The sequence below is a fragment of the Trichosurus vulpecula genome, chromosome 9, assembly GCF_011100635.1.
Source record: "Trichosurus vulpecula isolate mTriVul1 chromosome 9, mTriVul1.pri, whole genome shotgun sequence".
In the NCBI taxonomy this organism is placed as follows: domain Eukaryota; kingdom Metazoa; phylum Chordata; class Mammalia; order Diprotodontia; family Phalangeridae; genus Trichosurus; species Trichosurus vulpecula.
In genome coordinates this window covers 89,672,623-89,816,801 of record NC_050581.1, presented here as the reverse complement: position 1 = coordinate 89,816,801, position 144,179 = coordinate 89,672,623, and the positions used below count along the sequence as shown (strand labels likewise).

At 36.4% G+C, this 144,179-nt stretch overlaps 3 pseudogenes; 1 reads left to right on the top strand and 2 right to left on the bottom strand.

The window, feature by feature from the left end:
- Positions 1-29,267: 29,267 nt before the first annotated feature.
- LOC118830808 lies at positions 29,268-29,575 on the bottom strand (annotated as a pseudogene).
- A 14,954-nt stretch (positions 29,576-44,529) lies between these two features.
- Positions 44,530-85,216, bottom strand: LOC118832182 (annotated as a pseudogene).
- Positions 85,217-96,956: 11,740 nt separating this feature from the next.
- On the top strand, positions 96,957-97,841 carry LOC118832181 (annotated as a pseudogene).
- Positions 97,842-144,179: the final 46,338 nt, after the last annotated feature.

Sequence of the window (144,179 nt, the reverse complement as noted above, 5' to 3'; positions counted from 1 at the left end):
TACCAGGTAGTTTTGATGACTGCTGCTTTATAGTACAGTTTAACATCTGGTATGGCTAGGCCACCTTCCCTAGCATTTCGTTTCATTAATACCCTAGATATTTTAGACTGCTTCTTCTTCCAGATGAATTTTGTTATTATTTTATCCAACACTGTAAAATAATTTTTTGGTAGTTTGATTGGTATGGCACTGAATAAATGAATTAATTTAGGTAAAATTGTCATTTTTATTATATTAGCTCAGCCTAACCGTGAGCGACTGATATTTTTTTTTCCATTTATTTAGATCTGACTTTATTCACATGAAAAGTGTTTCGTAATTATGTTCATATAAGCCCTTGGTTTGTCTTGGCAGATAGACTCCCAAATATTTTATAATGTCTACAGTAACTTTGAATGGAATTTCTCTTTCTACCTCTTGCTGTTGGACTTTGTTAGTAATGTATAGGAATGCCGAGGATTTACGTGGGTTTACTTTATATCCTGCAGCTTTGCTAAAGTTGTTTATTATTGCAAGTAGTTTTTTACTTGATTCTCTAGAATTCTCTAAGTAAATCATCATATCATTTGAAAAAAGTGATAATTTAGTTTCTTCTTTGCCTATTCTAATTCCTTCTATTTCTTTTTCTTCTCTTATTGCTACAGCTAATGTTTCTAGTGCCAAATTGAATAATAGGGGTGATAATGGACATCCTTGTTTCACCCCTGATCTTATTGGGAATGCTTCTAGCTTATCTCCATTCCAAATAATGCTTGTTGATGGTTTTAGGTAGATCCTATTTGTAATTTTAAGGAAGGCTCCATTTATTCCTATGCTTTGTAGTGTTTTTAATAGGAATGAGTGTTGTATTTTGTCGAAGGCTTTTTCTGCATCTATTGAGATGATCATATGGTTTCTGCTAGTTTTTTTGTTGATGTGATCAATTATGCTGATAGTTTTCCTAGTATTGAACCAGCCTTGCATTCCTGAAATAAATCTTACCTGGTGGTAGTGTATTATTCTTGTGATAAGTTGCTTCAGTCTTTTTTGCTAATATTTTATTTAAAATTTTTGCATCAATATTCGTTAGGGAAATTGGTCTATAATTTTCTTACTCTGTTTTGACTTTTCCTGGTTTGGGTATTAGTACAATATTTGTGTCATAAAAAGAATTTGGTAGGACTCCTTCTTCACCTATTTTCCCAGATAGTCTATAAAGTATAGGAATTAATTGTTCTTTAAGTGTTTGATAAAGTTCACATGTAAAACCCTCTGGCCCTGGAGATTTTTTTCCTAGGGAGTTCATTGATGGCGTGCTCAATTTCTTTTCCTGAGATGGAGTTATTTAGGAATTTTACTTCCTCTTCTGTTAATCTGGGCAATTTACATTTTTGTAGATATTCATCCATATCCCTAAGGTTGTCAAATTTATGGGCATATGATTGGGAAAAGTAATTCCTAATTATTGTTTTAATTTCCTCTTCATTGGAGGTGAATTCACCCTTTTCATTTTTGATACTGGTAATTTGATTCTCTTCTTTCTTTTTTTAATCGAATTGACCAAAGTTTTGTCAATTTTATTGGCTTTTTCATAAAACCAGCGTTTGGTTTTATTTACTAATTCAATAGTTTTCTTGACTTCAATTTTATTAATCTCTCCTTTGATTTTCATTATTTGTGATTTGGCATTTAATTGAAAATCCCCAGTTAAATACAAATTAGAAATACTGAAAATCAAAGGAGATACAGTTTTTGACAAATATGAATAAAACTGTTAAATTATTTTTTAAAAAATATGTTCATTTTTAGGGCATACTATTAAACATCAGTATTTCAATAGATTGCTGTTCTCATTGATATAAGCATTCACCTTAACATTGTAGTTTGTAACCTATCCATGCCTGTCCATCCTTTGTGACCTTTATCAATTTCCTCACATAAATTCATGAGAGGGTGTCTATTCAAAGGATTGGGGACCTGTTTCCAAGTTCTCTTAATAGCATGTTGCCTCGAGAATTAACTTTCCATATGACTTGCCTATAGTAACAATCTTGCTAGCAGCTGCTGTAGGGGTATAAGATCCACCAACAACCAGCACCCAGAAAGCTGCCAACACAGGTTCTTTGACCTGCTTTACTAAGGAAAGTAACTTTAAGGGGTTAACAATATCAGTTTAATCAAACATACAAATATCATTCACAATTCAGGGGGAAAAGATCAGCCCCCTGAACATCAAGGCAAATACAAACAGAAATTACAAACAACGGACAGCCCTTGTCTGATTCAAATCACAATACATAGTTACCAGTGCCAACTTCTGGGTTGCAAATCTGGGGGGCAGTTTGCAGCCAGCCCAGAGTCTCAACACTCCTTCCATGAGTGTGCCCCAAAAGTCAAATGCCAAACTCTCCTCAATTATATCCTGTTCAGAGCCCTGAGGGCTCTGACCTCACCTAGGCTGGGAAAGTTCCCCAACCCCAGTATCACATCATATACAAATCAATGACTCCCAATTGTCTCAGTGCTGAGAAATACTCCAAAACAAAAAGATCCCACTTTATCTGCCCCATTCAAACAAAGGCCAGAATCAATAAAGGCACCTAAGAGGAGAACAGCAAGAAAAGTCCTACCTCAATTACTATTACACTGCCCTAGGTAAAAATATCCTAACTGTGTTTCTTCAGCCTGCCACTGTTTCATGTAATTATACCTATGATGTGTGATTGACTATACAAGTCACTAATAGTATCCGTACATTACTTTATAGTCACATCCTTTACACACACACACACACACACACACACACACATACACACACATCTTTTCTGCTAGTCTGGTAAAGCATGTCAAGTGAAATATATCCTCTGATTAAGAACTACTTACTTACCTTATTTCTTTTAGTTTCTTAAAGATATAAGATACAAGAATGACATTCCTTGACTATTGACCAAGGTTATGTTTAAAACTAAAGGCAACTTCTCATCAGTATTTTGAGTTCCTTGCATAAAATTGTGGAGGACTTGGGTTTTCCTTTCATTTATCTTACTGTATGAGATAAATGTCTACCTTTCTGAAGACTGCTGATCAAAGGGGAAAGGAAAATCTATATCCAGGGAGAAAAGTGTAGAAATTGTGAGAAACGTGGTTTTGGGGATCACTGGACTTCCCCAATTGTGAGAACACACGGCTTTAGGGATCGCTAGACTTCCTAGGCAGGGCCAAAGTCCTGAGGAAGAACCCTGTGATAATCCCTAGGGAAGGCTGTACAGACCACAGGACTCCCTGAGGAAGACCAAGTGGAAGCTACCCCTTAATCTGTGGGGATCACAGGGCCTCCTAGGGGTCAGACCCTAAGGAGGACCCAAGCAATGGCCCCTTAGAATGGCAGTAAGATCACAAGGCTCCCAAGACAGGGCTGGAAGTCCCAAGTGATGTCCCCTTAAGAAGGCTGTGCAGACCACAGGGTTCCCCAAGGGAATCCAGAGTGGTAGCCCTCTTAACACCACAGTGGGGAATCACAGGACACCCCAAGACAAGATCTGGGAGTAAGCCCGGCAAGCTTCTGCTGCCTATTGCTTCCCTTCACTTGATCTTAGGAAAATCCATGTGATTTGCCCATTCTCACCCAAAGAACTCAAGATCAGAGTGGGCAGAGGAAGGCATTTTATTACGCTCCTCAAGAGAGCAGGTATAGTGCTCAGGGGAACACTCACACTGATACAGCTGCAGGAGCAGGGGTAACCATTCCCTCCACTCCTGCTAGAGCTATGGTTAGTTTATAGTCTGTTTTTTTACATAGTTTTCCTAAGTCATACAGTTTATATAAATAGGATAATAAGGATACAGAAGCAAAAGTGAAGTTAATTAGATTTTCCTTGCCTTAGTTTAGGATTAAACTATATTCTTTTACTTCCCCTACTTTCCCTCTTTAACATATGCAAATTATGCAAATCAATAGGCCTGGATTCTTGACCAAGACCAGATGCTAGATAAGCTTGAACTGTTCAAGTGGGTTTGGCCTCTCTAATTCCTCAGACTGCCTTCTCAAAAAGCATGCCCATGCATACAAGCCTCTGACCTCTCACCTGACCGACCTTGAGGCCTGGTTTCTGCTAAAGCTGGGGTGGGGGAGGGCGGGGAAGCACACCTTTAGTTCTATGGAAACAAAACTCCTCCTCCCATTTCTTACAAAATGAATGGTTGACTATAATCTCTGACTTTGTCTTCACGGGGCCATGCATCCAAATGAAATTTAAAAAAAAAATCAATAAATGTGAAGGTTTCCAAACATCCAGATGTTTGCCATAATGTAGACAAAACATCCAGATATAAGCCTTTTTATTTTATGAGAATATTTGTGTATATGATGGTTTTGTCATGTAGATAATTATGTGTCAGGTATGTGAAATGATATGTCCAGAAATATTTCTTTTATTCAAATATCTCTTCTTGACAGTGAGATAGAAATGGATTTAAGCTTTGAATACTTTAGGAGATATTGTTATGCATTTTGTGTGCTTATAGAAAATTGGGTGTGACTATGAGATGCCTTTAAAAACATTTAGAATTTTTGTGGTTATAATTGAAGGAGAAGCTTATTAAATAAAGGAAATATATACATAATTCTTTGGAACTCTCTTTTACTGATTGTAAAATGAAAACGACATTGGCAACTTGAAGTAAAATAATATTGCATAGGAGAAATAGTGGCAAGAAATGCATCATAATAATGAATAGTCCCAATGGCAGCATCTGTTGATTAAGAACTTCATTTTATTGTGGAGTATTGGAAAACAGTGTATACCTACAAGTTACAAGGAATAGTAAGAGCCCAATATAGAAATGCAATCAATTTTAAAATGTCAAAGAATTGTTTATTTACTTTCCAGGAGTTAGCTTAATTAAAAAAGTTGTTTCAAGTGCCAAAACATTAAAGAGAACACATATTTTACAAGTTAGATGGAAATTTGGGGAGATTATTGCTTTTGGAACTCAAAAGCGGGAAACGGTATTCAAAAATTGTCTCTATAATTATCTAGTCTGGAGGCCTTCTGGGTGGCATAGTGAATTCTGCTGCAGAGAGTAGGCTCTTAAGAAATGTAAAGGAAGAAAGGAAAAAGAAGGAAGGAAGGAAAAAGAAGGAAGGGAGGGAGGAAGGAAAGAAAGAAGGAAGGAAAGAAAGAAGAAAGGAAGGAAGGAAAGAAAAGGCTGCAAGGAAGGAAAGCGGGAGGGCGCCAAGGCAGGAAGCGAGGAAAAAGGAGGAAGGAAGGAGGAATGGGAAGGAGGAAAGGGAAGGAGGGAGGGAGCAAGGATCCACATATTAAAAGCACTTACTTATTTTCACATAAGCTTAATCGCACCATTTCAAAATAAAGCAGGAAACATCTGAAGTTGATTGGGAATAACTTTTTTTTAGACAACAGTCTAATTTTTCTGTTTTTAGTGTGGATTTTTAATTTATCCCTAAAATCTTTGATTAGAGGCAGTAAAAAAATTGTATGTGTAGTCCAGTTTGACAAAGTATATGTTTTTCCTAACCAATTGGCTAAGCTATAAATAAGGGTGAACCTTACCCCAAAATGGCAGTGTATTTCTCAAGTCCTCTATAAACTTTGGTTAAGTAAGAACCTATCTGTGGGTTTCTGTATAAGTTCCCTACCAGCTCAAACTTTTTTTTTCATTATATTTTCTAGTTAATTGTCTCATGTACATAAATTAAATATTTTCTAATCTCACTCTAGAGTTCCTAATATTTTTGTTCTTACTGAAATTCCAACATTTTTTCACAATGATTCCTGGTTTCAGTTGAATGCAATATACATTTCACCTGCACGTGGTATAACACAACCCCTCCCTTACTGGAAACATCTGTCAGTTACTTGCCCTTTACACCTCTGCACCCACCTCCAAGGTACATTGTTAAAGGAAAAAATTACATCACATTCAGCAAGGCAGTTAATTTCTTGGGTTCTGAGTGGCCTCCTCTATAAAATTAAAGGGTGATATTAGCTAATTTCTAACAATCCATTGGGATCTAAAATTCTATGTATCTATGGTCTAGACTCTAAAAGGATCTCACTTTAGAGCTCCATGAGTATTTTATTGTGTGAATATTTGTTTCCAAATGTCCTAACCACATGGGATGCCAGGCTTAGACCTTCTACAAAACTGGAGAGTAGATTAAGTTTGTCTTTGACTCTATTCTATTATCTATTTCAGGCTCTCCTTTCTTGTTCTTAGGATCTCCCTTCCCTTAGGCAGAATACATATTTTCTAGGCATGTATAGTATTCTCCATTATCATAGGGCCTCCATAATATTTCATTTAGTTGTCTGTCAACTTGTCTTTAATTAAATAAAAGCCAATAACACTTTATATATTATATTTGCTAACATTAGTTTTACTTTAAAATCCAGAGGATTGACTCTCCAGTGGTAGGTTTTTAGGGTGATGCCTTGGCATGAGTCCTCCTTTAAATAATATCATTTTGTCTCTCTGAGGTCCATTTCCAGTCATTCTAATCTATATCTTGCCACTGGACCCAGATGGCCCTGGAAGAGAAAATGAGGCTGGTGACCTTGCACAGTCCTCCCTCACTTAAATCCAATTCACTTGCAAGTTATGATGTCATCCAGTACATGTTTTTTTTTCAATTGAAGGTCTCCCACAAAGTTAGAGATTATCTCCATAAAATTATACAGTATTCCCCTATAAAATGTTTTCAGTTCACCAAGCTCTCTGCTAGATAGAAAGTAAAATATTACAATATTTAATAATAATGACTTGAAATTCATAGAGAGTTTACAGAATTTCCTTTCCGTCTGTTAGAAAGAGCATTGTCATCCTTATGATGAAATTCTCATTAAGGTAAGATATTTTTCAAAAGGCTCTATAAAATATTCAGTGAAATTATATAAATTTTCAGATAATTTTGAAAAAAAGGGTTTACATAAAGTTACTGCTGTCTATCAGTTGTTCATCTGCTTGTGCTTGTATATTTAAATCACTAGTATTTCTTTTCACATTTATAAAGATATGCCAGCATTGTGCAGTCTTCTCTATCTGGCTGACCCATGTCCATATTTTTTGATTGCAAAACTCTTCAAACCCTCCTTCATGGCAGTGTTCATCCTTCTGCTAGGAACTGTCTGAACAACAGGTTTCATACAACATGCAGATCTAAGTGATACACAGTTTGTTTTTATTTCAATTAATTTTATTTTTAAGTGTTTTATTGATGCTTTTTGTTTTTCTGTTGGTCAGTTATAGCTCTGTTCCTTCTCTCAATCCAGTGAGCTTTACCTTGTGGGAGAGAAGAACAATTAATTGAAACCAACAGATAGAGAGACTACATTTCATAGTTTATATAGTGTTCCACATCCATATTCTCCCACCTCTCCACAAAAAGGAAGGAGTTACAATTCCTCCTCTCTTAGGCCAAGTTTAAACATTATACTCATGTAGGAAAAACAAATATTTTGGGAAAGGTATGTAAAATATAAATGAAACATAAAATTTAATTTTTTGAATTAAAGAAATCCAGCTCATTGCCAATTTTCATTTCTCTTTCTTTATATCTAGTCACATTGCACAGTATCTTTTTTTTAAATCAAGATGGCAAGATTACTGGGACTACATAAATGGAATACTGCTTAAATCCCAATTATAGACTTGTATCTTAGTAGATCCTGCCTGTGTTGCATTTCATTTCTAAGTCTGAATATTATGCCAAATAAAATAACATGCTTAGTGGTTCTAATAAGATTTCACAAGTTTGTAATAGCTTTTGAATACATTTGTATACATATTCTCTCTTTCTTTTCAAATGAAGTTTGTCTTGATCTGTGCCTTACTTTCTTATCATGTTTGTGAAATAACTCTTTTCAACAAATGTCAAATTTGTTGCGTGTGGCTGAATAAAGACCAATCTCTGTACAGCTAAATTTCTCCTTGGACTGACTTAATGAGATTAGAGCGAAAAAAAGTGGAAATGAATTAATAACCCTAAATAATATTTAGGTCAATGGATTTCAACCACTCACTTTAAACATATTATAATTAAAAACCTAAGGGGAGCTGTGAGTCTTAATTTGACCCCTCTCAGTTTGGGTTGTCTATGTTGTAAAATTTAGGGGATAAAGAAAAAAACATACAGACTTCAGGTTTTCATTAAGTTTTTCTTCAGTATCTGTCAACTATTTGAGCAACACATAGCCAGTGATTTCTGACCTTGAAATAATCTATCAGTACAAATTACAGGAGGAAGGAAAGTTTTGCTGTAGTAGAATGTGTAGATTGTTTTGAGATTAAAAGATTGTTTTCTGAGTCTATGAACTGGGTTGAATTTTTATGTTTTTATTCACTCTTCATAAAGGAGAATCACAGGACTGGAAAGGAAAGATCTCATGAAGATAAATGTTTCCTAAGCACTTGGCAATCTCCTATGCATGTATGTGTGTGCATGTATCATAAACAGAAATACATTTCCCATGCTTTGCTATGAAAACAACCCCTCACCTTTTTTAATATCACATATCTTTCTTCTACTGCTGTGGATTGGGATCAATCCACATAAGCCACATGGATATCTATGTTTTTTAAGTAAATCTGCATAGACACAAATAGACAAATGCATGTATTGCTGAGTTTTAAATCCTAACCTTGCATCCCACTTAGTGCCATCTACATGTGTATATTTAATGATATCAGGAATACAAACAACTGAGCAAAAGAGTAAAGCTCATCTTTTTACATGTACTAATGATACATATTCCTTCCTGCTCTATGACTACTCAATGGGAAAAGTTGCAGATGGAAATTGGAATTTCAAATAAGAGGTTGGCCTATAATGTCTCCGAGGACCCTTCCAGCTCTAGAATTTTGTCATTTTTTGGAATAAAGTGAGGGGGGGTGGGCAGTGAAAATTTTAATAAATTTTGTGAAGACATTTATTTCTCTTTGGTTTTCTTCTCTATTAAAGTGACAAATCAGAACAGTCCTCTAAGTGAAACTTTCCATGTAAAAGAAGGTATGAATTGAATTGCCCTGTTATTTCCAATCACATGTGATAGCTCAGTTCTTGGGCACTATTTGGATGATGGAATCCTTGGTTGGTTCTAGTAAGCCACTTATGAATCAGAGCTGAAAGACTGAATCTATTTTGGGGTGAACAACCAATCCCCTTAAAGATTTAATACATCAGGACACTCTGCAGTGCACTTTTATACATGTAGCTCTTCTTGTATCTTTTTTTAAATTTTTGGCAGGGCAATTGGGGTTAAGTGACTTGCTCAAGGTCACACAGCTAGTAAATGTGCCAAGTGTCTGAGGCCGGATTTGAACTCAGGTCCTCCTGACTCCTGGGCTGGTGCTCTACTCTCTGCACCACCTAGCTGCCCCTATGTAATTTTTCTTAAGAGCAGATAATTTAGTATATAGAAAGATAGTAATTTGAAAGTCAAGGAACATGTGTTTCAGTTTAAACATCCATCCATGGATCGCATAGGTCACTAAGGACTTAGAGTGTTTTCTCTACTTGTAGATGAATATGCCTTTTAATTAACTTGACTTTTATCCTAAATATAACAACTGATCATTGTGACCTCTAAAGCTATTGTAATGACTTTGTAAAGTCACATCTTCAAAGTTCTTGTGGCTGTACAGATCACAATTAGGCCATTACCTTGTTTTCATTACTTTGTGTAAAACTAATACAAAGGCAGCCTGGCAAAGATAAAACTCTAGTCCTTGGGCCTTGGATTCAAGTCTCACAAGTCATTGTCCCATGCAACTCTCCAATGGTTTTCAAGGTATAGAATTGCTGATGAGTGATGTTGGAGGGATTTCCTATACTAAATGTCTACTAGGCTGATGAAATAACTGGTTTGGGGAAAAAGAATTTAAATAATATGTGCTTCAATTAGACCACTTTTCTTTTTAATTTTTAAGCCTATAAATTTTCTGCCACTTAATAATGATAGGTGCAAATATTTCTATTGGTGCTTTCTGAGATCTTCCTTGAAACAAATGAGTTTGCAACCAGTTACTTATATATTTTCAGCTTTTTACTTCTCACTAATTATTCATCCGCAGGTCAATACAGATAAACCACTTACTGTTCTTTATGGAGGTCAGAAAGAGAACAACAACAACATGGTGTCATATTATGCTATTCCTATAGCAGAATTCATGAAAAGATTGTGAAAACGACCATGTCACCTTCTATTATTACTGAAATTATGTGTTCTGCTACCTTCTCTGCAAATTAGAATTAGTTCATAATAGGTGATTTCAGTGATGGTCTCTGTTCCTAAGAAATTGGAGTTATTCTCTTCCCTGGATACTTATTTGGCAGTTCTGATGGGAATGAGAGCTCTCATTTGTTTACCAAACGTTTGGAATTCAATTGTTTCCTGTCACATACTATAGTAATGCTAACATTTTCAAGAGCAAATTCATTTAAAAAATTCATCTTGCACCATCTTGGACATCTTTGTTTGTTCTGAGATGAACTCATTCTTACTGATGAAGTTTTTGGGCTAGTAACAAAGCTACATTGATATAATAGCAATCCCCAGGACAAGGGAAGTGATGCTCTCATATTTGGCTAGTGTTGGGTCCCTGATTTTAAGGAGTCCATTGATCAGATTTCACAAAGGAAATTTAGGGTGGTGAGAGGACTTGGAGCTGTATTATGTAGGGATATGTTTAAAAAATTGATTAAATTTGGAGAATGAGTGTTTAAAGGGAAGAGAGTAAGAAATGACATGAGCATTATCTTCAAATATCTAAAGGATTTTCAAAGGGAAGCCATGATACAGAGGGCAGAAGTTCAAACCAGTAGGTAGAAAGAAAGAAGACAACAAAATATTAACAAACCCTTACTATGTGCCAGGCATGGTGCCAAGTTACAAAGACTCAGACTTCAGTTCAATATCAAGAAATGCCTTGGATTAAAATTGTCTAAAATAGTCTAGGCTGTCTCTTTTGGTCATGAGTTACAGAAGTGTGGGTTTAGGGCTGAAAGAGAATTTAGAGATCATCTAATCCAAACTCATCATTTTATAAATAAGGGAACTGAGATATTGGAGACACTCAAGCTGGGCTTGTGTGACCACTTGCTGCTGGGTGGGGGGGATGGGGGTGGGGAGAATTGTAGAAGAGATTGGTGCTAGAATGGTCTAGGTGACTTGTAAGTATTTTTCCAACTATAGGATTCCTTATAAACTAAAGCAGTTCCTTGCTTCCTTTGTTTATTTTTATTTACATGTAGACAAAGAATATGTAATAATGGATGACCAGTGGTCAGGTTATCATAATGGAGTATGTGGTAGAGTGGGTGGCTGTTTCAGGTCCCTTCCCAACTATCACATTCTTGGATTCCACATTTATAAAGCTCTATAATTTTTCAAAAGCACTTTCTTCCTCAAAACGCTATGAGACAGGTAATGTCTGCATTATTATCCCTGTTTTACAGATAATAACATTCAGTGTCACAGATATTAAGTGATTTGCCTAGAGGCACAATTATTAAGTATTAATACTAGGATTTAAAGGTATTTTCTGATTCTTGGACCAAATGACTGCATCACTCACTTAAGTTCCCTTCCCTGCTGCTTCTAAGAAATTTGCCCTAAGAGTAGAAACTTCAAAAAATTCATATTTGTTTTAAAGTCTCAGCTGTTTTGTTTGGTTATTTAATCTTTGACAAACTATTAAATATCGTGTAGGGAGGTATAATTTGTTTTTTCCCATTTTGGATTAAGTAACAATTATAACATTTTTTCTATTAGATAAGTACCTTTATACTAGAAAGAAAATACTCCATTCCTGCTTGCTGAAGGATAATCTATCAGTCCCTTAAGGGTGAATTTCTGATGATCATCTTAATGAAGTCTAATGCTTTGCATCTTCATGAGTTAAGCTTGGAGTCTAAAATGAAACTTTAAAGATTTTTTTAAAATTATTGTTTACTGATGCCTTTTTGTCTTTAAATCAGTCATTTCCACTTATCCTCTACCATCTTTCTTTCCCACATATCAGTCCTTGTGACAAGGAAAAACAAAATGAAATCAAACAATTCAGTAAAACCACAAGAGCACCTCCTTTGAGAGTGTATTCAGTCTTCTATACCAATGAATATGGTACATTCCACCACACCAATGAATATGGTACATTCATTCATCTCCTCCTCTCAGGCAAGATTGGTCATTATTAAACTATATGGCATTTGGTTTCATGTTGTTCTTTTCCTAAATATGACCTTCTTTTTGTATGCCATATATCTTTCCTAGTTTTACTTACTTAATTTTGCATCACTTCACAGAAGCAGAAGTTTTCATTGTTTAAGAACAAAATTTTAAAGAAGAATAATACCTTATGCTAATACGTATGGTCTGTCACTATAGTGTTTAATATTGTTGTGGCTATGATTCAGTTGACAAAGGCCATGTGAGTTTAGCCTATGGAGGAGCTGGAGCTGCTTCTTTGAACCCCAGTGAGGATCTGCATTTACCTCGAAGTTCTACATTCCAATAATTTTACTTGGCATTCAAAATAAAACATTTGTCCTTTTGCTTTCACTTCAGGAAGTCCACCTTGAGGAAATGAAAATCATTTACTGTCTCCAGGTGACCTACTATCAATGATTCAAGAATAGATAGATTGAGGCTGTTTGTTTAGAAGGCTTTTAAAATCAATAAACTTCAACCAGAAAATAAAACAACTCATAAATCCTTACAAAAAAGAAACAGCTTTGGGAAAAAAAAATCCTAACATTTTTACATTTGAGACACAGACCCAGTTGTACAACACCGGATCAGGGTGTGAACTGAGATTGATTTTTAGTTGGCCTCGATTTCCATTCAATTTGATTCAACAATTTTTTTAAAAAATACCTACTATGTACCTGATTATTAGGCATTAAAAATTGCTGAGTTCTTAAATAGTTTAATCTTATTTTTCACAAGGATTCTTGTTATTTCTATATAGAAAGTCTTACAGTTTGGCTAATAAATCTCTTGATAGATAGCCTATAGACATAGGAAATCTTGTCTCCCATCACATCTTCTACCCTGGGCCCAGTTAATGGTTCAAGATCAGGATAGGAACAAAATTGAATACTTGTAAATTTTCCAACATTTAAACTTTAGTACACTGGTCAGCAAACCTGAGAAACCCCAGACCCCTCCTGTGCTGCTTTTGTATGCAGGTGGCATCAATGATTTCAAGTCTTAGTTGCTCTGCCAGTTAAAGTTCAAGGAAAATTTATTTGGCCTTTAGGACAAAATTAGCCTAGTCTGTGTGGGTGAAATATTCCTCTTGCCACAAATAGTAATAAGAATACAACCTGATAAAATTTGATGAGACCAGGCAAAACATCTACAAAAATGGCTCTGGAGATTACTGTCATATTAATACATAAACCATTTTCATTTCATTACCATAATTTTTGTGCTGCAAGTACCAGAGCTCTGAATGATCGACAAGTTTGTCTACTATTGTTGGCAATCTTATTTTCATGTGCCCAGATATTCCAAGGGTTACAGCTTTGAGGATGAACTATCACTTTGTAAATATCTGGGTGAGAGGGTTATATAAACCCAGATAAAGGCTTTCATTCATCCTTTGCTGAAAGAACTATTAATCCTTTTTAATATTCTATATTATACATTTGGAGATAAAGGCATTATGAACAACATTTTGTTATAATATTTTAAAGCTAACATACACAACTGTCAGAGACTAGCAAATTTTTAACCCATGACAGTCCTCAGGAAATGCATTCTTTTGGGGTACAATATTGCCTGGGGTGAGGTGCAGGAATGTAGCAGGAAATAGGGCCCCATGTAATATCTTTCTATTTATATAATTGCTCTTTTAAGTAGGTAGTATACTGTTGTTTCTGTGCTGTGTAAGGCCTGAAGATGCTTTTAGTACCCTCTAAATTCGGCACCCTGCGTCAAAGAACAGGTTGTCACACCCAATTTTTACACAGGTAATTGGGCAGTATGTTCAGTGATCATATTACATTTCAGGAAATAAAATGTTATATTCTTCTTATATTAATGACACCAGTATAGAAGTCTATTTAACATCAACATGAATTGGAGTTGTTTTCACTTTCATTTGCAAATCTTATAACTTGTTTGAACTGAAATCCTCAAACTCTATAATAATTACTAGTCATAATATATATGTAAATACTGATAGTCCAAAATCTAAGTTACATGAAACTGACATTATATAGTCAATATTTACTAGTATAGCCTTTCTGATGACTCATCAAGAATCACCAGATATTTGGGTCTCATCCCATTCTGATGTGTGTGTGTTTGTGTGTAGAGAGAGAGAGAACAGAAGATATATTAAAATTAAATCTTTATTATTGCTAATTTTCTTACTTTTCTCAATTCATGTCATGATCTCCTGTGGAAAATTTATAAAGGTTAAATAACATTTAGTAAAATAAGATTTCTTCTATTTGCTTTAGAGGGTTTTAAAGAAAAGAAATGATTGTAAGCAATTCATTTCCTAACTCTACGTTTTGCACTAAATTAGAAAGGGTATTTCTTACTGGTTCATAAATCTGCAACTAGAAGGGGCCACAGTGGCCATTCAATTCACCTCCTTCATTTTATAGACCTTTGTTAGAAATAGTGCTATTTAAAAAAATAAAGAAATATTTCAAAGTTTCTTAGAGATGATTTACATATGCCCCTGAACAAAAAGGAAGTCAATCCAAAATTTAATAAGATTTTTGTTATCCTGTATATGGTGTCCTTCTTTTAAAGGATTTTTTAACTGATAGAGAAGCTATTGACAAGCTGTGAAGCACATATTGGCCTGCTGAGAGTCCGCTAAAAATGGTTCCTGTGGGCAACTGAATTTCCAGAACAGAGAATGTGCCCTTTTAATCCATCTGGGACAGATATATCATTTGGAAGTCAAGTTCCATAAAGTAAATTAGTTGAGGTTTTCCAGATAATGCCAACAATGAAAAAACACAAGGTAACTCTGGTCTTGCTTTCAAACATGTCATCCTTAAACTATAGATGTCATGACCATTTGCTGTTCATAGTTAGTATTTTTTAAAAAGATTATCTTTAGTCCTATAAAGTAATTAGAAAATGAAGCATGTGTATTCAGAGAACTCAGCTGAATGTTTTGTGCTAGATTCTAGGGATACCAGAGTAAAAATAAGAAATCTCTACCTTCAAGGAACTTATTTTCTACAATGCAAGGGAAAGAATATATACACCCATAAGTATAATACAAAATAGAGTGAGAAAAGGAATAACATTCTTCTTAGGAGAACTTTGGGAGAAAAGGAAAGAATGCTGTCATCCTTAAATGTTGAGTTCAGAGAAGAGATAAAAAAGCCTATTTGGTAGAAACATGAAGGTTACAAAGCACAGTAACATGAAAGGGTAGAGGGAAAAGGAGGTTGAAACCATATTGTGCAGGGTCTTAAATGCCAAATTTAATAGCTTATATTATATTCTACTCTCTTAGCACCATAGGGGTACTGAAGGTTTTTTGATCACTGAAGTGGAATGGTGAAGCTATCAGGTTATTTTCGTGTTACTGTGGAAGATGAACAAGTATTGATTAAATACTTACTATGTGCCACACAGGGCACCTAGGGGTGCAGTGGATAGAGCACCAGGCCTGGAGTCAGGATCTGGCCTCAGACACTTACTAACTGTGTGACCCTGAGCAAGTCACTTAACCCTAATCACCTCAATTTCATCATCTGTAAAATGAGCTGGAGAAGAAAATGGCAAACTACTCCAGTATCTTTGCCTAGAAAACCCCAATGGGGTCACAAAGAGTTGAACAGAACTGAAACAACTGAACAACCACAAGAAGAAGCTCACATGCTAATGAGAGAAAGCCTGGTGCCAAAGAGACTAGTTAGTATGCTATTACTATATTCTGGGGAGAATTGATAATGGGACCGGAATGAAGTAGGGTGATGGTTTTGTGAGTGGAGAACAGACTGAGAGTTGGAGAAATAGATTACTATATTACCCATCAAATGACTGGATGGGATTGGAATTGAGGGAGATTAAACATGCAGTAAAACCTTACAGTTTCCAAGCTAGATACCTGGACATGAGATTATGCCATCAACAGAAACAGAGAAGTTATGGGTCAAAGTGGTTATGGGGTGGAAGATAAGGAGACAAATTTGAAACAAGTTGAAGTAACTGGTCCAATGTCCAGTTGGAGCATTTCAGATAGACCACAAGTAAGGGAGTAGAAGAGTCTCTAGAGTGAATACCAAGGAACCCACACACAACCATGAATTCCATGGCACCAAAATTAGATAGGGGGTGAGGGAAGGTAGAGAGAAGAAGAAAATTCTGTTATTTCTGACCCTCTGAAATTTTCAATTCCTTGAGGCTAATTTGCTTTTTAAGAGAATGGAGGAATGTCACCATCCTGGGGATCCTTTAGACATTTCTATCATGTCTTATACTCTCTAAAGGGCAAATCACTGAGCTAGACCAGGATGGATCTTTACATCAAGGTGATAGTAGAAGCCATTATTCCCTTGGTGGGTTAGTGTTAGATGAATAATGAGAATTCAACCCCCAAATCACTGGTTCCTGGGGATTTCTTATCTCTGTCTTTTTTACATAAAAAAATCTTTCTGTTGGGATACCATATGACTGGCCTGATGGAGGAAGGAAGAGTTTAAAGAGTATTTCTAGAAACCAAAGATTAAGAAATAGTCTCTTTGTTGAGTTTCAACTGACTTAATTTGGGAACAATATCATAAAGAATGTCATACATAAAATGAGAGTATTGGGCTACATTGGAGGTTCTTAACCTAGAAATTGTAACTTTTTTTTCTTTTAAGTAGTTTAATAAGTGCTTTTTAATAAAATGGTTTCTCTTGTAAATCGTATGGATTTTTTCGCATTTAAAACATTATTTTGAGAAAGTTTCCATGTGTTTCATCAGTCTTCCAAAGTTGTCCATGACACAAAAAAATTAAAAACCCCTCCTTTAGATTTTCTACCCCAATCCTCAGTTTCACTGGCAGATAGAGCCCCCAGAACTCTTTGATGGATAACTTCATTGAGATGTGTAGGTCTTGTTCATATCTAATTTTTAATTCTGAATAAATCACTAAGTCTCTTCTCACCCTGCTTGAATATTTATTAACTGTTTTAAGTAGAGTGATATGATTAACTGACCGTATTCCCCCTACCATACTTATATTAATAAATAAGGAATATCATTTTGAGCAAAGATACAGTCTAACATGAAAATATTAAAAAAAATTCCTGTCGTTAACATATTGGCATATTTTAATTGGTCTGCTGCTCTGGATTTTCTAAACTTAACTGTAACTCTAAGAAAGATAAGCTGGTAACTTCATCTCTCAGCATTCTAGGCAAGTGGGGAAAGCAACAACAACAGTAAGTTGCAGAAAAGGTGGTAACCTGCTTTAGTGGAGAGTTTCTTCACTTGAGAGTTTCTTATACCTGTTAAATCAAAGGTTCAGTTCCTGTCTCCTAACCATAATTCTATTCTATTCTAACAATTGCATTCATTTTATTAGTATCTGGTTATCCTTATAACCCCTTTTATCCTATATAAAACACACATCATTACCCTAATTTGCTTTTGTTTAGTTGTTTTTCAGGTGTGTGACTCTTCATGACCCCATTTGAGGTTTTCCTGGCAAAGACACTGGAGTGCTTTGCCATTTTCTTCTCTAGTTCATTTTACAGATAAGGAAATAGGTAAACAGGGTTAAGTGACTTGCCCAGGATGAAACAGTTAATAAGTGTCTGAGGCCAGATTTGAACTCAGGAAGATGAGTTTGGGGTGCTCTACACAATGAGCCAACTAGCTGATTCTAATTATTTTGGAAATATAGCTTATCTGGCTAAATTTGGCCCCTACAGCTTTGAATATTTTCCCTTCTGACTCATATTCCTTACAGGATTCCCAACATAAATTCATTCTTTCCACTGCTTGTGATTTACCTCTTTGGTCTTACCTTGTTCCAGTCAGTGAATTTGAACCTCCACATCTACCCCTAATTCTTTCTGACTCATATTCCTTTCTGTTAGAAAAAAGACAACATTGTTGGCTTGCTGCTTCTGCTTTCTCTCTCCCTGCAGAGGACTGAGTTTCTAGTTTTAGCTTTGTAACCAAACCCTTACTTTTTGATGGCTACCTTGGTTACTGGTTTTATAATGGATGATTGAATGATCGGAAGGAAGTAAAAGCACTAATTAAGTGCTATGTACAAGGCACCCTTGACTCTGAATTGTATCCCAGTCCAGACTTGGTATACTGAGAGAAATTGAGCCCATCTTCCAATAAGTGTTCAGAAAACAAAAATCTGTTAGTATAGGTTTACACATTACTTATATGGTTTTTTTGGGGCTGTCGTTGTCTTTGTTGCAATAGTTGTTGTTTTTGCCATTTACACCTATCTCTCACCCTAAAAATAAGATACCGAGATCCTATTTAAAATGTCTTCTCCCACGGTTCTCCTAATCAGTTTCCTCTCCATCGTGCAACTGTCAGCTATTTAGTATTTACAGGAAGCACTCCTTTGCTCTCTATCTGTTCCCAAAACAGGAAAAATATTCACCAGTCTCTCAGATTTCCATTTAGACAAAATCGGAATCCTAGCTGCAATAGACATTTTACCTTCTTTCATGTTATTTGTTTTTTTCACTTTCCTCAAATGAATCCATGATTTCATTACTATGGTCATACATTCCACCAATGCAGATAATAAGCACATTCTTTTACATATCTCTCTTCAAGTTGTTAATGTAGAAGCTTCCCCAAATCCTGGAAGCCTTCATATGATTCTTTTTTAAAAAAATAATTTTACTGCTATGTTTTGTTTTTATTTTGCCAATGTTTCCAATTACATTCTCATACAATCTCTTCCATATAGCAATGGAGGAAAATAAAAAGAAGAAAAAAAATTCAGCAAAACCGACCAACATATTAAATAAGTATAATGCTATATGCAGAGGTCCACATCTCTGGTCCCCTCAGCTTTACAAGAAAGCAGGGAGACTCCTCTTGTTATATCTTTTCTGTGGGGCCAAACTTGGTTATTGTCATTTTACTGCTTTCATTTTCAATTGCTTTGTTATAGGAGTTGTTTTTATTTTCATTTTCATTGTTTTAATCATGGCATATTTTGTTTTCTTTATTTTTTCCTTACTTTGTTTTTGTGTATTTTGTTTTCCTTTCTCTTCTTATTTCATTGTGCATTACTTCATATATGTCTTTCCATGCTTCTCTGTATTTATATGTTATTTCATATAGCACTGAAACTATTCCATTATATTCATGTACTACACTATTTTAAGTATTTATTCCTCAATCAATTGACATTTACCTTGATTCCAATTCTTTGCTTACCTATTCTCAAAAGAAAAATTTCAAACCATTACTAACCATATTTTTAAAGTGCTCTAAATCATTACTAATAAGAGAAATGCAAATCAAAATGACCGCAAGGTTTCAGTTCCAGTATGTCAAATCAGCCAATGTAACAAAAGACAGGAAATGTCAATGTAGTTCTAGTCTTAATAACTTGCCTAAAGCAGGAAGAGGTCACGTGACGTACGTAGGGTCATATACCCATTATCTGCTAGAGCTGGGATTTGAACCCAGGTGTTTCTGGTTCTAAGGCCACTTCTCTAGCCCTTATAACACATTACAGTCACATTGTTTATGTTCTTGCAAAAGATTTTCTATTTCATTTTGAAAGCTTACCAATTTTTTGAGTTGTCTTTATCCCTTTATTGGTTAAGCTCTCAGCTGCTAGTCATAGCTGTGAAAGATCATCTTCTCTTCTAATTTCATTTTTATAACATATATATATTGATCATATATCCATTTTGAGTTTATTGTGGTGTATGGTATATAAGCTATTGGTCCAAACTGATTTTTTTTTCCAGACTGCTTTCCAGTTTTTGCTACAATTCTTTTCAAATAGGGAGTTCTTTGCTAGATATTGCATAGGTGTGAATTTATTACACATTGATATCAATTATTGCCATTCTTCCTTGGCTAGTCTGTAGTAAGAATCTACTTTTTTTATTATTTTTAACCAGTACCAAATTATTTTGATGACTGCTGCTTTATAATACAATTTTAGTTTTGTAATTTCAATCTTTCCTTCACTCCTACTTTCTTTAAAATTATCTTCCTTGATAGTAGGGATTTTTTTATCCTCCAAATGGTTACTATCTAGCTCTCCAAATTATCCCCTTATTAATTTGTTATACAATTCAATCTGTAAGTTAACTTTAGAAGCATTGTCATTTTTGTTATATGGTCATATCCCAGTCATGAGCAACAAATATACCTCCAAGTGGTTAAGCTATTAACACCTAGGTGGCACAGTGGAGCACTGGGCTTGGAATCAGAAAGACTCATCTTCGTGAGTTCGAATCTGGCCTCAGACACTTACTAGCTGTGTGACCTGGGAAAGGTGCTTTATCCTTTTTGTCTCAGTTACTCATCTGTAAAATGAGCTGGAGAAAGAAATGAAATGGCAAACCACCCCAGTATCTTTGCCAAGAAAATCCTAAGTGGGGTTAAAAAGCATCTGATAGGATTGAAAAATGATTAAACAACAACAAAAGTTGAGTTATTCTTTATTTCTTTAAGGAATACTTTGTCATTTATCTATCTATAGAAAACAAAACATCTCTCAGACCCAGGAATTTTTTTGTTTGAGGAAAAGTAAGGAGGATCAGAGAACACATGGGAATTGGGACATAATGAGGAAGAAAAGTGGTGGATTCAGTTATAAAAAGCTTTAAATGCTAAACAGAGGATTTTATGTTTTATCCTGGAGGAAGTGGATGAGCTTTGGCCATAGAACTTAATATATGAAAGATTAGGCATAATAAGGATTTGAGGTTTCAAGCTTGTGTGACTTGAGGGAATGGTGGTGCCCTTAACAGTGTTAGGGAGGTTAGGAATAGGGGAGTATTGGGGGGACAGATAGTGAATTCAGTTTTGCACAGGCTGATTTTAAAATATCTATGAGACATCCATTTCAAAGTATCTAATAGACACTTGAAGGTGTGAGATTGGAATTCAGCAGAGACTGAAGGTTAGGGCTAGATAAGTAGATTTGAAAAATCATTACCATAGACATGATCATTGAATCCATGGAAATTAAAAACTCATTGTTCATCCCTGGGTCTTCTCTCTTTATGCAACTTCATCTGGTGATCTTATGAGCTCCCAGGGATTTAAGTGCTATATCCATACTGATGATTCTCAGATCTATGTATGCTGCCTCAAACTCTCTGCTGACCTCCAACCTCATGTCTACAAATGCCTTTTAGACATAACGAACTAGATGTCCAGCATTCAATTCAAACTCAACTTATACAAAATGGAACTCATTATCTTTCCTAAACCCTGCCCCCTCCTACCTTCCCTCCTACTTGTAAAGGACAACACAATCCTGATAGTTCCTCAGGCTCATAATCTAGGTGTCATCCTTGACTCCTCACTATCTCTCCCCCTCCCCCTCCCTTCCAATCTGTTGTTAAGGTCTGTTAGAATTGCAATATTACTGGAGTGTGCCCCCTTCTGTCCTCTGACACTGCCAGTCAAAATGGTTGCATGATTTTTTTTTCTACTTTCTTTCAATAATACATATGTGGGAGTGAAGGCTGCAGACAGTGGAAATGATCCAAGGTTGTGGCTTGGCGAAGAATAATTGGTTATGTGATTAGGAGGCAAGGAACTTCAGAGAAGAGGACAGTGTAGGGTTTAATTGGTTCTTAAGAGGTCAAAGTAGAGAAAGGATCAGACTGTGAGCAGTACAAGGCTGAAAGACCTGGGAGAGAACTGAGAGGTCAAGGGATTAGAGGTCATCGTATAGACAAAGATCAGGGTTTGTTTTTGGAAGGCAAAGGAGGAGATGTAGAGATAATATATTGTGATCAGTTAAAGGAATTTTAAAGTTTAAGAACTCTGTATTTATGGAATTCATTTATGTGCATGTATGGGTGAGGGCAAGATCAAGGGTATGGCTAACTTTGTGTGTGATTAAGGCGGAGTGGCAGGGTATGTTCTGGGAATTGTGTAGGTTTGATGAAATGGGAGGTTAGGGTATTTGAGGGAATATCAACATGTATGTTGATGTTGAAGTCCCCAAGTTTGAGGGCAAGAGTTGAACAGAAAAGAAAGACCATAGACCATGAGCCAGAAAGTGAACTAATTGAGGAAGGAAGCTGATTATCCTGTGTGTAGACAACAGCTACCAGAATCTTGATTGGGTGGTAGATGTATATTTTATGGACTTCAAAGGAAGACAAGATATTGAGTGATGATAGTAGGAAGAGAAACTAGAAGTGACAATGGGGAGCAAAGAATATTCTAACTCCCTCGCTGTGACCAGTGATGAAAATTGAACCAATGCTGGAAAGGGTGGCCAGGGAGACTGTGTCATCAGGAGGAAACAAAGTTTCATGAAAGAATTGGGAAAGGAGAAAAAAGTAAAATGAAAGAAAATGTGTTTCCTACGGAGCAGGCATTCCAGTGGGTAAACTGGAAAGCATAGTAGCATTTGGTTGGGATTCTTTTTTGAGGGGGATAAGGGGGGTGGGATGGTTGAGGAGGAGGAGAATAAACAATTAGCTTAGTGTGTGATAACAAATGCGATATGGATTATGACCTGTGGTATTTTAGAATCTCTGTGATGTGGAGAGTATGACCAGGTAGGAGTTTGTTAATCATTAGGTGAAAAATTTAGAGTGATTTTCAAATAATCTTATGACCTAGACATGGGGTCCTTTCAGAGCATTAGACTGTTCAAGGGATGGGGCAAGAAATTAGAGAAAGAATGGTAATGCTCTCCTTTCTCAAGGCAGGATGCCAGACCTGAAATTTAATGCAATGCTACTCTGTCTGAGGTGCCTATACCTCAGCAAAAGGAGACTAGTAGGATCCAATGGCACTTCTCCTCTACCCACAAGAGGATGGAGATCAGGCAGAAGACACACATGTAGCACACATGTTATGTATTTGTAGTTAATTCTTTTTCTCCAGTTTATCTGGTTTCGATTTCTTTTTAATCTCACTGGGATTTTTTTTTCAATTTCTGCATCAAAAGATATAAAATCTGACATATTCATTCTTAATTTCTTCTATTAGAGGTTACATTTTTCTTGTTAACCGATTTGGAATTTATTATTGTTCAATATTCTATTGGGATTCCAGATGATTTTATGATTCATCAGACATTGGTTTACTTTCCTTTGCCTTACAATATTTGCTGAGACAGCTTTGTAATCACTGAGGATTTGCTATTCTTCTTTCACTCTAGTATTAGGATCCTCTTTGTTGACTTATCTGCTTGTACTCTGGGTTTTTATTAAATTTCTTTCCTTGTGAAGGCTTTGCTTTTTCAGTTTTTTCCCTTTAAATACCCCATCATTCTCTGACTCCTCCCCCTTTGTTGGTGGATAAATTCCGAAAGCTGAATTATAAATCTGTTCCATCCTCTTGCAGTGGAGTACTTAAGCTTCAATAGTTTTGGTCCTGCCCTAATTATATTCTGGAAAGAGAGGACTGACCCCAGTAGAGTTCCATCCCCCTTTCTTTCAGACCCAGTGCAGCCACTTATACTGAAATATTGTCCAATTTCATGCCATGGCTCCCCTCCTTTCTTCCTTTGATTGGGCTGCATCTCCAAATGCCATTTTTTTGCATTGTTGGGGGAAGGATGGGAGAATGTTTTGGAAAGGTTTCTGCAGGTTTAGGTGACAGGGACTGCTCCAAGTAGAAGGCAATAAATTGTATGCCCTTCTCAAATCCCACCTCAATTTCAAGTGGCCAGCAGAAATTAATGTCTGCTATTTGTTATGAGGTGGAGGATTGGCTGGAGGTGAGATGTGCTGGCCAAATCTCTGGAGCAGGAGATCCCATTGTGGATTTCAGGCCCAAGCCTGGGTCAGTTTGTGCATCCTTAAAATGGAAATGTGAAGGCTGGTTGGAGAAGACTGTTGAGTGATGTCTTGCAATAAGGTTCAACATACTCTTGTGTTCATGCATAGGTATCTTAGCCTGTAGGGTTCTTTCATTTTTATTTTGTTGATTCAGTTTTGAGTGTTCTACACATGGTTAATAATTCTGTTTCAGGGGGGAAGAGGGAGAACCAATGATCTGGGGAAAGTGTCTAGTCTGCCATCTTGTTGGTCCCTTGATGCAAAATTGTGCCTTGCTGTTCTCTGAACATTTTCTTGCTTCTAGTGAAACATTCAGACTCTCCATCTGCCATGCCTCACCACAGTACCAGACCACCTGAATTTCCATGGCCATAATTATGTCATTTAAATAACTTAGCATGTGCAAGTCATCACCTGTAATATGTAGTGGCTAACCTATATACAACGTATGTTTTCCCTCGCCCTTTGGGTCACCTGCTACTTTAATACTACTGATATCCCAGTGTCCCATATTTTTTTCCCACTTAGTATCCCTATGTACAGCCAGGTGGCTCTGTGGATAGATCTCTGGGCCTGGAGATAGGAAGACTCATCTTCCTGAGTTCAAATCTGGCCTCAGATACTTACTAGCTGTATGACCCTGGGCAAGTAACCTAACCCTGTTTGCCTCAATTGCTCATCTGTAAAGTCAGCAGGAGAAGGAAATGACAAACTACTTGAGTATCTTTGCTAAGAAAACCCAAGATGGGTTCGTGAAGAGTCAGGCATAATTGAAAAAGGATTCAACAGCAAGCAAGCAACCCTAAGGGAATACTGGTACGTGAATGTTGGTCTTTTGTACCAAGGAGCACCTTGATTTCCAATTTTCTAAATGCAATTAAATCAGATCTTTTTCATGTATATAACAAATTGTAAAATACTCATCCAAAGTATCTTTTAATTTTGTAGAAATATTATCCTATGTAGAAACCATTTTTATAAAAATATTACTTGTTTGATAGAATTTATTCTAATAATAACTGAAAACACATTTACATGGAGCTTTCAGAGAAGATGTGGAAATATAATTTTGTGATATAAAACTGGACACAGTAATAATATTTATAGTGTCTCATTCATCTACTCCAAACTTCGCATTTGATATATAAATAAACAAGTACCAGAAACGTTAAATGAGTTGTCCAAAGTCATTCATGTAGTAAATGGCAAAACCAGAATTTGAACCTACGTCATCTACACTTCCTCTTCTTTCTACTTTACCAAGCTGCTATGATAGAAACAAAGTTTTAGGAAAATCAAAACTATAAGAATTAAGTGGCATTATAGAACACTGTCTGGAGAAGGTGGTTTTTGAGATAAGCTTTGAAAGAGATAGGTTGCATAAATGTATATACTGCCCCCAAAACCATGCAAATGCACTAAAGCTTTTGGGATGTCCTATAGAATTCTACCTGAAGCATAGCCTATATAAATCACTATAATAATGAATTAATCTTTTGGGAGTGACTGGACACTGCATAAGTCTTTCATTCAACATGATTCCATTAGAAGCTAAGACTGTGAAGGACTAGGAAGTAATATGACTATACCATAGTTGGGTACAAAGTTTCTATACAGCAGTGTATACTTTGACAGGACTCAACAGCAGTGTTAAATGGAGATAAGGAATGAGATAAAAAAAAAGAGATAGTGTCAAAAAATCTACACATCGTCTTATCAAGGCCCACTTTTAAAGAAATTGAATGTGAAGTCATGCATACCATTAAATCACTTTTTTTGTTGTCCCCTGAGTCTCCTTTCCTTTCCTTTTTCATGGAATTCATGAATAGCTCAAGCTAATACAAATAGCCCAAAGCCACATTTAGGCTAATGCAGCCTAAATGAGATTTTAACCTTGGACCTCTCTTTGAAAAAATAAAAGAGCTTACTTTTTAATTGGATAGTGCATTTCACGAAAAAGTAAAGGGTGTAATGTTGATTAGGTTCATGCATTGAAGGAAAAGTTTCTACCCTAAGGTCAACATCTGTTGACTTTGAAAATGACAACCAGTAGTCACAGTTTGAGATAATGGCCACCTCTGACAGGGGTCATTAGAAGAGCTTCTTCAGAATTTCCAGAAAATTTATAATAAATGCAAGTGTAGCCCAATGTGAAGGAGACAGTTTTTTTTTTTCTCCTAGAAGGCTTTGTACAAGTCCTGCCCACACAGCTTGTAGGTTAATAGAGGTGCAACAGCAAGGTTGGACGCAATCAACTTTGATTGTGGGCTTCTCAGAGTTAGTTCATTTTTGCCTTGAGTTCCCTACACAAGAATGCAATTAAGAAACAAGCAGCTTAATGATGTTAATGATTGGTACTCAGAACTCAGAGGTGCTGGTTTAATCAAAAAGTCGGAATCTGATTCAAGAATAGGCCCTCCTGGAAATGTGCTTCTCTACCACTTTGGCGGGGTGTGGAGGGGCGGGGGGTGGAGGGGTGGGGGGGGGGGGGTGAATGCCGCCACCACTCCTTAGGTGCAGGATCACTGAGCTTGAGAACCAATCGCTTTTCTGGATAGGGAATCAAATCAGTTCCTTTGTGACGGCTGGCTATGATGGCAAGTGCATTTCAGGTGGTGTGACTACAAAATAACATAAAGTCAGAAGAGCTGATGTTCATTTTTTATTATGTCGCCCCCCAGCACCTGTTACCAGCTTTCCAAAAAGTCTTTTTGCTGTGCTAAAGTCTCTGGCTCAAATCACAGAAAGATGCAATTGTTTATATACAGAACAGTTTTAAAAAGGGATGAGGGAGGAGATAAAGAAAATATATCTATTTCAGTTTACCAGCCTAAATACATGCTGACCCTAGAACTTATTAAAAACAAGTAATTTCAGTAGCTGAAAGTCATATGGACAGCATGCAAAATCAAATTCATTCTATGATAACTCCAACCAGATGAAACAGTTTATAATTAGACTTAAAGGGAGGGGAAAGGATGTCACATTAAATTCTTTTTACCAAATGTTATCAGTACCTTTGTAACAGCTCAGTAGCAGATAGAAAATATGTGACCTTTCAGAAAGACTCTTTATCTATGGTCCTTACAAAGCATCTTGCCAAATATAATAATATTAACACACATTTCTAGAGTGCTTTAAGCTAAGTAAAGACCTTTAATCCAAGGCAGCCTATTCCACATTTGGCTATATATAATTATTACAAAGTCCACCCCCACCTTTGTCCCCTGATAATATTAAGCCTCTGTTTCCCTCTTTGTAGCTTCCACTCATTAAACCCAGTTCTGCCCTCTGAGGTCAAGTAGAATAATTATTAGTGTCTCTGGCAAAAATAACTGGATAACGGTCACACACACATTTAAGCGAGTGGTGCAAATTAGTGATGTTAGCAGGAACTATATCATGCAAAATATTTTAATGTAAACCCCACCAAAAATGGAACACAGAGAGGTATCTGTGTTATAAAAAAGAGGGTCCTGGAAATACAGAAAAAGAGTTCACTTGAGTAAAGTTACAAGTCACTGTACACTCCAGACTGCTATCAATAAGCATATTTATTACAGTCCAGACAGAGTCCAGTTGGCTGAGAGAGTATCAACATAAAAGAGCTGGCATTATTCCCCCCTAACTACTCATTGTTTTGTTATAAATTTTAATAGATGTTCAACAGCACATCTCATGATTTAAAAAGAATACTGTGACATACTTTGGGCAAAAAGGGAGGAGGAGAAGAAAAGAAAAAAAACTCTAAGTACTTTTCTACATTCTCTAATCCATTTGATAAGTAGCACATGTTTCCTGGCTCTTCTAGTCTTTTAGAATTGGCAGCCACACTTGTGGGTCACCCTATGCTAGAAAATAAATAGTATTTGATTTTCAAAGCATGGTCACTAAAAGTCTTTGAAGGATTCACCAAGCCTGAAAGCTCGCCTTGTATGATAGAAGGCCAGCACAGGTTTGTAAACCTTTAGGGGCAAATTGGTGTTCTAAAATCAATTTCCTTCGGTATGAAATTCAGAGATGTACAAGCAGGTTGTAATACAACAGAGAGGGGGAAAATGTCAGATTTCATACAAAGCCCAAGCAAACTAAAATGGTGACAGAGAGAGAGAGAGAGAGAGAGAGAGAGAGAGAGAGAGAGAGAGAGAGAAGGAGATTTAGAAATATTCACTGATACATGGAAGCACATAATAAATATGTATTAATTCTCTGACTATATTCTGGGACAGGGCAGCTAGGTGTTGCAGTAGAAAGGAAGCAGTACTATTAAAGCAAGCCTGCTTTAATAGTACTGGAGGGCAAACCATCTCCAGAGGCTGGGCCCTCTTACTCTACCAGCCTCCATAGTAGAGATATACAGTCAGAAAAGGAGAAAACATTTATAGTCTGGAGCAGCTAAAGAAACTAAAAGTTAGGAGCTTGTGAGATTGGAGATAGGGTATAGCTGTAAGGCAAAATTCATGACCTTGGAGAGGGCCATAGACATGCTTGAGTGGTTTGGAATCACGAAGTATAAGGAATTCTCTAGGTAGAAGGCAGAGGAAGTATAATATTTATTTAGACTCCAGAGGATCAGATCCAAGGTCCAATTCCCCTAATTTGATTTTGTAGCAATAATATTCCAAAACCAATAAGCCCACATCACTGTAGTAGCAAGGAAATTATAATAAAATGTTATAGTAAGGAACCAAGGCATTCTGTTGCTTCCCTTCCATGCTAGGTCCTTCCTATAAAAAGATCACTCATGAATCCTAACTCTCCACTCAGCACTCTCTTCTCCTACAACTCTGCCAACTCTGAGTTCCTTGATGTCTACAACTCTTTTTCAGCACTCTCCACTCTGGGTTCTCTCTGGATGCTGGCTCTCTGGCTCTGCTGCTCCCAGTTCTGGGGTCTCTTTTTGTATAGTCCTAGCCATCCTCTGATTGACTAGAACTAGATACACATACCATTGGCTATGGTTTTTGGGACTCCCTTTAGGGCCCTGAGGGCTTCGGGCCTCTCAAAAATTAGAAAACTAGTTTGCTAACTAGCCTGGGGCCTAATTAGTGGCACATCTAATTAGTGAAAGGGTGTGGTCCTGTCTCTAATCAGGCCTCCCTTTGTTGACCCCACCTGAAGCTTATTCAATGGGTGAGAAAGATCTTTCACTTACTGATCAGCTTTACATAGGGCAAGATAGCTGGCATCTATCCTTGATGACACTATACAGTCAGCCCTACTGCCTATGGGTGCTGACCCAGATTCCAAGCATTTTTGCCAGAGGGCTATGACCCCTCTTGACAAGACCTGGGAAGGAACACTGCTGAGGGTAATTTACTCAGGTCCCCAATGCAGGGCGCAGAGATAATCCTGCAAAGTCTTCTTGATGTTGGGGACTGCATAGGACTGTGCCACATCGATGCCAGTGAATGCACCAACTACAAAGCTCATCACTACAGATTCTCTCAACTTGGCTACAGCATAAACAGGCAGGAAGCCCTTGAGAAAAGGAGATGACAAGAACAGGCCTTCCTGTTCCATACCTCTCTTAACCTCCTCCTCTAGGCACCACTGTAGATCTTCTGATCTGATAGGAAAGCCAGGTCTTTCACCTTTGACATCAAGTACTTGTCATCCATCATCTTCCACAAATTCCAACCTACTTTTTAAATGCTCTTAATTAAACTAATTCATATAATTGATCTTCAGTTTCCTCTTTTGCAAAGTGAAAAAAAAATTAACTAGATGTCTCTTTAAGGTCTCTTGCAGCTCTAAATGCTGTAGTTTATATATTTTTTCAAAATTTTTTTAATCATTCTCAATACATAAGCATGGTGTAATTGAAAATGCCCTGAACTTGGATTTAGAGAGCTTGAATTCTAATCCAGGTTTTGTTCTTTACTATCTTTATAGCCTAGCCAAGTCACTTAACCACTTTGGACTGGAAAAAAAAGTGAACTGGTTATTTAGCTTAGAAAAAATCTGGTTGTTTAGCTTAAATAAGAAAAGTCTTGAGTAGTAGGATTAAGGAAGGAGTGTACTATTTGAATGGTTGTCATTTTGATAGGAAATTTGACTTGTTCTCCTTGACCCTAGAGACATAAATTAAGAATAATAGTGAGAGTTGTAATGTGCATTTAGGCTTGGTATAAGAAAAAAGTATGTTGGTGGAGAGAGAGATCCAAAGTTGTGATTTTGTCATCAGTATGGGGAACTCCCTTCCTGAGTACTCATTTCCCAGATGTGAATGGATGAAATCTCCATATAAGCTTAGAAAATGTCCTGAAATTGCTGAGGGGTTAAACAATTTGTTCGTACAAATAGTATGTTTTAGAGGTAGCAATTGAATGTGGGTCTTCCAGTTTTCAAGGCCATTATATTACCATCCCTCTATCCTGCCAAACTGCCTTGAATGGAATAGACACTTGGCAATGTCTTGATCACTCCTCATTGGGGATGGTGAAGAGGATATTCCTATTTCTGATACAAGTCATTACAGATGGTCTCTGAGGTTTCTTTCAACCCTGATAATCTGAATATGATGGAAAACTACTGAGAATTACAAATGAAAACTAACCAGCCATTTTATGGGAAAAGTGGAGCACATCATGTGTAACTTGACTGCTTTCAGAAACCAAATTTATGTAAAATTTCATAAAAAACAAGTTTGCTTTTGATTTTTCAAGAAAAATTATAAATAACTTTTCACACACGATTTGTTAAATGCATAATATTTGGAGGACATTAAGAGAATGCCTGATGACTAGAATGATTATTTTAACCCACTGAGAAAGAATTACAACATATTATATGCACAGTAATTGTCCTGTATCTCTCATTAATTATGATTCAACCCAGGTTTTGAATTTGAAATCTCTAAATAAAAGGGTAGCTGCCCAAACCACTAATCTGTCTTTGCAAAACATCTCTTGGAGCTCTCTGAATGCAACTATCTATGATTTAGCTGAATTTTCTTTATTTTGCCAATTGGTAGAAACCTGATTAGCGTGCTAGTCAACATTTAATTAGCACCTACTTTGGACAAGTAGAAAACTGTTTTTTTGCAAAGTCACTAACAATCGACTTGCCAAATCCAATAGCTATTTTTTTTCAGTCACTGTTTTCCTTGACCTTTCTGCAGCATGTGATACTGTTCATGATTCCCACATTCCTGATATTCCCTCCTCATTTGGCTTCCAAAATACAGGTCTTTCTTTGTTTCCTACCTATCCAAATGCTCTCTCTAAGCCTTCTTTGCTATTTTATTGTTCAGTATTTATTGTGTCTGCTGTGTGTAATTCTCTTTGCTAAATATACAAAGACAAAAATAGGAAAAATATTACTTACCTTACAGGAATTTACATTCTGCTATGAAGAGGTTAGGGGAAACAGAAGTGTGGAAGAAGGAAGCATGGAACAAATATCTACCTAAGTATAGTACAAATAAACTTGAAGGAGAGAATACTAATAGTGGTGAATTAGGGAATGTTTCACAAAAGAGGTGAAACATGAGCTTGAAAGGATGACAATATATCTGAGAAAGAAAGATTAGGGCATTCCAGGCATGGGCAATGGCTCACACAAATGTATGGAGGGGTGAGATGGAGTATTTAGTTCAAGAAACAATGAATTGGGGACAGCTAGGTGGTGCAGTGAGTAGAGCACTGGCCCTGGGGTCAGGAGGATCTGAATTCAAATTCAGCCTCAGACACTTGACACACTTACTAGCTGTGTGACCTTAGGCAAGCCACTTAACCCCAATTGCCCTGCCTCCCCCTCCCCCTCCGAAACAAACAAACAAAGAAACAATGAGTAGATAGATTTATTTGAATCAGAGTTTTTGAAAAGTAGTAATATGAAATAAGGCCCCCAAAGGTAGGTAAAGTCAGACTATAGAACACCAAGCAAAGGAGTTTGGATTTGATGGCTAATTACTAAAAGATATTTTATTAGGTGAGTGACATTGTCAGACCTGTCCCTTAGGAAGATGATTCTTGAAACTTTTTTAGAAGATGAATCAGAGAGGAAACAGACTAGAAACAAGAAGACCAGATGACAGCTACATCTGAATATCTATTTCCAGGCAGTCCTCAGTGCCAGCACATTTCCAATTGCTCATTGGGCATGTCCAAAGCTAGAGTCATACTATTTTATATCCCCCAAATCTGTCTTTCCTTCCAACTTTCCAGTTTCTATTGATCACACCGTGTTTCTCATTGTTTCTCCCCTTTGAAAACATTAAGTTTTTGTTGCCTCTTCATTCTCCTTCACCTTCTTCATGTTATAAGTTACTTATTCATTCTATTTTGGCAATATCTAATAGCCATTCTCACCTTTCATTGACATGCGACAAGGTCTGTTGTCGGTACTTCTCTGCTCAAAAGCCACCAGGAGCTCCTCAATGCCTACAGCTCTCCTTAGTCAAAGACTGAAGGCCCTCCAGAACACGGCTACATGCACCATCAAGGCAATAGTCACAATAGTTGCTATTGCTTTGAATATGCTGACTTGGTTCTGTATCAAAAAATATAACAGACTCTCTGTATAGAAGACAGAAGAAGCAAAACATTTATTCAGACACCAGAAAGCCCAATCCCAAAACCAGTAAGTACAATCCATCCAAGCAGCAAAGAAGTTAATACACATTATCACAGCAGGGAGCCAGTCCATTTTAAAGCCATTCCTCCCCTGCTGGGGTGTTCCCACTAACACACTCACAGATCCTAGCTAATTCCTCCCTGCATCTGCTCTCTCCCCCAGCTCTCTGTTCTGACTTCACTTCCTCCCTGCTCCACCCTTTCCTCTTCCACGCATTCAGCAAGCTCCTCCTACCACATGTGACTTAGGCTTCCTGTGATGTAAGCAGGTCACATTGGCCTATTAATGGGTGGGAAAGTCTTTAAATTTACATTACCGTTACCCTACAGTATACTTTTTTCAGAACCGCCCCCCCCCCACACACACACACACACTTTAAGCATTCCACATTGAAACCTAGCTGAAATTGCTTACTATTGAATGATGCTTTTCCATCTCTTTACATCATTTCCCATGCCTGGAATGAACTTCCTTAATGTCTCTACCTCTTAAATCCTTCTCTTCCTTTAAAATCCAGCTCAGGTGCTGGATTTTTTAAAAAGCATTTGGTAGGCTAGTTCCCCATTCAGACTCGTTTGGTGCTTCAAGTTCAGACTTGGAATAAACTGAGACAATTATAGACCATCCATCAACACAAGATAGCTTACTTAACCATAGCTTAGAAAAGGATATTCAGCAAGTATATAACACTGATTCGGTTGAATGTAGGTTTCTTGTCTCAGTGTTGTTCATACTGGTATACCAGTCAAGCCTGAAGGAGAGCAGTTCCTGTCTTCTCATTGCCTGGCTCTATATTTAAGCCACCAGGAAACTATCAGTGCACCAAGCATTAGGCCTTTGAGACAATTAAGTCCAAAGGAGGGTTTCAATATCTTTAAAGGCTAGCATAGTCTACATGGAGGATACTACTTTTACCCCACACCTCAGTTGATAGTGGTCTCTTCCTCTTTGACTTCCTTATAGCAATTTGTCTGAATTTATACTTTAATGTTATCAATTTTTGCTTGTATCATATTTATGTACCAATTTCAGCAGTATTGATAACCTCATTGCAATAGTGTCAGTGTTTTAAGGCTTTGATTTGTTATGAGCCTAGGACCACATAGAGTATACTGTGTTAACACAAACCAGGTATTATAACACTTGTATCTCTGTTGTGATCATTCAAAACTTAAGGTTCATCTTGCTACAGTGCTTTTGGAGTACTTACCGGCTTTGTAACTACTTGATATATTTGCATTGAAATAAAAGGTTTAAACCTTCAATCACCTCTTGGGTTGTCCCAGCTAGAGCCTGTCTGAAATTCTAACTGTGCATTTCTTTGTTGGTGAAAATTCTGGAGACAGCTTGGTTTTCCCCAAATCAGGGTGATTGTATGGCAAAAGTAGTAAAGATTTCTCTATTTATCCTTGACCAGTTAAAACAGCCAATTAAACTCAGTATCAGATGAATGTGGCAGAATATTCCTTGATGGAATTCCAATTCTTAAATGATCCAATTGATGTGTGTATCTATACCTCCTATATGCTTCCAAGCACCTGGAGGGCAGGAACTGGCATTTTTCCATTTCTGCATCCCCGCTTATGAGCAGAGAACCTATCACATAGATGATATTTATTAAGTGTTTCCTGAATTGGAAAGCACTAAGAGAATTTCAAAACATAAGGAAATCTACAGTCCCTTTTCACTTGAAAGAAATGTTAAACTGAAATTAGCTCAACACAAAAAACATATTGAAATGATGTGCTCTTATCTTCCTATCAGCAGCTAGAAGTTTCTCCTCTTTCAGCATCTTCCTTCTCCTTTCCTTTCTATAACTTGCTACCCTTGAATGCCTCTGCCATAGGAAAATAAATTGAAACTCTACTATCTTTCCCAATGTATCATATTGTCAATTATTTATGGCTAATTGTTTTGTTTTTTGATTATCCAGGGCCTTTGCTTCCTTGTCTTGCCTTCTTTTCCACTGTCAACCTTTAGATAATTCTGTAATCCTTCTCCCTTTCATAGCCCATGGCTTATGTTTACACAAGACATTATAACTGATTTAATTTTATTCAATTCAATAAGAATTTGAGGACCTACTTACTCTATATCAGGTACTGTGCTAAGCCCTGGGGATACAAAGCATCAAAAATAAATAAAATCAGTGTCTTTCTTCTTGAAGCATTTATTCTACTAGGGAGAAATGAAATAGATAAGTAAACACAAAATAATTGCAAAGGAAATACAAATAGTAGGGGGAGCACAGAACAGTAACAAAATGCTTTTCTTGAAATGACATCATGAAGTAGAATGTGTAAATGTTGTCGTATCCATAATACAAAAAAGAAACAATCACACTTCACAAAAAATGAAGTCACTTTTCCAAGTTCATATAGCTATAACTCTTAGTGACAAAACCAAGATTTCAATGAAGGTATCCTGACTCCAACACTAGTCTTCTTTTACTAAATAATATTGACTTTATGACCTCCAAAAATTGTCTAGACACTGAGATGAAAGCTTTTCAAAATGCATTTTCTTCAGTGACCTAAGACACTTGGAGAGAAAGGGTTTTATAAATTCCTTTTTTGTTAGAACTCTATTAACTATACTAATGGTGTGTTAATATTTTGATATATTACTTTTAAAAATTAAAACAAATTGAAATTTATCATTTTTTAAAATGATAGCTCTTTCTTAAAACTTTCTAAGTTATTTTTTTCTTAGAGTTTTAAATCATTTACTTTAATAGCATTTTATTTTTCTACTTGTATGTACAGTTTTAAACATTCATTTTTATAAAACTGAGTTCCAAATTTTCCCTCCCTCCCTATCACTCTCCTAAAATGTTAAGCAATTTGATATAGGTTATATGTGTGCAATCATGTAAAATATATCTCCATATTAGTCATGTAAAAGAAGAAACAGATCAAAAGTGAAAAAATACAATAAAGAAAGTGAAAATAGTATGCTCCAATATGCATTCAGAGTCCATCAGTTCTTTCTCTGGATATGGATAGCATTTTCCATAAGTCCTTTGGAATTATCTTGGATCATTATATTGCTGAGAGGAGCTAAGTCATTAATAGGTGATCATCACACAATATTGTGTTACTGTGTACAATATTCTCCTGATTCTGCTCATTTCACTTCATATCAGTTCATGTAAATCTTTCCAGGATTTTTCTGAAATCCTGTTGCTCAATTGATGGGCATCTCCTTGTAACAACAATGCTGCTTGCAGTTGCCATGGAGGTATAAGGCCAATAACACAAGCACACAAGAGGGCTGCTAGCACAGGTCCTTCGATCTGTTTTTCTAAGGAAAGCAACTTTAAGGGGTTTATAATCTCACTTTAATTAAATATATATATATATATATATATCATCACTTAGTTCAGGGGAAAAGGTCAGCACCCTGAACTTCAGAGGCAACACAAACAGAAATTACAAGCGGAAATTATATAAACAGAGCAAATAACACAAATCAGTAGATGGGGTTTCTAACTGTCTGTCTGTAGCAATGCATACGTAATTACCAGAGAGAGAAGCACCAACATCTGGGTTTTCAAAGCTGGGAGGCTCCCTAATGGCTACCCAGAGTCTCATCTAGCCAAATCACATGAACCCTCTTCCAGTGAGTAAGCCCCCAAAGCAAAATGCTCACCTCAGAATATATATGTCTATATGTATGTATGTATGTGTATATATATATATATATATATATATATATATATATATATATATATATATATATATTTACATACACACAATTCTTCAGGATCAGAGGGTTTCACAAGCATGTTACTCAAATTCATGTGAGTTAGACTTCCTTGTAAAGAAAAAACAGCAAAACGTTCCACTTTGCTTGCCATTATACCCCTCAACTTCCATTTTTTAAAAAGCCTTTTCTTGGCTAGCTTTATGATACAGACCTAATAATGGTATTGCTGGATCAAAATAGATGTGCAGTTTGGTGGCCCTTTGGGCATAGTTCCAAATTGTTCTCCAGAAATTTTGGATCAGTTCACTGCTCTACCCACAGTGTATTAGTGTCTTGATTTTCCAACATCCTCCCTAGCATTTATCATTTTCCTTTTCTGTCATATTAACCAATCTGATAGGTGTGAGGTAGTACCTCACAGTTGTTTTAATTTCCATTTCTCTATTCAAAAATGACTTGGAGTATTTTTTTCATACAACTATAGATAGCTTTGATTTCTTCATCTGAAAATTGCCTGTTCATATCCTTTGACCATCTATCAATTGGGAAATGGCTTGTATTCTTATAAATTTGACTCAGTTCTCTATATATTTGAGAAAGGAGAACTTTATGAGAAACACTTGGTGTAAAGATTGTTTCCCAGTTTTATGCTTCTCTTCCAATCTTCTTTGCATTGGTTTTGTTCATGCAAAAACTTTTTAATTTAATAGAATCAAAATTATGCATTTTGCATTTTATAATGCTCTCTATCTCTTGTTTGGTCATGAATTCTTCCCTTCTCCATAGATCTGACAAGTAAACTATTCCTTGCTCTCTTAATTTACTTGTGGTACCATCCTGTAGGTCTAGATCATGTGCTGATTTGGATCTTATCTTGGTACACAGTGTAAGAAAATGGTCTATATCTGATTTATGCCATATTGTTTTCTAGTTTTCTCAGCAGTTTTTGTCAAATAGTGAGTTCTTATCCAAGAAGTGAGGGTCTTTGGGTTTACCAAAAACTAGGTTAATATGGTAATTTCCTACTTAGTCTTGTATTCCTAATCTATACCACAGATACACCACTCAATTTCTTAGCTAATAACAAATAGTTTTGATAAATGCCATTTTATAATGTAGGTTTAGATCTGGTAAAGCTGTCTCCTTTCCTGCGCATTTTTTTCATTAATTCTCTTGATATCATTAACCATTTGTTCTTCCAAATGATTTTTGTTGTTATTTTTTCTACAGCTATAAAATAAATTTTGGGTAGTTTGATTTATGGCACAGAATGAGTAGATTAGTTTAGGCAGAAGTGTCATTGTTATTATATTGGCCTGGATATTTTTCCAATTATTTAGATGTGATTTGTGTGAAAAGTATTTTGTTATTTTGTTCAAATAGTTCCTGGGTTTGTCCTGGTAGGTAGACCCCCAAGTATTTTATATTGTCTACAGCTTTTTTAAATGGATCTTCTCTTTCTAGCTCTTGCTGATAGACTTTGTTGGTAATGAATAGAAATGCTGGTGATTTATGTGAGTTTCCTTTATATTTTGTAACTTTACTGATGTTGTTAATTATTTTATATGATTTTTAGTAGATTCTCTGGTAGTCTCTAAGTATTCTATCATATAATCTGTAAAGAGTGACAGATTTGTTTCCTCATTGCCTATTCTAATTCCTTAATTTTCTTTCTTCTCTTATTGCTATAGCTAACATTTCTTGTACAATGTTGAATAATAGAGGTGATGATTGGTGATCCTTGCTTCACCCTTGATTGTATAGGAAAGGCTTCCAGCTTATCCCCAGTATAGATAACATTTGCTGATGGTTTTAGGTAGCTATTACTTACCATTTTAAGGAAAGCTCCATTGGTTCCTGTGCTCTCCTGTGTTTTAATAGACATGGATCCTGTATTTTGTCAAAAGTTTTTTCAGCATTTATTGAGATAATCATATAAATTCTGTTGCTTTTGTTATTGATATCACCAATTATGCTGATAGTTTCCCCAATATTGAACTAGCCTTGCATTCTTGATATAAATCTTACTTGGTCATATTATACGATCCTTGCGATGTATTGCTGTAATCTTGCTAGCATTTATTTATTTTTTGCATCAATATTCATCAGAGAAATCAGTCTATACTTTTCTTTCTCTGTTTTAGCTCTTCCTGGTTTAGTTATCAACACTGTATTTGTGTAATAAAATGAATTTGGTAGGACTCCTCCTTTGAATAGATTTCCAAATAGTTTATATATTATTGGAATTGTTTTTTTTTAAATGTTTGGCAGAATTCACTTGTGAACTCATCTAGCCTTGGGTATTTTTTTTTCCCTTAATTGCATTTTATTTCTTTTAGCTATCTTCCCTTCATCCTCAACTCACCCTGTGTCTGCTCTCTTTCTTTTACATATATATATATATACACATACATACACATACATACATATACACATAGATACATGCATACATACACATTCACTTAAATATATACATAAACATATATATATGCATATATATATATGCATATTCCCTTCAACTACCCTAATACTGAGGTCTCATGAATCATACTCATCATCTTTCCATGTAGGAATGTAAACAAAACAGTTCAACTTTAGTAAGTCCCTTGCAATTTCCGTTTCTTGATTACCTTTTCATGCTTCTCTTGATTCTTGTGTTTGAAAGTCAAATTTTCTATTCAGTTCTGGTCTCTTCACTGAGAAAGCTTGAAAGTCCTCCATTTTATTGAAAATCCATATTTTGCCTTGGAACATGATACTCAGTTTTGCTGGGTAGGTGATTCTAGGTTTTAATCCTAGCTCCATTGACCTCCGGAATATCGCATTCCAAGCCCTTCGATCTCTTAATGTAGAAGCTGCCAGATCTTGGGTTATTCTGATTGGGTTTCCACAATATTCAAATTGTTTCTTTCTGGCTGCTTGCAGTATTTTCTCCTTGATCTGGGAGCTCTGGAATTTGGCAACAATATTCCTAGGAGATTTCTTTTTGGGATCTATTTGCGGAGGCGATCGATGGATTCTTTCAATTTCTATTTTGCCCTGTGGCTCTAGAATATCAGGGCAGTTCTCCTTGATAATTTCCTGAAAGATGGTATCTAGGCTCTTTTTTTGATCATGGCTTTCAGGTAGTCCAATAATTTTTAAATTATCTCTCCTGGATCTATTTTCCAGGTCAGTGGTTTTTCCAAGGAGATATTTCACATTGTCTTCCATTTTTTCATTCCTCTGGTTCTGTTTTATAATATCCTGATTTCTCATAAAGTCACTAGCTTCCACTTGCTCCAATCTAATTTTTAAAGTAGTATTTTCTTCAGTGGTCTTTTGGACCTCCTTTTCCATTTGGCTAATTCTGCCTTTCAAGGAATTCTTCTCCTCATTGGCTTTTTGGAGCTCTTTTGCCATTTGAGTTAGTCTATTTTGTAAGGTGTTGTTTTCTTCAGTGTATTTTTCAGTATTTTTTTGGGTCTCCTTTAGCAAGTCATTGACTTGTTTTTCATGGTTTTCTCGCATCCTTCTTATTTCTCTTCCCAATTTTTCCTCTACTTCTCTAACTTGCTTTTCCAATTCCTTTTTGAGTTCTTCTATGGTCTGGGGCCAGTTCATGTTTTTCTTGGAGGCTTTGGTTGTAGGCTCTATGACTTTGCTGTCTTCTTTAGCCTGTATGTTTTGGTCTTCTTTGTCACCAAAGAAAGAATCCAAAGTCTGAGACTGAATCTGGGCGCGTTTTCGCATCCCGGCCATATTCCCAGCCAACTAACTTGACCCTTGAGTTTTTCAGTGGGGTATGACTGCTTGTAGATTACCGAGTTCTATGTTCTACGTTTGGGGGGGAGGTGCCAGCTCTGTCAGAGCCGCACTCCTCCTTCCCCAAGGACCCCCAGTCCAGACTGGGCTCAGATCTTCGGCAGGCTGTGCACCCCTGCTGTGATCCGCCACTTAATTCCCCCCACCAGGTGGGCCTGGAGCCGGAAGTAACAACAGCTGTAGCTGCCCCACCTCCGCTGCCCCCGGGGCTGGAAGCTGAACCGCGAACTCCTTCCACTCCCGCAGCTTTTCCCACTAACCTTCTCCGCAGTCTTTGGTGTTTGTGGGTCGAGGGGGGACTGGTAACTGCCGCAGCTCACATATTCAGGGCGCTAGGGCCCCCTCCGCCCGGCTTCCGGTCTGGATCGTCCACGCCCCTCAGGCTGGGCTCTGCTCCACTCCGTTCCCAGCTCCCAGCTCCCAGCTCCCAGCTCCGTGTGGAATAGAGCTCACCCAGAGACCATCCGGGCTGTCCTGGGCTGGAGCCCTGCTTCCCTCTGCTGTTCTGTGGGTTCTGCCGTTCTAGAATTGGTTCAGAGCCATTTTTATAGGTTTTTGGAGGGACTCAGGTACGGAGCTCACTCTAGTCCGTGCTTACCAGCCGCCATATTCTTGGGTATTTTTTTCTAATGGAGCTCATTTATGGCTTGTTCAATTTCCTTTTTTAAGATAAAGCTATTTAGGTACTCTATTTCCTCTTCTGTTAATGTGGGCAATTTGTATTTTCATAAATATTCATCAATTTTGCTCAAATTATCAGATTTATAGGCAAAATAGATCTTAATGATTGCTTTAATTTCTTCTTCATTAGTGGTGAATTCACCCTTTTCATTTTGGATGTTGGATATTTGGTTTTCTTCTTCCTTTTTTGTAATTAAATTATTTTATCTATCTCAGTTTTCCTCCATAAAATTAGCTCCTAGTTTTGTTTATTAGCTTAATAATTTTCTTACTTTCAACTTTATTAATCTCTCATTTGTTTTTCAGGATTTTCAATTTGGTATTAAATTGGGGATTTTAAATTTGTTCTTTTTCTAGTTTTTTTTTTAGTTGCATGCCCAATTCATTGAACTTCTCTTTCTATATTTTATTGATGTGAGAATTTAGAGAAATAATTTTCCCCTAAGTACTCTTTTGGCTGTATCCCATAAATTTTGGCATATTGTCTCCTTGTTGTCATTCTCTTTAATGAAATTATTGCTTGTTTCTATGATTTGTTTTTTGACTCACTCTTTAGTATTTGATTATTTAGTTTTCAATTAATTTTGAATCTATTTTTCCACTGCCCCTTATTGAGTATAATTTTTATTGCATTATGACCTGAAAATGGTGCATTTAATATTTCTTCCTTTTTACATTTGATGTTGATGGTTTTACACCCCGATACATGGTCAGTTTTTCTACTACTGAGTAAAAGGTATATTCTTTTCTATCCCCATTCAGTTTTCTCTAGAGATTGTCATTTCTAACTAATAGTTTTCTTTTGATACTACAGAGAGTGTTTTTTCCTTTCAAATTTGGTGTTTGTTATAGCACTAGAAATTTTTTTTTAAATGCTTTCTATAAAGCATAAAAATATTCATAGTGGATTAGTCACTGACTGCATTTTGGAGATGATTAAACTAAAAACCAATTTGACATATTTGATAGCCACTAAAACAACTTTGGTATTTAAGATTTATATTTAGAGAATGCTAATATTTAGTATGAAATAGAACAAAGAATGACACTCCACAAAATGGCAAATGAATATTTTTTCTATTTTTTTCTTTTTACTAATTTATTTTTAGTTTTCAACATTCACTTCCACAAGCTTTTGAATTCCAAATTTTCTCCCCATCTCTCCCCTCCTGCCACCTCAAGATGTAATGCTTACTCCTTTCTCCAATCTACTCTCCCTTCTATCACCACCACCCCACCCCTGTATTTCTTATTTCCTAGTTGCATATAAAAACATTTTTTACCATTCATTTTTAAAACTTTGAGTTCTGCATTCTCTCCCTTCCTCCCTCCCCAACCACCCTCATTGAGAAGACAAGCAATAGGCTATACATGTGTACTCATGGAAAACACTCCCTTAACAGTCATGTTATGAAAGACTAACTATATTTTCCTCCATCCTATCCCACCCTCCCATTTATTCCAATCTCCTCTCACCCTGTCCCTCCTCAAAAGTGTTTGCTTCTGATTACCTCCTCCTCCCATTATCCTTCCCTTCTATCATTTCCCCACCACCACCTCTTATCCCCTTCTCACCTACTCTCCTGTAGGGTAAGATAGATTTTCATACCCAATTAACTTTATATGCTATTCCCTCCTTAAGTCAAATCTAATGAGAGTAAGGGAAAATGAATATTTCTAGAAGGAATGAAACAATGATTCATTTTCAGTGAAAAAGAGAGTGACTAGATGGAGATTTTAATTTAAAATGCTCTTCTGAATTGATTTGTCATACTTTACATACATTCTTTTATAATCAAATATTTTTGTGTCATCATCTAGCCCAAAGATTCAAGATTACAACAAAAATCAATTATGTTAAATATAAGTTCTTAAATGTTTTGCTGGTTTTTGAGGGTTTGTAAAATATTTATTTAATATTTTATTTCCCCCTCAGTTACATGTAGAAACAGATTTTAACATTTTTTATTTAAAATTTTGAGTTCCAAATTCTCTCTGCCTCCTCCCTACCCTGCCCCAGACTGCAAGAATTTTGCTATAGTTATACTCAATTGTTTTTTTTAAAGATGTTCACAGACCCCAGATTTAGATCACCCTATCTAGATAAACAAAATCATGATATTATGCTAGATGTTCTCAGTTAACATTGTGCTATCTGGATGATGGGATCAGATGGAGAATCTTGGTCACAGTTGAAAATTTTAAGCTGCTTTTGCAACTCAAAGCCAGCCTTCCTTTAACTGAGATATGTCTCCCATATAGCTCTCCCCAAAAGCCCCATTCCAAACAAAAGCCTTTGGGTGCCTCTCCATTCTGGTCCTAAGGGTCAGTGTCTATATGAACTTCACCTGTCATCTTATGATTCTTGCCCTATTCATTGACCTAGATATTTGGTTGGATAGAGGCATTATGCTAAAAACATCATTTCTCTGATGCCTTGTAACAATACACTACAGGTTTGCAATAGCATCTACTAAACTAACAGAGATTCAGTCTAGGTTCCCATGAAATGCATCAAAGAAAGGTCTAAAGTCTGTATTATCAGTCAGTCAATAAATATTTATTAAAAATCTGCTCATATGACATGGCTATTCTCAGCAATACAATGATCCAAAACAAATGCTATCCATCTCCAAAGAAAGAACTGATAGTGTCTGAATGCAGACAGTAGTATAGTTTGTTTTTTAACTTTTTTTGGTCTCTGTTTTCTTTTGCAACATGACTAATATGGAAATGCTTTGAATAACTATAATCATGTATTACCTCTATCAATTTACTTGCAATATGAAGGGGGAGAGGAGGGAGAGAATTTTGAACTCAACGTTTAAAAATGAATGTTATAAATGTTGTTTACATGTAATTAAGAAAAAATTAAGTATAAAAAAGGAAATATTATGTGCCAGGTACTGACACTGTGCTATGTGCTGAAGATACAGTACTCCCTCCACCAAAAAGAAGTAAAAGATAGTCCTTGCTCTCAAGGAGTTCACAGTTGAATGGAGAAAATAACTAATATGTGTATATATATCCATACACACACACACATAAGTGTCTGTATATATGTATGTATATGTGTATATGTATATGCACATATATATGTAACAAATTGGAAATAAACAGTTTATAACAGAATCAAGTTAACAATAGCACAATAACAAATAACAATAACAGGAGACAGAATTAAGGGATATCAGGAAAGTCTTCCCATAGGAGAGATTTTAGCTGGGACTTTTAGGAAGACAGGGAAGCCAGGAGGCAGAGACAAGGAGGGAAGGAATTCAAGAAGGGGACAGGCAGTACGGGAGTTGGGATGTGGAATTTTTTTGTTTAAGGAACAACTAATAGAGCGGAGGGCAGGTAATAAAGGGCTTTGGGCACTAAAGAGATGGTTTTTTTATTTTAATCTCAGATATGTTACTGAACCACTAGAGGACATTAAGCGTTGGGGGTGTGCAACATGGACAGCCCTGAGCTTGAATCACTTAGATATCTGAAGATTGCCAGAAGTACAGAGCACCTTTGGGTAGAGAGATCAGTTGGCTATTGCAATAGTCCAAGCATGAGGTGATGAGAGTCTATACAAGGGTGGATGAGCATGTCAGAATAAAGAAGGGGGCATATGTGAGAAGTTTTTTTTTCTTTTCTGTTTTATGGTGCCAATTTTAAATAGATTTTATTGTCCAGGACAAGAATTGCATTTCCACTTGTTTACAATACCGATAAAGTATAATGTTCGCTTCTCCTCCTCTGCACACATTCAAGTATTCAGAATGCCCAGATTTACACAGTAGCTTAAATGTTGCTTTTAAAACACTACTGCCTTGGCTACAAATTTGAGTACTTCAATTTTGGGGAAGGTGTGTGGAATGCTCTTTATTCTGGTGTGTTTAGTCAATCTCTTCAGTGGTGGGTCCAGAAGCAGCACCTCCAGACGGAACTGTTCCACTCCTGGGAACCTTCCAGGCATGCCTCCTGGCATGCCCCCTGCACTCTGGTACAGCTTAGTAATGATGGGGTTGCAGACCTCCTCTAATTCTTTCTGCTGACACTCAAATTCTTCCTTCTCAGCAGTCTGATTCTTATCCAACCAGTTGATTATTTCATTACATTTGTCAAGAATCTTCTGTTTGTCTTCATCACCAATCTTGCCTTCCGGTTTTTCATCCTCTATAGTACCTTTCATGTTGAAAGCATAAGATTCAAGAGAATTCTTGGAAGACACACTGTTTCTCTGCTTCTCATCCTCAGCCTTGTATTTCTCAGCCTCCTGGACCATATGCTCAATGTCTTCTTTGCTCAGACATCCTTTGTCATTGGTGATGGTGATCTTGTTCTCTTTGCCTATGCTCTCATTCACAGCCGAAACATCGAGGTTGCCATTTGCATCAATGTCAAATGTTACTTCAATCTGAGGAATACCCCTGGGTGCTGGGGGGATTCCTGTGAGCTCAAATTTGCCAAGCAGGTTGTTATCCTTTGTCATTGTTCTCTCACCTTCATAAACGTGAATAAGCACACCAGGCTTGTTGTCTGAATAGGTGGTAAAGGTCTGTGTCTGCTTGGTGGGGATGGTGGTATTACATTTGATCAGAAAAGTCATAACTCCACCAGCAGTTTCAATTCCAAGGGAAAGAGGAGTGACATCCAACAGCTGCAAGTCCTGCACATTCTCTGATTTATTCCAGATGAAATGGAAGCCTGGACAGCTGCACCATAAGCAACAGCCTCAACAAGATTGATACTCTTGTTTAGTTCCTTGCCATTGAAGAAGTCTTGAAGAAGCTTCGATTTTGGGTATTCAAGTGGAACCACCACCAGGACGATGTCATGAATCTGTTATTTATCTAGCTTGGCATCTCTTAAGGCCTTTTCCATAGGGTCCAGTGTGCCGCAGAAGAGATCAGAATTTATCTATCAAACTGGGCTTGGGTGATTGATGTATAGAAGTTGATACCTTCATAGAGGGAGTCAATCTCAATACTAGCCTGGATAGTGGAAAAGAGGTACATTTTGCATGTTTACAAGCAGTGTGAAGACAGTGAACAGCCCTCTTGTTCTCACTGATGTCCTTCTCATGCTTTCGCTTGAACTTGGCAATGAAATGGTTGACCATTCTGTTGTCAAAGTCTTCCCCACCCAAGTGGGTGTCCCAGCAGTGGACTTGACCTCAGAGATGCCATCTTCAATGGTAAGAATGGAGACATCAAAAGTACCACCTCGAAGGTCAAAAATCAACACATTTCTCTCAGCGCCAACCTTTTTGTCCAAGCCATAAGCCATAGCAGCAGCAGTTGGCTCATTGGTGATTTGGAGCACACTGAGACCAGTGATGGTTCCGGCATCCTTAGTGGCCTGGCATTGTGAATCATTGAATAGCTTGGTACTGTGACCGTGGCATTTGTGACAGTCTTTCTGAGGTAAGCTTCAGCAATTTCTTTTGTCTTGGTCAAGACCATAGAAGATATTTCCTCTAAACAGAAAGTTTTGGTCTCCCCTTAATACTCTACTTGGAACTTAGGCCTGCCTGTGTCATTCACAAACATAAAAGGCCAATGCTTCATGTCTGACTGCAACCAACCAGACATTTGGCATCAAAAACTGCAGTGATAGGGTTCATTGCAACTTGATTCTTTGCAGCATCACTGATTAAACATTCTGTGTTGGTGAAGGCGATGTATCTTGGGGTGGTTCTGTTTCATTAGTCATTACCAACGATCTCCACTTTCCCTGTTGGAAGATTCCCACACAGGGATAAGTGATGCCATGATCAATGCCAACTGCAGGTACCTTCAATATGGTTGCTGGAAAGTTGGGAGTCATAGCTGACCAGTATGGAGGAAGAAGGGCTGCTGCTGCACTGAGGAAGAGAAGTTTCGTGAAGGTAAAACTGACAGGCTTTAGAAACAGATTGCATGTGGGGTGAGGTGAGAGAGAGTAAGGGGTCAAGTATGATAGCTAGATTGTGAGCCTGAGTGATTGGGAGGATTACCTCAACAGTAATAGGGAAGTTAGAAAAAGGAGAGAGATTGAAAAAAAAGTAGATGAGTTCACTTTCAAAGAGTGAAATAACACTGGATATGCTACAGAGTAAGAAGATCTTTGATTTCCTCTTTGCAATATTCTCTCTCCCATTAGACTGTGGACTCCTTGGCAGGCCACTATTCTTTGATTTTCTTTGTATTTCCACTGCTTAGCATATAGTAGGAGCTGAATAAATGCTTCTTGATCTAATTTCTTTTACTTAAAAGCACCATTTACTTGTCCTTGAATATCAGTAGGGTTCATTTCTTGAGGAACTACCTCTTCTTGTGCTTAAAATGTAGTTGAACAACTTTTGACTTATCAACAAAGTCTTCCCAAATTGTATTTGCTTTCCCCATTGATATTAATATTTTTATATATTTATTTCTTTTATTGAATGTTTTCACCCTTTTCAATTCTACTGTGACATCTGTCATTATAACTGTAGTGTCTTATTGAATCTTAAGTTACATGGGCACTCGGGTTTCAACCAAACAGCTTAAGGTACAGCTATACTTTCACATACAGCTTCAAAAAATGAATAATAGTTAAAATGAATTGATTCTTCAGAGTTATTGTGAATGGGGAAGACAGTGTTGTATGTTGAAATGACTACTATATAGCCAAAAGGAAATCTTTTTAATTCAACTAATACTTAAAAGCTCTCTGGTCCTTAGTTTTCTCATCTATAAAAATATGATTTAGACTAGATTGTTTCAATGGTCCCTGTCAGCTCTACATCCTATAATCCCCCTGTTTTTAGAACCAGAAAGGAAGCATACCCATTTTTCTAATACAGAAATAAATTACTAAAGTTAGCACATTATCCAATGTGGGCATGGCTATTATACTCTCTATGATCAAGGATAGGAAGCTACTTAGCATACACATGATAAAAAGAGACTCTAAATGAATTTAACTAATCGAATTCAACAGAACTATTCAATAAAACAAAATTGAAAGGAGTATGCTTAACCTAACATAGGAAACACAGGCACAATATCTATCTAAGTTCCTTATTTTGACATGTTCCTTACTTTCACCCTGTTCCATTGAGCCCTATTAGAAAATATATTGGAGGAACAGAATACATTTGCAGTTTTCACATCAAATGATGATTAAGGGGGTGAGTTACATCTACAGTATTTGTTCACATGCCTTGCATACTAAAGTACTCTTTCAATCAGCAAGTCCTTTTTTCTTACTGTTACTGTTTTACTTAAGAGATAATGTCAAAGGAATTGAACGTTCTGACTGGATAATGGTCTCCTGCTGCAAGATAAATGCTTAGGCATTTATAGAAAATAAATTTTGGAGTGAAGCTGAGACATTTATTTTTAAAGTAGAAAACTATTTTCCAGTCACAACTTTCAATGCCATTGACATTACTGCTATCTTACCAAATAATTTATTATTTTTTAAAGTAAATTGAGAGCAACCAGGTAGATCAGCAGCATCTCTAATTTGTCTTTCCCTATATTGATACACAGTATTTAGGTATGTTCTTTATATCCACAAAATAAGAGAGAAATATTCTGTATTTGAAAAAATATTCAAGGGACATAGTTTTTTCCGCACAGAAAGTTAGATCTTCCTGCTTGCTTACTTGTATAGCATGATGTAAGCTCCGTGAGTTCAGAATGTATTTTGCATTTATCTTAGTAAACCCAGCAACTAGCACTGATCCAAGCACTTAGTAGGTGCTAAATATTTGTTGAAGTGGACTAAATTATATATGTTTAAAAATGTAAAGACATAGAGGAATAATGAGGGAAGAGATGAAGGATGACCTCATCAAAGGATTTCATGGTAGGAAAATTTTGTCTAATTTCAATGATATTTTGGATTGATGCACACAATGATGCTATGAGTTATTTATTACTTTCAACAAGTAAAGGATATGTGGTTTAATCATTGTATTGCATCCAATGATACAACTCATACGTCTTTCATAGAGAGTCCTTAATGTTTCTGTGACCCTCCCAAAAAAAGTATCACCTGGTGAGTGATCTTATGGTGATAGAGCTTTCTATTTAGAATATAGCTAAACTGGTCCTCAGGTGACAAATAGTTTGTCCATTACCTTTCTATCTTAGTAGTAATACTACTACTAAGGTAGGAGACATGACAGACTAGAATTTTAAGCATAAAAAACAAATTATAGTCACTTCATTTTCAATTTTTTTTGCAGGATTGAATGAACTAATATTGTATATCTAGACTACAACTAATTTCATGTATCAGTCATGCTAGACCTTCAAGTTAAATATATCACAGATGTAAATTGTCATCCTTTCAGGGGTAGAGAAGAAACCTGGCTCAAAAAATTCCCGACATCACAGAAGACGATTTTATATATGAAGTCCTTTATAAACTTTAAAGTACTATCTAAATATTTGCTGCTATTGTTAAAACAAAGGTAGGAGTTTGTTGGAGGCTATCATTCTATTGGAATAATGTCATTAATACAAATTGAAGGCTTTAAGAAGGGAGTTCTCTATTTTACCATAGGTAAATTAGAGCAACAGATGAATGTTATCCCCCTACTATGAGGTTTAGTAGCTTCAAGGAGTAGTTATTAAAAATTTGAAGTTAAATTGGAAAGAAGTCTCTAATGGACTGCTTCAGGGAATTGTTTTCAGCCTTGCATTGGTTAACACTTTGTTAATCACTTAGATAAAGGACTAGATGGTATTTAAAAAAAATATTTGTGGACACACAGCTGGGAAGGGTAGTTCACAAGCAGAAGGACAGAGGCAAGATTCATAAGGACCTTGACAGACAGGAAAAATAGGCAGAATCTAATAAAGTGAATTTAATTTGGATAAATGTAGACAGGGGCTGAAAGATTCAGATTCACGAACCTAAGATAAATGCACAGATGAATTAAAAGTCAGATTTGTGAAGCACTTGCTATGTGCCAACCACTGCACTAAGAGTTAGGGATACCAGTGAAAAAGTGAGAGTACTTAGCCTTAGGAAGATCACATTCTAGTAGATGGACACAAAATAGTACAGTTCTGCTAGAGGGAGGATGGAAATGTCCAATGGTCCTCAGGTTGTAGTAGCTGGACAAATAGAGAGGCCCAGTTCATTTTATGATGCATCCCCAGGGCAAATGGCAATGTATTTTCTTTCATCACATTCTCATTGACAAAACCATATCGTTTTATGAAGTTGAACTGTTTGACAGTATCGTGGAGTTTGGTGGCAAAAAAACTTTCTTTTTTGAGCAATCACTTGCATTAACTATTGAAAAGGCAGGGGCTACAGTACTTGGGGCAGCTTGGTGGCACAGTGGATGGAGGCCTTAACCTCAAGTCAGGAAGATCTGAGTTCAGATCTGGCCTCATTCTTACATGATCTGTGACCCTGGACAAGTCACTTAACCCAGTCTGCCTCAGTTCCTCATCTGGTAAAATGAGCTGGAGAAGGAAATGGCAAAGCACTCCACTATCTTTGCCAAGAAAACCCAAAATGGAGTCATAGAGAGTCAGACATGACTAAAATGACTGAACAACAACAACAAAGCAGCACCTAGAAAGAGAGATGCCAGGTTTGTTCCCTAGACACTGACTGCAGAGGAGGCTGGAAGCAGTGCCAGTGTTCTGGGTGGTATGTTGATGTCATTCCTGGGGCTCTTGAATGCAGCATCATAAGTTGCTTTCACTCATATTCACACTATGAAATTTATACAATTCTTAATTTTCCCTCCAATCCCACCATATCTAAGTAGTTGTCAATTCTTATATTTTCTACCTCCACAACATATCTCAGGTATTTCCCCTTCTCTATACTCACAGGACAACTACCCTAGATTCAATTTTTATCACATTTAATCTTTATATTTTAAATATATGTGTTATATATGCATATTTTGTATAGTACATATGTATGTATAGATTTATATACATATGTGTATAGTGTGTGATATATGTATATTTACGTATAGGTTTATGTAGATACAGATGTAGATGTAGATAGAGACAAAGATATAGTATCAAGCTCTCTTGAGTACAGGGCCAGTGCTCTATCTACTGTGCCAAAAGATATCTACATACATATCAAGTCATGTTTCTTTAATTACAAAGATAATAGAGATAGACTCCTTGGCCTTGAAACTTTGTCAACGTAGAGTGAGTAGGTATTTTTTAATGTTAGCCTACCTTGCCTAATTCTGTGTCCACAATAACAAAGTGGTCCTGCTGTTTTGGATAACTACATAAATCATGTTCATCAAAATCTTTAAAATCAGTTCTTCAGTTTTAATGTTTTTATTGACTTGATTGGTTTTATCAGTCAGGACAATTAAGAGTTTATGCTTGTAGATAATGAAATGACTACTCTAAAAAGTTTTATGTGGACAAGGGATTAAATAGACAAATGACAGAAGAATATAAGGGTACACTGGGGGAAAATGGCTGGATTTGGATTCAGGGAGCCTAGGATGGGATCCCATTTAGTAACTGTGTGACCTTGGAAAAATCATTTGACCTCCCTTGGCTTCATGTTCTTCCACTAACAAAAATAAGGGTCTTAGAGTAGATGACTTCTCAGTTCCTTTCTTGTTCTTAATCTGTGATCCTTAGGAAGAACTGGACAGGGGCTGGTTCAGGGTGAACGAGATTAATTAGAACACCATTCCATCTTTTGCAACAGTTTTTAGCTTTGTTTGGAGATGCTATTGAATGCTATCATTGGGATAGGGTTATTCCAAATTGGAGAGCACCTATGATTAACAGTTGAAAAAGAGAGAAGACTGCAGAATGGACCCTGGTTATCTAGGGCCACAGGTGAAAATACTGTGCTAATACTATTATAATGACAATAAAGAGCCATAAAGTGAGGAAGTCCTGGATTGATGATAGCAGAGGACACTGCGGAGGAATGCTTCCAAGAGAAGAGGTTGAGGATGTAATGGATGTGGATGGGGATATGATGTGCTGTGGCCAAGAGTAGAGAAGACTGTATTAGCAAAGCTGTTCAGACATAATAAAGTGCTTACATAAATCCTGTTATTTTGGGGTAACCCCTTGACCAGAAGGAAGAGAGGGCCTGGCACAATTATTCACCCTTCCAGATAGCATGAACAAAAACCGCAAGATGTGAAACAAATTCAACTTGATTCTAAAGTGTAGAATTTCCTAGATTCCTTTAGCATTTCTCTTAGCACTTTCTCTTCCTGCAGTATCTTCACTGGTGCTAAGCCTAAAATTGATTAGAGCAGAGTACACATGATATCCAAAAGCTCTACTTACCACAAAGAGTAAATTCTAATTTCTTTGGGTAGCTGGAGAAAGAACACTAGTTTGTAGCTCAGCAATGTTTATTTGATGTTTTTTATAATAAAACATAATTGGCAAATAAATTGAAAGATATTACTGTACTTATGTACACAAAAGGCCTCTTTCTCTTTTTTGAATTATAGTTATATGCCTGGGATGTCATCATAGCAAATGTAAATATTCTTCCCACTCATTGGAAATGTGATATTATTTTCTTTACATATTGGACTAAGTCCCATTGTCAGGCTAAATAAAATAGCCTCCTTCTTAGAAGGAAAACATTTTCCAATTTGAAAACAGTGACACTTTGGATTCAGATTATTTGGCTATTTAGAATACACCATTTATCTCCACTGAAGAGATATATCATAGTAGTAATAACCTCTTCAAATGGATAAGGACTTTTATTTCTAATAGAAAGCAAGATGAGTTTTGGTGTGTGTGTGTGTGTGTGTTTGTATGAAGGGGAGAATGAGAAGAGGGTGATTTATGAGATCAACAACCTTTATCTTTTCCCTATTTCCTTCTGATTTCTCCTTCCCTATTCCTCTTCCTCATTGCTCTCCTTTCTTCATTCTTTCTTTTCCATTTCCTTCTCCTTTAGAGTTATTTGATACAATCCTATTCTTATATAGTAATGATATGTGAATTCTTTAAAACAAGTGGTTTATTGTTTCACAAATTGTTGATGGAGTTTTTCTCAGTTATCTGAATACTAGCTATGTTGTATTTATCTCTTGGAAATACATTTTAGTTTCTGCAGCTCAATTTTTGCACCATATTATCAGCTGCATAATTGAGATGGTTGAACAAACACAAATACCCATCTTAGGAATATCACAATGTATCTCTACCCTCCCTACCCCCAATGACATAGAATTGAGTCTAAGATGCTAAAATTTTCAAAAGAAAATTTAAGGACTAGCTAAACTCTCCAAGATTTTAGTGCATATGTATACATAGGAATTCTGTATGGAAAATAAATTAAATATGATGAGAAATAAGTATGCCATGCAGATTTAGAAGCTTGATATAACTAAATTTGAATCTCTCCAGGGACAGGTACACCAGTGCCATTTCGGTAATGGCCTCAACAAGTATATTATATTGACTTTGATGACTTCCATTAGCAAACAATTTGTACTTTTTAATGGTAAGAATTAAGAATTAGTCTGACGTTATTGGCAAGATGATGATGTCAAAGATCAGCAGGATACTATTATCAGATCTGTTTCTTACATATCAGTGATTCTATGACTAATCCCATGTGTTCATGTAGTTAAGTCAACAGTATTTCCCCAAATACAATCGTTTAAAATTTTAGTATATACTTCTATGACTGTGGACCAAATCATATATGTATATATCTTTCTACATTATTATCTCAGAGTATACAATGTCTTCTGCCTACCCATAGAAACCTGGAACTCCTTATCCATCCCTTTTTGTTCTGCTATCATGTCCATCATGTGCTTCAGAAACAGTCTAAAGACACATTTCTTCTAAGAAGCCTCAATTTAAGATCCAATGTAACACAATCGCTGGAATGCAAGACTTGAATTCAAAAAGCCCTGGGTTTAAATCGCATCTCATTCACTTGCTGTATGATCCTGGACAAGTCACTTGGCTTCTCTGAGCCCCAATTCCCTCATCTACAAAGTAAGACTATCTATAACAAGACCTATCTCATAGGGTTTTTGTTAGGATTCAATGAGACAATCTGTTCAAATGCTTTTCAAACACTAAAACATTATACAAATGCTTAGCTATTAGTATTTATATGTGTTTGGTTTCTACTACATAGTTTGTTCCATCCCGTGTAAGCTTTATTATTAAGCTGTCCTGTGGGTCTAAGTTGTGAGATTTCTGAACAGTGAGATTCCATTAGTATTTCAGTAATTAAATTCTCTTAGAGAGAAAGCAAGGCAGGCATATTGATAATAATATTGTCTAAAGAGTAGGCTTTGGTAGATCCAGATACCAGCGTCTTGTCTTTAATTTGCTTATAATCTTGTGTCATCTATGATACTGCTTATGTCTCCTCAAAAGGCCTGTAAGTTTCCCCAGACAGGAACTGTGCTGGGTTACTTGTTCATTCTCTAGAGCAAGTGCCTTTTAGAGCATTCATTAAACATTGTAGTGGGCACTCAATGAATGCTTGTCATACAGAGTATATTCTATAATGGTTGCTCTGAAATTCTGCTTTTGCTACAATCTCACAACACTTATGTTGCCAAATAGCATCATGGTGATTCATACATTGGATGACCTCTAAGTATCATTAATGTAGTAGCCAATGATGCATCTGAAATTTCCATTTCTCTAGATCCATAATTATCTAAGGCTTGAGAAAATACCAGAGGATCATTATTTTATGGAGTGCTATATCTTAGATCAGACAATAAATTCAAGTTAGTCTGGAAACAGGAAGAATAACATTTCTGGAAAGAGCTTTTAATTGAGATCCCCTTTTTAGTTTTGGCTAAATTATTCTTAAGTTTATATTATGCTTGTTCTCCATTTCATTTGCAGTTGTATAATTCTGCATATGTGTTAAATTGGGGAAAGAAAGATAGGATAAAAAATCCATCTGTTACTGCCTCTTCCACTCCCCTCTCCAAGCCCCAACCAGCATGAGAGAGTGAGCTGACATAAATGACTGTGGAAAAATTTCCTAGCACCCTCTTCAAAATATAGAAGATAAATAAGCCCAAAATATATTTTCTAAAAGGCAGTTTTCTTACTGCTTATTCATCACTGGGCTTCCTTAAGTTTTGTCCACATATTTTCATTTATAAGAAGACTACGAAAGAATATTGGTGTCTGGATGTTGTGAGGAGAATGGGAAACCACTTTTTTGGTGGAGGGGGGAGATTCAGAAATACTCTTGCTAGAAGACTAGCAAGTAAATGAAGCTAGGTGATTTCATGAGGTTCCTTCTCTCCCAAGTATTCTCTTCATCCTCATTCCCAGAACAGAGAATTTCCAGGCATTGAATCAGATCTAGTTCCTGCCATAATCCCATCTAACCCTTAGGAGAAATAGCAGAAGACAATATACGCATTTGTGCTTGTGGTTGTAAAAATATAACATAGTTTTTGAATTCTTTAGCAGTGGTATCCCAAAAGTCACAAAATGGGGATATTACACCACCAAAGATATCTTTTTTGAGGGTGTTAATCTCTTAATGTCATTCTGTTGGTCTCTAGACCTTTCTATATCTGTATTTTGGGCCTTTGTATCTCTCAGTTTTTATTTTATGACTTCTCTCACTTTTTCTTTCTCTCTCACTTAACCACTGTCTTTATTTCTTGGTGCCTGCATTTCCATCTTTTGTTATATTTGTGTCTCTTTCTCTATACTTTGTCTGTATCTTGCCGTCCCCAGACCATGCTTTACTTCTTACCCAGCCATGCACTAGGTCAATGTTTCTTATTTCAGGAAATTGTAAACTTGGAAGAGGAGAAAGTTACTTTATTTTCACTAACCTTTAACTGAAATTTAGCATTTCCTTTAATTATGATTATAGGCAACAAATATTATTCTGAGGAGTCCATAGGCTGTACTAGACTGTTGAAGGGATCCATAGGTTAAGAACTAATCCCTGCACTGGGAGAGCAGGACTTATCTAGATATCTTACAATCTGCCATAATGCCCTGTAGGTACCCTCCCTTTATTTCCACCTCTTGTTCTGGGAACAGTAATCAAACCACTTCTATAATTCCTATTGTGGAAAGGCAATAACTGGCAATTAAATGACTCCATTCACAATCTCTGTGACTCCATAGATGAAAATTCTCTCCCACAGCCACCACTCCCCTACATATGTGTTGTCTCCCCCAATTAGAATGTAAGTTCCTTCAATCTCCAAATGGGTACACAGCTTAGATAAAAAGTGACATTGTTAACAACTTAGAGGAGCAAAGAAGCTTAATGGATAGGAGAAGAGGTCTTGATCAAGCCAGAGACAGAAAGGATCAAAGGAGGTAAAATGGATAATTTTGATCTCATAATTTTTTAAAAAGTCCCCCCCCAAAAAAACACAATATAGCTAAAATTAGAAGAGAAGCAGGTAAAGGAGGAAAAAAAGATATTTGTAGTAAGTTTCTTTGAAAAAGTTCTCATTTCACACACGTGCGCACACACACACACACACACACACACACACACATATATATATGGAACTGATTCAAATCTGTAAGAAAAAGAGTCATTCGCCAGTTGATAAATGGTCAAAGGATATGAGTAGGCTATTTTCAGAGAAAAAAATTCTAAGTTACCAATAGCCATATGAAAATACCATAACTATCCAATAATTAGAGAAATGCACATTAAAACATTTCTGAACATCTACCTTACACCCATTAGATTAGTAGAGTTGGCAAAAATGGAAAAATGACAAATACTAAAAGGGATGAAGGAAAACAGGAACATTAATACAGTATTGGTAATAGTTTAGTTATTCACTCATGTCCAACTCGTTGTGACACTATGGACTATCATGCAGCATGTCTTAAACAGTTGGTACCGACTCCATTTGGAGTCTCATAACTGGATGTGGGGGTCATAAAGATTTAGCAAAATTAAAAGGTTTCTGAATGCACAATGACCAAAAAATTAATTCAAAATCAAATGGCTGATGAATCTGAGGTGTTTCTGGCAGTACTTGCCCATGTTGCATCACATGACCACTTTAGCCTTGGTTCTGAGCACAGTGTTGACAATTATAAAATCAAAATATCATTTAACTCTGAAAAATGTTGAAGATGCTATATGTCCTGCAGCATCAAATCTTCCACCAAGATTTAATTCTTTATGTAAAAATAAACAAGCACATTCATCTCATTAGTATGCAAATCTGCTTTTGTCTTTAATAAATTGTAAAATTATATGTATACCAAAGAATTGTTTTAAAATAAATTTCTTTATTATTTATTATGAGTAAATGTTTGAATTGTATACCTGTTTTATATAACTCTATACTCAGAATCACATAAAAATTTCTTAGGTAAAAAGGTGTCATGAGTGGAAAAAATTAAGGAAGCCCTGGACTATAGCACTCCAGGCCCTTCTATCGTCTACTATCTCTTGAAGTCTGTTCAAGTAAATGTTCTTTGTTTCCATGATACTATCTTTCTCAATGAGTCCCAACTTTTCATTGTGTGGCCAAAGTATTTAAGCTTCAGCTTCAGTATTTGACCTTGCAGTGAATAGCCTAAATTAATATCTTTAAGTATTGATTGATTTGATCTCCTTGCTATCCTGGGGTCTCTCAAAAGTCTTCTTTAGCAGTATGATTCTAAAGCATCAGTTCTGCAGCACTTAGCTTTCCTTATATTCCAACTTCCACAGCCATACATTACCCATGGAAAAACCATAGCTTTGACTATATAGACTATTGTCAGTGGCAAGATGATGTCTCTGCTTTTTACTGTGCTTTACAGATTTGCCATATCTTTCCTTGCAAGGAGCAAGCATCTTTTAATTTTACAGTAACAGTTGCTGTCTGTAGTGATATTTGAGCTAAAGAATATAAAATCTGAAACTGCTTCCATTTCTTCTCCCTATATTTGCCAGGTTGCAATGGAACCAAATGCCAAGGTTTTAGGGTTTGGGTTTTTTTTATGTTAAGCTTCAAATCAGCTTTTACACTTAACTTTTTCACCCTCACCAAGAGGCTTCTTAATTTGTCTTCACTTTCTGCCATCAGAGTGGTGCCACCTGAATATCTGAAATTGTTGATATTTCTCCCGGCAACCTTAATTTTAGCTTTTGATTCATCCAGCCTGACGTTTTGCATGATGTACTCTGTATACAAGTTAAATAAATAGGGTGATAACATACAGCTTTGCCATACTCCTTTTCCAATCTTAAACCAATAAATTGTTCCACATTCACTTCTGTTGCTTCTTGGCCTTCATGTTAGGAGACAACTCACATAACTTTGATGACTTGCCACATTTTGAGGTGATCCACACAGTCAAAGCCTTTAGTGTGGTCAATGAGGCAGAAATAGATGTCTTATGGGGTTTTTTTCTTCTTTTTCTGGAACTCCTTTGCTTTATCCATGATCTAGCAAATATTGACAATTTGGTCTCTAGTTCCTCTGCCTCTTCAAAACCAGTTGGTGTTTCTGGTAATTCTTAGTTTACATATTGATGAAGCCTAGCTTGTAGAATCTTAAACATAACATTGTTGGCATATGAAATGATCATAATTGTTTGGTAATTTGAAAATTCCTTGGCATTACCCTTCTTTTGGATTGGGACATAAACTTATCTTCTCTAATCTAGTGCCCACTGTTGTATATTCCAAATTTACTGGTATATTGAGTCCAGCACTTTAACAGCATTTTCTTTTAGGCTTTTAAATAACTCAGCTGGAGCAGTGAGCTAATCTAGCTTTTCTGGAAAGTAATTTGGAACTATTCCCCTACAGCTGATACACTACACATACCTTTTGACCCAGCAATACTACTACTAGATCTGTATACCAAAAACATTAGAGAAAGAGGAAAAGAACCTATAGCTCAAAAATATTTATAGAAGCTCTTCTTTATTGTAGCAAAGAATTAGAAATTTGGGGGATACTCATCAATTGAGGAATGGCTGAACAAATTATGATGCGTGCTTTTGTGTGTGTGTGTATGTGTGTGTGTGTGTGTGTGTGTGTGTGTGTGTGTGTGTGCATGTGGTGGAACATTATTTTGCTGTGATAAATAATGGAGATGATTTGAAATGAACATAGGAAATTTTTCATTGGCTTGTACAGAGCGAAGGGAGTATAACAATATATACAATGACAGCAATATTGTAAATATAAACAATTTTTGAAAGACTTAGGACATTTTATCAATACAGTGACTAACCACTATTCCACAACTCCAGAGAACTTACAATAAATATGCTCCTGATAGAGAGGTGATGTACAGAGTACAATCCCTGACATATTGTAGGCTCTTAAAATGTTTTTTCATTCATTCTGTATTCACTTACGTTTTAGTCTTTATGTCTATATATATATATATATATATATATATATATATACATATATATATATATGTATGTATCTATGTATCTATGTATGTATGTCTCCTATGCCTTTCTTTCTGACCTTTTGTGGCTTTTTATTTATCATTTTATCTCTTTTCCACCCTCCTCACTACAGCTAATACTTTCTTTCTATATTTTTCTACCCTTTCCTTCATTTCTATGTCATAACCATGGGACATTTTACTAGAATGGGTCATTCATTAGTTTATTCAATGAATTGTTACTGTGTTGAAGGTATTGATCTAGGCACCATAGGAATGATGGAGGTGATTGGAGGCTCTAGGTTCTTTCCTTCAAAGACATTGAAATGCAATAAGAATGTTATTTAATCATGAATACATGTGAGTGAAAAGATAGGAAGATTTACAAAGCAGAAACCTTAATGAGAACAAACATTAAAAATAAAACAGAACAGAAAGCCTATCCAACAAGGTTTGGACTAGAGTACCAAGGTTAAGGGTAGCATCAGCCCAGCTGACTGAATACTGAGGAAATAAGCTATTGATATGTAACACTCTTTATATCTAATCATTTCTTAGGATGAGGCTTGATTGCAGAGCCTAAAAGAGGCAGCCTATGCATGAGAATTAATTAGGGCTACCAGAGTTGGATTCTTATGGGGCTGAGAAGCCATATAAGCCATCACAACCTTAATTGGCCATAATGTAGTACTGAAGCATGTCTATTTTATTGTGCCATACTTACTTAATAATATTTTGTGGTACCTATTCTTAATTTAAGATGATGAGCAGAGCAATTGACATTTCTCTCATAAAACTATTATGAAAATGTATAACTACTAGAAGAAAATTTTCCCTTCTTTGCATTATTCAGCATTTCTAATGCAATGTATCAATTTGTGTTTGATCAAAGAGTAATGAGACAGCCATGATAAATGTTAGATTAATATTATCATTTTGTTATAATTGATTTGCTCTTATTAGCTTAAGCAACAGGCCTGTATTGCTCATCTAGTAAGATATCAGTTTGTTGATGGTGTCAATAATAAAAAATAGCACTTATGGCTGATATAGAATGCTGTCTCACCAATCAACAGTTCAAAGCAATCTGAATGCATATTTATGATATCAAGCAAAACTCTCAAAGATAGCTATTTACCAAAGACATCAAATGCTTTCTCACCATGAATATTTAATTATTTTAAATTTCTACAATAGAATTATCTTTGTTGATAATTCATATTTGTAAAAGAAAAAAATCTGTGAGAGTCTTCAGCTCTCCAGCTGAGTCCAAATAGATTTAAATAATAACCTTTTGGTTCTAACAGATATTGAGTTCTATTTTACATCCTCATTCACAGTATGAACATTCATACCAATAAAACTTCTTGTAGTAATTACTTATTATATGGCAAGATCCTATCAAGTTAACAGCTTTAAACCATTTATTCACTTAGAATAACTACTTGGTATTTTTTTGTCAATATCTAGTACAAATATTTGCATTTCATAAACATTTCTCACAATTGTTTTATCAATAAAGCAATACTAATAATTCTGAAAAATAGATTGGAAGCAACAACCCTCAATTGTAACTATATTCCATGACTTGTCCTCCATTTAATTTTCAAAAAAGTAAATCCAGCATTTTAACTTCATCAATCTGTCCTTAGTTTCCCAAGTTATTCTTTCACATACCTGGCCTTGACACAACTCAATATTCAACATAAGGCTTTCTGTACTCTCCTTTACACCATAAGCATCTATTTGTTGATCATCAGTGGTCCATTCTTCTTTTTCTTATTTATCAGTCATATTTTCCAGTGTCAATTTGCTTTCCTCCTTTACTTTCCTTCTTTTCTACTAAGAAAAAGGCTTTATTTAGCAAGAACAGCATGACTTACATTACAGTGATTAGTTTTCACCTGATCCTGGAATGTCATTTATATATGTCATACTCGGTCTTTATATTGCTAATGACTTCTAACAGTTATCCACTTTTCCTAATCAATTTATGTAAAACCTACCCAAATTAACCATGTTTCTTAATTTTCTCTTATTCATTAGATTTTTGGACTGCATATTTATGTTGCTTAGAAATTGAATTGTGGTCTTAAAATAAGCATAAATTATCATCATGTATTGATATTTACTGGCATAAAATACATAAGATTAATATATACACTTAAGCCAACTTCTGTGCTAAAAGTTTTATGAAGATCTCATTGTTTCATAATTGAACTGAATTGAATATTTAGACCTAATATTAAGACTTAAGGTTTTTTTCCATTCTACATTAACTAGTTTAATAAAGAGCATTTTTTAAGTTTATAAAGATCAACAAAGAACCTGTTAACATTGTCTAATATAGTTACTCTCGACCCCCCCCTTCCCCAAACAAACCCACAAAATGATCAAATAGGTTTAACATGGGCAGTTCATACTGCCATCACTCTAGAAGAAACCTTCAAGACTAGCTACTCCAAATTCCTGGTTTTCGGGACAAGAAACTGAGGCCCAGAGAAATTAAGTAAATTACACTAATTCACTCAGAAACTAAGTGGCAGAAATCTGATTAATTAGGGATGAGTAGGGAGGGGGAATACAAGTAAAGCTTCATCCATTCAGTCATTGTCACTGAACAAGCCAATTGGATAGAACTGACCAAATGTTTGACAGAAGCCATCTTGTCAATGCATACTATTTTGTGGGCTGGCAGTGGAGGAGTAATGGATCTGTGTTTTTATCAGTGTGTTGTGGGCTGGTACAGAAATTTTCTCCATAGATACATGTCTATTCATACTTTAATAAAAGCATTCATGAATGAATGACTACCTTGTAGGTTAAAAGAGTTGCTCAGAGCATTGTGAGATTAAAATACTTTCCCCCATCACAAAAAAAAGCATTTGTCCAAAGGAAGATTTGAACCTAGGTTATCCTGACTCCAGGGGCAGCCTTCTAATAATGATGCTTCTCAGTAATACATTATAATTGACTTATTACTTTGACTGATTTGGTCACTGAAAAAATCACCATGAAACTAATCAAATAATTGATCTATACAGACCAACCCAGAAAATAATATTCATTAAAATTCAAATGTTAAAAAACATGTTTTTGTGTTTCTTAAAGCACAATAAATATTCAGAAATTTGAATTAGTTACAAATATCTTATCATGAAACCAAAATATATAGGCACAAAGGGTATGGAATACATAAATGTATGTGTGTGTATATATTATATATTTCCAAATTATGATTTGTAAGTAATGAATCATCACTAAACATGTCGAGGGGGAAATTCCTTCTCTCTTCATTCCATCCCCAATTATGGTCTATCTCATTAAAGCTAAAGATGAACATATTTTAAATTTCTTCCTTATATGTGACTATTTTCTTAAAGTAAAGCAAAAATTTTGTTGGTCATTTAAGTGAATTATGTAATCAATTAAAAATAATCATATTCACTCTTTTAATTTGCATCAATAGTGTTTTGTTTCACACTATACGAAAAGCATCTCATCCAATTTTTAGCAGTAGAGGGAAACATAAATTATTTTCAATGTGCTTTTAGCTACAGGTAGCTTTGTTTCTGCCCTTCTAGACAAGCAACTCCTAACAGCACTGGTGAATTGGCAGGATTAAAGAGTATTCTCCATTAGTATCTAAAAAGAAGAGCTGATCATTTGTCTGTAGCTCCCTTGGCACAATATATCATCATTAAAGTGACTGGAAACTTGCCATTTTTCTCATTTAGTTTCTTTGATGAGACAGCCATGAAGTAAGCCAGAAACCTGTTTGAAAGCAACAAGAATCCTGATAGTGAGGTGGGATGGGAGCTAGAGTATTTTCAGAGCAACACTGAAAAGCTTGGGCATTTAACTCTTTAGTTACCCAAAGTTGTGCTAGAAATCTCTGGGAGGAGCAGGGAGCAAAAAATTGCTTGCTTCCACTGTTTAAAATGTTCCAACTAGTATTTTCCTGTTTCTAGATAGAACTAAACTGTATAAAAAAGCTTTCCAGAATTTAAAAAAAAAACCAGAAAGGGAGGAAAATGCATTTTTTCCAAGTGTTGAATTCTGAAGTGTTCAGCTTTCCATTGCTGTTTCCTTAATGATAGTAATAAGATGTTTCTGTCACATGCCTTTTGTCTTGAATGGAGTTATATTTACTAGAAACAAAATAGTTTCCTGATTAAATACAAAGCATCATCTTATGTATTGATTAATATGTACTCACAGTTGTTCACATTATCTGTTGTAAGTGCCTCGAAGTTTGTAGTAGTGTTTATAATACCCCAAAAGAAAAGAGAAAGGCCTGTCTGTGGTTACCTCTGTGGCATTTGGATTTATTTTTGTACATTATTCCATAATCATAGAACTTTAATTGAGCATTTGTGGGGCATTATGGTAGGCACTGGGCCAAAAAGTAAATTGTTTAAGTACTCAACAGGTTCATAATCAAGTTGAAAAGACTGACAAACTACATTTAGAAGATAATATAATATGGTAAGACACAAGTACATACTATAGGCTATAAGCATTGAAAAGAGGGACTAGTCTTCTTACACTTTACTTCCCTACATGGGCTCCAGGACACAACCATAGGGCCTAATTGCTTGCTATTACCTGGCAGGACACTCTATCTTCAACCTCTAAGTCTTAGTACCAGTTATCCCCATGCCTGGAAGGATCTTCCTCCTCACTTTCTCCTATTTAAACTGCTTGGGTTCCTCCAAGACACAGCTCAAATAGCACTATCTACAGGATACCGTTCTATATTCAGAGGCAGGAGATGGAATGTCTTGTAAAAAGTGAAGTGCAAGTAGGCCTCATGAGGAGCAGGAAATATGAGGGGAAAATAATTTAGAATTGGCCTGAAAAGGCTAGCTGTCTCTAGAATGTGAAAGACTAAATGCCACTCAGAATAACCTGTACAAGTGCAGTATTCAGTGAAGGCTTAAAGAGTGGCCCACTTCTTTAGAGCTTGGGTGAGGACAGACACGTTGACTTTGAAATTCATTTCTGCTCCTCACCAGTCCACTGTGCAGGAGATAGGCACTATTCTGTGGTCAACCACACCTAAAATGACCAGTGAGAATCTAGAAGGCTCAGTTGCTGCAAGGCAGTTATCAATGTTCACTGAGCATCCATTGAATCCTATCTATGTGTATTACACACACACACACACACACACACACACACACACACGCTTTACCCTTATGTAAAATACAGATGGTCTTTCCATCTCTATAACCAAGGTCCCCAGACTCCTCTCCAGATATTCAGGTCAGGGACCACTATTCTTAGTGGGGAATACGTGGAATTGCCATACTTGTTACCCAAACGCATGCTAATTTCTAATGAATGACCTTTGTATTTCTTCTGCAACAATAGGCTGTAAGCAGTTCTCTATACCCTTAAACCCTAGCATATGCTGGAAATTATCCACATCTGACCTGTTTTTCTCACAAGAAAACTTAGTCAAGGAGAACAGAAAGTCAACAAGATAAAAATACCTTGTTCTCATGTTCTGCTCCTAACCAATTCTTGACACAAAAATTTCATAGAAGTGGATACTAAGCACTCTGGTGAAATGGGGTTCCAAGTTGTTCTTTGTTTTCTTTTCCTTTCTTATGTTAGATAGGTATCTCATCCCAAGGGTATATTTCTTCTATGTCAATATATATCATTTTTAAAAGAGATTAGTTTCTGAGTTCCTTGAAAGTGGGGACTATTTTTTTTTGCTTTCTTGGTATCCCCAGTCATTAGCACAGTCTTTGGAACATAGTGGACTCTTCATAAATACTCTTTGATGTGGTCAGTATAGAATTTCTATTTGTTCTTAGCAAGTGTTAATTAATGAACCCAACTACTATAATGGATTTTGAAGTTTCTCTTTCCTGTATATACATTTTTTTTAATCTGTAAGATAAAATATCAGGATCCCACATCTGCATTTCAATTTGAGGAGAGATATTTCCTCAGACTTACTCTATTTGGCTCCAGAGGGAAATTAGTTGTGCTAAAGGAAATTACCCAAAAAAGGGCAAATTTAGGCTAGTTGTTAGGAAAATTGACCTAACATGGAAAGCTATCTAAAAGTGAAATGGGCTCCCTCAAGAAGTGAGCCCTCCACCCCTTGGGAATATGCAATCAAGATTAAGTGTCTACTATATGCCAAGCATTGCACTAAGACCTGGATGTTCAAGCTGAGGCTGGTTGATCAATTGTCAAATGTTTAATAGCAGGGCTTATATTTGTCAAAGGGTTAGAGTAGATGACCACTAAGGTCCCTTAAAAATCTCAACTTCTGTAATTCTATTATCTTTTGAGTATATACAGATAGATCATAGGTATTATACTATAAATTTACCTCCTCCTTTCCATCAGCATATCTCTGACATTATATATATATATATATATACACACGTAAGCAAAAACATATAAATGTGTGTATGTATATATCTTCTATATACGTGTGTGTAAGTTTTTGCTTATGTTGTTCAGCCATTTTTCATTGTGTCCAAATCTTTGTGACTCCATTTAGGGTTTTCTTGGCAAAGACACTAGAGTGGTTTGCCACCTCCTTCTCCAGCTCATTTTACAGATGAAGAAACTGAGGCAAATCAGGTTAAGTGACTTGCCAAGGTGTCACACTGCTAGGAAGTCTCTGAAGCCAGACTTGAACTCATAAAGAGGAGTCTTCCTGACTCCAGGTGCAGCACTCTATCCACTGAGCAATCTAGCTGCCTGTTTTTGCTTTTACAGTTTGCCAAACTCTGAAATCAGATCTCCCTCCCATTACAACACCTAATCTCAAGCTCCTTAGATTTCTTTTTATTCACTAGCTAAATTTAAAATATATATATATATATATATATATATATATATATATATATATATATATATATATATATATACACATATTTAATCATTCCCTGTTCCAGCTCAGTTTCAGGGATGGGCTAGAAACAATTACTACCTGCTGGTGGCTGATTAATAAATTGTCAAAGTGAAGATTTACCCCTAGAAATAGCAAGTAATGCAAATAAGACTGTGACTTATTGTTTTGTTAACTGTTTATACTTAAGAAAATGATGGAGAAAATTTTAGTAATGTAAATTAAACTTAAAAGAATGTAGTGCCCATTTTTTCAGTGTTGCTAAATATTTATCCCACATACTCCTGAGTGTAGTATATAATCTTCCTTGAACTTTCCCCTCCCAAAACCTAATCAATTCTTCTGTGTCACTGATATCCATGTGGTATGTTATTTGCAAGAAGTATTGTTTTCTTTCCACCTTATTATTATTTTTTCTTTATGCTTTCTAAAATTCTCTGCAATTTAATCTCAAGAAAGCCTTTTTATGAAGGCAGTGACATACAGAAGTATTGTCTTCCTGAGTCTGTTCCTATTTTGTGTCTTCCCACAACACATATTCCTTTTTATGTGATGTCACCCTCTCTTTGAACTTATAAGCTCTTATTCTTAATAAACACTTTACCCCAATATTTATTCAGAATCAGAACGTTCCTAAAAATCACTTTATGTGCCTTTCACCATAGCAGTGTTCTGATTTAGAATAAGATAAAAGTCTTTGGTTAGCTAGAAGACCTCTGAGATAATTTTCATATCCAAGATTCAACGATCATATTTTAATAATAATAATGTTCTTATTTAAGACAGTCACTGAAAGTATGGGAAATTAAATTTCTGCATGTATATACATGTTATTTTGAATGTTTTTGGTGTTCTTTCACAACTCTCTCATCACAACAAATCCCCCCCCTTTCCTCCCTCAATACAAATGTATTTCCACATTTCCATCTCCATTTATAAGCACAGCTGTGCACCAATTACTACAAAGTTCAAGAGCTTGTTGTTTCTATCCTTAGCATCCCTAGAAAACGTGGAAAGTAACCCTGCAGAGAAGTCTTCCCTGCCTTGATATAAAGTTGTTCCTTGTTTTGTTTTTAGTTATTGCACTATTAAGCTGTATTTCTTTTCTATTGATACCATGCTTGTTGATGTTGGGAATTTCAATCCTTATTGAACCATATTATCCTGTTCATTTTCAATTATTGACACCAACTATGTCAGAGGACACTCAAGCTGATCATAAAACCTACTTGCTCAGTTGATCTACCCAATTGGTATTTTTTTCTTTTCTTTTCTTTTTCTTTCTTTTTTTTCTTAGCAAATCAGTACTTTTTCAATGCTTCAAGATTTTTTTGATTGCTTTTAGTTTTTGTTATGTGTGATGACAAAAAGATGCAAGTTTTCCCTGCCCTTTATAGATCTAATTATACTGTGACACTTTGTTCATCTTTTTGACCATTAAGAAGAAATAAAGACATGAATATAAAAGTGTGTATTTTAGCATGTATGATACATTTCAAAGGAAAATCCTATTTATGGTAAATCCTTTAAAACTGCATTTGTTTTTACCATCAACTTGCTCTTTGAATATGATTCATTTCTCTCTTCCTTAGCATTCATCCACCAATCCATATAATCAAAGTAGGTATCCAATAGAATCTCTATGGAGAGTGAAGATATTTAATTAAACATAGTCTTTCATCTTACACATGAATATATCTATAACTTACCCTATAAATAAGATGTAAAGATTGAATTAATTTTCTCTGAACCCCTTATCCAATATTTCCATGAGGAATGACCTAGTTTTCTTGCATATAACATTTACTAATTATAGTACATGTCTAGCCTGATTGATGGTATTACAATTCTAGTCAGAGCCCCTGTGCATACCTCTTATCTGATATTTCATTGCACCCACTTATTTAAGAATAATTTGATTCAGTGACTTACAGAGAAAGCAAAGAAAAAGAAGTGAAGAAAATCACTTTCAGGACCAAGAAATAATAGACAAGATATTTCCATAGATATCTATGTGCCAGTTTTTCCTCATTTAAGAATGAAGAAAAGTTGGTTAATTTTAAAGGATTATGTCAGGCAGAAATTACTGTTAACAAATCCATTTTACTGATTATATCTTGATCTATATAATGTGGTTGTTAACCTTCACTTGGACCATGGCCTACAATAAACTGATACATTATCTGCCTTTTACCTAGAACTATTTTTCTAGTCAAAAGAGAATATTTCTTTCTTTAATCTTTAAATAAATTTTATTAAATATTTTACTTTACTCCAATTGCATGTGAAAACAATTTTACATTTATTGTTTTTAAATTTTTGAGCTCCAGATTTTCTCCTTCCATCCTTCTCCTCCCCCCTCATTGAGAAGGCAAGCCATTTGATATAGGTTATACATGTGCAGTCATGTAAAATATATTTCCACATTGCAAAAGAGAACACAGACTAAAAACAACAAAAATAATAAAGTTTAAAAAATGTATCCCTCAATCTTGCTTTATTTTTTACTCCGAAGACGGATAGCATTTTTCATTATGTGTCCCTCGGAATTGTCTTGGATCATTGTATTGGTGACAGTAACTAAGTCATTCACAGTTGATCATTGTACAAAATTTCTTTTGCTATGTAAAATTTCCTTCTTGTTCTGCTCATTTCATTTTGTATCAGTTCATGTAAGTCTTTCCAGATTTTTCTGAGAGCATCCTACTCATGATTTTTTTATATAGTATAATAGTAGTCCATCACAATCATATACCACAACTCGTTCAGCATTTCCCAGTTGATGGCAACTCCTCAATTTCCAATTCTTTGACACCACTAAAAGAGCTGCTATAAATATTTGTGTACATGTGGTTCCTTTTCATTTTCTTAAATCTCTTTGGGATACAGACATAGTAGCAGTGTTACTAGGTAAAAGATAATATTCCTAAGTATTTGAAATACATAGAAATTTATTTTTCACCTAATCAAAAATAATATTACTTTTTTCACATCTATATAACATATAAATCTGGTTCAGTTAGTGAGCATTGGTCACATTGAGGGAGATATTAATTCATTGTCAAAAATTAATAAGATAGAGGGAAAATTTAAATGATTATTATATATTCAAATGGAATAACAAGTTGTACATAATAGATTCATAGGTTTATGTGAAATCAAATTTTTATTATATTATGAAAATGCTTATTTTATTCCATTAATTAAAATTTTCAAAAACAATAAGTAAAAAGTTAATATTTATCGATGTATTTTAATGAATAATCTTGTGCTACATAATTATAGATAACAGATTAAACTTTACCAAAATTGTTCTGTGTAATTTGAAAATTGTTTAATTAATTTTAAATGCTTTCTTTTTAGTATGGACATACATCAAAATCACTTGATGTCTTCTAGGTTAATAATTGAAAAAGGTATAGAAAAGAGAGAGGATAATCAGGGTTACTTCTCTGGATTTCACTAGAAAAAAATACATAATCATAATAATAAACATATTTACTTCTCAAATCTAAAATTCCTAGAGTCTTGGGAAGTTAAGCAAAGATATTAGGAAATAATAGCAAGGGGAAATGAAGTGTATAGAGAACATAAAATAATTAGATTTTCTTTTGGATCCTTGTATTTTACCTCTCTTGACTAAATTATTTAAGTACCTCCCACCTTATCCCAAAGTAGGTCCAGAAAGCCTAGGACCTAAGAAAAAATGGGACATTATTTGGAGAGAATAACATCAGCAACATTTCATGTTTATGAAGCACATTAAGGTTTGAGAAATACTTTCCGTGTAACAAGCCAATAAGGTTAGTAATGAACTATTATACCAATTATTATAGATAAGGAAACTGAGGCACTTAGAGCTTGTGTCTTGTTGAATATCAACAGGGGTTACAACTTTGGGAGCTGTCACTCAAACTCAGATAAAAAAGGCAAAGGTGGCATATACAAATTATAAACCAAGAAACCTCACTTCTCTTCCTAGTAAGATTCTGGAACACATTTTTTAAAGAGAGTTCTTCGAGAGGGAACTATTAGTCACTAAAAACCAGCATGACTTCATCAAGAAGAGGATATGCAAGACCCAATTCATTCTTCTGCCCCCTTTTTTATCATCTAACTAGACTGGTAGATAAAGGGAATGACATAGATATATTATAGTTGAGATTCAGCATAGCATCTAAGATAAAGTGTCTCATACTGTGGTTGTAAATAAGATGGAGTGGTATAAGCTAGATTACATGGTTGTATGTTTGAAACTAGTTGACTGACCAGACCTAAAGCACAGCAAATGAACCATAAAATTTAGAGATGGAAAGGATTTCAGTGATATTCTAGTCCAAAATGTGTCTAAAAAAATAATTCCTGACAAATAGTTTTCTAGGCTCTACAATAAGCCCTTCAGTGAGGTTCGATAAAGAAACTTCACAAATGCAGAATGAAAGAGGTGTAGCTAGAAAACTCTCCCTAAGACTAGAACTAGGCTTTTTTCTTATTCTTTTTTTATATTTATTTATTTAATATTTTTAGTTTTCGGCATTGATTTACACAGGAGTTTGAATTACAAATTTTCTCCCCATTTTTACCCTCCCCCCACTCCAAGATGGCATATATTCTGATTGCCCCATTCCCCAATCAGCCCTCCCTTCTGTCACCCCACTCCCCCTTATCCCCTTTTCCCTTACTTTCTTGTAGGGCAAGATAGATTTCTATGCCCCATTGCCTGTATATCTTATTTCCTAGTTTCATGAAAAACGTTTTTTTGAACATCTGCTTTTAAAACTTTGACTTCCAAATTCTCTCCCCTCTTCCCTCCCTACCCCACCCCCCGCAAGAATGCAAGCAAATCAATAGAGGCCACATGTGTATCATTATGCAAAACCCTTGCACAATACTCATGTCGTGAAAGACTAACTATATTTTGCTCCTTCCTATCCTATCCCCCTTTATTCAATTTTCTCCCTTGACCCTGTTCCTTTTCAAAAGTGTTTGCTTTTGATTACCTCCTCCCCCTATCTGCCCTCCCTTCTGTCATCCACCCTTTTTTATCTCCTTCCTCCTTCTTTCCTGTGAGGTAAGATCCCCAATTGAGTGTGTATGTTATTCCCTCCTCAGGTCAAATCTGTTGAGAGCAAGATTCACTCATTCCCCCTCACCTACCCCCTCTTCCCTTCCAACAGAACTGCTTTTTCTTGCCACTTTTATGCGAGATAATTTACCCCATTCTATCTCTCCCTTTCTCCCTCTCTCAATATATTCCTCTCTTATCCCTTAATTTGATTTTTTGTTAGATATCATCCATATTCAACTCACCCTGTGCCCCCTCTCTCTCTCCCCATATATATACATATATATTTGTGTGTGTATATATATATATATATGTATATGTATATGTATATTCCCTTCAGCGACCCTAATACTGAGGTTTCATGAATTATGCACACCATCTTTCCATGTAGGAATGTAAACAAAACAGTTCAACTTTAGTAAGTCCCTTATGATTTCTCTTTCTTGTTTACCTTTTCATGCTTCTCTTGATTTCTGTGTTTGAAAGTCAAATTTTCTATTCAGCTCTGGTCTTTTCACTAAGAAAGCTTGAAAGTCCTCTATTTTGTTAAAAATCCATATTTTGCCTTGGAGCATGATACTCACTTTTGCTGGGCAGGTGATTCTTGGTTTTAATCCTAGTTCCATTGACCTTGGTAATATCATATTCCAAGCCCTTAGATCCCTTAATGTAGAAGCTGCTAGATCTTGTGTTATCCTGATTGTGTTTCGACAATATTCAAATTGTTTCTTTCTGGCTGCTTGCAGTATTTTCTCCTTGATCTGAGAGCTCTGGAATTTGGTGACAATATTCCTAGGAGTTTTCTTTTTGGGGTCTTTTTGAAGAGGTGATCAGTAGATTCTTTTGATTCCTATTTTATCCTCTGACTCTAGAATATCAGGGCAGTTCTCCTTGATAATTTCTTGAAAGATGATATCTAGGCTCTTTTTTTGATCATGGCTTTCAAGTAGTCCAATAATTTTTAAATTATCTCTCTTGGATCTATTTTCCAGGTGAGTGGTTTCTCCAATGAGGTATTTCACATTGTCTTCCATTTTTTCATTCCTTTGGTTCTGTTTTATAATATCTTGATTTCTCATAAAGTCACTAGCTTCTACTTGCTCCAATCTAATTTTTAAGGTACCATTTTCTTCAGTGGTCTTTTGGACCTCCTTTTCCACTTGGCTAATTCTTCCTTTCAAGGCATTCTTCTCCTCATTGGCTTTGTGGAGCTCTTTTCCATTTGAGTCAGTCTATTTTTTAAGGTGTTATTTTCTTCAGTATTTTTTTTTGGATATCCTTTAGCAAATCATCGACTTGTTTTTCATGGTTTTCTTGCATCCTTCTCATTTCTCTTCCCAGTTTTTCCTCTACTTCTCTAACTTGCTTTTCTAAATCCTTTTTGAGCTCTTCTGTGGCCTGAGACCAGTTCATGTTTTTCTTGGAGGCTTTTGATGTAGGCTCTTTGACTTTGTTGACTTCTTCTGGCTGTGTGTTTTGGTCTTCTTTGTCACCAAAGAAAGATTCCAAAGTCTGAGTCTGCATCTGAATCTTTTTGTGCTGCCTGGCCATGTTCCCAGCCAACTACTTGACCCTTGAGTTTTTTGTCAGGGTATGACCACTTGTAGAGTAGAGAGTGCTTTGTCCCAAGTTTGAAGGGATGTGTTGTTGTTTTCAGAGCTGTTTCTACACAGCAAGCTCTGCCACACTAGTGCTCCTCCTCCTCCATGAACTGCCAACCTGGGCCAGACTCAGATCTAAGCAGGCTCCGCACTCCCATTCTGATCTACCACTTAATTCCTCCCACTAGGTGGGCCTGGGACAGGAAGCAATTGTAGCTGTAGTTCTGTAGCTGCACCTCCTCTTTTGCCCTCAAGGCCAGTGGCCAGAGTGCTAACTCTTTTCACTCTGTGCCCTGCAGCTTTTCCCACTAACCTTCTCTGTGGTCTTTGGTGTTTGTGGGTTGAAAAGTCTGGTAACTGCCACAGCTCACTGATTCAGGGCACTAGGGCCTATTCTGCCTGTCTCCTGGTCTGGTTGGTCCTGCCGCTGCCCACACTGGACTTTGCTCTACTCCCAGCTCACTGTGTGATAGACCTTACCCAGTGATCATTCAGGGTGTCCTGGGTTGGAGCCCCTGCTTCCCTCTGCTATTTCTTGGGTTCTGCACTTCTAGAATTTGTTCAGAGCCATTTTTTAGGTGTTTGAAGGGTCCTGGGGGAGAGCCGAATGAAGTCCCTGCTTTCCAGCCGCCATCTTGGCTCTGCCCCCCACCCCAGGCTTTTCTCTTCCTTCAGGTTCTAGTTAAATCTCATTCTGAGGATGGCTTTCCCAATTCCTCTTAATTCTCATGCTCTGCCTCTATTATTCCCTAGTTGTCCTGTAATATAACTTGTTTATACATGGTTGTTGGCATGTTATATCCCATTAGACTGTGAGTTCTTGAGGGCAGTGACTGTCTTTTGCTTTTCTTTTATCTCCATTTTTTAGCTTGGCACAAAGAAGACAATAAATGTTTATTGTCTGACTTGTTAAAATTTCATATGAGTCAACAAGGTGACATGGCCATCAAAAATCCAATGCTGTCCTCGACTACATTCAGAGAAGCATAGTATCCATAATGAGAGAGGCAATGGTTTCATTATTTTCTCCCATGGTTAGATCATACTTGGAGTACTAAGTTTAGATCTGGACATTACATTTTATAAAAGAAGAAGGCAAGATTTAAAGTGACCTAAATGGTGAAAACATTGGAGAATATACCATATAAGCACCATTTGAAGAAACTAAAGGAATTGATCTCAGAGAACAATGATGCCTGTCTATAAGAATTTGGGAGGTTGTTATGTGGATGAGTAATTAAACATGTTCTTGTTGGCCTCAGAGGGCACATAGAACTAACTATAATGGGTTGAAGTTTCAAAGATAGAGAATTAGATTTGATGTGCTGGATAATTCCTTAATAACTGGTGCTCTCCCGAAGTGGAATGAACTGATTTATGAGGTAGTTGGTTATCCCTCCATGAACATCTTCAAACAGAGGGAGGGGAGGGAGGAGTGGCCCTCATAACAGAAGTTGTAGATAGGGACTATAGTTCAAGCATGGGTTATATAAGCAATGTCTAGTCTCCCTTCCACTTCTTAGCTTCAGGTATTCTGAGATTCTTAGTTTCTTCTAGTTCTAAATTATTTAAACCCTATGATTTTTATTTTACCCTTTCAGAAAAAGTGATTATTTACAGTCAGTCAATGATCATTTTAAGAGTCTAGTATGTGCCAGGCACAATGCTAAGCCCTAGGAATTCAAAGAAAGGGGGAAAAAGTAGTCCTTGCCCTCAAGGGGCTTATAGTCTAATGACGAAGTCAACATGCATATAATTATGTAGACACAGGCTCTCTTTGGGATAAATTGTGGGCAGTCTCAGAAGGAAGGCACTAATTTTAATAAGGATTGAATTTGTAATATGACAGATGACTTAGCGGGACCAAAAAAATACAAAGAAACAAAAAACTCATGCCTAAAGTCAAAAATGAGCAGTGGGAGAATTAGCAATTCCAGAAATGATAGGCAACCAATATAACCCTGCTCAGCCTCCTTTCCTATTTCTTATACTATGCCCCCTCTCTAAATCTTTGCATGTCCCTCTCCCAGTATAAAGGCGACATTTGTTTTTTGCACATGAATAGACTATGGCACATGAAAGGGGAGGGCATCTTTAATTATTCATCTACCTACTCTTCACATCTTTAGTCCCTGCAAGAAAAGACAAGCTGTTCTAATTGCATTAGATTGGATTTTCTTTAAAACTGTTGCATCAGCATCTGAAGTATTTATCAAGGGTATAATATGCTGCATTTGAAACTTCTAAAAGCATTAAAATAAGTCTGCTGGTAGGTTAGGCAAAGCCTTTATAATAATAAAATTAATAATAATAATAATAGCATTTATATGGAACTTAAAGGTTTCTACAATATTAGCAGATTTTATCTCATCTAATCCTCACAACAACCTGGAGGTGCTGTTATTAACCCCATTTTGCTGATGATGAACCTGAGGCACAGAAAAATTTAGTGACTTGCTCATGGTAACACAACTATTAAGTTTCTGAGGTTGCATTTGAACTCTGATCTTCCTAACTCCTGGTCCAGATGCCTGCTTGCTGTGCCAACTACCTGCCTCTTTGGAGGAAAAGTAGAGGAAAAAGTAAGAAATCATGGATGGTTTCCCACCTGAACAAGTGGAGGGAGAATTCTCACTGTTCATCATAATGATTCATCCAAGTATTGCTATGATATGGGGCACGGTGCCTTATCTTATTTGTCAAAGGCGTACAGTCTGTTCTCTTCATGTTCCTAAAGATAAATAACATGGCTATGGACATATAGATAGAGAATACATGAACAGAAATACAAACAAGTTCATTTGGTTCCTTGGAGGTATAGGCCCCCATTTTTCTTGGTGTGACTAGAAGTATAAGAAATACCCAGTTACATCCTTCTAGTCTATGTGATAACTCTTCTAGTCCAAAGGACAAGGAGACAATCACAGTAAGAAAAAGATTACTGGTGGATATTTTTTGTAAAGTCTCTGCTGAGTTGCATTGTGGAGAGTAAATACTTACTTTTGCTGTTAAGTCCCTTTTTAGTCATGTCCAACTCTTCATAACCTCTTTTAGGGTTTTCTTGGCAAAAATACTAGAGTGGTTTGCCATTTCCTTCTCTAGCTCATTTTATAGATGAGGAAACTGAGGCAAACAAGTTTAAATAACTTGCTGAGGGTCAAAAAGCTAATGTGTCTGAGGCCAGACTTGAACTTCCTAATTTCGAGCCCAGTGCTCTGTCCTCATTTTTTTTCCAAATTCTTTATGATGTTGATTTGATAGGAAACCTTGTCTCTCCCTCCTTTAAGACTCTCCCAATTCTCTTTGTTTCAGCCAACAGAGAGCTAAAGTATACCCATTGCAGAAGATATTCTTTCATAGATCATAGAGTCTGAGATGGAAAATACCTTAGGAATCATCAAGTCCAGCTTCCTCATTTTTCGCCTAAGGAAACTGAGACCCATGTGACTTGCCCAGCATCACATACCTAGCAGTTCTTTTTCACTCAGTGATTTTGCATCTATCATTCTATTTACAACATCATGTGACATTTTTAGGACATTCGTGTAAATCCCCTAAATTCCTGACTGAAAGAATACAACCTGCTCCCTTTTAGATTTTTCTCATTTGGTTGTCATAGCTTTCTATCCCTCCTCACTTTTATTTGTTTGGACCTATGATTCAGTGAGCTTCCTAGTGAGAAAATTCCCTCTGTTGTCACAAAACAGGTGCTGTTTTGCAATCTATGGTAATATAAAGTTGCTTGTGGGCAGGAGGGATTAAATGACTTGCCTAGGTCACATAGCCAGTATGTATCAGAAATAGGACTGGAACACAGAGACTGGAACCCAAGTCATCATGATTCAAGGCAGCTGTTTATCTACTACATTAGATTGTTTCTCTAGCACAGGTAATTTCTATATTGAGATATATATCTTGGTATATTCAAAAAGAAAGCAAGTCATTTTAAACAAAGAAAAGTTACTTTCAAAGTAATAGAAATTACTAGAAAGCTTGGAAATGTTCACTTTTGCTATTAAAATCCCTTAAATTGATCGTGTTCAAAAATATTATATCTTACAGAGAAACATAAAAAGATCCCTGAAATACATAATATAAATGAGGTATTTTTTCCATTCCCTTTCCCATTAGAAATAAATCTTCACAGTTTCATTCATAACTCCATTTTGTTCTGGATCAAACAGATAAGTATGTAAACCATATGCTAACTTCTATATATTTTTCCTTTCTAATTCAGTACTGCCTTGTGGTGACCAGAATGCCCCAGGTGTGGAGGGTGCCATGGGAACTTAAATTCTTGTATACAAAAGTCCTAAGCAGCAGAATCACCTATGAATAGACAAGGAAGCTATCATGTCATCAGTTTAATAGAATAACACATTTATCTCTTTTTATTATCTTCATCTTTCTGGGGAGATGAAATCATTACTTTATAATAATTAATAGAAATTAAATTTATAATTTCATAAAGGACATGGGTCCCATCTTCCAATAAGAGAATGTTTGATGTTTTTTGATGATTGAGAAATAAGCAAACTATTCAGTCAGTCAATTTATCATGAAACAATGTAGGTGCATTCTCTAAACAAACAAAAAAATCTCTGACTGGATAATTCCAAATTAACCCAGAGATACATATTGGATTTCACCTTACATATGTATTGCCTTTCAGAGTTTTCAAATACTTTGTTTTATATTACTTAAGCTGATCATCACAATAACTCTCTGCATTAGGCAACACAAATTTTTTTTATCTTTAATTGCAGATAAAAAAAAAACAAAAACAAAAACTGAGACTCAAGGAGATTAAGTGAATTGCCTATGGTAATAAATGATAGAGCTAGGATGATAACCCAGATCTTCTGACTCATATTCCAAAGTTCCATTAGAAGAAGTGAATTTTTACAAATAAATCGTTAGGTTTCCGAAAATGGAACTTGAACCTTCTCTGCATGACCTGGAGCCCAAGAACTTTAAAAATTTTTAAACCAGTGATGTATGGCAATGGAAAGGTCCTTAAAACTGTCACCATTGGGGGTGGAAGGAACTAGATTTCCTTCTACTGAATTATATATGGAAATGGAACAAAGCGGTACTTCTAAGTATGCAGAATTGAATATGAGTGCTTGAAGCTATTCAATTGCCTTCTTAAACAATATTATAGTTGGTTAGAAACTTGAAGATTTTTTAATGTATTTTGCTAATGGCCCTCTATGATTAGCTGAGAGATTAGTCACATAATTCTCTTTAAAAAACAAAATCACCTCTATTAACTATTAGCTTATTTCTGCGCATACTGATTAAGTCCTCAAGATGTAGAAAAAAAATAAATGTTGCCATTTCCCCACTTAATCGTATTAGTTTTATTACTTATTTCATGTGCTTTTAGTATCTAAACTTTGTGCATCAAAAAGAGAATTTATAGCAAATTAGTGATCACTCACAAATCTAGAATAAGAGAATATGAACAGATTCCCCCATAGGCTAATCAGATAATATAACAGCAGGCTGCTAATGATAGTAGTACTGCTAACAAGAATACCATGAAGAATCAAGACATTGGCCATAGTTGATAAGCCCTGTACCTAAGATATATTCCAGAACTCCACATAAACCCTTGCTAATTTGCAAGATACAATCTCAGCAAGACTGTTTTCATCTGGAATGACCATAACCCAAAAACTTAAGGGACTAGGTTAAAAAGGCCCTGAGCAATACCCTCAACCACAGTACTTTTTATTTTATTTTTAATTTATGGAATAAAAAAGCATTTCTATAACATAATACAACAAAAAGATGATCATATATGGAACTACATCTACTATGTACAATTTGCCATTCCTTTCAAATATGCAACAAAATTATCTTGTAAATTTCTTTTTTTCATCCTCCTCCCCTATGCTAGAGATAGTCACCATTAGATACAAATATAAATATAAAAATACATATGTATTTATATATGTATATGTATATATTTGTGTGTGTACTTCTATTCATAAGTTCTTTCTAATAGTCAAAGTAACTTATTCACTCAAAGTCATTCTTAAAACAATATTGCTGTTACTGTATACAATGTTCCTTGATTCCACTCATTTCCCTCTTCATTATTTCATGGAAGTCTTTCTATATTTTTTCTTAGATCATTGAGCTCATCATTTCTTATAGCACAGTAGTATTCCATCATGATCATATACCACAACTTATTCAGCCATTCCCCAATTTATGGGCAACCTCCCAACTTCCAGGTCTTTGTTACTACAAAGAAAGCTTCTATAAACTTTTTATTCTATAAGCATGATCCTTTTTTAATATTTCATAAAAAATCAGTGAATTGACAAGTCAGTATAAGCAAAGAACATTTTCTTCATCAAATACAAGATTTTAGACTTGGTCAGCCCTTTAGGTGTTATCTGGTCCCACATCCCACTTAATTCAATAATCTCATTTACAAGTATTACTTTTAAAATAATCATCCACTCTCTATCTGAAAACATTTATCAAGGGTAGGATGACTATTTGGTGGGTCAACCTATTATTTTTTGAGATTATTCTAAGTTGGTCCTTTCCTGTCCTGTTTTATGATTTCATCAGTTTAGGGAATTCTCATTTTAGAAAACCTCTCCAAATATACAGATAAGCCACATATCTTTAATTAATCATCTTTGGGTGCTTGCTTGGAGTGCTGAGAAGTTAAAGAAACAGTCTTTCACTGTTATACAGCCAGAGTTTTAGTGGCAATGCTTAGACCCTAGTCTTTCTGACTCTAAAGGCCAGTTCTCTATCTACTATATCAAGATGCCTCTTAGTAGTTAAAAAGTTATAGATGAGGAGGTAGAGGAATAGATGAAGGGGATAAAATAGTTTGTATATTTAATATTATGTAAAAAAAAACAATTTAAAGAATCCTTTATGTTCATGTAGATGAAATCCAGACTGGCAATACTACCAAACTGTATAAAGAAAGAAACAAAAATATAATTGTTAATGTTTATATGTAAGTGAAAGGGTTGTGTTAGGATGAAAATATACCATCCATTCTTCTGTAATGTCAATCCCCAGACTTGTTTGGTTATAAAGCACCATTTTGTGAAGCAAGATTCCTGAACATGACTTCTAAGAATTTTAGTAAAATCTTTTAAAAAATTATATGCTTCACGTTGCTCATCTTCAAAATCAGAAAAATACATGATCCCTTTAAATATTAGAACATCAGTGAATAGCTTTTTTAAAAAAATTTTTTCTTCAATAAATGTTTATGGACGTAAATGAGTTACTAATAACAATTTCTATTGTTCATTCCTCAGGAAAAATTGCTAGAAATACAAAGTCTTACTACTATCCACTATAGAACATAGTCACAAAACTATGCTTAAATTCATTATCTTGCACCCCCAAGATACAGTTTCATATAATTTCTCTAAAATTTACTGAAAATTATGATTGATTTGCCTTGTAATGTTCTATGTTCATCATAAGGATAGGGCTACTTAACATGGGAAACGGATTTTTTTTTAAATCACAGGAGCAAAACGTCAAGTAATGCTTCAATAGCAATTACTTTAGAAACCCAGGCAAGCATATTTAATATATTGATTGTTTATTTAGAAAAAAAGCAGTACAGAGAATATTCTAAAAGATGTAGCAGCATAGAAGGAATATGCTAGAGGCAGATAGAATTTGCATTTCTGCTGTTTACATGTGAGACTTCTTTTTTAATCTTTTCACTTCTACTCAATATAAATGAACCTTTGCCAAGTGTTTAATAATTTACCAAGTATTTCAGCAAATGGTAGCTTTCCCTGCCTCGGTTTGTATGTAAAATTGTTTCTGCTAAACAGTGGAACAGCTGCAAGCTTTGAAATCAATTGACCTCTTCAGTAAACACAGACCTGGTCTCTTCTGCTGTATCAGTTTAGCTTATTCGATCAATTTGCATAGCCACTCACACCTCCTAACATAGAAGGGGCACTGCTACCTGGTGGTAGACCTTTGACATAAAGGTAATTAATCTTCAAGAAAGGGGAAAGGGCTACCTTGATGATAAGTGATTTCTGTTAAATTAGAAGTCTGAACATAATCTGTTAATGAATAGTCCTTATGACATTTTGCTGAAAGAAGAAATTCATAGAAAATTAAATCCCCAAGAGACTTTAGATATCATGTGCAATCTAATCCCTCCATTTTACAGAGGGAAATTACTTATCCAGGGTCAAATGGCTATTCAGTTTCAGAACTGGGGCTTCTATTCAGGATCCTTTCCTAGAATAAGAAATTACCTTGATCCTGACTCACGAATCATACAGAATCACAGAAATCCAAATTTGGAAGGTGCCTAAGAGTCCTACCTGTCCCTAAAAAAGCATCCATCTCTCCTACAATATTCCAAATGAGTGATAATAGAGCAGAACTTTACCTAAAGACCTGAAATGAGGGTCTATCACTTCCTTTTTTGGCAGGATTCTTGAACAAATAGTAGAAGATGATATGGTAAATATAGTGTGCATTGTTATTATAAAAGCTTTTGATGAATCCAAGTCTCCTAGTCCAAATGAATTTCGTTTTTGGTTATCAGAAGTACTGGTAGATGTGATTGCTGAGTCACTCTCAATAATATTTGAAAGATCCTGGGAAAGGAAAGTGGTGATGAAGCCAACATAGGTTTATTTTTTTTTTCTGCAGGGGGGGAAGGCAGGGCAATTGGGGTTAAGTGATTTGCCCAAGGTCACACAGCTATTGTGTCAAGCATGTGAGGCTGGATTTGAACTCAGGTCTTCCTGACTCCAGGGCCGGTGCTCTACTCACTGCACCACCTAGCTGCCCCCAACATAGCTTTATTAAGAACAGATTATTCCAGGTCGACTACAATTTAATTGTTGATGGGAATAACAAATTAATATATAAGAAGAATATTATGAGTCTTGTTTACCTAGGTTTTAGCAAATCTTTTGATAAAATGTCTTGTACTATTCTTAGGAAGATGATGATGAAAAATGAATTAAATGAAAATAAAATTAGATGAACTCAAAATCAGTTGAATGGTTAAACTCAAAACATAGTTGTTATTGGCTTGATATCAATATGACAGGATACTTCTAGTGAGGAATCTCAGGGTTCTGTGTATGACCCTGTGCTTTTTTCAGCATTTTATCAATGACTTGGATGTCATAGATGGCATACTTTATTGATGCCATGAATGGCATGCTCATCAAATTTACAGATGACACAAAGCTGAGAGAGACAGCTAACACAGCAGATGATAGCACCAGGATCCAACAGAATCTTGACAGGCTCGAATATTGGGCTGAATTGAAGAAGGGTAAAGTCAGTAAAGATAATTATAAAGTTCTATACTTGGATACAAAAAAATCAATTTCCCAGTTCCAAGATGTGGGAAATCTGAGGATCTAAGGTCAGCGTAATGTGACTGTGAAGACATGCTAATGTGATCATTGGATTCATTAAGATAGCCATATCTTACAGGAATTTGAAGGTGATGATTCTGCTGTATTTTGCCCTTATCAGATATCATCTGAAGTATTGTGTTCAGTTCTGGGTGCCACAGTTTACAGAGGATCTTAATGAACTGGTAATGTCAAGAGGAGTGCAATCAGGATGGTAAAAGGCCTTGAGTCCATATCTCATGAGGTGCAACTGAAGGGAAAAAAGGATGTTTAAGCTAGAGAGGAAGAGTGGGAGGTGGGGAAAGGGAGAAAACATGATAACCACATTCATGTTCTTGTATTGAAGATTTGTAATTTGGTTCGAGCGGAGAACCAGGAGAAAAGGGAGTTAGTTGTGAAGAGACCAAATGAGATTTGGCATCAGGAGAAACTTTGTTACAATTAGAATTGTCTGAAAATTAAATAGGCTCCACTAAGAGATGATGAATTCCCCTTCAATGGAGGTCTTCAAGTAGTGACTTCAAGCCTTGCTCGAATCTTCTCTAGTAGAGAAATTCACTCCCTCCTCAAATTCCTCAGAGCATTTTACCTATGTCTCTTTCATGTTTGCTATACTCTTCTTGACACATGGCACCCATACGATATTGGACAAGTGGCTTAACCTCCCTCATCCTCATTTTCCTCATTAGTAAATGCAGATTTGGAAACAGATGGCTACAGAGGTTCCTTCCAGTTATAAATATGTATTCTTATGACCATAGGTATTATAATTATTTGCACACTTGTTCTTTTCCCATTAGATTGTAAACTCTTTGAAAGCAGGTGCTATGGAAGGAAACTGCTTCCTAAAACAAAATATTTATTTTGCTAATATCTAAATGTACACCAATTACTTATTTGTAAATAATTTTATTCCCTCAGAATGAGTTTTTATTTTATAGTTTGATGGGGGGAAAAGGGGGAAACAGAAACTATTATCTATTTTTGCCAAACTACTATTTCATTTTCCCAGCTGTTTTTGGTGAATACAAGTGAATTTTACTATTTTTAATCATGTAGCAGAGGATTTTGATAATTTGATATCTACGAATAAAAGTTCTTCCTATGGTGTTTCATAAATCAGAGTTCATGATGACCTGAGTTGATATGTGAAGCATACTTCCTATGACTGTGGGCAAACTTCCCAGTGTACCCAGTATATATATTATGACCATGAATCACAGAAGAGTTGCCAGTCTGTATTCGTGGAAATAATTTCCTTCTCTGTAATAGTTAATATGGATACAATCACAGGTGTAGAAAATATTGTGTTCTTGTTATTACTATAGCTAGTAGTTGTAGGTCAATGCTAAGAATTAATGATGAGAGTGGGCAGCCTTGCTCAATGTTTTGAGTGAAAATGGGAATGGGTTTAATTTTTTGCCCATTATAAATAAAGATGGTTCTTGGTTTCAGACACAAAATTTGTTTTGTCTTAAGGTAAATTACTTATATTTTTATGCATGTCAATATTGTTTACAAAAATAGATGCTGAATTTTATCAAAAACTTCATCTTTTCCCGTAATTTTTTAAAAAAAAATTTTGTTGTGAAAGAGACTTGTTCTACTACAGATTGCAGAGTGATAGAATGTAACAGAATGTAACAAAAAATCAAGATTAAGAACTTATCAAAGACAGTAATAAAACAATTAACCAGTTATGAGAAACTACTAAACTAGTTCTAAAGGAAGTACTCTACCGAGATAAATACAGGACTTACATGGTCAACTCTAAAATATTTCTGGAGGAAATAAAGGAAAAACAAAATAATGGGAAATAAATTTATCATTCAAGGGTTGATGCAAAGAGTAGAGTAAGAGTAACTAAACTTCCCAAATTAATTTATAAATGTAATGCCATACTAATAAAAATATTTCCCTGATTTTGAGTCAGTCTTACATTCCTACTACAAATCAACTTATTCTTTTTGAATAATTTTATGTTACTGCATTTTATTTGATATATTTAAATATATATGTATATATATATGTGTGTGTATTTAATATATTTGCCATGATACTCATTCATGATCTTAATTTATAATTCTCATTGTCTACATTATAATAACATAGTTTGTAGATCAGAGCCATATTTGCCTGGTAGAAAGCCAAATTTCTTTACTTTAAAAAGAGTTTATTTTATATATTGTATCAAAGAGATCATCTACTTTCTTAATGTTTGCCAGAATTCACTCATGAATCCATCGTTTCTGAATTTGTTGATATTGTTCTTAATGTGGCAGTTTATTCGTGGACTGTTCTGTTTCTTTTTAGATTAGATTTTTTTCTTTTATCTGTGTATTTATTTTTGAGTATTGGTACATTTTTATACAAATTATTTTATTGTCAATTTTCTGCAGGAGTTTTTATTCATTGTTCATTATTGTTTTCTCCTTGTTTTCTATTTTGAAAAAAAATCATTTCATTTTATCTTTGTTCTTAAATCAGTTCATTACTTTTTATTTCCCATTATAAAACCAAGTCCTTATAGTAATTCAAATGTTTCTGGGTTATTTTACTTTTGATTCTATTCATTTCTTTTTTGATTTTAGCAATCTCTTTTTTGTGTGCTTATGTGGGGGGTATTAATTTGTGTTTTTATTTTCTGATTTGGAAACTAAATGAGTCTATTTATTAACATAAATAATGTTTTCCAATGTTTCATTTTCAGCTTGTAAATAGGGGTGAAATAGAGCCATCTTGTACAGTCTAGGGGTATCTGGTTGTTAATATTTAGTATGAGCCTTTATAACTTAGAGATCTGCAAATGGTACAAATTAAGGCTTGATGTTTCTCTGATATATGTTCCCCCATGATGGTTCCAATGGAAGAACCATTTCAACACTGATGTCATGCAGATACTGCTCCTCAACTCTGATCTTTTCCTTCATTTAAAGGCAATTGCACATTCTTCACATTGCCACCATATAAGTAACCCTGTAAACCTTTCAAGTGAGATCTCCAAAGTTTGTTCCCTTGTCCCTCTAGGTCTCTGCAAAGCATAAGAAATCTGGAGTTTTCCTTGACTGAGTAATACTCAAATAATTCCCTTATATCCCAACTTTGATACAGTTTGTAGTAATAATCCTCCTCCCATTATTGCGTTGCTAACCCTGTTTAATATTTGCATGGGCTTCTTGTTTTAAAGCCTGCATTACCTCATCTTCGCTGGTAATTATATATTAAATATATTAAAGGACAAAGTACAATATATCTTGATTATATAAATAATATTTTTATAATTCTATGTTCTATAATTCTATTCTAATTATATATTAAAGGACAAAGTACAATATATCTTGATTATATAAATAATATTTTTATAATTCTATGTGCCTTCTCAGGTTATGTATATAATACTGTGAAATTTGAATTGTAATACCTTTACATCTACTGTTTTTGGTTATTAGTAGTTTGTAAAGTTCATCTTTATACATAAAGCCCTGGAGTTTGACAACAATGAGTCCAGATGAGGTGAATCTCATTTTCCTCTCTGAGGAGTTCTGAAAAATTCAATCTATTTGCAATGATTTTCTAGGAAATTTTCTGATAGGATTAAAAAAAATAATGGTCCAATTCTTTCTTCACATTTTTCTTTCTTTTTAAAAATGTTTTTGTTTTTGGTTTTTAACATTCACTTCCATAAGTTTTAAATTTTCTCCACCTGGTTGGAAGATGACTGTAATGGCGAACGGTTGTCTTGCTGGCGCAGCTGGGCTAGGGCGGCCAGGCGGTCGTTGGCCAGCAGCGCCCACGGGGAGGAGGGCTTGGGCCGCTTGTGGAGGACACTGACCTTTTCATGGCGCTCCCGGGGTGGGCGGTCAGCATACTCAACGCCTACCTGAAGTCGCGGGAGCATCACTAGCGGCCCAAATTCGTCCCCTACCCCCACCTCCGCATCTGGACCAAGCTCTTCCCATACGGGAGATGGAAACCACACTGTTTCATAACCATCACGTCAATCCTCTCCGAACCCGCTATGAGGACGAGTAAAGCAAACCTGGACCATCTAATCAAGCACTAGGGGACCATGGCAGCGGTTGGACCATCTTTCTTTCTATGTGGAACAGAAAATTATAGGGGACCTTAAATTCACTTGCACCACACAGTGACAAATATGCTGACCTTATCATTTTGCTTATGATTGGGACAGCTTTAATAAATAAATCTTACCCTAGACTAAAAAAAAAATCCTCCACCTCCCTCCATTCCCCCCTCCCCAAGACAGTATGCAATTTGATAGAGGCACTACATACACATTCTTATTAAGCATATTTTCACATTATGCAGGTTGTATAGAAGAGTTAGAATGAATGGGAAGAACTATGAGAAAGAAAAACAAAACAGAACAAAACGAAAAAGAGGGCAAATAGTGTACTTTGATGTGGATTTAAACTCCTATTTCTTTTTCTGGATAAGGATGGCATTTTCCGTCATTAGTCTTTTGGAGTTGTTTTTGGTCATTGCATTGCTAAGAAGGGCAAAGTCTATCAAAGTCGAGTCATCAGACAATGTGGCTGTTACTGGGTACAATGTTCTCCTGGTTCTACTCACTTCACTCAGCATCAGTTCATGTAAGTCTTTCCAGGTTTTTCTGGAGTCTGCCTGCTCATCATTTCTTATAGCACAATAATATTCCATTACATTCATATAAGACAACTTGCTCAGCCATTCCCCAATCGATGGGCATCCCCTCAGTTTCCTGTTCTTGGCTACCACAAAAAGAACTGCTGTAAATATTTTTGTACATGTGGATCCTTTTCACATTTTTATGATCACTTAGATACAGCCTTAGAAGTGGTATTGCTGGGTCAAAGGGTATGCACTTTTTATTTTTTTCTGTATATATTTTATTTAATATTTTAGTTTTCAACATTGATTTCCACAAGATTTTGAGTTACAAATTTCCTCCCTATTTCTACCCTCCCCCAATTCCAAGATGGCATATATTCGGATTGCCTGGTTCCACAGTCAGGGCCTCCCCTCTTTCACCCCATTCCCACCCCCATCCCCTTTCCCCTTACTTTCTTGTAGGGCAAGATAGATTTCCATGCCCCATTCCCAATATATCTTGTTTCCCAGCAGCATGCAAAATATTTTTTAAATTTTTTAAGCATCCGCTTTTAAAATTTTGAGTTCCAAATTCTCTCCCCTCTTCCCTTCCCACCCACCCTCCCTAGGAAGGCAAGCAATTCAACATAGATCACACATGTATCATTATGCAAAACACTTCCACAATGCTCATGTTGTGAAAGGCTAACTATATTTCCTTCCATCCTATGCTGTCCCACTTTATTCAGTTTTCTCCTTGACCCTGTCCTTTTTCAAATGTATTTGCTTTTGATTATCTCCTTCCCCTATCTGCTCTCCCTTCTATCACCCCCCTCCTTTTTTATCACCTTCCTCCTTCTTTCCTGTGAGGTAAGATACCCAATTGAGTGTGTATGTTATTTGCTCCTCAGGACAAATCTGTTGAGAGCAAGACTCACTCTTTCCCCCTCACCTGCCCCCTCTTCCCTTCCAACAGAACTGCTTTTTCTTGCCACTTTTATGTGAGATAATTTACCCCATTCTATTTCTCCCTTTCTACCTCTCTCAATATATTCCTCTCTCCTTAAATTTATTTCATTTTTTTAGATATCATCCCTTCATATTCAACTCATCCTGTGCCCTCTGTCTGTATTCCCTTCAACTCCCCTAATACTGAGAAAGGTCTCCTGAATCATACACAATCATCTTACCATGTAGGAATGTAAACATAACAGTTCAACCTTAGTAAGTCCCTTGTGATTTCTCTTTCTTGTTTACCTTTTCATGCTTTTCTTGGTTCTTATATTTGAAAGTAAAATTTTCTATTCAGTTCTGATCTTTTCATTGAGAAAGCTTGAAAGTCCTCTATTTTATTGAAAATCCATATTTTGCCTTGGAGCATTATACTCAGTTTTGCTGGCTAGGTGATTGGTGGTTTTAATCCTAGCTCCTTTGACCTCCAGAATATCATATTCCAAGTCCTTCAATCCCTTAATGTAGAAGCTGCTAAATCTTGTATTATTCTGATTGTGTTTCCACAATATTCAAATTGTTTCTTTCTGGCTGCTTGCAGTATTTTCTCCTTGACCTGGAAACTCTAGAATTTGGTGACAATATTCCTAGGTGTTTTCTTTTTGGGATCTTTTTCAAGAGGTGATTGGTGGATTCTTTCAATTTCTATTTTACCCTCTGGTTCTAAAATATCAGGGCAGTTTTTCTTCATAATTTCTTGAAAGATGATGTCTAGGCTCTATTTTTTTATCATGGCTTTCAGGTTTTCCAATAATTTTTAAATTATCTCTCCTGGATCTATTTTCCAGGTCAGTGGTTTTTCCAATGAGATATTTCACATTGTCTTCCATTTTTTCATTCCCTTGGTTCTGTTTTATAATATTTTGATTTCTCATATAGTCACTAGCTTCCATTTGCTCCAATCTGATTTTTAAGGTTGTATTTTCTTCAGTGGTCTTTTGGACCTCCTTTTCTATTTGGCTAATTCTGCCTTTCACGGTGTTCTTCTCCTCATTGGCTTTTTGGAGCTCTTTTGCCATTTGGGTTAGTCTATTTTTTAAAGTGTTATTTTCTTCAGTATTTTTTGGGGTCTCCTTTAGCAAGTCATTGACTTATTTTCAGGGTTTTCTTGCATCATTCTCATTTCTCTTCCCAATTTTTCCTCTACTCCTCTTACTTGCTTTTCCAAATGCTTTTTGAGCTCTTCCATGGCCTGAGCCCAATTCATATTTTTTTGGAGGCTTTTGATGTAGGCTCTTTGACTTTGTTGACCTCTTCTGCTATATTATTTGATCTTCTTTGTCACCAAAAAAGGAATCTAGAGTTTGAGTTTCAGTCTGAGTTTGTGTCTGAGTTTATTTTCACTGCCTGTTCATGTTCCCAGTCAACTACTTGACCCTTGAGCTTTTTGTCAGGATATGACTGCTTGTAGAGTAGAGAGTACTTTGTCCCGAGCTTTAGAGTCCAAGCACTGCTGTTTTCAGAGCTACTTCTACTCCACCATCACCCCAGGCTCTGTCACAGCAGCACCCCTCCTCCCCCAAGAACCACCAACCAGGACCACAATTCAGATCCAAGCAGGGCACAGCAAGAGAATCTGCCTTTGTGCCCACAAAGCACTCCTTGAATTCCCGCTCTGATCTGCTGCTAGATTCCTCCTACAGTGTGAGCCAGGGACTCGGGAAGCTGCTGATGCTGGCGCTCTGCAGGCAGGCTCAGGAGCTTCCTGCTGCTGCTACTGCCACCGCTGCATAACCTCCTCCACTGCCAGAGCTGGCAGCTGGCCCGCTCTGAACTCAATCCCACAGTTTCCCTCTAACCTGCTCTTTGGCATTTGTAGGTTGAGAAGTCTGGTAACTGCCAAAGCTCACTGTTTCATTGGCTCAAGGACTCTTCTGGCTGGCTGACTCCGGGTCTGGTCTGTCCTGGCGCAGCCCACGCTGGGCTGCCCTCTGCTCCCAGCACCATGGAATAGACCCTTCCCAGCAACCATCCAGGCTCTACTGAGCTGGAGATCTGTTTCCCTCTGCTATTTCATGGGTTCCGCAGCTCTAGAATTTGTTCAGAGCAATTTTTTACAGGCATTCAGAGGGATTTGGAGGGGGAGCTTAAGCAAGTCCCTGCTTTCCTGCCACCATCTTGGCTGCACCCCGCCATGCACATTTTATAGCCCTTTGGGCATAATTCCAAATTGCTCTCCAGAATGGTTGGATCAGTTCACAACTCCACCAACAATGCATTAGTGTTCCAATTTTCCCACATCTCCTGCATTTATAATTTTCCTGTTTTGTCATGTTAGCCAATCTGATAGTTATGATATGGTACCTCAGAGATGTTTTGATTTGTGTTTCTCTCATCAATAATAATTTAGAGCATTTTTTCATATGACTATAGATAGCTTTAATTTTTCTTCTGAAAGTTTACTGTTCATATCCTTTGACCACTTATCAATTGGGGAATGTGTTGCATTCTTATAAATTTGACTCAGTTCTCTATATATTTTAGAAATAAGACCTTTATCAGACACAATGGTTATAAAAATTCTTTCCCAACTTTCTGCTTCCCTCCTAACCTTGGTTCCTTTAGCTTTGTTTGTACAAAAACTTTTTTTTAATTTAATGTAATTAAAATTAGCCGTATTGTGTTTCATAATGTTCTCTGCCTCTTGTTTGGTCATAAATTTCTCCATTCTCCATAAATCTGACAGGTAAACTATAGCTTGCTCCCCTAATTTGCTTATAGAATCAACTTTTATATCTAAATCATGTACCCATTCAGACTTATTTTGATATACAGTATAAGATGTTAGTCTATGCCCAGTTTCTGCCATACTATTTTCCAGTTTTTCCAGCATTTTTTTGTCAAGTAGTGAGTTCTTATCCTAGAAGCTAATGCTAGAAGGAGTCTTTGGTCTTTGGGTTTATCAAATAGTGGATTACTGTAGTCATTGACTACTGTGTCTTATATATCTAACCAATTCCACTGATCCACCACTCTATTTCTTAACCAGAACCAAGTAGCTTTGATGATTGCTGCATTATAATGCAGTTTAAGATTTGGTATGGCTAGGTCACTTTCCCTTGCATTTCTTTTCATTAATCGACTTTATATTCTAGAGCTTTTATTCTTCCAGATGCATTTTGTTATTATTTTTTCTAGCTCCATAAAATAATTTTTGGCAGTTCGATTGTTATGGCACTAAATAAGTAAATTAATTTAGGTAGAATTGTCATTTTTATTACTTTAGCTCAACCTATCCATGAGCAACTGATCTTTTTCCAATTATTTAGATCTGACTTTATTTGTGTGAAAAGCATTTTGTAATTGTATTCATATAATTCTTGGGTTTGTTTTGGTAGGCAGACTCCCAAATATTTTATAATGTCTACAGTAATTTTAAGTGGAATTTCTCTTTCTATCCCTGGCTTTTGGGCTTTGTTAGTAATATAAAGAAATGATTTATGTGGGTTTATTTTATATCCTGCAACTTTACTGAAGTTGTTTATTATTTCAAGTATTTTTTTTACTTGATTCTCTAGGATTCTCAAAGTACATCATCATATCACCTGCAAAGATTGATAGCTTAGTTTCTTCTTTGCCTATTCAAATTCTTTCCATTTCTTTTTCTTCTCTTATTGCTAAAGCTAATGTTTATAGAACCATAATGAATAACAGTGGTGATGATGGACATCCTTGTTTCACTGTTGACCTTATTGGAAATGCTTCTAGCTTATCCCCTTTACATAAAATGCTTGCTGATGATTTTAGGTAGATGCTACTTGTCATTTTAAGGAAGGCTCCATTTGTTCCTATGCTTTCTAGTGTTTTTAATAGGAATGGGTGTTGTATCTATTGGGTATTTTATTTAATGGGTGTTTCTGTATCTATTGAGATAATCATATGATTCTGTTAGTTTTGTTGTTGATGTGATCAGTTATGCAGATAGTTTTCTTAATATTGAACCAGCCCTGAATTCCTGATATAAATCCTACCTGATCATAGTGTTTTATTCTTGTGATGTCACTGTAATCTTTTGATAATATTTTATTTAAAAGTTTTGCATCTGTATTCATTAGGGAAATTGGTTTATAATTTTCTTTCTCTGTTTTGACTCTTCCCAGTTTAGGTATCAGTACCATATTTGTATCATAAAAAGAATTTGGTAGGACTCCTTCCTTGCCTATTTTCCCAAATAATCTATATAGTATTGGAATTAACTGTTTGTTTTTAAAATTTTTGATAGAATTCACTTGTAAATCCATCTGGTCCTGGAGATTTTTTCCTAGGGAATTCATTGATAGCTTGTTCAATTTCTTTCTCTGAGATGGGGTTATTTATGTATTTTATTTCCTCTTCTGTCAATCTGTGCAATTTATGTTTTTGTAAATATTCATCCATTTCACTACAATTGTCAAAATTATTGGCATAGAGTTGGGCAAAATAGTTCTTAATTATTGTTTTAATTTCCTCTCCATTGGTAGTGAATTCACCATTTTCATTTTTGATACAGGTAATTTTGTTTTCTTTTTTTTAAAAATCAAATTAATGAAAGGTTTATCTATTTTATTGTTTTTTTTTCATAAAACCAGTTCTCAATTTTATTTATTAGTTAAATAGCTATCTTAAGTTCAGTTTTATTACTCTCTCCTTTGGTTTTCAGTATTTCTGATTTGGTATTTAATTGGGGATTTTTAATTATTTCTTTTTCTAGCTTTTTCAGTTGCATGCCCAATTCATTGATATCCTCTTGTTCTATTTTAGTCATGTAAGCATTCAGAGATATAAAACTTCCCCTATGAACTGCTTTCACTCCATTCCATAAGTTTTGGTATGGTGTCTCATTATTGTCACTCTCTTAGATGAAGTTATTGATTGTTTCTGTGATTTGCTCCTTGATCCACTCATTCTTTAGGATTAGGTTATTTAGTTTCCAATTAATTTTTAGTCTATCTTTCCATCACCCCACATTACATATAATTTGTATTGTATCATGATCTGGAAAGGATGCATTGACTACTTCTGCCTTTCTGCATTAAATTGTGAGGTTTTATGCCATAGTACGTGGTCAGTTTTGTGTTGGTGCCATGTAATTCTGAGAAAAAGATATATTCCTTTTTATCCTCTTTCAGTTTTCTCCAGTGGTCTACCATATCTAACTTTTCTATAATTCTATTCACCTCCTTAACATCTTTCTTGTTTATTTTAAGGTGTGATTTATCTAGTTTGGAGAGGGGATATTGAGGTCCTCTACTAGTATAGTTTTGCTGTCTATTTCTTCCTGTAACTCCCTTGACTTCTCCTCCAAGAATGTAGATGATATATCACTTGTTGCATAGATGTTAAGTAATGATATTACTTCATTGTCTATAGTGCCTTTTAGCAGGATATAGTTTCCTTCCTTATCTCTTTTAATTAGATGTATTTTTGATTTCGCTTTGTCTGAAATCAAGATTGCTACCACTGCTTTTTTAAAAAAGTTTTTGATGAAGCATAATATATTCTACTCCAGCCTTTTACCTTTACCCTGTGTATATCCCCCTGTTTAAATGTGTTTCTTGTAAACAACATAATGTAGGATTATTGTTTTTAATCCATTCTGCTATCCGCTTACACTTTATAGGTGAGTTCATCCCATTCACATTCACAGTTATGATTAACATCTGTCTTTCTCTCTATCCTGTCTCCCGCCCCCATTTATGCTTTTATTTCTCCCTTCTTCCTTTCCCTCCTCAAAAGAGTCCTGCTTTTGACCATTGCCTTTCTCAATCTTCCCTCTCTTCTATCAGCACTCTCACTTTTCTTTCTCTTTTCCCTTACTATTTCTTCCCTCCCTTCTAACCAGCCCCTCCATTTTATTTCCCCTTTTCCCTCCTATTGCCTGAAGGGCAAGTTAGAGTTCTATATTTAAGTAAGTATATTATTCCCTCCTTGAACCAAATCCAATGAGAGTAAACTTCAAACAATGTTCATCTCCCTCCCTTCTTTTTTCTTCTGTGATATGTGTGTTTGTGCCTCCTCATGTGATGTAATTTACCCTTTTCTGCCTCCTCATTTCCTCTTCTCCCATGACATCCCTTTTTACCCCTTAATTAGTTTTTTTAACCATTTCATCAGTTAATTTATACTGACATCATCTGTCTATGTATATTCCTTTTAAATGTCATAATAAAGATACAATTCTGAAATTTACAAGTATCATCAATTTGTAAACAATTTGCCCTTATTGAAGAACATGTTTTTCCCCCTTTCCTGTTTACCTTTTTATGCCTCTCTTGAGTCTTGTATTTGAAGATCAAATTTTCCATTGAGCTCTGGTCTTTTCATCAGGAAAGTCCAGAAGTCCCCTATGTTATTCAATATCCATCTTCTTGCCTGAAAGGTTATGCTCATTTTGCTGGGTAGATGATCCTTGGTTGTAATCCAAGCTCCTTTGCCTTATGGAATATCATATTACAAGCTGTATGATCTTTTGATGTAGAAGCTGCAAAGTCCTGAGTGACCCCGATAGTGGTTTCACAATGCTCGAATTGTTTCTTTTTGGATCCTTGCAGTATTTTTTTCTTGACCTGATAATTCTGGAATTTAACTATAATATTTCTTGGCATTTTCAATTTGGGATCTCTTTCAAGAGGTGGATTCTTTTGATGATGAGTTTACCCTCTGGTTCTAGGGCCCCAGGGCAATTTTCCTTGATGATTTCTTGGAAAATGCTGTCCAGGCTCTTTTTTTCATCATTGCTTTCAGGGAGACCAATAATTCTGAAATTATCTCTCCTGGATCTATTTTCCAGGTCAGTTGTTTTTCCTATGAGGTATTTTATGTTTTCTTCTATTTTTTCATTCTTTTAGTTTTGTTTGACTGATTCTTGATATCTCATAGAGTCATTAGTTTTTACTTGCTGTATTCTAATTTTTAACAAATTGTTTTCTTCAGTTAGCCTTTGTACCTCCTTTTTCATTTGAGCAATTCTACTTTTTAAGAAGTTGTTTTCTTCAGTGTACTTTTCCCCCATTTTTGTCAATTGTATTTTTAAAGAAATTGTTCAATTTTTCTTCTACCTCTCTAATTTGACTTTTAAAATCCTTCTTGAGCTCTTACAAGAAGGCTTTTTGGGCTTGAGACTAGTTCACATTCCCCTTTGAGGTTTCAGATATGGGTATAGTGATGCTACCCTCTTCTGAATTTGTGTTTTGATCTTCCCTGTCCCCATAATACGAATCTCTGTCTTTGATTTTCTATGTTGCTTTTTTGCTTTTGTGTTTGCCTTTTTCTTGGCTTTAAAGTTGATCTCTCCTTCTGGTGCACAAGGGCACTGAACGATGCTTCACATGTTGGGGGTTATGGGCCTGGTTACTGGCTTTGGGGCCTCAGGTTCTGGCTGCTGGGAGCTGTATAGGCTGTAGCTTACCTGGTGGTGAGCAGGAACTGGTGGTGGCTGGTATGGGCCAAGGCCAGGTGGGGTTTTTATGCATTTCCCCAGGGTTACACTGAAGCTTGCAGTGTAAGATGTGGGGGTGGGGTGGTCTGGTTGTTGGAAGTCACCTCCTCCCCTGGGGCTGTGCATGGGTAGTCTCAGCTGCTGGTGTACGCTCCCCTTGTGCAAGTTGTCATTCTCTGTGCTGGTGTTTCCTGGGTCCCCTGATTGTGCAAAGGTACGTGGGAGTGAGGGGATCCTGGTGTTGCCACTTTCTGGCTCCACCACCCTGAGTCTCAGGATCTTCTGCTGATTTGTTGAGCTGGGGCTTGCTGCTGGCTTGCCAGGATGCCTTCTGTCCTCTCTTGGTCCCCTTCAACCACAGAAAGTGGGACTTTTCCCATTAACCCCTCTAGCCTCAGAAGCTAAAAAAAAAACCAAACTGTTGCACTCCATCTTTCTGTTGGCTCCATTGTTCCAGGATTTTTCCTGGGACAATATTTTTACTGGGTTTCTCAAGACCAGTAAGAGAGAGCGAGAGTGACTTACTGCTTACTCCACAATTTTGACCGCATTTTTCAGATAATCTAGTAAATCTTCATTTCTTTTTCCAAAATTTGCCACCTGAGTATGTAGTGTTTTCAAGCTTCTTTCGAGTTTAGTTTTTTCCCCTTGTTCTGCTATGGATTATACTTTTAATAATTTGCTTTCCATCCTGTGAGTTTCATTTCCATTGATTTACTTCCTTAATTCATAATATTTTTTTCATGTTCTTGATTTTTTTGCTTCTGTAAACAAATTTAACATCACTGAAATTACATTTCCTCAATACTTATTCAAAGCTTCAAGATGTGATTGATTTCCAATAAATAATCCAATGAGATTGTCACTTTTGTTTAGTGGACATTTAAGGGAACTGTGTAAAATAGAATACCTTTCCAAAAACAACTAAAATACTGAGTATATACAGAAGTACAGAATATGGTAATATACAGAAATACTTAAAACATACAGAAGAGGAAACTACAAATATGCTGAATTCTATTATTCTGATGTACAAATGAAATCTCAAGAAAAATAAGTACTTATTAAATGAGGATCCTTTGACATAAACCACCAGGGAAACAGTGAAAGAAATTTACTATCCTTTTAAATATGACTAATGTGCAAAATTCTTTTATTTAAAAAAAGAATAGTAATAGTTATAAAAGTTTTACCCTTTTCATAATGGACACAAGTTTAAATTCAAAAATTGAAATATTACAGACAGCTAGGTGGCACAGTAGATAAACTGCTAGACATGAAATAAGGAAGATCTGAGTTCCAATACAGTCTCAGATTCTCACTAGTTCCAACACTGAATAAATCACTTTGTTTCCTTATCCTCAATAATAATAGCATCTACTTCTCAGAGTTGTTGTAAAGATAAAATGACACATTTGTGAAAAGCTTTGCAAATTGTAAAGCCCCACATAAGCTCTTTACTGTTAATATTATTGTTGTTGTTATGTTAAAAGCAAATATCTTTTATCATTCTGTTGTTTTTAGTTGTGTCCAACTTTACCTGACCCTATCCTAGGTTTTCTTGGCAAAGATATTGGAGTAGCTTGCTATTTCCTTCTCTAGCTCCTTTTACAAATGAGGAAACTGATACAAACAGGGTTAAGTGACTTGCCCAGGGTCACCCAGCTAGTAAGTTTCTGAAGCTGCATTTGAATTGAGAAAGATGAGTTTTACTGACTCCAGGCTGGGGATTCTATGTACTGTACCACCCAGCTGCTCCTAAAGTAGATAGATAGATAGATAGATAGATAGATAGATAGATAGATAGATAGATGGATGGATGGATGTCTACATACATATGTGTATATATACCTTTTGTAATATATTATTTTTAAGGGCACTGAGGGGCCGTACCCAGAGCCAGGAGGGGGTTAGTGTCATGGTCATGGCCCTGGCATATGCTAATCAGCCAGAGTGATCCATGCCACACAGAAGGATGAGTATTACCAGGACAGCATGCGGAGAGCAACCACCACATTTTCAGGGTACCAGACTCTTGGAGAAGAATATGTAAACACCACCCAGGTGGACCCATCCAAGAGAAGAGTCCCTTCTTGACTTCAGCAAGCCACACTTCTCTCCTTGCAAACCCTTGTGCCCTACATGCTAAATAAAGACTTAGTCCATCTCAAATATGAGCTACAGGCAGAAGTCAAGAGTGCCAGGCACCTGCAGAATAGCCTTGTGCCCAGTGTCTGAGGTAAATAGGCAGTGGTACAGTTGTGGCTTCACAGACACATCCACCATCTGATTGAGCCACAGAAGAAAACGCTGCTGTGCTTGGTGTACATTCTGAAGCAGAGCATCATCTGCCTCCAACAGCTGTACATTGCCACCATGTTCTACATGGGTGCAATCTTCTATCATCTGGCCAAAAGGCTTATGAGTATTGAGCATCTCTGCATGTGCCTCTTCCCTGGGGATAACCACGGCATTCGTTGGAGCTACAGGATTCTGGAGATGGAGTCCTTGCTGCATCTCCTGCTCTCTGTGGGTGTTCAGATCTACAGCTTCAGTCAGAGGCACTGGGCACAGAAGGAATGGAAGCTCCACCGCAGCCTCTCCCACCACAAGAGCTTTGTGGAAGAGAAGGCAGAGGCTCCAGGTGTACCCTGTGCCTGCAGCAGCACTGGCGGTTACTGCTACACTCTGTGGCCACTGCTTCTGCTGGGAGTACATCACTGAGTGGTGTAACACCAAGACAGAATGTTGCCTCTCCAGAGAAAAGTTTCATCCACAGAAACTGACTTACCTGCAGCATTATTGTTAGTCCTAGCAAACCCAGCTCAAAGGCCAACAGAAGAAAAGGAAGATCTCAAGAGATCATGTCTTTATTAATGGTCCAAAAGCAGAGTTCATTTTCATTTACTCAGAATCATGATGGTGATTTAATATGCACTGAAATTATCAAAGTCATTTTTGAAATCACTACATAAGGTACTTTGTGCACTGCTCAACTATTGGACAGGTGAGGTGCAGTGGGAAGCTAGGAAGTTAGTAACTATAACTTTAGGGTATTACGATGTCCTTCCTATTCAATGACAGGACTTCAAACGGGTATGCATGTCCACATTGGAACGTACGCAAGATACATTCAACTCAGAAAATTCATCCAGGATCTTAGATACTGTTGCCAAATGCATGCATGTCCATCTTCCTTTCTAATTAGTCTGAGATAATTAAGTTGACTATTTTGGACAAAGAGTACTCTAACTTCCTTTCCTCCAATTTCTGTGCTACTTGAAAACAGTATCTGAGAAGTTGGCATTTTGCTTACTCAGAAAGGGGCTCACTGTGCTTATCGAAACAAGCAGATTTTTAGGTTTTCTTCCTTACCTCACAACTAACACGCAACTGAAACTAGATTCTTTTGAATTTACATTCCAAGTAGTCAATAATAAAGGTTTGTGTACATAAATAAATATATATGTGTATATATATATATATATACACATAATATAATTTTTAATCAAGCCAACGCTTAAAAATCATTGTATGCAAATAAGCAGCTTCTATGAAGTCTTTACCAACAGGAAAATTTATAGGCTCATAGATTTAGAACTGGAAGGGACTTTGGAGGTCATCTGATCCACTTTTTTCATTTTGTACATGAGGAAACTGAGAAAGTCTTTACCTGAAGATAAAGTACACATCATCCCCTGTAGTTTCCTTTTCAATTTATTTATCTATTTTATTGATTATAATGCCTTCATTACAATTATTAATACTTTTTAGTTGATCTCAGATCCCGCTTTGCCTTTTTTAAAGTACTTACCATCCAATTTTACATATTGTATGCAATATTCATCTTTATTTATTAGGCCTTTATTGTAATTTATTCATTTTTTTCTCTTTCTGGGGACTAATACTCAAGGATATTGTAATTCATAGTCATTGTTCATTGTGTTGGTGTTTGCCGATTTCTTTGTCCCTTCTTTTTCCTTATCCAAGGTGCTATTTTATATTGAGGTTCTTAATTCTTATTTTTTGTTTCCTAATTCCCTAGCTCATTAAAATAGTTAAAGTAATTTTGGCCTTTTTACATACTTATCCACCATCTCAACTGGCACTACTAGCCATCAGCCTTCAACTCTGACCCTGAGTCAACCACTGGACAAAAATTACCCCTCCCGTTTCTACTGTCCCTTTCACAGTGTCTCTTGGAACAACAATAATAGGTCTTTAAATGATACTAGTTAAAACCTAAGTAAAGGGCTAGAGGAAAGATTTGCTTATCCATTTCACATAATTTCTCAGTTGTTGGTTTAGTAGCTTAGGATTGTGATCCAATTTGTATTGCTGAGATCTTTCACTATCAATCTAAAATTTTCATTGGCCTTTGCTTCTGATGATGGCAGCAACAATCTTTATACATGACTCTTATGTAAGGCAACAGTAAACATTCACTCTTGATTAAGGAATACAAATTTAGATTCTTTTAATTATGAATTAGTAAATAAGTAGGTCAAGAAATATCAATGAAGAAACATAGGACTAAACATTCATGTTTTAATGCTTAAAAAGATAGTAACATTTTCTTTTTACTGTGGTACAGATTATTGCCACTTACAATCTATGATTTCTGTCTGAAAATACTGTTGTTGGGTTTTGTTTTGTTTTTTAATATGAGTTCTGTTGAATATCTGATGCCATGAATAATGAACATGACTACTTAAATATTCAAATCTTAGAGAGTCAATGGCTGTTAGCTACATGATAAATGTTGGTACATTAATCATGCAAAAATTGTTGGGAGCAGCTATTTGAGTTACTTCTTGCCACATTTGGATGGGAAAATTAAATGTTCACTCACTGATCAAAAGAGAGTATTTCTCTATTTAAATCATAGATTTCTTAAGGTTTATTTCTTCTCATGGAATCATCTGATTTCAGAATCAGAAGGATTTAGGTGCATTCTGGGACAGCAAACAGATTTTTGGATGTTTGTTGTCATTCCAACATTTTGTCTAGCTTGACTCTTTTTGATCTTCTGGACTATATCACACCAGTACTATTCATGGGGCTTCCTTGGCAAAGATACTGGAATAGGTTGTCATTTTCTTCTCCAGTGTGTTAAGGCAAACAAAGGTTAAGTGACTTGCCATAGATCACAAAGCTATTAAGTGTCTGAGGGCAGATTTGAACTTGGGTCTTCTGACTCTAGTGCTCTGTCCTCTCCTGAATAAGTTTAGTTATTAGGAAAGGATTTGTTTTTTTTTTCTTGAACTTGAAGACTAAAACAGCTTCCTTGAAACTTCTACCAAATGCTCATAGCTTTATGAAACTGAATAAATATAAGCTCTCTTGTACATGACAGGCTTTTAAATATGTAGAGACAGCTATCCTGTGCACCCCCAATTCTCAATCATTCTCTTCTCTCAACATTCCCAGTTCTTTTAATTTGTATTCCCATTACTTCATAGTGCTCCATCATTTTGGATGCTTTCTTCTGGAAATTCTCCAAGTTATCTAAATCCTTCCTAAAAGGTAGTAGGTAGTATATATGATACTTAAGATGCAGTCTCTTAAGGAAGGAAGGAAGGAACAGGATGATGATGACAATGATGATTTTCAAAAAAATAATCTTTATCCAGTACCTGATTCTTTAGGACACTCCTCAATGTCTAATATGAGATCAAGCTAAAATGCTGTAATCCTTCGTTAAGGGCCTACTGTTTGTCAGCACTGTGAAGGAAGGAAGGAAGGAAGGAAAGAAGGAAGGAACATGATGATGATGACAATGATGATTTTCAAAAAAAATAATCTTTATCCAGTACCTGATTCTTTAGGATACTCCTCGATGTCTAATATAAGATCAAGCTAAAATGCTGTAATCCTTCGTTAAGGGCCTACTGTTTGTCAGCACTGTGCTAAGCACTCTATAAATATCTTACCTGATATACACAACTACCCTAAGAGGTAGAGGCTTTTATTATCCCAGTAGCTACTAAACATCTAGATTTGAACTTGTCTTCCTGATTCCAGGCCCAGCTCCATATCCACTGAGTTACCTAGCTTTGTAGTATAGGATAATGAGACTATCACCTCCTTGTTCCTGGAAACCCTGTCCCTTTTTTTAAAAATAATTTTTATTTTTTTAAGAATGATTTTTATATTGTTTTTTCAATTACAAGAAAACAATTTAAACATTTGTTTTTTAAATAATTTTTGAGTTCCAAATTCCCTCTCTCCCGGCTTGAGAAGGCAAGCACATTGACACACAGATTATACATGTGCCGTCAAGCAAAAAATATTTCCATATTAGCCATGTTACAAAAGAGAACACAGACCAAAAAACAAAATAAACAAGAAAAATTAAGTTAAAAAATGGTGTGCTTCTATTTGTGTTTGGACTCTATCAGTTCTCCCTCTGGAGGTAAACAGCATTTATTTTATCATAAGTCCTTTGGAATTGTCTTGGATCATTGTATTGCTGAGACTAGCCAAATCATTAACAGTTGATCATCATACAATATTGCTCTTACTGTGTACAATATTCACCTGACTGTGCTCACTTTATGTTGGACCAATTCATATAAGTCTTCCAGGTTTTTCTGAAACCATCCTGATCATCATTTCTCATAGCACAATAGTATTCCATCACAATTGTATGACACACTTTTTTTAGCCCTTCTCCAATCGATAGGTATCCCTCCAATTTCCAATTCTTTGCCACCACAAAAATTGCTGCTATAAATACTTTTATACTTCTAGGACCTTTTCATTTTTCCTTGATCTGTTTGAAACTCTCCTCCTCTTAAGGCAGCCCAAGAGCACATTAACTCTTTGGCTGCCATAGCACACTGTCACTGAACTCGCATTCCATTAAAACATCTCTTTTTTTTTTTCAAACAAGCTGCTGTCTAGCCCTAACCCGAACACTGGGGTTCAATATTTCTCCTTTTCCTCTCTTAAATAGATGTCTAGAATTACAAGGGAAACAATGATGATGATGATGATGATGATGATGATGATGATGATGATGATGATGATGTGTTTCAAAAAACCAGTCTTTACCCAGTACCTGAATTTTAGGGACACTTCTCAATGTCTAATGTGAGAACAAGCTGACATGCTCTGCTTTTTTATATCTCCATGAAGTTGTTCTCATCATCACCCAGCTCTTCTTGAAAATTCTAGGCAAAGAGCTCTATGCCCTTTTCCCTTCACATAAGGACTGCTGAATACCCTATAATACTCTCATTTTCTTCTTGTATTAAACTGCCAAATGATATTCTGGGAATATTTTGCCTGAGTTACAGTTGATGTAGAAATCCCCATGTGATCTTTAACAATCTCATAGGGGTGTTAGGAGGTTGGATAAGTTGACACTCATAAAATGGGATTCACCTGAAGAGTACTGCAAAAGTTGCCCATGTTGTTACACTGAAGAAAAAGGAGTTGGTTGGGATTTAAACATATGGCTGCTTCTAACTACTAAAATAAGGCAAAAATTCTCCTGGGTAAAAATGCATTTGCTAGCAATGTTAGATTTCCTCCCCTGCTTTTCCTCCCTATCACATTTTAATTACTTGGTGGGTGTATGTGTTTAAAATGGGGCCTCTCAGCAACAGATCTCACTCTTTTGAATTTATTACATCCCCAGTGGTTGGGTCCATTACCAAACAGCTTTTAAAACAAGTAACGTGCAGATTTTCAGCAAACTATATGTCTCCATGAGGCATTTGGTGTCCTCTAAATCACATTTGTCGATGGGTGCTGACATTGGAATGCATAAATGGATATGATCATTAAAACATTTGTTTTGCTGAGACTAGGAAAAAATAGGAATAAAAGGAGGCAGGACTAGAGGAGAAGAAAATATGGCTTCTTTGACTATAACAGAAATGAGGCATTTTTGAGGTTGAATAAGGAAATCATATTCACTTAAATTTCAGAGTTGATTTCTTTTCTTCTTTTTTTATAGAAAAGTTTATTACTCTGTAATGAGATGAGGCATCTTTCTATATGATTCAAAAACTGAAGTTGTAATCCATTAGTAAAGAGAAATTGGTCTTTTCATCTGAGAAATTTCAGGGTGCTTAATTTTAGTGTGAGCCAGGCATTTTTGTGAAAGCTTTACTTCCTCTTTAGCCTTGAATCCCCTCTTTTGAGGAGCTTTGACAAGACTTGCTCTCAATTATTTAAAATTGTTTTGAAATGAAACTTGGTACAGAGGCTTTGTCACATGAAATATTTGTCTTTATGAGATGATACTTAAATCAGGCTAGAAGGAATTCTGTTGTGGTGATATTTAAGTTATTACTAACGCTCAGTAAAAAAGTAGTAATGCAATATTATGGGGTATATTTTAAGAGCCATTTGAGAAACATAAGGCAAAACTGACTTGTTCCTGGAATTCTTGATTGCTTAAAGCCAGACTTATTAATGACGAAACTGCTACCCAATGTGGTAGTCTTCTAAAATATCTCATAACCTTGAGAGAAATGGGAATAGCAGATGACAAGATGCGAAAGGCAGTCACAAGACTATTTAGCTTACATTTGTATAGCACTTTAATTTTTGCAAAATGCTTTATAAACATTATCTTATCAAATCCTCATAACAGCTCTCTTAGGTACATGCTATATCTGCCATCCTCAATTTGCAGAAAAGGAAACTAAGGCTCTGACAGATTACGTATTTTGTCCAGTGTTACAAGTCTATTTATTGTCATTGTTGTTAATTGTTTCAGTCATGTCTGACTCTCCATGACCTCATTTAGGGTTTCCTAGAAAAAGATACTGGAGTGGTTTACCATTACCTTCTGGAGCTCCTTTTACAGATGAGGAAACTGAGGCAAACAGGGTTAAGTGACTTGCCCAGGGTCATTCAGATAGTAAGTGTCTGAGTCCAGATTTGAACTGAGGAAGAGGAGTATTCTGTACTTCAGGCACAGTACTCTGTTACTTTTATTATATTATATATTGTGATACAGTTATAATATGTAATTATATAACAATTTGATATATTACATACTATAACGCATAACAATTAGATATTATTATATGTAACATAATTATAATAAGTATATAGCTATGTGTTATATATTTATTATGTAATACTACTTTCTATAAGATACTTCATGTTATTCCTACACCAAACACACATATCACACTGAAGCCAAATGTTCTTCTAAGGTAGGGAGAATATCCCTTCCTCATCCATTTATATCTTGGAACATCCTTAAGATTCATGGTTCTAATTTTCCAATTTTAATTCCACCATTATGTGCCAAGGCGGCCAACAGTGTTAAGATTGCAGGCATGCACAACACCATTGGACGACTTAATTGCTTTCCCAAAATGTTGGTCTGAAACACCAGACATTTCCCTGCTATTGAGCTTAGCAAATTCAAGCAATGGAAAAGCACAGCAGCTTGCTGAGAGCATTAAAGAGAAGCAAGAAAGACAGCGTTAGTTCATTCTGCTTTCAAGGGTGAGTCATTCACCCTGTGCCACTGCTGAAGTGAAACATTTTTATTGATTTGCAGATTAAGAATCCATTTAAAAAGTGATAAATCAATCCTTCTCTTCAACCATACCCCTAGCCCATGCAGGAACGTGAAAGTAATCACCGGTGTTTGACGAAAGCTTACTTGACTTGTGCTTCTCAATGAAGGAGAAAACTTGGGCACATAATGGAGGTACTGTGCTTTTGAATGTCTTGACTACAAGTCAGAAAATTTCCAGTATAAATCAACACATTGGTATCCTGAGGCCTGCAGGTGGGATAAATTACATAATGTTTATTAAATTTAATGATCATTGCAGTTGAAAGTCAAAGAGTAGTTCAGCTCTATCCTGAACCTCTGTGTGTGGGGCTCTAATTTATGGTTTTATCAACTATAATGATGAGGCAGCTAGAAGGGGAAGTGGATAGAGTGTCCACTGCTGGGCCTGGAGTGAGGAAGACTCATCATGGTGAGTTTAAATCTGGTCTCAGACACTTCTTAGCTGGGCAAGTCACTTAACTCTGTTTGCCTCAGTTTCCTCATCTGTAAAATGACCTGGAGAAGGAAATGACAAACCACTCCAATATCTTTCCTAAGAAAACCACATGGACAGCATGGTCCACAGAATCATGAAGAGTCAGACAAGTGAATGAACAACACAAAATATACAAAGAAATTGTACAAAATGTGATTTTTTTTATTTGGTTGGTAACTTGAAACAAACCATAAATGTCTTTCCCAAAGAGCATCTTCTTCCCAGCATATGTAGTATTCTCTACCCTCAGTTTCCCAGAGCAAAGCTGGCTAAAGGTACTTCCTTTAAATGCTACCATCTGGAGTTCCCATTCTAGTATAGAATTACTAGTACCCAAGTTACATTTAACCTCTTCACATAGATTAACTCTTATAAAATGTTATTTATTTTAAAGATATATCAAGAACAGAATTACTGGCATTACCTACTCACTGACACCTCCCAGTGGTTCAGGGTCATGCTATCCCCTATATCACCTCAATTTCTGGAGCAAGTGGTATCAAACTTAGGATAGTTTCTGCATAGCATTGGTCTCAATAACTGTGTGTTCAGATGTGACATTGCAGATCTTGATTCCAAAGTTTTCTCCTTTGTGCACTGATAATCAGAGGGCTTTAAAAGCCAGATAGCTAACCTTTGCAAAATTCACAGTTGTATACTCCAAAGTCCTTTACCTCAAAGGAAAGAACAACAACCAAGGGAAAAATAAAACAAAACAAAACAAAAACAAAAACAAAGACACTATTCAATTGGGCCAGATGTCAAAGACCAATAACCTATCACCTTACAGCATTGTATCTCATTGGGCACAGGTTAGCAGGAAAAAGGCAGCTGAAGATAAGTTACACCAGTAGAAGAGATCTAACAAAAGAGAAAGGCCAGGGCTAGCTAGACCTTTTGAATGTACCCCCCAACTAATGAAAAAGGTTATTCCTATGTAATTAATAGATCAGAACCAATTACAGAATATCTACACATGTTCCATCACCTCTCCACAGAATTTCTGTTACATGTCATTATGAATCTCTTTGAAAGGAACCTCCCATCTTCTTTCACATAGGAATTTGTATCAACTGAGCACTCTGATGCATTCTGTATACATTTAAACAGACTGGGCTTATTAGCCACTTCTCAGTTATGCCATTCTAATTACAGAAAAGGCAGTTTATACATTTAGAAGAGAGGCTACTCATGAGCCTTGTGGGGAGATGAGAATAACCAGGTAGCCCAGAGTCAGTGACACTGGCTCTGGTAGAGTCACACCGTTCAGGGAGGGAACAGTGTTTTTATAGGATCAGAGAGGAAAGGGAATAGGGTAGAAGTTAATTGGTCAAGGTCCCTGTTGCTAGGATTCAAGGCTGATCCGGTGCAATAACTCTATTACCCAGTTTGAGGATTAGGAATTTCTATACAACAAGATGGGAGCAGGATGGGGTGTTAATATCTTTCTCAGGTTGCATAAGAAGATACCATGCACATCCTATTTTTGCATTGCAAGCACCAATGGGAGAATGCAGATGTATATGTGTGAACAAAATGGAGTAGTTCTCAAAATGGGGTAGCTTTGGATCTACAGCATCCTACTAAGACTTCAAGAAGATCCTTCACATGTATATTTCACACATGGGTACCATGTGTAACATTGAAGTATTCTGGTGAGACCTGTTTTCTTAACAGTAAAATTAGAAGGATTATACAATTTGTTTCCATTCAACAAGCTTTATTAAGTGCCAGCATTCATGCAAGGCACTGTTTTTATGCAATGAGAAGAACAAAAAAAGTAAAAGGGAAGAATGGCCCCTTAAGGATATCAAGGAGCTTTTGTTATACATTAAAACCCTTTCTAGCTCTAGATCCTATGTTCCCAGGATAATTGTTTTTCAACAAAAGTAAACTTCAATTCTTTCTTTCTTTAAGTAAAGCTTTCTTTCACATATTTGTGTTTTTATGATGTGCTCTTTGACCCACTCATTATTTAGGATTTCATTATTAAGTCTGCATTTGTGTCTATATCTTTTTCTTGGTGCTCAATAAACTGATTACTGTTTTACTGTCTTTCCCTAAAGTCCAGCTTTGTTCCTTCATCATGATGTCCTTGTGTCTCTAAAGGCTATTCCAATAGTGTACAAGCTCTCATAAGCTTTACCAAGCTGGAAAGGCTTCCCTTAGGGTTCCGTAATGGATTGTGTTCCTGTGATCAGAGAAAAGGCTTAGCAAGTATAAAATAGCATTGTATTAAGTAATGTACTTTTCATCCGTAGATGTTCTAAAATGTGTAGGATCTTTGACCTGTCTCAGTGGAGAGAATAGCCTTTTTAAGGATATCAGAGATATTTGAAAGTTATCAAAATAAAACTGATTCGAGAATGAGTAAACACAATGAGCTATCGCTATAATTTTTGTAGCCTGAATTTATATAAGGAAAATGATTTCTGTGCCTATTTCCTAAGACCAAAAGTGTTAGTAATGTATTGAATTTTTTACTTGTGAAGTTCAAAAGGATACTAGATAGGATCCTAGATTTTGACAAGAAAGGGACTTTAGCAGTTTTCTGTCCTGTCATTTAAAAATGAGGAAGACGAGAACTAGAGAAATTATATGATTTGTCCAGGGTTCCACAGGATTTAAGTAGCAGAATGGATATTTGAACCCTGTTCCCTTAAGAATCCAAATATAGTGCTTCATCATATTGAAGGTTCAGTTTCTATAACCATGCATAAAATGGTGATGTCATGTCATATAGAGTTAATCAGTGAAGTAGCATTTATTAAGTATCTATTATTCTCCAGGCACTGTGCTAAGTTCTTGGCTAGAATGAAATGCTGCCACCACCCCTCCCACCAAAAAAAGTCACTGGTCTCAAGGAGTTCATAGTCTAATGGAGAGACAACATCCAAACAATTATGTATAAAAAGATATATACACAATTAATTGGAAGTAATCTCAGAGAGAAAATCTTAGGATTAAGGAATACTGGGAAAACCTTCATAGAAGATGATACTTTAGCTGCAACTTGAAAGAAGCCAGGAGATAGAGATGAGGATGGAGAAAGTGACAGGCATGGAGGACTGCTGATGAAAATACTCACAATCAGCTGATTTAGTGTTTTTGCAAGGAACAGCAGGGAGGCCAGTACTGCTGGATCACAGAATATTTGGCAGTAAGTAAGGTGTAAGAAGAGAAATGCAGGAAGAGGCTAGGTTAATAAGGGCTTGTAAAGAGAAAGAATATTATATTTTATCCTGGAGGCAATGAGGAACAACAGGAGTTGACTGAATGGGAGAAGGGAAAGGTGACGTGATCAATATGACATTTGATTTGAGGATAGATTGGATTGGGGAGATATTTGAAGCAGGAATGCCAACCAGAGGGTTACTTCAATAGTTCAGGTGGGAGGTGAAGAAGGTCTACCCCCAGAATGGTGGCAATGTCAGAGATATAAATGGAGAGTATTCAAAATATTACAAAAGTAGAAATAGAAATGACAGGACATGATAAATGAGGTTATGAGGAGGGAGAGGGAGGAATTGAAAATGACACCTAGATTGTGAACCTGGGTCCCTGAAGAAATGGTGGTACCCTTGACAGAAAAAGGGAATTTAGGCAGTGCAGGGTTTGGAGAGAAAGATAGTGAGAACAGTGTTTCACTACCACCACCCCCAATTTATAATTTATTTATTTTTAGCATTTTTTTCCTTTTTAAAATTTGAGTTCCAGGTTCTCTCCATCCCTTTTGCCCTTCCTCCTCCCACTTAGAAGACAAACAACATGATATCAATTATATACGTTAACTCATGCAAAACATATTTTGGTAATAGCCATATCACAAAAAAAGCAATTAAATTATACTTCAATTTGCGCTCAGAGTTCATTAGTTCTTTCTCTGGAGGTGGATAAAATTTCTTCATCATGAGTCCTTTGAAATTGACTTGGATCATTGTATTGATCAGAGTGGCCAAGTCTTTCACAGTTGATCATCATTACAACACTGCTGTTGCTGTGCATAATAATCTCTCAGTTCTCACTTCGTTTGGCATCAGTTCATATAGGTCTTCCCAGGTTTTTCTGAAATCACCACCCATTTCTTATTTAAAACAAAACAGTACTCCACAATCATATGCCATAACTTGCTTAGTCATTCCCCAGTTGATGAGCATCCCATCACTGTCCAATCCTTTGCCACCACAAAAAGAGTGGCTATATTTTTGTGTCTGTAGCCCCTTTTCCTTTGATCTCTTTGAGATACAGATCTATAACCAGTTTTATAGTCCTTTGGACGTAGTTGCAGTTTGTTCTTCAGAGATGGTTGGACCAATCCACTAATCCAAGTTCATTAACGTACCTACTTTCCTTCAACTTCTTGAGCATTTGTCATTTCTGAAAAGTATGTGGTGGTACTTCAGAGTTGTTTTAATTTGTTTTTCAATGTTTTTAGACATGTTGAGTTTAGGGGTCTACAAGACATCCAATCTGAGATGTCAAAAAGACAAATGGAAATGTGAGACGAGATCAGGAGAGAGATTAGGACTGGGCCAGTAAGATATGAGTGTCTTCTGTATAAATATGATAAAAGAAACTGTTGAAATGGATGAGATCTCCAAATGAAATAGCGTAGAAAGAAAAGAGGGGACGGCCTAAGAAAGAGTGTTGGGAGATATCTCTAGTGAGCAGGCATGCCGGAATGAAGATCCAGCAAAGGAGGCAGGGTAGGAGCAGTCAGATAGGTAGGAGGACAACCAAGATAGAGTGTTGTCTAAACAAAAATAATAAAATGTAAATTGAATATCAAGGAGAAGAGGGTGATTGACAGATTCAAAGGCAGGAGATAGGTCAAGTGGGATGAAGAGCAAGAAAGTCATTAGATAGGACAAGAGATCCCCAGTAACTTTGGAGATAGCAAATTCAGTTAAATGGGGAGGCCAGAAACCAAACTGTAGAGAGTTAGGAAGAGAACGAGTAGAAAGGAAGTGGAGGATCCTACTCTAAACCGCCTTCAAAAGAAGTTTAGCCACAAAAAGAAAGAGAAATATAGGATGATATCTACCAAAGATGGATGCGTCAAGTGAAAGAGTTTTGGTGGTGGTGGTGGTGGTGGTGATGCTGGTATTGCTGCTGGTGGTAGTAGTTTGTTTTTGTATAGAGGTGACATGGGCATGTTTGTAAGCAATAGGAAAATACCCAGGAAAGAGGAAGCTTTTGAAGTTTAGTGAGAGAGTGAGGATGACAGAGGGCACAATTTGCTGAAGATGGGATGGAATGGAATAACTTGAGCATGTAGAAGAGTTGGCTTTGGCAAGGAGAAAGACCAAGTTTATGTGAAACAGTAATAAAAGAGGAGCTAGTTGAAGAAGACTTCTATATGAGGAAAAGCAAAATAGCCTCAATTCCTTTTTTTAGTGTAGTATTAAACAAATTTTTTAGCTGAAAAAGTAGAGGGATGATGGAAGTATAGAAAGTTTAAGAAGGGATTAAAATGTTTAGAAGAGCCACTGTTGATGAGTGGCATATAGGAGTTTTGACTGTAATAAGTCAATGCTAAGACTGAGTGTTTGGAAATAAATTAAATTATTGAGATTCCATAACCTAAAGAAAACAATCATACAGCAAATACAAAAGCTAGAGTGGGAAAAGGTTATATATAGTTCAGGTATTTCATTTTAGGTGAATTCAAAGGGACAGATTCTATGGACTCATATCAAAAATATGTCATGGCTATATAAGTCTTACCTTGCATGATCTTAATCTCACAAGTCAAAATCCTTGGAAAGCAATTGAAATGGTTGACCTAATTTATTTCACAGTTAATATATTCTTCTCTTCTACAAATTTCTTTGGGAGTTATATGAAAGGCTAGAAATTATCCTCATGTATGTCACTGTGAGTTATTTGGTTAATAAGATCTTCTAGGCTTTATTTGGGTCAAGCAGTGTCTGATTTATCTTTTCTATAGATCACCTTAATAAAAAGTCTTGCTTATGTCTTACTGGGTAATTTTATTTTTAAAACACTTGTTTTTGAATTTCAAAGAAGAATTTTCTAAAAACAAGGTACAAAAAATTCCTTAAACTTGAGGGCCTCTATTTGGGGCAGAACATTATTTATAAGGCCCCCAGAAAATTTTCAATGTGAAGTATAGAAAATATATTAAATGTAATAGACAAGCTAATTGGTAGAGAACTACATGTTTCAGCAGAAAATTGATATTAAGAATATATGAGGAGAAACTGAACCTTGGTAAGCACAAATGAGAAAAAATAGGAATGAATCAGCCAACATTCAACAAGTATTTATTAAACACTTAATATATGCCAGGCGCTGGTGGAGCCAAGATGGCAGCCGGAAAGCAGGGACTTGCATGAGCTCCCCCACAGGTCCCTCTAAAAACTTATAAAAATGGCTCTGAACAAATTCTAGAACTGCAGAACCCACTAAATAGCAGAGGGAAGCAGGGCTCCAGCCCAGGACACACTGGATGGTCGTGGGGTAAGGTCTATTGTTCATGGACCTGGGAGCTGAGCTGAGCAGAGCCCAGCGTGGGTGGTGGCAGGACCAACCAGACTCGGAGCTGGGAGGAACAGACCCTAGCACCCTGAATCAGTGAGCTATGGCAGTTACCAGACTTCTCAACCCACAAACACCAAAGACAAGAGAGAAGGTTAGTAGGAAAAGCTGCAGGGGACAGAGTGAAAGGAGTTCCCAATTAGGCCACTGCCCCAGGGACAGCGGCGGTGGTGCAGCTACAGGACTACAGCTGCAGTTACTTCCAGCCCCAGGCCCACCTGGTGGGAGGAATTAAGTGGTGGATCAGAGCAGGAGTGTAGAGCCTGCTTAAGATCTGAGTCCAGTCTGGGTCGGCAGTTGTTGGAGAAGGAGAAGCACTGCTGGTGCAGAGCTGGCTGTATAGAAATAGCTCTGAAAACAACAGCACATCCCCTCAAGCTTAGAACAAAGTACTCTGTACTCTGCAAGCAGTCATACCCCGACTAAAAATTCAAGGGTCAAGTAGTTGACTGGGAAAATGGCCAGGCAGTGAAAACGCACCAAGATTCAGTCTCAGACTTTGGAATATTTCTTTGATGACAAAGAAAACCAAAACATACAGCCAGAAGAAGTCAACAAAGTCAAAGAACCTACATCAAAAGCCTCCAGGAAAAACATGAACTGGTCTCAGGCCAGGGAAGAGCTCAAAAAGGATTTGGAAAAGCAAGTTAGAGAAGTAGAGGAAAAATTGGGAAGAGAAATGAGAATGATGCAGGAAAATCATAAAAAACAAGTCAATGACTTGCTAAAGGAGACCCCCAAAAATACTGGAGAAAACAACACCTTAAAAATAGACTAACCCAAATGGCAAAAGAGCTCTAAAAAGCCAATGAAGGGAAGAATGCCTTGAAAGGCAGAATTAGCCAAATGGAAAAGGAGGCCCAAAAGACCACTGAAGAAAATACTACCTTAAAAATTAGATTGGAGCAAGTGGAAGCTAGTGACTTGATGAGAAATCAAGATATTACAAAACAGAACCAAAGGAATGAAAAGGCGAAAGACAATGTGAAATATCTCATTGGAAAAGCCACTGACCTGGCAAATAGATCCAAGAGAGATAATTTAAAAGTCATTGGACTACCTGAAAGCCATGATCAATAAAAGAGTCTAAATATCATCTTTCAAGAAATTATCAAGGAGAAATGCCCTGATAGTCTAGAGCCAGAGGGTAAGGTAGAAATTGAAAGAATCTACCTATTGCCTCCTGAAAAAGATCCCAAAAAGAAAACTCCTAGGAATATTGTCACCAAATTCCAGAGCTCCAAGATCAAGGAGAAAATACTACAAGCAGCCAGAAAGAAACAATTTAAGTATTGTGGAAATATAATCAGAATAACACAAGATCTAGCAGCTTCTACATTAAGGGATCAAAGGCGTTGGAATACGATATTCTGGAGGTCAATGGAGCTAGGATTAAAATCAAGAATCACCTACCCAGCAAAACTGAGTATCATATGCCAAGGCAAAATATGGACTTTCAAGCTTTCTCAGTGAAAAGACCAGAGCTGAATAGACAATTTGACTTTCAAACACAAGAATCAAGAGAAACATGACAAGGTAAACAAGAAAGAGAAATCATAAGGGACTTACTAAAGTTGAACTGTTTTGTTTACATTCCTACCTGGAAAGATGATGTATATGATTCCTGAGACCTCAGTATTAAGTAGCTGAAGGGACTATATGTATATATATATATATATATATATATATATATATATATATATATATAGACAGAGGGCACAGGGTGAGTTGAATATGAAGTGATGATGTCTAAAAAAATAAAATCAAATTAAGGGATGAGAGAGGAATATATTGAGAGAGGGAGAAAGGGAGAGATAGAATGGGGTAAATTATCTCACATAAAAGTGAAAAGAGAAAGAGGTCCTATAGGAAGAGAAAAGGGGGCAGGTGAGGGGGAATGAGTGAATCTTGCTCTCATTGGATTTGACCTGAGGAGAGAATAACATACACACTCAATTGCATATCTTACCCCACAGGAAAGAAGGAGGAAGAAGATTTAAAAGGGGGGGATGATAGAAGGGAGGGCAGATAGGGGGAGGAGGTGATCAAAAACAAACCCTTTTGAAAAGGGACAGGGTCAAGGGAGATAATTCAATAAATGGGGATAGGTTAGGAAGGAGCAAAATATAGTTAGTCTTTCACAACATGAGTATTGTGGAAGGGTTTTACATAATGATACATGTGTGACCTATGTTGAACTGCTTGCCATCTCAGAGAAGGTGGTTGGGGAGGGAAGAGTGGAGAGAATTTGGAACTCAAAGTTTTAAAAACAGATATTCAAAAAGTTTGCATGCAACTAGGGAATAAGATACACAGGCAATGGGCCATAGAAATTTATCTTGCCCTACAAGAAAGTAAGGGAAAAGGGGATGGGAGAGGATGACAGAAGGGAGTGCTAACTGGGGAAAGGGGCAACCAGAATATATGCCATCTTGGAGTGGGCAGGAGGGTAGAAATGGGGAGAAAATTTGTAATTCAAACTCTTGTAAAAATTAATGCTGAAAACTAAATATATTAAATGAATTAAATAAAAAACGCATGCCAGGTACTGTGCTTAGGGGTAAGAATACAAATACAAGCATAAAGATAGTCCTTACCCTCAATGGTTTTATATTCTAATGAAGAAGACAACACATAAAAGGAAGCTGCAAAAAGAGGATTCTGAGGGAACAAAAGATACAGATGATGCAGGAATATTGTTGGAAAAGTACAGAGTTCATCCTGGAGAGGAATGAAGATGGCTGGCTTATTAACCCTCCTTAAATTGAGGTTTTGAGAGGAGCCATCCAATAATTCTGGAGAGCAATTTGGAACTATGCCCAAAAGGTAGTAAAACTGTGCATACACTTTAATCTAGCAATACTACTGCTAAGACATACAAAAAAGGTAAGAGGACCTATATGTACAGAAATGTTTATAGCAACTCTTTTTGCGGTGGCTAAGAATTGGAAATCAAATGGATGCCCATCAGTTGGGGAATGGTTAAACAAGCTCTGATATATGAATGTGATGGAATATTGTTGTGCTATAAGAGATGGCAAGCAGGATGATTTCAGGAAAAATACCTGTAAAGACTTAGATGAACTGATGCATAATGAAGTGAACAGAATGAGGAGAACATTGTGTACAGTAATGGCAATGTTGTTCAATGAAGAATTGTGAATGGCTGTCTTAGCTGTTCTCAGCAATACAATGATCAAAGACAATCCCAAAGGACTAATAAATAAGCTTACTATCCACCTTCAGAGAAAGAACTGATATTGATTGAATACAGACTGAAGCATGGTATTTTTCACTTTCATTTATTTTCTTTTATTTGAGTCTTGTACAAAATGACTAATATGGAAATGTTTTACATGATCTCACGTGTATAACCTATACTGGAGGGGGAGGGAGGGAAAGAATTTGGAATTCAAAACTTTAAATTCAAATGTAAAAGGACATAATTATGTGGATGAGCACCTTGTAAATGCAGTAAAAATGTGGAAGAAGATATCTCAATTTTGAGATTTCTATAAATCTGTGATTTCATTGATGAGCATGCAAATTTCATACCATCCATGGCTTCTTATCCTGTGAGTCTCCTGTCTGTATCCTTCTACCAAATCTTCAAAATTCTGAGAGCCTTCCTCTAGGTAGGTATTTTCATGTTGTTCTCATTATATGATATGTTATTTAGTTAGTCAACAAGCATTTATTAAGTACTGGTTTAGACAGAAAGGCTAAAAGCATCCCTATTTTCAAGGAACTATAAAGTTTTCCCAGGGAAATAAGTTTTAAATATTATGTACATATTAGATATGTACAAAGTAGCTATCTCAGAAGAGAACACACTAGTAATTGGGAGGGATGGAAAAGGTTTCCTGAAGAAAGTAGTTGAATTGCGTCTTATGGGAAATTAGGGAAGTTAAGAGTTTGAAAGAAAGGACAGAATTCCATGCATGAGAATAAGTCAAAAGGCACACAGATAGAAAATTGAGAGTGGAACTGAAGAAGCTATAAGTAGGCCACTGTGGCTGAATTGTAGAGTTTGTGGAAAGAAAGGAAGCATAAAAAGGCTAGAAACATAGGAAAGGCCCAAGTTATGAACATCTCTGAATGCCAAAAAGAGGAATTTATATTTGATCTTAGAAGTAATAAAGGACCACTGAAGCTCATTGAAGATGGCTAAATCTACCCCTTGGAAAAATTACATTAGCATATGAGCAGAGGATGAATTGACATGAGGAGAGAAGTGTGGAAGGGCAACCATTTAGAAGGCTATTTTAGTAGTCCAGGTGAGAGTTAATAAGAGCATGGACTAGTATTGGGGCAGAGGAGGGATATAGATAGATAGATAGATAGATAGATAGATAGATAGATAGATAGATAGATTGATATGTGAATCCTGTTGGAAAGGCAGAAACAAACCAAAAAAATGTTACTTTTCATTGGATTGGATATTCAGCGTGAATGAGAGTAAGGGGTTTCAGTGACACTGAGGTTGTGAGACTGGGTGAATAAGATGGTGATGCCCTTGACAGTAATAGGAAAGTTAGAAAGAAGGAAATGTATTTAGGGACAGATAGTTGGTAGGAAAAAAAAAAGTTTTGTCTTGGATGTGTTGGAGTACATAAGTTCAAGAAGTCTAAGAAACGTGATGAGTAACTATATCTCAGCAGAGACTACAGCTAAATATATACATCTGCTAATTATTTGCAGAAATAAAAATTGAGGGTTAGCTAGGTGGTGCAGTGAGTAGAGCACCAGGCCAGGAGTCAGGAGGACCTGAGTTCAAATGCGGCCTCAGACATTTGACACAATAGCTGTGTGACCTTTGGCAAGTCGCTTAACCCCAATTGCCCTGCCCTCTCCCTCCAAAAAAAAAAAACCCAAAACAACAAAAAAAAGAAATAAAAATTGAATCCATGGAAGTTGGTGAGATCACTAAGTGAGATAGTATAAAGCAAAAAGAGAAGGGAGAACCAAGACAAAGCTTTGGAAGTTTCCCATAGTTAGTAAAAATGACATGAGTCAGCAAAGGAGAGTGAGGAGGCGCAGTCTGAGACATGAGAACTAGGAGAGAGAGAGAGCAGTATCATGAAATCCAGAGAAGAAAGTGATGCAGAAGAAAAGACCATTGGCAGTGTTCAATGTTGCAGAGAGATCAAGGAGCAGGATGATTAAGAAAAGATCATTAGGTTTGACAGTTAAAAGATCAGATATCTGATAACAGATATCAGATAAAATGATAAGTTTCGAGAGAGCAGCTTCAGTTGAATGAACAAGTCAGAAGCTCATATGAAGAGAATTTAGAAGATAGTGAAAAGAAAGGAAGCAGAAGCACTGATTATCAATTTTTTCCTCAAGGAGTTTAGCTGCAAGGGCAAGAAGGGATATAAGGCATAGCTAAGGAGAATGGTAAGATTAAGAGAGAATTCTTTTAAAGATGTAGATGACATAATGCTGTTTCTAGGTATCAGGGAAGGAGCAGGTAAATAGAGATTGAATATAAGAGAGAGAATGCAGTGATAGTGGTAATTTTCTGGAGTTTTTGGGAAGAGATGGAAACAAGGGCACATATAGAGCAGCTGTCTAGGAAAGGAGAAGGGAAATCTTTCCACCACAGAACAGAGTGAAGGAGGAAATACCTGAGGGGATTTCTGAATGTTGTGAATGTGAGATGAGCAGTGAGAGAGACAGGAAAATTTAGTTTCATTTTTTTCATTGAATTATAATGGGAGGCCTTTGACTGAGAAAAGGTGATTAGAGAGTGCTATAGAAGAAGGGATGAAAATGTTTGGAGGCTTGAGGAGAGTTAAAATGTTTGGAATAGCCTCTACAGAGAGTGAGATGTGAAGAAAGTAGGAAGGAAGAGACATGGTGAGGGCCTGTTGAAATGTTGTAACATAAATCTGTTCTGGGCCCAGGCAACATGCTGCTTTCTTCAAATTACATCCAGAAGAATGTGAATAGATGTGAGTATAAGCCAGGGTTAGGATTTGGCAAGGTATTATCATTGAATGTACAAGATGGAAAGTGAACTGAGGATGAAAGTGTAGAGTTGAGCTGGTCCACCAAAGGGTCAAGATAGGGAATGGAAGAGTGTGTAACAGCCAGCATTTATATAGCTTGTTAAGATTATTAAAGACTTGTTAAAGCCAAGTGCTTTACTTGTATTATCTAGACCATTACAATAATTCTTTTTTTGATGTTATTATTATTTCCATTTTACAAATGAGGAAACTGAGGCTGACAGAGATTAAGTGACTTGCTCAGGGCCACACAGCTATTAAGTGTCTGGGTGATCTAGTTACACACAGATGAGTATTAAAGACATTCTTTGATACCAGGGGACAAGTAGCATGGCATTTACTATATCATAATTCTATTCTTCCTCTTCTTTAATAACATTTTAATTCTATCGCTGTAAAAGTAAATTTTGAAATGGGAAGACATGCCTTTGAGCAAACCTTAAATTAGAACTTAGCTTTTATAGGTAGAACTTATTTGACTTACTGCTAAATATGCAAAATTGATGTAGAACCAGAGTTTTTGTTGGCTTTTGTTTGGGTGGGGGGAGCAGAGTTGGTGGAGGGACACAGTTTATATTCTATTGTATGCTATACAATAGTATATTGGAAAATAATCTGTAGTAAGTTGGAAAAATCAGAGAATAATTCAGACAGTCACATTAAGCATTGCTTTAGCTAAAATTTAGTACAGAATGAGAGAGATTAGATGAGATGTGTTGTAAATATTCACTAGTGAGCTTCCGAAAGGAAAGAAGAATGGTCGGGGGAGGGCAGGAAACAGTGGGGAGGGCACACAGAGAAAATGATGTAGCTGAGGCTGGCAAACTAGATTATTAAGATAAATGCTTTTGCAATCTGGAAAAGCAGCAACAAGAAAAAAAGAACCAAATGGTATATTGTCATGTCTTTTTATTTTTATGCCAGTTCATCAGTTTTGTTTCAAACATTGATACAAAGAGAGAACTAATGGGTTTTGAGATATTTTTGCAAAGTTTGGGGGTAGAATTGGAGAGATGGGAAATAAAGACCAACATTATTACTGTCAACATATAGGTTGATGCTGCATTTTGCCCGAATCACATTATTCTTTAAATTCTTTCTCCTGTTTGGATAATAAATCAGAAAACTGTTTTACCTCTAAAATCTTTAGCTGCTACTCAGTGTCCCTGAATATATAAAGCAAATGCATGGATTCTTTGATTGGTCTCTCAATATTCATTTATGTTAATTTGAATGCCACGCACATTTTTGACAATACAAAACAAGATCTTTAAAAAAAATAAAAGATAGCCCCTCCCCCCACTACAGGAGTGATGTAGGACAAAACTTGTTTCTTCAAGTAATTCAGTATTCTAACGAACTCAGAATACAAATTCAGTTCCATTAAAAATAATGGAATTTCACTATCCTACAGCCATTTAAATGCTTTAGAATAGTGCCGTCCTGTTTTTATTTCAGGAGGCGTATACAATAAATCTCATTATGAAAATTACCATATTCAGACTATCTTAATAATGCACATGCCAATATCTCCACAACCTTCAAACAAACAAATAATGGTGAAAAGAATGCTAGGGATGACAATCGCCAGGAAATGCTGCTGAGAAATAAATTGTTTTTCTTTTATTTTTTGGAAGAACATAGCTCCCTCTGCTCAATTTCATTTAACTAGCTAAAAATCCCAGACTTGGCACATTCAAACCCATACTGTTGTTAAGAATTACTGTTGCTGACATAGGCACACAGATGTGTGAGTGTGTGTTTGTGTCTGCCAAGCTGTGTGTGTACGTGGTGAGGAGAGCTCTGGTTTTGTTTTTTTTTTGTAAAACTAAATATAGTTCCCCAGATGTATCTACATTAAAAAAATTTAGACTTCCTTATGTATTTCCAAAATTAACACATTTTGTCACCTTTTCATAGGTCCACTATGATTTCTTCATCTGTAATATTGTGTTGAATTATAGTAACATAGTTTAGGGAGAACACTGATGTGTGTGTGTGTGTGTGCACGTGTGTTTGTGTGTGTGTGTGTGTGCATGTGAAAGTAACCAGAATGGTCAATGGCCTCAAGTCTGTGCTATGTGAAGATAAGGCAAAAGAGAGATGCTTACTTTTAAGAACTGAAGCCTTGAAGAGGACACCATAGCTGATTTCAAGGACTTGAAAGATTTTCATGTAAAGGGGCTTAGACTTACTCTACTTGATCTCAGAGGGCAAGATGAGGAATACTGAGTAATACTTGTGAAACAATAAATCTAGGTTTGGAGACAGGAAAGACTTGCCAATGACTAGCTCTATCTAGAAGTGCGATGGGCTTCCTCTAAAGGAAGACATATATAGACATATGTCTATATATGTCTTCAGGCAGCTAGGTGGTGCTGCACTTGGATTCAGGAAAACTCATCTTTATGAGTTCAAATCTGGCCTCAGACAGTTATGAGCTGCATAACCTCAGGCAAGTCACTTAACCCTATTTGCCTTAGTTTCCTCATCTCTAAAAGGAGTGGGAGAAGGAAATGGCAGACCACTCCATTATCTTTGCCAAGAAAATACCAAATTGCCTCATGAAGATTCAGGCATTACTGAACTGAAACAACCAAACAACAAAAAAAATCTCCAAATAAATGCTGGAGGTGGTGTATTAGTTATTCTTTTTTTTATCTGGTTTAGATTACATAGGTAGTAAAGTCCCTAACAGCTCACCATATCTATCTATCTATCTATCTATCTATCTATCTTGACTAAAAGTCATGTGCATGTTTATTGTTCACAACTGTGATTTCTTAGTGAACTTGCAATGAAGAAATTCCCTACTGATATAGATAGACAACTTTTCCTTAACTTATAGCCTTAGAAAGTTGTTCTTGGCATTGAAATGTTAAATGACCAGAGCCAGGAGCTAAATTATACTGACTTTGCAGTTGGTCTTCTGTTCACTTTATCACCTTGCCCTCTATGTATATTTGTATATATGTACCCACTGATGTATAAGGAATACATATAAACGTGTATATATATACATATATTAACTATATCAATATTTATAGATAAATATAATATTTCTGTGTGTATCTATCAGTGAAGGGTATTGCCAACCTTGGAGTCGACAGTGATAACAAAATCATAGATTCTTTCTCTACGTATGTGCTGATGTTACAGAAATGTCATCTCAGTTGGTTAGTTAACTGACCTCTGATTGATCACTTTTAGCTGATTCAACTGAGACATATTTTATTGATGATGAAGAAATATTCTAAACCAAGAGCCACAATATTACCATGGAAAGGAATTGAATATTTTTCCAACCAAAAATTGGGACAGATGGTCTTACAATGGTTAATCCTTTTGCAAAGCCTCATTCAAAATACACTTGACTTTTGGGAAATCAACACTGTCATCACAAGTGAGGTCCCATATCCAAAGATTCTGGGCTGAAATTCTGAAGCCATTATTGCTTGTCTTGTCTGGCACTCTTTTCTCTTTTAAATTTTGCTAACTAGGAAAAAATGAAGCATCTCCTCTGTGATTACTCACTCAATTTACAATCACATTAATGGGTTGAGGTCCTCAGAGGGTCAGTTGACTAATAATACTCTCAAGGTTCTTTCAGATAAACCTGAGGGGTCTGAATTTCCAGCACCATCATCTAGTACCATATGCTTGCCCTATTGTGCATCTCGTTGATAGTCAACCAATAGTCACAATTAACGTACAACATAAGTATTTATAAAAGTTGTATAGTAAGTTAAGCTGCTTGATAAGAAGTTCTGGGAGAACTAGAAAACAATCTATCAGAAATTAGGCTAATACCAACATCTTATACAATATTCCATAATAATTCAGAATAGATATGTGACTACAGTATTAAAGATCCTATCATTAAAAATAATCAGAAACAGACAAACAGACCTTCCCAAATATTGGCAGGGGAAATACTCTTAAGAAACAAAAGGATGAAGGTAATTACTAAAGATAAAATAGGTAATTATCAGTATGTGACGTTGAAAAGCTTTTGCAAAAAAAAAAAAAATGAACATATACAGGCTCAGAAGAAAACCAGTCAATTAGAGAAAGAAAACAAAAAACAAAATTTCTTTCTCAGGAAGATTTGGTTTCCAAGACATATGTATAAACCAATTATTACTGTATTAAACCAAAAGCCATTTCCCAATAAGTAAATCATCAAAGGATGTGACAAAATAGTTCTCAAAAGAATTATAAACTCAAAGATGGCGGCTGGAAAGCAGGGACTAGCATGAGCACCCCGCCGAGTCCCTCCAAAAACCTACAAAAAATGGCTCTGAACCAATTCTAGAACTGCAGAACCCACAAAACAGCAGAGAGAAGCAGGGCTCCAGCCCAGGACAGCCTGGATGGTCTCTGAGTGAGGGGTATCCCACACGGAGCTGGGAGCTGGGAGCCGGGAGCGGAGCAGAGCAGTGCCCAGTGTGAGAGGCTCGGACTAACCAGACCAGGAGTCAGGCGGAGCGGACCTAGTGCCCTGAATCAGTGATCTGCGGCAGATACCAGAACTCTCAACCCACAAACACCAAAGACAGCAGAGAAGGTTAGTGGGAAAATCTGCGGGAGTGGAAGGAGTTCCCAGTTCAGCCACTGCCCCAGGGGCAGCGGAGGTGGGGCAGCTACAGCTGCAGTAGCTTCTGGCCCCAGGCCCACCTGGTGGGAGGAATTAAGTAGCGGATCAGAGCAGGAGTGCACAGCCTGCTGAAGATCTAAGCCCGGTCCAGGTTGGGGGTTCTTGGGGAAGGAGGAGTGCTGGAGTGGCAGAGCACGCGCATCCCCCCCAAACGTGGAACATAGAACTCTTTAGTCTACAAGCAGTCACACCCCACTGAAAAACTCAAGGGTCAAGTTTGTTGGTTGGGAATATGGACAGGCAGTGAAAACATACCCAGATTCAGTCTCAGACTTTGGATTCTTTCTTTGGTGACAAAGAAGACCAAAATATACAGCCTAAAGAAGTCAACAAAGTGCAAGAGCCTACACCAAAAGTCTCCAAGAAAAACATGAACTGGTCCAAGGCCATGGAAGAGCTCAAAAAGGATTTGGAAAAGCAAGTTAGAGAAGTAGAGGAAAAATTGGGAAGAGAAATGAGAAGGATGTGAGAAAACCATGAAAAACAAGTCAATGACTTGCTAAAGGAGACCCAAAAAAATACTGAAAAATACACTGAAGAAAACAACACCTTAAAAAATAGACTAACTGAAATGTCAAAAGAGCTCCAAAAAGCCAATGAGGAGAAGAATGCCTTGAAAGGCAGAATGAGCCAAATGGAAAAGGAGGTCCAAAAGACCACTGAAGAAAATACTACCTTAAAAATTAGATTGGAGCAAGTGGAAGCTAATGACTTGATGAGAAATCAAGATATTATAAAACAGAACCAAAGGAATGAAAAAATGGAAGACAATGTGAAATATCATGTTGGAAAAACCACTGACCTGGAAAATAGATCCAGGAGAGATAATATAAAAATTATTGGACTACCTGAAAGCCAAAAAAAGAGCCTAGAGATCATCTTTCAAGAAATTATCAAGGAGAACTGCCCTGATAGTCTAGAGCCACAGGGCAAGATAGAAATTGAAAGAATCCACCGATCGCCTCCTCAAATAGATCCCAAAAAGAAATCTCCTAGGAGTATTGTTGCCAAATTCCAGAGCTCCCAGATCAAGGAGAAAATACTGCAAGCAGCCAGAAAGAAACAATTTGAGTATTCTGGAAAACCAATCAGAATAATTCAAGATCTGGCAGCTTCTACATTAAGAGATCGAAGGGCTTGGAATACGATATTCCGGAGGTCAATGGAGCTAGGATTAAAACCTAGAATCACCTACCCAGCAAAAGTGAGTATCATGCTCCAAGGCAAAATATGGATTTTCAATAAAATAGAAGACTTTCAAGCTTTCTCAGTGAAAAGACCAGAGCTGAATAGAAAATTTGACTTTCAAACACAAGAATCAAGAGAAGCATGAAAAGGTAATCAAGAAAGAGAAATCATAAGGGACTTATTAAAGTTGAACTGTATTGTTTACATTCCTACATAGAAAGATGATGTGTATGATTCATGAGACCTCAATATCATAGTAGCTGAAAGGAATATGCATATATATATATATGTTATATGTATATATGTATAAGTGAATGTACATGTATGTATATATGTATGTATGTATATTATATATATATATATATATATAGAGAGAGAGAGAGAGAGAGAGAGAGAGAGAGAGAAAGAGAGAGAGAGAGAGAGAGAAAGCTGACACAGGGTGAGTTGAAGATGAAGGGAAGATATCTAAAAGAAATAAAATCAAATTAAGGGATGAGAGAGGAATATATTGAGAGAGGGAGATAGGGAGAGATAGAATGGGGTGGATTATCTCGCATAAAGGTGGCAAGAGGAAGCAGTTCTGTGGGAGGAAGGGAGAAGGCAGGTGAGGGGGGAATGAGTGAATCTTGCTCTCATCAAATTTGGCCTGAGGAGGGAATACCATACACACTCAATTGGGTATCTTACCCCACAGGAAAGAAGAGGGAAGAAGATAAAAAAAAGGGGGGATGATGGAGCGGTGGGCAGATGGGGGTGGAGGTAATCAAAAACAAACACTTTGGAAAGGGGACAGGGTCAAAGGAGAATATTCAATAAAGGGGGATGGGTTGGGAAGGAACAAAATATAGTTAGTCTTTCACAACATGAATATTGTGGAAGGGTTATACATAATGATACACATGTGGCCTATGTTTGAATTGCTTGACCTCTTAGGGAGGGTGGGTGGGAGGGAAGAGGGGAGAGAATTTGGAACTCAAGTTTTAAAAACAGATGTTCAAAAACAAAAAAAAAGTTTTTGCATGCAACTAGAAAATAAGATACCCAGGCAATGGGGTGTAGAAATTTATCTTGCCCTACAAGAAAGGAAGGGAAAAGGGGATGGGAGGGGAGTGGGGTGACAGAAGGGAGGGTTGAATGGGGAACAGGGCAACCAGAATATATGTCATCTTGGAGTGGGGGGGAGGGTAGAAATGGGGAGAAAATTTGTAATTCAAACTCTTGTGAAAATCAATGCTGAAAACTAAATATGTTAAATAAATAAATTTAGAACAGAAAAAAAAGAATTATAAACTCTTGTGAATCAAATGAAAGAATCCTCCGAATCACAAATAACAAATGGATATCAAAACAACCAAACAAATTGGCAAAGGCGACAAAAGCTGGAAATAGGTTAAAGCGCGTGGAGAGGTTTTAAGGAGATAGTCTTGGAATTATGAATTGGTACTATTGGTATAATAGTTCTGGAAAGCAATTTGCAACTATGCAAATAAAACAAGTAAAAATATCCATATTTATGACTCAGAGATTCCACTGTTAGGTGTATACCACATGGGACTCATTGACTAAAAGAAAGCTTCTGTATACATAAACAAATTTAAAGTGGTATATGTGTGTATGTGTTTGTGTGTGTGTGTGTGTGTGTAGCAAAGAACTGAAAGCAACGTAGATGCTCGTCAATTGTAGAATGACTAAACAAAGTATTCCATAACATTAATGTAATGAAATATTACTCTGCTTGAAGAAACAACCAGAGATGAATTCATACAAGTGTGGAAAGACTTACATGAATTGATACAAAGTGAAATAATCAGATCCAGGACAACAATATAGACCTGATAACTCCCATGTAAATGAAAAAATGCAGAAAAAAATATTTTTGAAAAGAGTATAATAAAGAAAAAGTTTAGGCCCAAAGAAAGGATGTGAGAAGGCACCTTTCCCTGGTCCTTTGTAATGGTGGGAGTACCTAGGTGGCACAGTTGAAGGAACACTAATACTAGAGTTAGGAAGACCTAGTTTAAATGTGACCTCACACACTAACTTCATCATCCCAGGCAACTCACTTAAGTTCTGTCGACCTCAGTTTCTTCATTTGTAAAATGAGAATAATGATAGCACCTATTTCTCAAGGTTGTAAAGATGAAATGAGATAATTTGTAAAATGATTCTGTCATTAGGGTAGCTAGATGATACAGTGGTTAGATTCCCAGGCTGGAGTCAGAAGACTCATCTTTCTGAATTCAAATCCAGCATCAGACATTTGCAAGCTGTGTGACCCTGGGAAAGTCACTTAACCCTGTTTCCCTCAGTTTCTTCATCTATAAAATGAGCTGGAGAAGAAAGTGACAAACCACTCCAGTATCCTTGGCAAGAAAACCCTAAATGGAGTCCCAAAGAGTCAGACATGAGTAGAGCAACCGTTGTTGCTGTTGTTAATACTAGGCAACTGGTGATACAATGAACAGAGCACTGGACCTGAAGTCTGGAATACCTGAGTTCAAATCCAGCTTCAAACAATTCCTAGCTGTGTGATCCTGGACAAGTCACTTAACTTCCATTTTCCTCGATTTCCTCAATTGTAAAATAATAGCTGGTAGCTAACATTTAAACAGTACATTCAGGCACCGTGCTAGGAACTTTACAATTGTTATTTCATTTGATCTTCTCAATAACCTTGTAAGGTAGATGCTTTTATCATCTCCATTTTATAGATGAGGAAACTGAGGTAAACAGAAGGTAAGTGATTTGCTCAGGCTCACACAGCTAGTAAGTGCCTGAGACTGGATTTGAATTCAGGTCTTCCAGACTCCAGGTCCAGTGCTCTATCTACTGTACCACCTGTTATGAGGATTAAAATTAGATGATATTCATAAAGCTCTTAGGACAGTGCCTGGCACTTGATAAATGTTTATTACCCCACACACACACACCCACACTTCATATAGTAAGTCATTTTCTCCTTTGTGGAGTCACCATAAAGTCTGCAGTAGAGTGTGTAGTCAGTGATAAATGAACCATTCCAATGGGCTGACTCCTCAATGAGTGAGGCACAGCTGCCTGGCTGGGACATCTAAGGTGTGTATAGGTGTAGACAGATTTCTGGCCTCCCCTGTATCAGCTGTCTTTCCTCAAATTTTCCTGGCACCCTTTGATTTCCTTTAACCTCTTCATTTCTTCCTTTGTATCATACTTTCCTATATATATTTTGGATACTTCTCCACTAGAAGATAAGCTCCATGAGTTCAGGGACTGTTTCATTTGAGTCTGAGTATCCCCTGTCTCCTAAACATTGTCATCAATGTGTGTTTAATTGAATTGGAAGTGAAAGAGCCTAGAATGTATCTCTGGAGAGATTGTGCCCAACTCTTCCAAATGAGTCCAGAAGTCATATTCCCTACATGCCAAGGTTTTTACATCAGTGGAAATGTTTAAAACTAACTGTATTAAGAGAATGCAGCTGAAAAGAGATCCCTGAAGGGAAGGAAGTCTGTTCTAACTTCTAATCAATATTATTTTTGTTCTTCTCCCTTCCATAGTCAATACAATCACAACAGTAACTGAATCCACCATCACTTTTAAGTCCGTGCTGTATCCAAACCACTATGCTAGTTGATGAAGGAGGAGCAAAATTCAGTAAAAAATGTGGTCACTGATCTCTTGTAATTAAGAAGAGCTTAAGACACTGACACAGGTAGCTACAGCATTAGACAGTTACAAAATACCTTGCTTGGAAAGGTCTGAAGCAGCAAGTTGTTACAGCTTGGGTAAAGCTTAAATAGAGGAAGTGGCTTTTGAGTTGGACTTTAAAACGATGGTCTCCAAAGTGAGGACCCCCAAGGGGACATGACATGACTTCAGGAAATACATGATCAGCCTACAAGGAAGGGGGAAAGAAGGATCAAATACTACTATACCTGCCACAGCCAATCATTGATCTTGGTACTTCTCCTATCCTAACCATGGCCTTACCACCCTCAGCTCGATAGTTCTATAGTTCTTCTCATTGAGAAAATCCTGTATCTCCAGCATACCCATGCCCTCCCCTGGCCCTTAGATGCCCCTCAGAGGACAGGCTCTATCCTTTGGGGAAGTGATAAGTGAGTAAGAGACCTTCTTCATTTTTGTTTTTGTTTTGGGTTGGATGGAGTAAGTACATAATTTGTGTATACATACATGCATGCATACATACATACACATTTGTATATAGCGGGTACTTGCTCACTTTTTTATTATAGGGAACATAATCAAAAATTCAGAAACCATTGACTTTACATTGTTATTTGTTGTTGTCAGGTCATTTTCCAGTCACATCTGCTGCCTCTTTGTGACCCCATTTGGGGTTTTCTTGGAAGAGATACTGGAGTTGTTTGCCACTTCCTTCTCCAGTTTATTTTATAGATGGGGAATTGAGGCAAACAGGGTGAACTGAGTTGCCCAGGGTCACAGAGCTAGTAAGTGTCTGAGGCAAGATTTGAACTCATGCAGATGAGTCTTGCTGATTCCAAGCCCAGTACACTAACCATTGTATTACCTAGCTTATTTAAATTAGGGATCCACAAACTATGGCCTAACAAAATGTCAGGTGGTTTAACAGATTTTTTCCCTTTAATTGCATGAGGTATATACCCACCAGTGTGTATACCTACTTGAAGTGTGTATAGGGATAGACATATTTAGGCCTCCCCCAAATCAACTGTATCTCCTCAAAGTTCCCTGGTACCTTTCTTTTAACCTCTCCACTTCCTATTTTGTATTATACATACCTGTGTATATGTTGTGTGCCTCACCAGTAGAAGATAAACTCCATGAGTTCAGGAACTCAATTTTTCTTTCTAGTCAAATTTGATTGCACTCCAGCACACCACCCTATACCCTTCCCACTACTTCTTGCTGGGTAGATGAGGGATATATCTAGAAATAACAGTGATACAAAAAAAATTTAAAAACATATTTTTAATAGTAGGTAGAAATAAGATTTGAAAGGCCATGACTGTCAAGCAGAATAATTTGAATTTAATCTATAAGCAATAGGGAGCAACTGAAGATTTTTGAAAGAAGATTAGAAAATTAGATTGCAGGGAGAGGATTCTGGGCATATGGCAGAGTAGGACAGAAAATTCCAAGCTCTCAAGATTTTCCCCTACAAAAGAATTAAAATAGCATCTTAGGGCAAACAAAGTCTGGATATAAATACAGAAGAATAGGAGCACAACCAGGGTCTTCCTGGGATAATTTGAGAAGATCTGAAGAAAAATCCCTGGATGAGGTTTAATAGGGTGACAAGTAAACACCTCCAGGCTAGGTTCTGTTTTAACCACAAGTGGCAAGGCACTTAAACAACAAGTGGCAAGGCCTGGGTTTAGTTGTTGTGAGAGGTTGCCTCAGCCCCAACCACAGGAACTTTCAATCCCAGGATTGTGAGGGGAGTTGAGCATTTGAGCCCAGGAAGATTGTGGGAATGTCTGCTGATGAGGCACACCAGACCCAGCTGGGCTGCGAAGAGCTGGTGGTGTGAGAGGGAACCAACACATGCCTGGTGACTTAAGAAGCAGTGGGGCAGAAAGCCCCTAGCTGTGGACACTTAAAAGAGGTTGGAGATTTGGCTTTGGTTCCAGGCTAGAGGGGAGAACTGAAGATCTGGGGCAAGAGGCACCATTTCCCATACCCCACGGCTAGAGGTGTTTAGAGAAATCAAACTATTACCACAAAAAATATACAGGCAAAGGAGAAAGAACCCAACCATGGAAAACTATTATGGGAATAGAGATGACTGGGGTTTGTCTTCAGAGGAGGATATTGAAGAAACCCCCATTTACCAGAATAACATCAAATGGTCACCTACCCAAAAAGAACTTACAGAAGATCTTAAAAAAGACTTAAAAATCAAATGACAGAGATGGAGAAAAAACTAAAAAAAAATAGGAATAATCCAAGAAAACCAAGAAGATTATGAAAGGAAAGTCAACCAATTAGAAAAGGAGATACAGAATCTTATGGAAGAAAATGATACCTTGAAAATTAGAATTGGGCAAAGTGAAGCCAGTGAAATGATAAGAGATCAAGAAATAATTAAACAAAATATGAATGATGAAAAAATAGAAGAGAAAGTGAAACATCTTCTCAGAATAACAACAGATCTAGGGAATAGATCAAGAAAAGAAAATATAGGGGGGCAGAGCCAAGATGGCAACTGGAAAGCAGGGACTTGCTTAAGCTCTCCCCCAAATCCCCCCAAACACCTGTAAAAATGGCTCTGAACAAATTCTAGAGCCGCAGAACACAAAAAATAGCAGAGGGAAGCAGGTCTCCAGCCCAGGAGGGCCTGGTTGGTTGCTGGGAAGGGTCTATTGCATGGTGCTGGGAGTGGAGCGCAGCCCAGTGTGGGCCATATCAGGACAGACCAGACCGGAAGACAACCAGAGCAAGCCTTAGGGCCATGAATCATTGAGCTGTGACAGTTACCAGACTTCTCAACCCACAAACACCAAAGACAACAGAGCAGGTTAGTGGGTAAACTGCTAGATCAGGTTAGAGAGCAGTCCAGCCACCAGCCCTAGGGGTGGTGAACATGTTGCAGCAGTGGGGTCAGCAGCAGCAGGAAGCTCCTGCAGCTGCCTACAGAGCTCCAGCATCAGCTGCTTCCAGAGTCCCTGGCTTACATGGTGGGAGGAATCAAATGGCAGACCAGGGCAGGAGTGCAGGGCTCCCTTTGCCCTGCTTGGATCTGGGTCACAATCCTGATTGGTGGTTCTTGGGGGAGGAGGAGTGCTGCTGTGACAGAGCCTGGGGTGATGGTGGAGTAGAAGTAGCTCTGAAAACAGCAGCACAGCCCCTAAAGCTTGGGATAAAGCACTCTCTACTCTGCAAGCTGTCATACACTGACAAAAAGCTTAAAGGTCAAGAAGTTGGCTAGGAACATGGCCAGGCAGCAAAAAGGGACACAGACTCAGACTGATTCTAAAATCTTTTTTTGATGACAAAGAAGATCAAAACACATAGCCAGAAGAAATCAACAAAGTCAAAGAGCCTACATCAAAATCCTCTAAGAAAAAATATGAATTGGTCCCAGGCCATGGAACAGCTCAAAAAGGATGTGGAAAAGCAAGTAAGAGAAGTAGAGGAAAAATTGGGAAGAGAAATGAAAGTAATGCATAAAACCATGTTTAAAACCATGACTTGCTAAAGGACAATCAAAAAAATACTGAAGAAAATAACACCTTAAAAAATAGACTAACCCAAATGGCAAAAGAACTCCAAAAAGCCAATGAGGAGAAGAATGCCTTGAAAGGCAGAATGAGCCAAATGGAAAAGGAGGTCCAAAAGACCACTGAAGAAAATGCCACCTTAAAAATTAGATTGGAGCAAGTGGAAGCTAGCGACTTTATGAGAAAACAAGATATTATAAAACAGAACCAAGGGAATGAAAAAATGGAAGACAATGTGAAATATCTCATTGGAAAAACCACTGACCTGGAGAATAGATCCAGGAGAGATAATTTAAAAATCACTGGACTACCTGAACGTTATGATCTGAAAAAGAGCCCAGATATCATCTTTCAAGAAATTATCAAGGAAAACTGCCCTGATATTCTAGAGCCAGAGGGTAAAATAGAAATTGAAAGAATCCACTGATCACCTATTGAAAAAGACCCCAAAAAAGAAAACTCCTAGGAATATTGTCACCAAATTCCAGCATTCCCAGGTCAAGGAGAATATACTGCAAGCAGCCAGAAAGAAACAATTTGAGTATTGTGGAAACAGTCAGGATAATACAGCTTCTACATTAAGGGATTGAAGGGCTTGGAACATGATATTCCAGAGGTCAATGGAGCTAGGATAAAACCAAGAATCACCTGCCCAGCAAAACTGAGTATCATGCTCCAAGGCAAAACTTGGATTTTCAATAAAATAGAGGACTTTCAAGCTTTCTCGGTGAAAAGACCAGAGCTCAATAGACAATTTGACTTTCAAACACAAGAATCAAGAGAAACATGAAAAGGTAAACAAGAAAGAGAAATCACAAGGGACTTACTAAAGTTGAACTATTTTGTTTACATTGCTACATGGAAAGAAGATGTGTGTAATTCAGGAGACCTTTCTTGGTATTGGGGTAGTTGAAGGGAATATACATATATATAGACAGAGGGCACAGAGTGAGTTGAACATGAAGGGGTGATATCTAAAAAAAAATAAAATTAAATTAATGGATGAGAGAGGAATATATTGAGAGAGGGAGAAAGGGACTGATAGAATGGGGTAAATTATCTCACATAAAAGTGGCAAGAAAAAGCAGTTCTGTAGGAAGGGAAGAGGGGCAGGTGAGGGAAAATGAGTGAATCTTGCTCTCATCAGATTTGGCCTGAGGAGGGAATACCATACACACTCAATTTAGTATATTACCCCACAGGAAAGTAGGGGGAAGGGGACAAAAAAAGGGGTGATGATAGAAGGGAGGGCAGATAGGGGGAGGAGGTAAACAAAATCAAACACTTTTGAAAAGGGACAGGGTCAAGGGAGAAAATTGAATAAAGGGGGACAGGATAGGATGGAGGGAAATATAGTTAGTCTTTCACAGCATGAGTATTGTCGAAGGGTTTTACATAATGATACATGTGTGGCTATGTTGAATTGCTTGCCTTCCTAGGGAGGGTGCGTGGGAAGGGAAGAGGGGAGAGAATTTGGAACTCAAAGTTTTAAAAGCAGATGCTCAAATAATAAGTTGTTTTGCATACAACTGAGAAAGAAGATATGTAGGAATGGGGTATAAAAATCCCTCCTGCCCTACAAGAAAATAAGGGGAAAGGGGATGGGGGGGCAGTGGGGTGACAGAAGAGAAGGCTGACTGGGGAACGGGGCAATCAGAAGATATGCCATCTTGGAGTGGGGGGAGGGTAGAAATGGGGAGAAAATTTTTAACTTAAAATTGTGGAAATCAATGTTGAAAACTAAAATATTAAACAATAAAATAATTGTTAAGAGAAAAAAATATTAAAGGTCACAGAACCCAGAAAAAAAGAAAATATAAAAACAATCGGACTAGCTAAAAGTTATGATCAAAAAAAGAATCTTGATACCATAATACAAGAAATAATTACAGAAAATCATCCTGAAGCATTAGAACAAAAGGTGATGGGGAAGTAGAAATAGAGAAAATCCATCCATCACTACTTAAAAGAGATCCCATGAGGAAAACTCATAGGCGTATCATAGTCAAATTCTGAAACACCCAGCTCAAGGATAAAATATTAAAAGCATCAAGATTAAAATAATTTCATGGCAGTTAGGTGGTGCAGTGAGTAGAGCACTAACCCTGGAGTCAGTCAAATCCAGCCTTGATACAGTTACTAGCTGTGTGACTTTGGGCAAGCCACTTAACCCCAATTGCCCTGCCTTCCCTTCCCCCTGCAAAAAAAAAAGATTAAAACAATTTAAATATGGTAGTGCCACAATTAGAATTACACAAGACCTAGCAGCAGAGACATTAAAGGACCACACATCTTGGAGCACAACATATGAAAGAGCAAAAGAACTGGGGCTCTGGCCAAAACTATCATACCCTGACAAGCTAAATATTATCCTGAATGAAGAACAATGGACATTTAATAAACTCTCAGACTTTCAAGGTTTTGTTAAAAAAATCTTGAACTTAATAGAAGATTCAACATATAAGAACCAAGAGAAATATAAGGTACATACCAAAGACTGATTATAAGGGATTCATAAGGACAGACTGTTATTTTTTATGTATGTAACATGTATATCTAAGATTCTTACTAATAATTGGGTAGCTCATAAGAAAGATTAGGGTAAACCTGACTATGATATGAATTTAAAAAGCAAAACCATTTAGAAACAGCTAAAAAGAGTAATTATTTTGTACAAATGAGGTGCAAGAGGAAGAATAGATACAGAGGAATGAGACGGGGGAGGAAGGATCGTAGTTCTGGTAACTTACTTTCATCAGGAATGGGTTTAAGAGGGAACAATACATACATATATATATATATATATATATATATATATATATATATATATATATATATATATATATATACACATATATATTTAGAAGAGTATAAAAGTCTTCTAAATTCAGAAGAAATAAAAAAGTAGGGGCATAGGGAGGGGAGAGAGGATAAGGGAGGGATTTGTAGAGGGAAGAATGAGGGAATAGGTAAAAGGGTAGGTAAAATAGGTAATACGGCAGAAGGGTGTTTAGATTTATAGGAATGAGAGGATAGGGGAGGCATCCTTGGAAGGGAGTAGGCAAGTAATGGGAGGTCACGGTAGTGGATGGAAGTAAAGTAGAAGAGGCAGAGGGATAGGAAACAAGAGATATGCACAAACATAAAAACAAAGATCAGGAGTACAGGATGTTTGGGAAAGTATATGTCTATGCATGTATGTATGTATGTATGTGTATATGTGTGTATATATCTATAGCCATAGAGAAATATATCTGAACTTTACTGTAGCTTTCTGAGGGGGATGGGAAAAAAGAACAAAGTAGAAAAGTACACAGCGGAGAACAAAAGAAAACTCACAAGAAAGCAAAGATAGACAATTCTCAAGGCAATGTGTGTTATTTATTATACAGGCTTTCTTGAAATGAAAATTTTAAATTTTTTTAAAAATTCTCTCTTATGAGGGGCAGCTAGATGGTGCAGTGAATAGAGCACTGGCCGAGAAGGGCCTGGGTTCAAATCCGGCCTCAGACACTTGACACTCGCTAGCTGTGTGACCTTGGGCAAGTCACTTAACCCCTATTGCCTTGCCTCCCCTCTCCAAAAAAAAAAAAAAAAAAAGAAAAGAAAATTAGATTGCAGCATAAGAAAGTCCAAGTTGCTGTTTAACTCCAATCCAGATTCACTGAACTCTCAGTGTTTTTACTGAAAGAAAATTTGGCAAGGTCTAGAATTAAATACAATTCCATATACATTTTTTAGACCTACCACCTGATGTTAGCTTTTCATTTTTACTAAAGTTTTCTAAGTATTATTCTTAACCTTCTAGTAGATTATAAATTCTGTCAGTGAATGGACCAAATTTTATTCAGTCTTCGTATCTACCTTAATCAAAGTGTTGTATACATAGCCACTAGCTTAATAATTCCTCTGTGGCTCCCCATTACTTGCAGAATAAAATATTCCTTGTACTCTCAGAGTCTTCCACAATTTACTTCTAACCTGTCTATTTTTATAGCTTTATCTTGTATTTATTTGCATTATACTTTCAAATCACCAGCCTAGTCTTGTCCTCACTACTTCTTCAACCTCCTGACATGTATATGTGACACCAACCTTTGGAATATAGTTACTCTAGTTTTCTAGCTCAAAATTCTTGCCTTTCTTCAAGACACCAGATCAAATGTTAACATCCTTCAGATTCCTTACCCAATCTTCTTCTCCAGCACCAGAGCTTCTCTTTAATTTCTCATATGTAGATTGTCATTCTAACATTTTTGATTTGTAGTCATCCCTCTCCTAACCATTTAGCTCCTCAAGGGTAGGAGTCATGTGTTTCTGATACTTATATGTTTTATACCTAGCATATTCCCTAACAATAAAACAGTTCTTGAAACATGTGTGATGGGTGAATGAAAGAATGAAATTGGCATTTCAGAAATATTTATCTGCTCCCATAGGATATATTCTATAGGATATATTATATAGGTGATATTGGGGTGAAGGTGATGAAAATGTGATATAATAAAGATCCAGACTAAAGTGACTGCAAAACAAATAGAACAGAAAGGGTAGATTGAAACAGAATACCTGTATAGCAAAAGAGAAATGAATAGGACTTGTGGATCTGAGAGAGTGGGCTATAGAAGATGTCCTAAGGTTTTGAACCTGGTTTATTAGAAGGGTGGAAGTATCATAAATAAATAAGTTGGGAGCAAGAATTTTTCAATCATTTCCATCCATCTATATTTTCCTGGTAATATCATATCTGAAGTTTTATGTTTAGTTCTGGGAATCAGAAGGAAATTGATAAATAGAATAGTACAGATTGAGGTTTTTTTACATTACTAATGGGGGAATTATTTTTCTTGAATATAAATGATTTTAATTATTTTTTCATTCTCAGGAAGGGGGAGGTAAGGAAATGGTAGGGAAAGAAAGTAGATTCCCATTGATTGAAAGAAATTTGATTTTAAAAAAGAGTATTTCAAGGCCCAAATGTCCATACTACATGAGAATCATTTGTAGGAACTGGGGTATTTAGCCTTGAGAAGACAGGATTCAGGAAGTTAGCATAACTGTCTTCTAGCATTGGAATGGCTGTCTGTCATAAAGGAGAGCATTTAGCCTTCTTTGTTTGGCCCCCCAAAAGCAGAAGACTAGTGGGCAGAAGCTACACAGCATAAGATTTAGTCTTAATATTAGGAAAAACAAACAAACAAATGAATGAACAAAAAACTCTCCTAATAGTTAGAGGTATCCCAAAGTGAAATTAGCAGCTTTAGCAGGTATTAAAGTTATACTTCCTCACCTGAGTCCTTCAGGCAGAGACTGGATAACTTCTTGTCTGCTATTTAGTAGAAGAAATTTTGGTGGGGGGATATACATTAAACTATATGGCCACTGAGGTCTCTTCTAACCCTGAAATTCTGTGTTTTTGATTCTACGATTTTCCTCTATCCTCTCAAATTCTATGGATTATTATTTTAACATTTTCAGAACCTTAAATGTATGCCTCTCTGTTGATGGCAACAGGGCTTGCAAATTATAGTTGTAATCTATTTTACTATATTAAAGTATGATTTATAGAGTACCTCATGATGTGATATTGACATATATATTGAAAGTTAATGTGCTGGGTTAGGAATACTGTTTACTGATTACAGTTTAATTAATTACTTTATGCATTTCACTTGCTGCTTGCATAGAATCCAGTCAATGAAAACAATTGCTCTCATAGTCTAGGTCAAATGGTTTCAGTGATTTTTCAAATAAGAGCATTAGAGTTTGGAGTCTGTGTTTGATTCTAAAACAATAATAGACCTGCAAGGCTTTATGCTTATGCAAGGACTATAGGGTACAGTAATATAGATTTGACAGGGTGTAAGAATTTCTCATCTCATTTCTGAAACAATTGTACATGCTCAGTGTTTGTACAGATCACATCGAAAAGAGCTACCTTCAGTACTCAAATAGGGCCAATAAACCGTACACAACTTTGACACAAATTTTGTGAGCATAATTTTGTTTGCACATTTAAGGTGCTATGCATGTAGAAATAGAGATGAGCTGTTCCCTTGGTTCAAATGATATCTTTTTCTGGGTTCTGCACAATGGGTTATTTAATATTCATCAATTGCCTTCAGCATTTGGATGCTGGACATAATAATAGTAATTTCTTTCCCTCTTTGTACCTTTCAAAGCATTTTCACCTTCATTATCTCATTTAATCATGACAGTAATTCTCTAAGGGAGAGAAACCAGATATTGTGTATATTTTACAGATAAGAAACAGAGACATAAAGCTCATAGTTCACAGTCACAAAGCAAATTGAGATGAGACTAAAAAGGTTCAGCTTGGTTTTATATTGGAATCCGAACATCTGGGGTCAAATCTTTTCACCAGAACAAACTGATTGTATGGCCATGGGCAAATCACTTAAAGTTCTCTGACCTTTTGTTTACTATTCTGTAAATTGGGTATAACAATATTTGCATAGCCTATAACAAGGGGTTGTTTTCACTAAAACATTGCAAACTTTAAAGCATTACTTAATTGTGTGTTGTTATAATTAGGATCTTAATTGTAGCTGTTGTTTTTCCACTAGAACACAGAGGAGAAATGTAGAAAGATAAACCAACTAACCTGGTTTGACTGTCTTGGATAAATACATGTTCATTCATGTTTCCACTTGGAGTAAACAACAGATTATTATTTTATGCTTTATGCCAAAGACACGGATGATATATCAAGTCAGTCTCTACTGATACTGGGATACCTTTCAAGGAGGTGGGGTCCACTGGCATGGAACTGAAGAAATGCTTATTTCATTTCAGATTTTAGTCAGAGAGGAAACAAGAAAGGAAAATGATAGGAAGTAGAAAAGTCAGATATCAGGCAGTTACCTTCTGAAGGCATATTCATTTTGAAGCACATAGAGGTCTGACATGGAGATCAAAGTCATGATACAACAATGTATAAACCTGTGCCATTATGACTTTTATCTTTAATCTCTCTCTCTCTCTCTCAATATGGCAGCTCACATGAATTTGGAACAGCACTACATCTCCCAATGGAGTCCTTGGTTCTTTTTCTGCTCCTTCTACTTTCTGATCCAACATTACTCCCCCAAATAACAGCAAAATAAAAACCACCTGTGACAAAAAGTTACTTTGGTATAACCAGTTGGGATAAAATGTTTTCTTTCAGAAAAGAAGCTATTCTCCGGGCTTTTTTTGTTTGGTTGTTTGGTTTAGTTTTGGTTTTAGTTTTTGACAATTTGCAAAATAAAAAGTGCAACATGATGAGAAATTTTCAAGTAATTTTTTCAGTCTCATATTTGGGCCCTTCCTTGTAGAAATAGTCGTGAATGTAAAGAGAGGAGACATGGATTCTATTCCATTTGCTGGCACATAACTCTTTATCTGCGAGCAAGAAACTAAATATTGATATGTATGTGGCCATGGTAAGAAAAGAGGACATCCGATAAAGTTAATAGCTTTTATTAACACTATGACCAAAGATTTAAAAATACAAAAGGAATTGTATTTGTGATTTACTTGTGAATGTCATTTACATTTTATGACATTTACTTGGTATTCAAGTTATAAATAGATTGAAATTTGGTTGTTACAGCTTCAATTACTGAGCTAATACAAAATTTTCAAATACTGCATTACTTTAACAAAAATTATCTATTTAATAAAATTATTAGATGATCTCAAAGAGCATTATTTAAATATACTTCTTTGGTAAAATAGGGATGTTAATATTTGTGCTGCCTACTTTGCAGAAAGATATGAAGGAAGTAGCTTTGTAAACCTTAAAGCACTTTGGAAATGTAAATTGTTATTTGTAATCCCTTAATCAATTGTAAATTCTTTGAAGGCAAAGACTTTGGTTTTTTTTTTTTTTCCATCTTAAGGACCCTAGTACTTGTATAGTATTTTCCACATTAAGAAAGAGACTTGGCCTATGACTTCATCGGTATAAGGAATTATCAGGTAATGAAACCACATGTACTGATCCAGGTCTGCAATTTATAGTCTTGCCCAGGAAGAATTGCCTGCGGAACCTAAAGACTAAGTGACTTCCCCAGGGCCACACAACTGACAGTATCTGCTTTTATACATTTGGCTTAACCTAGGTCTTCATAATTCTGAAGTGAGTTCTCTATCCATTAAGCCACCTTGCCTCTTAGGAGGTCCTTAATAAATATTTGTTTAATTGAAATGAATGGAAAATGACAATCCTGTGTCAGGTTCAAGTGAGTTGATATTTACAAAGCATTTAGCACAGTACCTGGCACATGGTAGGCACATAATATATGCTTGGTCCCTTTGCCACCCCCTTCCCTCTCTCCTATCCCTATATTTGTAAGAGAAGCCCACTATCCTTCCCTAACAGACATTTCTAGTTGATTTTACCCATGTATCCTCTGCTTTGGTTGGGAACTGAAGATAAAGTTTGTCATTTTTTTGTGTCTCCCGTGCCTAGTACAGTCCCTTGCACATCATGAGCAATAAGTATTTGTTTAATTAAATGAGGGTGGAATGATTCCTTAGACTGAAGAAAATATCAATGAGATGAGAAAAAAATTATTCAATTGTCAATAAATATGGCAATCCAAAATATCACTGAATGTGAAAAGTTCTAAGAGTTCTAGCATTTGTTTCAATATGGTACCAACAAGGATTCAAGGTCAGAGGGATGCATGGAGCATCAGAGACTCCTGATTATATGAAGTTCTATTTATTGCTTTCTGATGACCTCTCTGATGTCTTAGAGTGAATTTTCTAGACTTTAGCCTCAAGGAAATGTACATTGGAAGCAGAGTGTATGAAACAAATAAGGAGGAAATAATTGAGCAGAGTCCTTGAAAAGCCTGTAAGGATATTAGAATGTGGTATGTGAGGCATGCACACAGTAGCTAAGAGACAAATTAAAGGAGATGAGTCTAGCAGCTGGACAATTTTTGCTTCATTGCTACACACTAAAGTTGGCTTGCAACATACTCCTTGAAGCTGGTATTCTGCTACACATTTTAACCCAAGCAGCATTCCCAATGGGACATACCTCTGACAATCTCCACATACTAGCCAAAGGGAAAGGGGGAAAAATCACACTGCTCATATAGGAGCAAAAAAAACCAAGTTTTTAAATTGCTATGACTAAGAAAACATTAAAGCTGTCTAGAATGTAGGGCCCTGATTTGTGATATTCCTTTAGCATTTCTCTCTTGGTTTCTGCTTTATAGAAAACAAACTGGGAGTGGGGGGATGGGGTGGAAGGCTCCTTATTTTGTAGTGTGGAATAGCAAGAATGTAAGTTCATTACTGCTAGTGACTCTTCCATTCTTTAGACTTATATCTTCAATGCTTAATAAAGAACTTGATAATAGGTTTTTAACAAATATATGTTAATTGACTAATTGACAAAAAATGGACATGTGAATTCATCAATATAGGTAACTCTCAGATGAGGAAACTACTACCATTTTGTGTGGCACTGTTAAATTATTTCCTTAAATTAATATAGTATATAAAATCTTCCCAGAAGCATTTTAAAATATACTTTAAGAAATATATTCTGGTCCCTTCTGCTCTTTAGAGCTAATGAACCCAGCATGCTTCATAGCCTACCAAAATTTTGTAGTTCAAATAAATTTATTTGATGTAAAAATTCACCTTAAAATAATCTTTCATCTGTGGAATAGATTATGCTTTAAATTGCCATTAGAATATCCATTTTAATAACTCTAATCTGCAGAAATAAACTTCTAATTATAAAAATATTTAAATCAGTTGCAGGTAAATAAAGATAATGCTACTCTGAATCCAGTAGATGTGTTCTTTTGAGTGATAAAGTTAATATTGTAAATACAAACCCAGGGTAGTAAATAACAGCCCCTAGTTGTCTGGCTCTGTTCCCAGGGGGAGCAGGTGAGAAATCACTAGAAAAGTATCTCAGTGTAAAGTCCATCTTCTTGCTTCCCTTTGTAGTTATTCATTTTCCTGTGAATGTAAATGCTTCCATAAACATGAGACAGCTAGATAAGGTAAACAGCTGAGTCTTATTGGTATTTTGATAGTCCAAGGATTATAATAACACATATTTTTAAATTACATGCTATGGTAATATTCTCTGAGACTGTGCCATAGATAATAGGCATCTCTGTAAATATTTGAATACTTTAAACTAGTATAATTTCTGAGATTTTTATTCTAGACATGAGATTATATGGAAACTGACATATTTACTGCCATTTTTTCAGGAGATGAAAAGGAATCATGATTCTATGATTTTTGATGGTCTTAAATATTGAACACAGAATTATATTAATTGGAAATAGTTAATATGTGTTGCTTAATGAAAAGTGGTTTCTCTTATCCAGTAGTCTTAGCATATTTTGATGAGGAAAAAAGTGAGAAATAAATATAAACTTGAAGACTCAAAATGAAGATCATCATCAACAGAAGAAAGTACCAGGTATGGCTTTTTTATGCCAGTTAATTGAAAGAGTATGTAATATAAAAGGAAGAGAGTCCAGAGGAGAGCTGAAATGAGGGTGAGACGACTGAAGCTTAGTAAAAATTATAAAATTGAGAGGGACTGAGGGCAATTGACGATGTTTAGCATTGTAGAAATAGTATTTGACAAGAAAATGTATTTGGCAAGGTAGGCTTGAGTCAGCTCCTCTGCCCTACCCTACCTGCTTCCCCCATTATGAGATCGCCCCATCAGCAGCCTAGTAATCTTAGTTTCCCTGGGCCCCCACAGTGGATGGGGTGGCATCCTCTTTCCCTCAATTAAAGATGTGCTTCAAGTTCTTTGTCTAAGGTATAGTTTGTGGTACGTGGCACCAGGTGCAAAAATTTCTAATTAACACTTTTGTCCAGAGAAAGGATTGGTAACGCAGGCTAGAATGTAATCAGTGGAATAATCTTGGCTCATATTGACTCAGGAAAGGCAGAACTTTATGCATCTTGGAAAGAGAAGTGAAGTGTGGGTATGATGTAGAATACAGTAGACTAAGAAAAGCAACAAAAAATGAGCTCTTCTATCCTCTAGGTTTTGGAAAAATACTTTGCTGGCCCTACTCTGGCCTTGAATAGAACAGCTGAGGCATTCTGCTTTATTATCCATTGTGAGATACTCAAGTGGAAATGTTTGATTTTGTAAGTGATGAATTTTGTTGTTTTCCTCACTATCAAGATTGATTTTTTCTGTTAAAAGCCATGTGTTCACAACTATAGCTGCTCTCAACAGTTTTACTTTCTTTAAGCTTTTGTTTGGCTTTTAAAGATGAGATTGAACAGCTTAGGAAAAAAAAAAGATGTCTTAAAGACAGCAATTCAACATTGATAGGCAACTTATTTTACATACAGTCACATCAAATGTTAACAATGCAAATCCTACATCATCAGCACATTTTTATATGCCTGTGATTCCCCTCCAGGCATTGTCAAATGAGATTTCTTTCTTTCTGGACCTCCATTTCTTAAGCATTTTACTACATGTCAAAAACATTCAACCACATATGCCTGAAACCATTACTCCTTGCTAATGCTGTGATAATCTTGATAATGATTTTGATTATAATAGGGTAATGGAATTTGTCTTCAAAAGTTACTCTCAGTGATAACAATTTCTCGCAAAGTTAGAAATTATGCCTTGAAAATGAGGGCATATCCAAGAATATGAGATGAGTATGTGAACAAAGCAATTGTAATAATATTCAATTTCTTATTTCTTTAACAGTTGTCTTAAAAGTCGATTTCACAAAATTGATTCTAGACGTTTTAAGTTTTGTAGATGTCTTTTGTTTTTATCACAGACATTTACCAATATAGTCCCCATACCACTGACACCTCCTTTGTAACAGAGAAAATAAACAAAAACGACCAACATAGCAATTTCATCTGACCATGGACGCCATATAAAATCAATTTTACTTCAAGCACAAAACTTATGGTTTATTGTTTTTTAACTTTATGCCATAAATACACATACGTATTTTAGTTTTGTACCTGTAATTTGAAGCACCCCAGTAATATATCAACAAATGCCTGAGAAATCTGTAATAATTATTTATATATATGCATATATCACATTTATTTTCTCTATAATAAGTATATAAATAATAATATCAATAATAATAGGATATGAATTAACAAAATTAAAATGATAGTTTAACTAGAATTTAGTTGAAACTACCTTACAAATTTCTGTTCTTGATTCACAGTTTTCTTACAATTAATATTTACTTGTCAATAGTCACAATCAATGCCATATTGTAGTAAAATTAGAGAAAATGCCACCAGCATTCATCATATTTTTACGCAAAGAGTCTTGAGAGTAGGTTTGTAAACTTGTTTTCAAAATAAATATCTTAATAATTTTATTTCAATAAAATTGATTTACCTTATAACTTTCGTATCTTAATTTGCATATTTAAAAACATTCTGAGAGGACGATATGTCAAAGTGGTACATGGCACACATGTGCATGTGTGCGCACACACACACACATACACACACACACACACACACCACAGATAAGGATTCCTGAGCAATGGATTTGGAATGAGTAGATATAGATCTGAAACCAAACTTGGCCATTCACTACCTATGCAACCTTGATTAGGTCACTTAGCTAAGCTCCCTTGGACTTAGTTTCCTCATCTGTCAGGAAAATGGGATAGTTGGAACAGATAATCTCTAAGGTACATCTTCTTTAAAATACATTGATTTTACAAATATACATTGATGAACCATAGGGAATTCCCTTTACCAGAGCAGATCACCATGTATTTATTACTTAGTATATGTAATGCTAGGGCAGGCCTGCACAAGATAAGGCCTATGGGCTACTTGCAGCCCACCAAAGGATTTCAGGCAGCCTGCAAAAAATGTAGAGGATGTAAAAGAAAATAAAGATGTGACTAGTACTTTCTCCATACCCCTCTTAACCCGCCTTCCACTAGTTACTATTGTGCCCATCATGTAACTTGGTGGGTGGGTTGCCACTGCACACTCTTTCCTGTGTATCAAGTGACCCATGGCAACCAACTATCATCAGTCTGTCTCTAGTCTGAGTAGAGCGAGGGTAGCATCTTTTCACTATGTTTTCAGTCATAACTGTCATTGAACAGGGATAAAGTGACTGCAGCCACACACCAATGAAGCTGAGACCTGCTGCATGATGAGCAGCAACAATGCAAGGGCTCTCTCTGCCCCCCACACACTGTGCAACCACCCTCCAAGTTATCAGAGTATCTGGTTCTCTCTCCAAGGTCAGACATTCAGTTCAGCATTTCTTTGTATGTGAGCAGTTGCTGTGGAGATTTTTTTGGCTCTAACGTTAAATTTTATGGGTGATAAAAAGAAACAGAAGATTGAATCAGAACATAGAGTGTTTAATCCGAAGTGGACAAATAGATACTTGTTTTCTTACACAAAAGATAGAATATTGTGCCTCCTTTGATGACAAGTAATAGCAGTTCTGAAGGAATA